This window comes from Aythya marila, assembly GCF_965140915.1.
Source record: "Aythya marila genome assembly, chromosome: 3".
Classification (NCBI taxonomy): Eukaryota; Metazoa; Chordata; class Aves; order Anseriformes; family Anatidae; genus Aythya; species Aythya marila.
Genome location: NC_139044.1, coordinates 456,769 through 599,107, shown reverse-complemented (window position 1 = coordinate 599,107; position 142,339 = coordinate 456,769). Strand labels below are relative to the sequence as shown.

Sequence of the window (142,339 nt, the reverse complement as noted above, 5' to 3'; positions counted from 1 at the left end):
GTGCCACCAGGTCCTGGATGTTCATTCCCGAGCTCTCCCCAAGTCAGATGTAACATTGAGACTGCCTCGGTCCCCTCCACCTGCCCCAGGCGTTTCCATTTTCTCTAAGCAGAGGGAAATACCCTCTTTATCCAGTGCTGCTCATCTGTGCCTCAAGTATGTGGATGGGAAATAAATCCTAATTGATCTAGTCAAAGAAGGAGAGGAGAAAAATGTGCCTGCTTTGGCAGTGAACATTTCATAGCCTCTCCGATTTCTGCATTTTCCCGGACTTAGACTCTAAAAGGCTGGGCAATTGGAGCAGTTTGAGGATTGAGCCCTTTATGCCCAGTTTCTAATCATTTTGTGGAATTTACTGCTGTTTATGTAACCAGTGAATTCTGGCCATCAGCGGCAGGTGCATCTGTGTGCCCCAGGCTGCTTCTAGTCAAGTCTGAGCGAGTAGCTAGGCCCAAGTTACTTTTTTTTCCTCTGCATTTTCAGATTCTCCAGATATACAGTTAATCTCTGGCCTTTTCTAAGGACCTGTCGATAATAGGGTGCTCCAATTCAAACCAAGCCAAGATTCCTCTGAGGCTTCTGTTCAAAAGTAGAGAGATTGAAAATAAGATTTTAACATAAACCTTTGGAGACGAGTCCCCACTGATTTCTTGCTTACTCTTTCAGACATGCAGAGCCATATCCCAAAGTGCTTTGGTATCTGATTCCTGATGAGCTGCTTGATGAACAATTAGGACTTCAGTATTCAGCGGATCTGAGTGCCCACTGCTGACCCCACGTCGCGCAGCCCTGGCTGGGTGCCTTCCCACAGCTACACAGCCTGCTTTGACCGAGGCATTTCCCACCATGCCAGTCGTTAACATCTATTATCTAACGTGTAAAGGGGAAATAGCCACAGCATAATCAAATCTCTGGGGATTATGATTTGGCAAGGAGGTGTGACTGGCCTGAGGTCTCCAGGAGCCTTGCCAATGGGGATTTTAGGCCAGGCCCAACAGCAAGGCATGGGAAGCAGCTGAAAAGGAGGCTGCTGTCCTCAGGCTCAGAGGGATGAGCTGTAGACCCTCAGGTGACAGAAGGGAAACATCCCCGCCAACTGGGTAACTCCAGCAAGCATGGCAGGGAGGGACAGAGGAGCCTTCCTTCTCCTAGAGAGATGTCTTGTAGCATGAGGAGGCTCCACATTCAGAATCAGCCCCATAGTGAATGGTACCAGGACGCATGATAAAACTTCAACTGGTTCCTGATGTGAGAAAGCTCTGTGCAAGTCACACCAAGCTCAGAGAGAGTGACAAGGGTATGGGATGCGAGGAAGGGGCAATAGGACCTTTTGTTCTGTGATTTATGGACAAAAGTGGGTATACACACAAGTGTGCCAGTGCCTGTGAGAGAGACAGCAGGTAAGGGTTCAACTCCGTTTTTCATTAAAGCAGTCTTTGCTTTAATAAAATAAATCCTCACTGGATTTGAATTCCCCTCCTGTGTGTGTGACTTTAGCTTGGGAACCATTTCAAAACCTGTCTAACAGCCGATTAAAGAAAGGACAGAAAGCTGCACTGAGAGCTGTGAACATTGAGCCTGGGATAAAGCCCCTCCTAGCTGCTGTGCAGACCTGAAGCCACCTAAAGGCACAAGGCATTTCTGTTTGCTGCTCCCTCGGCTGCACTGCCAGGCATTGGCAGCACCACCCAGGTAAGGCCTGTTTGGGTAAAGCTTTTCCCAAACGGGGCTTACCTCCAAGCCTGGGAAAAGGAGGGAGATGCCAGGTGCTTGGAGTCCAGCTCTGACTGCCTCAAGCCGTGAGCTGCAGGGACAAACTCTCAACATTCAGCTGAAACGCAGCCAGCGACTGGAGCAGGGACCCTGAGCTCCCAGCAGCCGTGGCAGGCTGGTGCCTCGTGCACTCACTGCCCTGCAGCATCGTGGGCAGTTTCTGCCTCTGGAAACAACAACACAGATGTGGGATAGCAGCTGGAAAACAAATATTAAAATTTGTCCTTTGAAGGCTTCTTTAAGGTCCCATCACTGTTAAATTTAACAGTCTACTGAGTAAAACAGTTCTGTTTCTTTTGCCTAATTTTTCCGTGAGGACAGAAATACAGTAAAGCAATGCTAATTTATTTGCAGTTCCCCACATAATTGTGTCCATATACTGTGACCACTAAGCTTAAAGTGAGTGCAAGTTAAGCCACTGGTTTATTGTATACTTAAAACGTGGTTATACTTTTGGGAATATTGCTTGCTTGCAGGAAACACCAGCTATTTCAAACTGTGAGCAGACTTACAGAACAGAGGAGTGCAATTCGCGGTGTGTAGGCTTTGAAAGCGGTGGAGCTGCGGTGGGTTCAGCAAGCTGGCTGGTGACACTCACCTGGAGATGAGGGGAGGGATAATCCTTCCTTTCTGGTTATAATTGCCACCCACAGAATACGTGTGTTTACTACGTTATCTATTTCACCAGTTTTAGCTGGCGTGAACTGGTGCAGCACTACTGACTTCGTTAGAGCTGCGCCTGGTCATATTGTGTGAGGTTTTAAGGGAGGGAATGGAGACCTCGCCTTTGGAATTTGCAACCAGCAGATAAAAAAGGCTGATGGGAGCAGTCCCCTCTTTTGCTGTGGAGTTTCCCCTGTGCAAGACTTGTCCTGGAGTAATGAGCTTGTAGCACAAAAAAGTGTTATGAGCAATAGGTTTGTTCCTCTCCCTTGCTGTTTCCTTTCCTTGGAGCGTGTGGGAAGGTGTTGACTGTTAGTAGGTCTAGTTCCTGCTCTTCCTTTAAACTGGGTCATCACAATTTACCCTCCTACCTTCTGCAAGTTTCTTTTCCTCTCTCTCCCCTTTGATATTCTCCCTCTGCAACTCTTCCTCTCCTCCCCTTCTTCCCCTTCCCCCCATTTCCTCTTTACGCTAAACAGGAGGAAAGTGGGTCACTTCATAATTGCTCTTCTCCATTTCAGAGAAACCCAGAGGCATAAAACAGAACAAACAGGTAAGTGTCACCGATTCAGGGGAGCTTTAAAGATGTTTTCCTCTTGGCTGTCTCCTGGGCTTGCTTCACCTCCTCCCTTCCCTTTGCTTCCAAAGCCCTGATGTAACAGCTAGTGCTGCTGTCTGACTGTGTAGTTAAAATTCAAGTTGAGGCTAAATGACTCAGGAAGCTGAAAGTGAGGTTGTTGGATGGTTTCCCTCTCCCTATTGTTTGTATTTTTGGTTCAATGGAACGACAAAACGTTACAAAGGGGATAGGCTGTACTTAGATATGCATGGGGAGGAATGGCACAGTGTTGATGCAATAGTTTGCAGTCATTTCAGGCACCTGTAGAAATAATACAGGAAAAAAAAAAAAAAAAAAGTAAAGGCTTCCCCACGTATTAGCAATATTTATCTGAGAGCTGTTGATTGCCATGCAACAGTATTTCAGATCACCCTCAGACTAAATGACACAAGATGTGTAGTCCAGACGAGCACGCTGATGTGATTTTTAATGCAGGCACTGCCCCAGGGACTGATTTGCCCATGAGCCCGTGCTGCTCTAGGGCTGCCTAAGCCATCCCCTGCTGCTGCTTTCAGTGGAAAGCGTGATGTTGAGCTGAGGCCCTCTGAGGAGGAAACTGGAGCCCAGTTCCAGGTGAGCTGTTCAGGGACTTCAGGCCTAGGGGGTTCAAAAGCTGAGGGCTCGGACTGATGGGCCTCATCTGTTTCCTGAGTGCACGCAGACACAGGCTGTGCGGCTCGCTGGTAGCTGTTGCTCCAGATTAGATTAATTAATGCTGTGGTATATGTCAGACGGGCTGAGTTACTGTTCCTTACGGAGCCCACAAGTGTCTGCTGCACATCAGAACAAGGTTATTGTACATACCCAGGTGGGTAACTCCTCTGGTTTTCATTTGCACTTGTCTGTGCAAGAAATGGTGCTTTCTCCTTGGCCAAGCCTCATGCTAACGGCTGTGCAGAGCAGTGGCAGAGGCCAAGCTCTAGGAGAAGGGCAGGGACCTGAGGCTTTTTCTTAGCCTTTCTGTGCCATTCTGGAAAAAGTCACTTCCACCCTGAAAGTCAGTGCTCTGGGCTGAGGTATGGCAGCGTTACCTCCCCTTGTAAAGGCTGAGCAGCACAGGCCTTGGTGCTGGTCTACAGAACGCACTGTGCTGCTGTGGTTGTGTTTGTCCCTCCTCCTTTTTAAACTGGGGCTGCACCTGTCTCAGAGCCTCTGCTCCCACTGCTTTTTCTCTCCCCATTAAGCCAGTAGGTATTTTCTCTCAATCTGTTTACTACATATCTGGCCCGTGCTCAGTGCGGTGGGACTTGGTGCAGTCTCTGTAACTTACCTCTCCGAGGAGAGCCCGGAAAGCAACAGGGCAATTGCCTGGAGAGGAGGTTTCTGTTGTTGGATGAAGGGAAGATGTGAGCTTGCTCATCCTCTTGGAGGCTCATTTGTCACCGAGGGCTCTCGGGAACACCTGATGAGTCTGTTTAATCTTTGCCCAGAGGGGAAATACATCAGTCAGGAACCTACTTGAGGGGAAACAGCAAGTGCTCCTCTGGGCAATGATTTGGACTTTCCGTCACATGGTTGCGCATCTGGGATAATTCAGGTGACTCAAAGGAGGCCGGACTTGCTCTATACAATAGAAAGGCTGAGTTTTGAGATACAGAAGCGAGATATTTAGCCTAAGGTTTTCACCCTTGTCTTCCTTCACCTTTCATATACTGTATAAGTAGGTTTAAATTATACCTGGTAGCGAGTCTCACCCTGTTTTAAGGCAAAAGTGCATTTTATGCATCAGTCTAACTGAAAGTCCATCTCTGGGTTTACAGGTCAATCTCTTAATATACCTGAGGGTGATTGGAAAAAGTGATTTTTCTGCTTTTTGGCCAAAATCTTAAATGGGAGTGAAAATTGTCTTGCAAGCTTCCTGAGAGTTATTTCAATTTCCCATCTTCCCTTTTCATGTTCTGCAAATACCTTTTGAATGGAGAAACTTGCAGATGAGGAGTTAATCTGTCAAGAAATCCCCAATTTCTGAATGTAGAATATTTTTACCTTCTCTCATGAAAAACTAAAACACTCAAATTATTTTGAGGAACTAGAGCTCAACTTAGGAAAACTCTGATTTTCTTAACCCAATTCTTGCTCCCAGTGTATTTTAAGGAGTGTTCTTGGACCCGTCTATTTAAAAAATATGCATGATATTGGCTTTTCTTGAGTAATTAGTAAGCCTTGCTTTCTCATGGGCATATGGATAATACACAGCTGAACCTGGGGGATGTCAGCTTACTCCCTCATCTCCGTTTCTTCATTCACTCCCCCTGCACACCTCACGCAGGTCCCAACCATTTGGGCGTGATGGCACTTGGCAGCCTGCACTACTGCCAAGCCCAGTCCTGGCTTGGCAGGGGGAGCTGCGGGTCAGGCTGGGTGCGTTACCACACTGAGAAAACTCTCATCTTGTCTGATCACGGTGTGCTCTTGCTGTGTAAGAAAACAAAGGACTGGAGAAAGCAGAAGTCTGATCCAAAATCCAAAGGAGTTTTCTTGTGGACAGCTCTGGACTGTGGGATGGCAGGGATTGCTGTCGGGTCACTTCAATAGTCCTTTAGATTGGTTCCTGAGCTGGAGAGATTCTTGTTACTTGGATGCCTGTCTGAGCAACCACCCACAACTGAGACTGCAGCTCTCATCTGTCAATAAAAATAAAAAAATAAAAATAAAAAGACCCTTTATTAAGAGGGGTCCCTCAGAGCTTGCACAGACCACAAACGAGCACCCCCAGGTGGATGTGCCTGCCATGTGACCCCTGTGAGGCCCATTACAGCCCTTGTTATGAGGCTCAGCTGCCTTCCCGGCTCCCACCAGAGCCTCCAGCAGTGCTGCTTCTTGCTCTTGGCCTCAGAGCAGGCCTGTGGCACCTGTCTGGTTTGTGTCAAATCTGCTTCTGAAAGTTATCTGGGGATTGGTGCTTCCTCATTCACCCCCAGCACTTTTCCAAGGCAAGAGGTGGAGTTAAAAGGTGACTAAAGAGATGATAACGTATATAAATTCTGTTTGGCTTGTTACTTTAGTGTTGCTTACTACAGTTTAAGCAATGGCTCTTAAGCCATAGCTTGTGAATAACATATTCCTCATGAGCAGGGTGCTGCAGATAACTGGGAGATTGAAGTAGACCATTGCATTTGGTGCTCCCATTGCTCGCTGTGGGCCAGGACTGCTGTGCTGGGAGCAAGGCTGGCTCTGTGGCTGGGTAGAGGAGCCGGGGCCTCCTCATGTGCTTCTCTGCAGCCTCCGTGAGGCTTGGTAGAAGAAAAGGTGCAGGGGGAGGTGGGTGGGAAATTGATTTGGTGTCACCTCTGTAGTCATGTGCTTAGCAAGGGGCTGGGGTTCCTTGGTTGCTCCAGGAATGAGGGGTGGGGTGGCCCTTGGAGCACCTGCAAGGCACAGCAGCCTCTTTCCCACACCTTTCCTGGTCGTGGTTTAGATTTATGGCTTGCTATTTGTCTTCTCCTACATCCAGAGCTGGGGGCTTAAGCCTTTGGTGTATCTATTGGCTGGCTGTGCTGGTTCTCTCTCTCTTCCCTTAAGGAACAGAGGGGTTCTGCTCAAAGGCTGAGCCCCACCAGAGTGCTCAATACAATCTCCACTTCTCAGCACTACCTGGCTGCTGTCACAGGACTGAATATCCCTCAATACCAAACATACTTGGGCATTTGCTTTTCTCTTGTTCTTACTCCAGACTCCATCAGTACATACTCACCAGTGGATCTGAGTTATGAGGTGGGCATGATCTGTTCCTCTGGGGTTTTCCACCACTCTGCACCCATGTAAGCCTGATTATGATGTGATTTGGTTTATATCTGGCCCTTGATTATAATAATTGAAGGGGGAGAAGGGGTGAAGCTTCACCCCTGTCTCCAAAGCAGGGGAGATATTCAGCTGAGCAGTGCCCACATCTGCTTTCATGCAAGAAGTCTAAATATTAAAAATATCCTGGTTGCATTCCTCCTCCTTTTCTCCAGGATGTCCCTCCTGCCTTCCCAGCCATGCCCCGATGTGGTGCAGAGCCCCTGGGGCTGGCAGGACTGTGGCTGTTGTGCTGCAGAGGGAGCTGAGCTGCTCCTGTTTGCAGAGGGCTGGAAGCCTGCCCCACAAGCCTCCCTTGAGTCTGAAAGCTCTGCAGGGAAGGCCTAGACAGTAGTTAAGATCTTGTATTTGGTTTCTGAGCTTCCCCTTGCTCCTGTGAGTCACCTGGCACGTGGCCCCGGTGCCTTGCTACGTGCATTGCTTTCTGTCTCGGTGCTGGAGCCTCTCTGCAGAACATACCCTTCAGCTGATCCGAGAGCTTCTGCACAAACCCAGCAGGCTTGCGGGATCGATCACGCTAAGGCAGAAATAGCTTCTCGCTGGAGCCAAGGTCCTTTCAAGGCAGGAATCATTCATCTGGGAGACTTCAGCAGTGCTGGTGTGTCAGAAACCTCAGCTATGTGGCTTCGTTGGGCATCCAGCCCCAAACACGCAGTACTCAAAGCAATTCAAAGTGATCCCTTTGGAGCGTGCTACCAGCTCTCAGCTATTTAAACACCCAGCTTCCTGCATTATGTCTCCAGCCGCAGGGGGTGAAAATGGACCAAACATTGCGACAGTGCAGGAGCTGCCTTACTGTGGTGCTAGGGGAGCTGGATCATATGCGAAGCTTTCTGCCTGATTAGCTTTGTGGAGTCCTCCCAGGAATTTTTCTTGGCTTCTCCACTGCTTTCCTTGTTCCCCACGTAGCTGTGCTTCTGTTAGGAGCCAGGATGTGACCCTGCATGGGTAGGGCAGCGCTGCTGTGCCCTCCTGTGTTGGCACAGGGGCTGCTGAACAAAACAGACTTAAAGCTTCCTTGCATGTGGTCATCATTCCTTGCACAGCCTTATTCATATTAAAAGCTAAAGGAACCTCTGGGTGTGAGCAAAGGTATTGGGATTTAACTCTATGTAATGGTCTGGGGGGGGGATGTTGATTGTTTTTCCTCTTGATAGGGGGGTCAAGGCTCTGCACTTTTCTGTTTATTTTCACCCATACACAGAAAACAGTACAGCACAGGCTGAAGGGAGAAGCAGCCTGTGTGTATTAATATCTGGCATGCCATTTCCTTGGAGAACAGGAGATGCATCTAGTTTACCTGTATGAGAAATTAGCACTGGCACTGTTTTCTTCCTGCACAGAGCTTGGGACTGCTGCCATCCTATGCACCAGTCCCACTGCTTATTTGGCAATAAGCTGGAGGAGCTTTGGCTGGTACTGGGTATGAATCCACAGCAGGGAGGAATTCTCCCACACACTGCCGGAGAACAAATTTGTTGCTACATATCCACACAAGGTGCTGAATTCACCTAGGCATCTTCTAACATTGTATTTTAATTGCATGTCTCAGCCAGCTAATAATAAATCCCTGCTAAATTTGCAGTGGGGATTTGGGGGTAGAGATTGAAAGATTTTATTGATAATACTGAAAATGGTCCGCCTTTTCTGAGTAAATGAATTCTATCCTTTTGGCTGTATTAGAGATCTTTCGAAACCAATCTGCTAGCAACCCTCCCCGTGCTCTCTGAGCAATCTCTGTTCAGACTGCTGCATCCCTAGCCAGCAAAACACGGTGCTGGCTGGAGCCCTTGGCTCCACCTGCCTGCACTAAAAATCAGAATGCAGGAAAGAACGAGGCTTCCAGCAGGGTTTTTGTTGTTGTTGTTGCGAGCCATCCTATAGAGCTAAACTGTAGTTTTGCCCCAGTCAGTGTTTACAGGACAGCATCTGGAGTAAAGCAGCGTGTGATGTGGCTGTCTCTCAATGCAGGAGAATTCAGCAGGATATAACCTGAATCTTTTAAAGTTACGGTTCTGTTATTATCGAGTTATATACGTTGACTTCTAAAACACTATAGAAAGCCTCTGTTTTTTTTCTTGGCCTACAGCACTTTCCCAGAGGGGTAACACTGGGGCTTTGGGAGGGGTGGGTGTATCACAACTTGAAGATAACTCTGATATAAATAACTAGCGTGGCAGTAGTGCCTGAAGCAAGACTGAGCACAGCTTGTCGTGTGCAAATACAATGACTGAGGTACTCCCTGCCCAGTGAGTCTGCAGTCTAATGCCTGGCAGAAGGCAGTAGAAAATAGCCATTTTTGCTCTATGCTTTCCTGCTTTCAGTAGGCTTTTCCTGTATGCTGAGAACTCCCAGGCTGTACCAGGGAATGGTTATTTTTAATTCAGGAGTTCTGGAGGTATTTACACTGATGTGCTGCTGGTCATAGCTCAGCCTCTCTGAGGAAACAATCTTTCCTGGCGCTGATTTTCTAGAGTCTTGTAACTGCCTTACTGGGGAGATGATACGGGTGGGAAGAGACTAATTTTCTGTGTCTCCTCGTTACTGCTCCTACTCTACTCCTATTAGGCTAGACTACCGCCAGAGCCATACAGCACAGGTTTCCTCTGCATGTATGTTGTTGCCTGTGGAGAGTGTCCTTGCACAGATAACCTGTGCTTTGCAAACTGAATACAGCTGTACATTGAGCGGCCCTCGGAGCCTCCTCCTCTTGAGCTGGTGCAGGGCTTGTGCTGTAAGCAAGTGGTCTGCAGTCTCCCAGTGTGGTTACGGGGTGTGTGTGTGAAGCTGTGCTGTGGTGGGAATGCTTGGTAGGACGGTGCAGTTATTGCATTGCTAAGTGGCCTGCAAAGAAACCAGGAACTGGGCAGCTCGTTGGGTCAAGTGCTCCCCCAGTGTCCCGTGGGCTTGTAGCATGGCATGGCGAGGTATATATTCTGTGCGTAGGGCTTCAGGTAGCAAAAACTCTTCAAATAAGACGTTTTATGTGGACTCTAGTTCAGCCCACAAGATGAAAACCTGAAGACTCCGTAGGAAAAAGGGGTCAGAAGCACTAAGGGAACTCCCAACGACCATCAAGCCTAAAATACCAGGTTTAAGGAAGATCATGAAGACAAGGGCTTCAGGATGTGTGGCCGTGTAGTGCCAGTTCTTTGGCGTGGCAGCTCTGAGCCAGTGTGCAGCTCGGTGGGGGGCTGGTCTAACAGTTGTCATCAGTCTTGCTTTTAATGTGGATTGTTAGGTTTTGGCTCTCTGCAGATGTGTATATGCACATCTGAAAGCATCTGTAACTTATTTTGAATGGGAGCAAGGAAGGAAAAGGTTCAAACCAGGCAAGCTTTGTATGCAGAAAAAAACACAATCATAAAGGTATGAGCTTCATTCACGGTTCTCAAACTGCTTGCAGGAACCTGTTTTGGCAGGACAAAATCCGTGATTCATTAACGTAACATTCTTTCTTATCTTAAAAAAAGTATTCTTTGTTATGTTAGGTCTGGCATTTTTCAGATAGACTTACTTACCAGTAGTCAATGTCAATGAAACCCTCAAAACCCAATGCTTACCAAAGCCAACCAAGTGCAAATTCCTTCTGATGGCTCCCTTCCTAGGGTGGTGCATCAGGTCAAGGTCTGGCCCAAATCTTTCATCCTGGTGGAAGCTGTGAAGGAACAGGAAGATCACAATACCCCTGCTCTAGCGCAACAAGCTTTGCCTGTAAATATCTATGAATTAGCTGCTTTCATCCGAGAAAGGAGGATTAGATTTATGTCTCAAAATGTAAAGTCTTTCATTTCATAGTGCTGCATGTTTCTTGTAAGCAAAATTCAGAGCTCAGTTTTGGGGAATCAACCTATGTACTGCCAGGTTCTCCCTGGATGGCTGGTTATGGAAGAGACATCAGTGATGGATACGAGACCAGAAAGGCTGCCTGGTGGCGGTTTGCTTGTTTTCTGGTGTTGTAGTTTGCTCTTCCATGAGTCAAAAACAACCAGGAGGCTTGAAAATGTTCTGAAGCCTGCTGCGGGGAATGTGCTGGTTTAAGACTCGAGGGTAGTTTAATGAGAAATTGTATCAACAGTGGATAATAAGATAGAAATCTCAGGTGGAAATGAACTAAAAGGGTAACTTGCCCAACTATCCTTTCCACTTCCAAGCTATGGTTTATATGGTAGATGAAGTCCCAGTGTTCTGTTGCTGTTCTCGGAGCACGTGGTCCAAGACTGGTTTGTTGGCTTGAGGTGGTGGAAGGGGCTGATTTGGGCTAACCTGTGCTGTAGCAGCATTGCCTAAGCAGCATCAAAACTTCTGGGTAGAAGAAATAGGACTGTGCAATGCGGTCCTGCTATCCGTGTCTTCAGAAGAAAACGCCTCTCAGAAGCCTGGCGGAAGTAAATAAAAAATTAAAAGGGGTACCGAGATCAAGCAAAATAAAATTAATCTGTCCTGACACCATCTAGGGATACTTGAAATATCACAAGAATCTGAACTCCGCTGGGGGAAATGAGTCTGAAATGACAGGGGTGTGCTGGAGCTGTTCTGGGAACCGGGGGAGGAGAGCTAAAAATACAACAAAAGAGGGAAAATAAAAAATAAATAAATAAACAAAGCAAGGGAAGATGCTGCAGTAATTTAGCCCGTTTTCTGTATTGCTTTTGTATTGGTGGAGGGGAGATGGCAGGCAGCAGCTGGCTGCTTCAGGGGGCATGTTTTTATTGAGTCCTGCAAATCGTGAGTCTTCAGAGGAGGAGGCATTCATTTCAAAAAACTAAACTTGTAAATATTAGGTGAAAAACCCTAACTATTTTCTTCTGATAGTGGGTTATGTACGTTTCTCTTCCCTTGCACTTCCTGTCCTGCTGGAAAGGACCCCAACAACGTCCTAAGGTATCATTTTCTGGAGTCCTGTTTGGTTCTCGGTGTACGCAACACCTGCTGAGTCTCCCCTTCCCCTAGGAGAAGCCAATTAGATCCGAACCTGACTGAGCTCTTAATTGCAGGTTTCCTTCTCGTATGAAGGGTACTGCTGTCGTTATTTATTTAGCCAGGAAGGGAAAAGCACCAGTACTGGCACCAGCTTGTAATGTCAGTTCTTTGCAATGGTGACAGCTAGCTTTCCCAGGAAGAGTGGGCGACAGCAAGGCTTTTAATGAGGGGCAGGTGGCTGCTCGCTGTGTGCAAACCCAACTGCATTGGTTGGGCTGGCTAGAAGACTGCTTAGGATGCTGCATAGATGTCTTCTGTCCCTTTCTGAAGGGCTCTGCAGCTCTTAGCTGCAATCCCACAGCAGCTGTAGGAGGGTGGTGCGAAGGGAGGAAAGTACTTCATGCTCTTATACCCACAGCAGGTCTGTGTGAGGATCTGCTGGAATCAGAGCTTAAATGAGCTTTCAGGAGAACCAGCTGTCAGTTGCTAACTGATGCTGGGGCAGGATTACTGTTCAGCTTACTTTCTGGGGAAAATCCCTCCTGACAGCAAGTGCTTGACACTTCCCCCCCTCCCCGTTTTTGACAGTTGTCTGTTTGCTTGCATTGATCTCTGAAATGATGGCAGGCCAGCTAACAGAGCTGCCTCTATTCCCTGTGGCTCACTAGAGCAGACTGCACAGATCACTTCACTTGTAGAGTCTTCAAAAGTCGCACAGCTTGGGCAAGTCCAGTGCTTTATTCCCTTAGAGATCTCTTAGGATTCTTACAGTTGCTGAAACTCAGTCCCTCTAGGTGTGAGCAGTTCCAGAGCACACAGCATTGATGAGGGGTCATACATGCATGTGGACAGCCTGGGAAAAGAGGGATGTGCTGTTGGTTCCACCATCCCCTGATAATGTATCTTATCCTTGTTCTCATCAATCTGTCTCTTCCAGGCAGGGCAAAATTAAAACTGGAGCAATCATAGACCTGAGGCAACACAAATCCCTGGGCCCATCAGGCTGCTGAGGCTGAATTTTCCAACCAGCTTAGAGATCTGAACCTTCAAGTTGACTGAATCCATTCTTGAGTCTAGTTTGGTCGAGAACCTCAAAATGCTGGTGTATGTATGTAAAGGTAACTGCTATCTATGTTATTTCTGTGGGTCTGTGACTCTCCTACAGAAAGCAGGATACCAAAGCCTCCTCTGATACCAAATTATTTAGGTGGGCTACAGGATAACCTACCAAAAGCAACCTCATTCTTCTCCAAGCCATGCTTTGTGGATTAAATTCATCAGTGCCCCTTTGTGCTGCTTGTCCAGCAGCAGTGGTGAGTTGTGAATGGCAGGTGAAAACTCCAGGCTACGACTGCACTGCTCTAGCAGTCTCTATTTTGCCTTTTTAAAAGTTGTGTTTACCCTATAAAGGGGGTGAGAGGATAATTATTTTTTTTTGTGCCCTTATCTCTTTCCATGTGTTGGAGCGGCTGTCCTGTAGGGTAGTGGGCAAGTGTGCAGGTGAATATTGATCACCCCCTCTCTTTATGGTAACACAGCAGAGACATTTCTCTACTTTTCAACTAAATTGCATCCATTCTATCCAGTAAATCAGTTGATGAGGAGTACCCTTAGGAGAGAAGTTTTTACATTTGTGAATGAAACAGGCCTTTAAAATAGATATAGAATTTCTGATAAGTGGTCCTCGGAGTCCCGTAAGCTTCTTCATTAACACCTAAGCATCAGGAGTGTCATGTGGGGGAAGGACAAAGAGGTGGGAGGCAGCTGGTGAGAGCAGTGATGCACCCTGCTAACAAAATAACCTGTCTGAATCGATAAATCCCAGACCTCTGTGCTCTTCGGCTGCCTCCTTCTTGGATACCACGCTAAAGAGGAAGCAAAATATCTCAAGCTGTGAGCAGAGCCCTGATGGAAAACACCAGATATATCAGTGGGGCTGCTGCTGCCATGGATGGAAGCACACAGCACCATGCTCAACACATCACTGCTGTGTGGCAGCATTGTGGATTTGCCACAGCCCTGGCTTGGCAAGTGTGCCAGTGCTTCTTGGTGCTCTTTCCTTTGCTCCAGTGTGATGTTCAGCAGGCACTTGACTTGTTTTTCTAACACCAAGGAGCGCAACGGGAGGAGGACAGCAAGGGTGGGGGGTGGGAAGAGCTTTCTGTAGACCCCGGATTTGGGGAGAGGTATGGCATTTCTGGGATTGTCACCTGTCCCTACAGCTCTCCCCTAAGTGCAGCGCTTTCTCAGGAAGGAGCTAATCCTGGCAGGCTGTGAGAACCACTGAGGCGCTGCTGTGTGAGTGTTTGAGGCCAGCAGCACAGCACAATTCACAAAATCCTCAGCTCTCTTCCCTCCCCTCCCACCCTGCCAAAGCCTCGGCTGCTTTTCCTGCAGCACTGCCCCGCTGGCAGCGGGTGAATTTCTGCTGCTTGACATAGCTGAAGTCTGTCAGCTGAGGATGTAGTACAACAAGTCTGAGCTGCTGCAAAACAACTGCGGTACTCCCTCAGGCCACCAGCGCCGCTTGCTCTTCCCCCTGGGTCTGAGGGAGCAGGTGCAGTGGCTATAAAAAGGACTCTGAGGACAGCAGTACATAAGCAGCTTGTGTGGTGGCCAGCAGGCTTCGCTTTGGTTGGGAGCCACCGCCTGGTCCTGCACCAAACCCCAGCGTGGGGGAGATGAGCATTGCAGACCTGCAAGGGGCAGGAGGAGTGCGTTTCCGTCATGAAGGAAGGGTAATGAGGAAAGACCAGGGCTCTCTTTCTGACCCCAAATAACCAAAATGGGGAGGTGGTTTTAACCCAGTCTCTGTCTATTCCCCAGGACAGTGGTTCTTCCTCACCAGGACTTCTCCATCAGCCTCTGTACCACAGCCTTGCCTTCAGGAAGAAAATCCTCTTCCTGGAGCTTGCGATGGAAGCTGTGCTGCCCTTGGCCCACTGGGGTTGCTTTCCCTTGGGGTGGGGTTTTGGCTTCCCTGCCTCCCCAAGGATGGGCTGCTGCTTGTCTTCCCTGAATGTCCCCTCCCAGGGGCGAAGCAGGGTTATGCTCTGCACTATCCAGAGCCCTGGTGAGGGATGTTAGAGCCCTTCCCAAGCTGCTGTGCCAATGTGGTCTGCAGGCAGTGACTGCTGCTTACATGGGTGTCTTGTGGGGCTGCTGGGACCAAAAATGCCCCACTCTCTAAACACCAGCAGAACTTAGGCTGTATGTCAAAGTTATCAGTGTCATCTCTCAAGAGATGCAGCTGTTTGCTAGTTTTCACCCAAATGTGGCAAAACATACAAAGCTATTAAGAAAACAAATGTGGAAGGTTTTTATTTAATGACCTCTGGAAATGAATAACATAGAAGTGCAGTCTTATCTGAATACATTGTTTTAAGTGATTTTAAGTGGTGCCAGTGCTATCCTGAGGTGAGAGGGACAGTGCCCAAAAGCTCGGGTAACGTGAAGGGCAGTCATCTGGTTGCAGAATGAACAGGTCCCAGGGTGAATGCAAGAGCTAATCGTTTCTTGGAGCAAACTTTTTAGACCTTTGCAAACTCAAGAAGAAAATCTGGCACTGTGCTGAATCTTAATCCTTATACAGAGGGTGAACGATGGGCTTGAATTAGTTGCTTCAACAGAAAATTTAAAACAGCCGCATATCGGCTCCATGGCAATTTGTTGGAACTGTGATGAGAAATGAAAGCTGCAGTGAGATTCCAATTTTCCGGAAGATCCCATGGTGACAGAAAAGTAGAATATACGACTGACTTACAGTGATTTGTTACATTTCTTGTGCTAAATGCATTATGTGCTTTTGCCATGATGTCTGAGTTCAGGCTTCATATAAAAAACAAGAAAGCTGTTTGGGACCTTCACCTATGGGGAGATTAGTTCAAATTTCCAATAAGTCATTCATCAGCCATGAAAGATTCTTACAGATTGGTCTTCAATTATTGTTCACACCTCAAAAGGTTTTTAGGACAGCTATTCATTTTAGGTTTGGTCTCCCTTGGAGCCCTCTGTGGATAGACTCATGATAGTGAAAGTGCTCAACTTCATGGATAGATGACTCAAAAAGTGTTTCCTTTTTAAAGAGTCTTTAAAATAACTTCCTTTAAATTATAGAACCTGAAGGATTCAAAATGTGAATGCATGTATAAATATGGTGTGAGTGTGAAAATATGTGGATAAAAAAGACCTGTTTAAAAATGAACAGTCCAGGGAAATTTAACTCCTGGAGTTCCTCTGGCAAAGGTGCAATATTTCCAAGTTACTGACAAGGAGAAAATGTGCAAGCAGTCAGCAGCTCAGCCCTATCAAGACTATTTATTATCAAGGCATCTTTCTAATCAGTGACTTGTGGACTTGTCAGAGGGCTAAAGTGAAGGCAGTGGTGAGGGGTGGAGGTCCAGGAGCCTCAGTGAAGACCAGAGAGCACTGCCTGTCTTGGTGTCTCCAGCCCTCTCCGCCCTACCCTTGTGGTTCCATGCCTGCCCCCCACAAGATGATGGGAGCTTTGGCAGGCAAACCTATAGGGAAGTCCTTACTGAGGCAGTTCCCAACTTCCACTCACTCCACATACCTCGGCTGGTGTGGAAGTAGGTACTTCTACAAGCCAAGCTTCCTGGGAGCTGGATGTTAGAGGCAAGTGAATTTATCTAAAGTAAGCCCTCTTCTGAAGCACGTGGTGAGAAGAGGTTTTTGTCTTTCTTGAGTTTGTGCTTGAGAACCTATTACAAACAGGTGAACTCTTTGGTGTAACCCACTTATTATTCTTGTGTAGGAGGCAGATGTGGTCAAAAGCTAAATGATCTGCGTCTTGTTTCAAGGTTGAGTCTTTCTTGTGTGACTTCCAGATGACTTGTATAGTGATGACTCCCCGCTAAAAATCAAGTGGTAAACTCATATGTGCACGTAAAGACAGAGGAATGTAGTTTTTAAAACAAGTCAGACATCTATTTGAAATTGTTGGGAGCCAGGTCCCTAAATATCTTTCAAAATCTGGAGCTGTGCACCAGATGGAGAATCAGCATTTAAAGGGTAATTTCACAAAGGAAGTGGAGCGTCTTAGCAAAATGATTTCCTTTAGCAAATAGTTGCACAGCATGAAGAAAGAAAGCAGAGCCAGCATCTTGCACAGGAAAATCATGCTTACTCTCCCTCTCCTCGTGTCTTAGCTAGGCCTTTTTTGTGCTACAGATGCAGCCAGTCCACACCAGCGTGCGAGGCACAAAGCATACCCAACTGGGCATCTGCCTCCCGTTGGCACTGTGGGGCAGGTCGGTGAGTGCCTTGGGGTGTCCCAGGAAAGACTCAATCCTGCAGTACTGAAGTGATTTCAGTGTAGGTTCAAATGTCATAAATGTATTCAACGAGAGTTGTTGGCCTGCAGAATTAGCCCCAGATAATGTCTGAGGCTCTTAAAAGTAGAATATGAATGCGGTGTGTCCCTATCATGTAGTTGAATGTTGAACTGTCTGCTATATATAATGTCCCTGAGGTTACGTGCAAATATAGTGGCTGCAGTTTGGGTCTACACCCCACGAAATAGGCAGGAAAAAAAAAAAAACGTTGGCTATGGATGCCTGAGTATCAAAGACAGGGAATGTTCCTGGTGAGGAAAATTCAACCCTAGATCGTCTTGCAAGACAAATACTTGCTGCTGCAGCCTGTGGGTAACGTGTCAGGAATTAGTGCCTGCCTAGAATAAACCTCTAAAGTTTCCCTATCCTGGACACCGGGGACATGTGCAGTGCACAAACAAGCTTGCGGTACCTGGGAGGGGGAGAACTTTCCAGGCAGGTGGAGCTCATCAGTTTTCCAAAAACTGTAACTTCTGCTCAGAGATCAAACAACTGCCATATGGTGCTGTTTTTCCTATAGCACCAACATATTTAGCTCTGCCAGGGGAGGCCTGGGGAGCTGATTCTCAGCGGCCGTGTAAGAGGTGGCTAAAATTGGAGCAAAACAGTAACAAGGCAGAATGGCTTTGGAGAAAGGAGGCTGAATGGCAAGTGCTGGAAGGAGTGATGTTCCCCCACTGGCTAAGTCCAGCAAAGGGGCACAGACCCACTTCTGGGGGTAGAAGCTGTTTCCACCCTAAAGGTCTGAGGCCTCAGGGGTGCTCACAGAGTAGAAATATCATTGTAATGGTCCCTAGTTTTGGTCACCTCTGGCTGTGGATGTCATAATGTCCCTGCTTTTGGAGGAGACGGTCTGCAGAAGCAGTGAGGGCTGTCATCCTCCAGAAAGAGCCAGCTCTCTGAGGGGGTTTTGGGGGGCAGGCAAAAGTCAAGGTATCCCAAATGGCAATGGGTCACTTCAGGGAAGGAGGTTGTGGAGAATTTGACCTGTTTTAGCTTATGAAAGGCTGACAGCAACCAAGATACAGGTGTAAAAAAATATATTTATTTTTTAGAGCTCTTTTTATATAACTCTACTCCTCCACCAAGCTCTGAATCAACACTATTTCAGTTAAAAAAAAAAAAAAAAAAAAAAAGAGCGTGTTACTGCTCTGATTCTCAGCTCTAAGACCAGACCTCATTAAGAGCTGCAGTAACAGCACATCTAGCTAAAAGCAAAATTTGGCTCAAAACCCTCTCACTTCTGCAACACCCATTTTTCATTCAAGCGTTCAAAGTTGATGCAAAACATTTTTGAAAATTAGCTTTTCAACGCACACTGTAGTAATTTTTCCAGTGCCAACCATTGCACGGTGCATCTGTGCCGTAATAAACTTTTTGCAGTACCTTAAATTCGTCTTGTTATTGTCTATCAAGTCTTAATGCTAATCTTGTTCCAGTGCTGACTCAGTTGATGAGCATAATTTTGTGATGTAGGCAGCCCTAATTCGTGATCTTCTGGGGTTTCACAGAGTATCCAGAAACTTCCTCAAAAGCCATTTTGTGACTAAGATAGTCAAGAAAAATCTTTGGGCTTAATGTTAAAAGTTACTCTATAAATGCAAAGAAACATTTGACCACTACAAATGCAGTTTTAATTTTGTTTTATCAATAAAGCGATCCGTGCAGGAGCCACGTTACCCTGTGCTCCTAAGCAGCTTATTGTGTCACATTAGGGAACAAAAAAAAAAAAAAGACAAAACCACCAAAGCTTGTGGCATTAAAGGCAGCCTGAATTTTTTTGTTCCCACCCCCTTTTTAGGCTTTCTGCTCCAGTAGCTCATGCTGTAGCCGTACTATACATCAAGTGACTTGAAAGCATCTGTAATGCTGCATCCCCAGCACTGTAAGCAAATAAACTATTTTTGTGCAGCAATCTGTAAGCTGCACTTCAAGAAACGTTTTGTCATCTACTGACAGACGTTCAGGAAGGCTCAGCGGGGATTCAGCGAAGAGGCTGGGCACTGGCAGAATGAGGAAACTTGCCTCATTTTCCTTGATGGATTAAGTTCAAACAACCTGAGGAAGGGGCTGATGGCAATAGATTTTCCTGGATTTCAGCTTTTGAGAACAGCTCAGCTGGAAGGGGCCTTTTAAGGGTTGAGTCCAGCTGCCTGACCTCTTCAGGGCTAACCAAAAGTTAGTGCAATACTGAGAGTGTTGTCCAGGTGCCTCTTGATGCCAGCAGGCACAGGGCATCAGCACCCTCTTTAGGAAGCCCGTCCCAGTGTCTGGCCACCCTCATGGCAAAGAAACTGTTCCTAGTGCCCTGTCTGACCCTCTCCTGACACAGCTTTGTGCTGCCACCACACGTCTTGTCATCGGCTACTGGGGAGAAGGGGCCTTTGCCTTACAGAGCTGGTTTTGGCTTGGTTGTTGGGTCTGTCCCTGCTGGACAAAATCCTCTTTCCCTTAGAGAGAGAGGAAAAAAAAAAAAGCCTTTCTGCCCTAGAGTCACCAGTCAGCATCCAGGATAGTTGCATTTTCATTTGCTTTCATTTCCAAGTGGTTTCCTGTAACTCTGGGATGTGAAGCTGGGTTTATTGAAGACTTACGTTTTTGCTTTTCCACACTGGTGTTTCGCAGGAGCCTTCACTTTCTGCCACAGAATGAGTTGCTTCCCCCTGCACTGCTGAAACTGCTGTTTGCTGAGTTCCCTTTGTGCCAGGCACTTCCAGAGACTCCGGACTGGATCAGGCCTTTCAAAGACTCTCCCGTACGCCACTTCCAAGGTTTCAAGCTTCACCTGCTTTTTAGCAAGCAGGCACTTCCACCAATGTTGATGGATGCTTTTTCCCGACTTCTTGCTCTTTGTGAATGAGCTGTTGGCAAGCGCTCCTGACTGCAGCCTTAATCTCTCTTTATGGAGATACGGAGGTTGCCTTCAGTGAGTCCCTGAAGTCCGTTGCTGCAGTGCTGAAAAGCTTGGTTCGCTGCAGGAGCAGAGCGCAGTCTGCAGAGGCAAGCTCACTGACCTGATGGTGGAGCTGATTCTGCTGGGACCCATGGGGAACCAACACCCCCAGCACCTTGCAGCACGTGTCCTGCAGCTTCAGGTCTGGTTGCAGCTGTGTGAGCCCATCTGAGTCAGCTTCAGTTACTGTATGAATGCTTTGTCTGGGATAAGCCTGCCTTTTGCATCCCCATCCTTCAGGAAAAGCCAAAGTGCTTGGGCTGAGATCTCTTTAATTCTTGTGCTCTGCTGCTGGCTGCAAGACTTGGGGCTGCTTTGAACTGCAGCCTAGAAAGGAGCCTAGAAGTGGAGGAGAGCCACACTCCCTCCCAGCACAGCCAGGCCTGTGGAGGAGCTGACCTCTGCTGCTTCAGTGCAGAGGAAAAAAAATATTCAAAGCAGGTTAGGCTTGACCTACATTTGGTCTTTGCAGTGTGCAAGTTCTCCGCTTCCTGCACTTTTCTCATGGTGACCTTTTGTTCCTAGGAGGTAGGTTAAGAAGTGCTGTGAGGCATCACTGTATGTTTTGTAAAGCAAAATTTTCTTTCCAACAGGAAAGAATAATTTGAAGATTATTTCAGTCACAGGAAATCCCACAGTCAAATTAAAAAAAGGAAACTTGTTCTTGTAAAGTCTTCAAATATCGTAGGATTAAATCTCTCTTTCGGGCTGACATTACGGGTGGGATGATTGCCATTGATATCTCATATGCGCCATGTGCTTCAGAATAGGATTTTGCACCAAAGTGTCTCTCGCCACCAATCAAATCTCAGTGAGTGGAAAAGAAACGTCTGCCTCAGAGCGAGGAGGGAGAGGGAAGGGCAGGTGCTGGCGTTGGAGATGTCATAGTTACAGCTGGGAAAAGTACAGATAATTTTCCTCCACTCTTTTGATCGCTATGTCTGCGAGCCGTGAACAGAAGTGGTAATTCAGAGGGCAAGAGGGAGGACTCACAGAGCAGCATACCATGGTCCTGGGCCCAGCTGTGCCAATGTTTTTATTATTTTTTTCCCCTCTCCCTTCCTTTTTGACGTGGCTAAGGACATGTTTTATCTATTTCTCAGTGAAGAAAGGGATGGAGAAGATGCAAGTGAACATGGACAGAAGTGTGGTGGGTTTTTGGTTGTTTTTTTGGGGCTTTTTTTTTTTTTTTTTAAGTAGCTTGCCCACTGCAGAGCCAGCTGCCTCTGCGGTCACACAGCGCGCTGGCTGCTGTTGTGGTGTTTGCAGGCGTCACAGCTGACAAACTGCAGGGGGAAGCAAAAGCATCATGTGCGCAACCAAAGATGTCCGCAGGCAGCAACATCTCCAGAAGGTCCATCTGTAGCAGGAGCCAGCCGTAAAGCTAAGCTGACCTATTTTATCTTGCTGGATCCTGACACAGGCAAAATGTTATCCAGTCACAAATCATTTCTGCAAGGGTGCGTAACATCTCCTGGCCGTGTTTTGTCAGCTGGCCCTGCTCGCCTTCTGTTACAATACCTGTCTTACCTAGGTAAAGTCTTCTGAGCAACCACAGAGACCTCAGGGACAGAGAGCAGCTTGACCTTATCAGTGGATCTGCCCCTTTCGTTTGAAGGATGCTAAGGTTACCAAGTCATAGGCAGGAGATGGCAGACAACATTTGCTGGAGCAAAACAGCCAGTATTTCACAGCGAAGTGCGGCAGGGAGCCAGGACAAAGACCAGGGTGTGACCATGCAGCTCAAGGTCAGGAGGGTTGAGTTAAAGTTACCCACATGGCCTCGCTTCTGGCATGTCCCAGCTTCTGAGAGCTTAATTGGTAGTGTTCCCATGTCCTCCGTGTATGTCTTTCCTTATATATTAAAGAAAAAAAAAATACAACCAAACAACAACCAAATAGAAATCAATAAGTTTTATTGTGTGGCATCACATTTAACACCTACGTGGGGCTGAGATCTTTTGATTAGTTTTACTTTTATGGACTAGCAGAGCAGTAAAGTGTTGAACACCTGGACCAGGCATGGAAAGGCAGAGGGCATTTGCCAATGTGTTGGGTTTTATTTGGCTACACAGTGATTGTCAGCCTCTGTTTCCCCTCTGGGATTTAACATGTTCCCACTGCTTAAAGGGTCTTTCACATTTGATCCCTGTGGGGCCAGCTGTGTCCACAACTGTTCCAAAGCTGCTTCCCCTCTTTTTCCTCTCTCCTCTTGCTTTTTGACCCATCCCAGGCTTTCAGCCCTGCAGATGTTCCCTTCATTTGAGCCCTGACCCTGTTTAGTTTTCCTGTCCCTCTGTAACACCTCCTGCTTCTGATCATCTATGCATGGATCTTGCACGGTGCCCTTCCTGCGTCCAAGGTTTGCTGGATGACGAGCAGTCAGCACGATTTATTCACTGTGGGTGCAACTTGTCAGCAGATTTTTCTCCCTTAACATGAAGTGGTGGAACCCAAGGCAGCCAGCGCAGGCACTGAGCTTCGTGCGATGAACTCTCCCAGGCGGTGGTTCTCGCTTGCACAGCATCTCCCTTTGCCCCTCTTTAGCGGCTGGTACACGAGCGGAGATTTTTGAACTCGGATCACAAAAACAGTTTGTAGCGTAGATGGGCTTGTTATTAGATGTTGTGATTAACCCCTGGTGATGATCACCCGGCTTGGAACATCAAGGTGCAGTCACGGAGGAACAGCGGGTCAGAGTCTCTGTTGATACCGGTCTCTGCAGTCCCGCTGAAGGCAACACAACTACGCCATTTCACACCACACATGGTGTGTGCCAGTCTTTATCTGGCATCTATAGCTCTAATAGGAACATACGCTTTGCTAAATTAAGAAGCAATATTTTTGTGCTTTAGGAGAAGCATGCTAACAGTCCTGACTTATTTTAAGGATGTGTCTTAAAAGCATTAAAAGGGGCATGAAATAATAATATATGTAATTTACCACTGTGGAGACTGTCAAGTGTTGTCATGCTACTGGCATCACATTTAATACACAGGCTGCCAAGAGGCATCACTAATAGAATTTGCATTAATATACAAAGCTTCTTTAAAAATTAATTAGCCAAAGTAGAGCATCATGTGCGGAGACTCTCAAACAGGAGAGAAGCATTGAAGCCGTAGTGAAAGAAGCAGGCTCGAAGCTGCTTGCAAAGCCGAGGGCAGCTGGAAGCATCGCCCAAGCCCTTCCCTCCTGCCCAGATGTACGCAGGATGATGGGGACACAGACATAAACTGACAGCGTGAAGCATTGCCGTGGAAAATTGTGAAGAAAATCATAGATTTGGAGTGGGCCCAGCGGCTGTTGTGCTGCTGCTGAAGGCTGTTGTGCTGCAGCTGTAAGCTGGAGAAGCTGCAAAGAAATACAAGCGACCTGTTAAGTCCTTGAAAGAAAATGTGATCTCTTCTAATGTCTTATTTCCACCTTTTAGAAACGCCAGGCTGGAGGCACCAGCACTCCACAGCTTAAGCAGCAGGTGTAAGTGTGGGTCATGCGTTTCTGTGCGAGCCCAACGCTGCATGTGCCAAAGGCCAGCACGCTGCGGGCTTGCCTGGGTCAAACTGTCCAACAGCAGCAGCGGGGTGTCGCAGAGCTTATCGAGGGCACGTGATAACCCTCACCCAAAAGTCAGTCCCCCTCTTTTTGTGCTCTTTCATCAGCCTGCAAATGCAATGGCAGACCAACGAGTTGGGATGCTGTGACCTTGGTTGGTTTATTAAATTAGCAGCAGACACACCTACCTTTGGTGCTTCAGTTTCTTCGTGCTGTGGAGATGGCTAGAGGTGGGGTTTGCTGTTCCATGTGGAGGAGAAAAAACAAACTTACTGATGGCATGTATTGGTGACCTTTCATTGGAAGCCGAAGGCAACGCGATGTGTGCCAACACGGGGGCTGGTTGTGGCCTGCTGTCCTTTTGTAGCTCAGGTTATAAATCTGTACCCAGGTTATAAATCTGAGCCATGGCATGGCCAATCAAAGGGGCCTGGCCCCATCGCCCACCGGCAGCCTTTGCATCAGCTGAGTGGCAGGAAACAGGCCCAAGGTGCCTCTGTCAGTGAGCTTCTCTACCCCTTCCCTACCAAGAATTTCCCCCTGGCTACAGATATTTTCCTTCCGCACTACCTGTAAGCGAATGCTCCCTCTCCTGCTATCTGTTAAAAATATTCATAATTCCCAGCCTTCTCATATACTGTCACCTTGAAGATATTTATAAGCCGTGATCCTGTCCCTTTTGAGTTGAGGCAGTGCCATCGTTTCTATTGCAGTCACATATCCCTCAGTGTCTAATTTCAGGGTTTGTAACTCAGCGGTGGAAGGCTGGGCTGGGCTGGAATTTAGAAAGTGAAGTTTCAGATTGGAAGCAATAAAAACTAAAATCCGATATTGCTGTTAATGTTAAGCTTACAGAAGAGTGAGGGAGGTAAACATTTTTAGCCACAGTCTGGCTGCTTTTGGTGAGTTCGTTTTTGTAAGTCAGATGAATTGCAAGCAGTGCAGCCTTTCGGCTTTTGCAGCAGCTGCTGTCCCCTGGGCGCCTCCATCTGCCCCATGCGGGGATGCAGACACTGCAGCAGCTTTGCTGGGCAGCCAGCTCTGCTCCAAAGTTTGGTGGGCCAAAACAAGACCGAAAGCTGCCCCTTTTAGGGCAAATCCTGCAGTTTGAGTCCACCCCTTGCCAGTACTTGCAGGTTTTTCCCCCTCTCGATGGAGAGGAATGCAAGGCGCAGAGCCCAGGGGTGGTTTCCTGCCTTAGAGGAGGTGGTGACGGTAAGCCCTGCTGTACTCGGTGATCCTGTGTTTCTCTGATTCATCACTTCAGGTCTATGCTTGTTCCTCTGGCTGTCTGGGTTACTTTCCCTCTCCACTCCCCAGGAAATCGTGTTATTAGCAATAAATGCTCAGACTGCCGGTAGCGTCGGTGGATTCGGCACACAGATCGAGCTCAGGGGACGTGAGCATCCCCTCGGGAGGGCTGAGGGGGCGGCTGGCAATGAGAAAACACCTACACGCCGTTCTGCAGCAAAGTGGGACGTGAATGCTCTCTCACCAAGTGGGGAAACTCACCTTGGCTGACCAGATGCGCTGAGTAGCAGGAGGAGAAGGCAGAGCACGGGGAGGATGTCGAAGGATCCTGATTCCAGTCTGTCTGGGATGAGCCGGTAGCTGCGATGTGGTTAGAAGCTGTAAACATGGATATTTTTACAGCTGGACTTTACCTGCTGGGAAATAGCTGAGGAGGGGAATCCTTCTCAACCCATCCCCAAAAGCAGGCTGAAAGCGCTGGAGTGGGTCTGAGGAGCAAAATGAGTCAAGGAACTCTAAGCCTAGGAAGGTTTTACTTTTATATATGAATGAAAATAGATATTTTTCCTTCCTTTCTTTACCTGTTGTGCTAGAGATGCTGCTCTGGTGGCTGGCCTGAGGAGCTGCCCTCACTGTGCTGCTTTCTGCAGCCCTGCTCCCCCGGCCAGCATCGCCCAGCACAAAATGGGTGTGGATTTTGGAGGAGTGAAAAGGGACTGGGAGCTGAAACCATCCGTGTACATTGAGAGGGCAAAAGGAAGGTCTGTGAATGAGATGCTGGGGGAGGTGGGCTGCTGCTTTCTCTGTGAGAGAGGTGTGAGGCCCCTGGGACAGGGCTGCACGTCCTCTGTGCGGTCTGCTGAGGGTGAGCAGTACAGAAAGGGTGCTGCGTGCGGAGCAGCTGCTCCACGCTGCTGCTGAGGGTTATTTATCTTGGTTCCTCGTCGTCTTTGATTTCCCCAGAAACAAAGCAAATCCCTTAAGGCCTTTCTTTTTCTTGCCTTCCTCCTGAAACCTGATTGTTTGAGATTCAGGAATCAGGTACGTTGGGAGGAAAGTTACTTTTTACTCTTTTCCCCAGCTCTTAGCAATGCTCTGCTGCTTTTTACCCAGGCAGCTGGGGGCTGCACGTCCCTGGCCCTCCTCTCCTTAGGGGATGGCAGCAGGCTCTGCGGCAGGGCCTTGAGTCCATGCACTAGCCGAACCCCCCCTAACACTTCCCATTGAGTCAGTGTCTCCGTGGGAACATTTTCCAATATAACTTTGGTACTGTAAATACTCGAGATATTTACTTTGTTGCAGGGCACTGAGATCTTTGGTATGCCAGCCTGATATTTGTTTCCTTAGCCTGGCTTAGCCTTTATTGGCTGCGGGTGGTTGGGCAGGGGGAAGGGAGCACCGTGACTCCCTGCTCCTTTCCTCTCGGGTAGGTGAGGTAAAAATATAAAAAGACCTGGCAAATACTTGCGGCATAAGAAAGACAGGCTAATATGTGGATCTTATAAACAGAGCACTTGTCAAGCACAGGCACTGCCGCCGAGGCACGCATTGGCACAGGCATTTCTGCAGCAAAGCACCGGGTTTAGGCTTAGCCTGCCCACACAACGTCCTGCTGGGCAGATCTTGCATTAGCCCCGACCAGCCGTGGCCTCGGACTCAGCCCTGTGTGCGTGTGGTGGGGACGTACTGCCTTGTGCCTGCATGCCACTGACCTTCTCACCACGAAAGCTGCTCCTGGCACAAGTGGCTGAAGCAAAAAGGGCTCCTGGGCCGACCTGAGTGAAGCTGAGATGCTGCACAGACACCGGAGATTTACCCGCTCACGGAGGGACCCAGCAACAGTGCCAGAAAGTGAATCAGGTCTGCCCTGCTCCTTAAATTTAGACTTGTCAGCCCTCATCTCTCTCTCCAGCTTTGTGAAGCGTAACAGGATCCAAGGTAGTTACAAAACAATGTCAAAGGTGTTAAAATGATTACCATAAAAATACATCTGTTTCCTGCAATACTGCCTTGAAATGCTCCTGGAAACCAGAAGGATGGCACCCGGCTGCTGGAGCAAGTCTTATGCAGACATGGAGAAGAGAAGCCTGCTGGAATGGTGGGATTTTCTGTCCTTTTCAGATCATTATTTTAGGGAGTTAGAAAAAAGCAATTTGATTTCCAACATGGTGCAGATCACAATCTAGCTTCTGAATCCCTCTAACCTGATTAAGGCCTTAAGAGTTTCAACTATTGAAAAATAGGAGGTTTTTCATATAAATGTCGTAGCGTAATGTCCCCAGTGCAGTGAATACCATTAGGTGCCGAGGCCTTATCTCAAGGAATTCAGCTAGCTCAGGCTGTAGGAATCAATCAACACTACCAAAGGCTTTAACGTTGTGCATGTGTGTAAACATGGGCTGTGTGTGTGTCTATATAAAGCTCATATACATATACATAATTGTAGTTTATGTGTATGACCATTTACAGCCAATCTCTAGAAGGGAATTTCTTTTTGCCTCTTAGAGATGTGTGGCTAGGCAAACAGCCCGGTCTAACAGTTTGGAGAGGTTCTGTTGCCTTTGTTGTCCCTTGGATCCCACCTTTGCCACAGGGAGGTGAGGCTCGGGCATGTGGCTGGTGATTGCAGAGACACAGGTCCATCGGTGAGAGTTGTCTTTGTATCACATCCAGCACAGTGAGTTAACACAGAAGACTACAGAGATCCAGCTCTGATAAAAGCAGTGTGTATATTTTCCAGGAAAAGCAAGCACTGCAATTTCCTGGGGACCACGGACCTTGGCAAGTCCCCACCCCTACCATGGAGGGAGTTTTCAGCTTCCTTGGGTGGAGGAGACTGTGATCACATCTCTCCTCCTGTCCTGTGACTGACCCACAGCCCTCTGAGCCCCAGGGGCAGAGCCATGGTGCTTTCCATGGGGTTCAGCCTCAGAGCCTGGTGCATCCAGCACGTCTGCAGAGTGCGGCCAAACCCACGCAGAAGAGAGGAGCCGCCTGGGGCACGGGGGAGGCAGCAGCGGCACCAGCAGCAGTGGGTGGGTTTATTCCTCTCCACGCTTCCCCTTCCCTGCCTCCCAACGCTTTGTGGAGTTGTAAAGGTCAGAGCACTTAAACTCACCGAAGGGAATGCTGCACGTAGTACTTGGCTTTTCAGAAATCCAGCGTGATGGCGATTGCTAAACCTGCTTGCTTCTGTGCACCAACAGCCCCTGCGAAACACTGCGCTAACACAATATGTTTAGGAGCAGATGGCGAAGCAGGAAGCAAGCACTGGAGAGCGGCTGAAAGCCACAGCCAGAGCACCCCGGGCAGCTCTCTGCAAAGCCTCAGGTGAAGAGCTCTGGAACCAGCTGTGGGACCACAGGTGTCCTGCAAGCCTGGGGCAGGGCTGGTGGATGGCGAGCAGGGGCCTCTGCCTGCGGGCAGCAGAAGGAGAGTGAGGAGGGCTTGACAGCTCTGGTAGGACACATCTGCGGGGCCTCTTGTGCTGCCTGTCCTCCCACACCTCTCCTCACCTCCCTTGGTCAATCCAGGCAGTGCTCCCTGAAGCCCTAGGCTGGAGGAACTGGGTTGCTCGGTCATGTTGCAGCCTCCAGGTGTATCCTGCTGGCCTGAGCTGAAGGTGGGAACCCACTGGACTCCTGGTATAACTGCAAAGTGGCCAAGGCCACTCAGTCATGCATATTGTAAGGGCTTTCAGCTGCTCCACAGCTGCATTTGCGTTTTAGCAGCACAGATGCAAGTTGTAATCCTGCCAACAAGACAAACGTTTGCATGTGTCCCACCGCATGAAAAGCTCCAAGTTTCCTTGAGACGTTCCTGACTGCAACTGTGTTGTGGGTTAACCCCGGCAGGCAGCCAAGCACCGTGCAGCTGCATGCTCACCCACTCGCAGTGGGATGGGGAACAGAATCAGGAAGGTAAAAGTGAGAAAGCTCGTGGGTTGATATCAAGTCAGCTTAATAGATAAAGCAAAAGCTGTGCACGCAAGCAAAGCAAAATAAGGAACTCGTTCACGGCTTCCCATCGGCAGGCAGATGTTCAGCCATTTCTAGGAAAGCATCATGGGGCTTCATCGCGTGCAACGGCTGCTTGGGAAGGTCAGCGCCATCGCTCTAGATGTCACCCCCAAGCTTATTCTCCTTCCCCCCAGTTATAATGCCAGGTGGGGCAAGCACAATGCCACACGGAACGGAATATGCCTTTGGACAGCTGTCCTGGCTGAGTCCCCTGCCAGCTTCTTGTGCGCCCCCGGCCTGCTTGCTGGCAGGGCAGCAGGAGAAGCAGAGCAGGCCCTGACACTGTGAGCACTGCTCGGCAGCAGCTAAAACATCGGCGTGTCATCAGCACTGCTTTGGTCACAGATCCATGCAGGGTACCGTGAAGATAATTAACCCTCTGCCAGCCAAATCAGAACAATCTCCACCCTTCATTCCTTGCCGTTTGTGTCACGCTCAGGTCCCATACTACCCAGTGCGTCCTCATCAACAATTGCTCCCTTCCTGGCCTTTGGTATACAGATGCCATTCCCATAGGCTGCAGGCCACCCCTATAACACATCCACTGAGTCCATTTATGCCCTGAGCTGAGCTCTGTCTGTGCCGGTGGCTGCTCAGGACAGGTGTGGCCTGTTGTGGTGTTGTGTTCAGATACTGGGCACCAAAGCCAGCCCACGTCACCTTGCTGCTGCGCTTGTGCTGCTTCTTGTGAGGCTTGAGATAATTTAGGATTGCCGCTTGGAAGTTGCGAGATTCTAGCTAATTCGTCTTTTCCCCTGGAAAAGTACTGGGATATATGATCTCAGTGTGTGGTGGCAGCAATGGAGGAGCTATCGACAGAAATAGAGAATGCTCCTGAGGATGCTTCCTAGCTGGCAGCTGAAAACTCGTCTGCTGAGCTCCCTTTTGGGTAACCAGAGGAGACTGGCTGTGTTAGCAATGGGAATCCAAAACCGTACCCAAGAATGGAGCCCAGTGCTCTTCCTCCCGGGTGGGAATACCAACTGGCTGCCTGTTTTAGTGCAAGGAGGGACATAAAAAGCAGGCAACTGTGGGGAGGAAGGGGCAGATGCAAGAGGGAGAAGCATACGGTGCTGGAAGTGATGTAGAGGAAACACCACTGCGAGCGGAGGAGAAACCAAGAGGGGTGCTCATCCCGGGGAAGGAATGGGAACCCAGCGTGGGGTGCTCAGGAGGAGGGGAGGGAGGGATGTGATGGGGCAGAGGAGAAATGAGCAGGACGGATGGGTTTCCGTGGTTGCAATGAGGCAGGAGGGCAGAGAGGATTAAAGCAGTGCAAAGGGAAGATGAAAGCAGGTAGCAGAAACCGAGAAAGTCTGTTCTCCAGCAAAAATTACAGCAAGAATGGGCCACCGTGCTGTTGCCATCTGACGATGCTAGGATGTTATTTTCGAGCCTTTAGTTTGACCTGAAAACTCCAGATTATTCACAAGCAGCTTGCAGTGGCAGGGCTCTGAGCGTGGGGGTTGGTTTTGTTAAGGCCGTCTCATTTCTTGTGCCGTCTTCACCTCTGTGATAGTCGTGGGTACAAAGAATGCAGTGCAAATACAGTTGTCTGCCTTTAAGAAATCAAAGTTGTTGTGATGCCTGGGGCTGCGACGGAGAGAGCGTGAGAGAAGCGCAGGCAGAAAGCTGCCGCTGTAGGGAGGCGAAGAAATCTGGAGTTAAATAAAGCAGCGGGCTCCAGCAGCGCGCTTCCACCTGGCCCCTCTGCACCGCGCCCGCGCTCCCGCAGCCCCTCGGGTGCGGCGATGAGCGCGGCAGCCCAGCCATGCGCGCGGGGAGCCGTGTTTCGGCGGTGATAAGCTCAGCCTCGCTGCCTGGTTCGAGGCAGGCTGCTTCATGCCCAGCTTCCAGCCGCCGTCACGATAACGGATGGAAGCGGGTGGCGAAAAAAACGGAGGAGCTCAGATCTCCCCGCGGGGAGATGGGAGCTGCAAAGGCGCTCGCTGCGTGCAGCAAAGCAGCGCCAGCCAAAACGCAAAGACATCCCCCACCGGAGCCGAAGCAGCGAGCTCTCTGGAGAACTCTTGCCACAGCCTGCTGCTTTTATATCTGGTCAATAAACATTAGGTGCAATAGATGTTTCTTTGTCGATGCCTTTATCTGAACTTCAGTTACACTGGATGCTAGCCGGGAGCCATAAAATGCTTTATGCTGGTTTATTAAAGAGGAACTTCAATTACCCTGTTAAGAATTGACCATTCTCACCCAGTATATGAAAATCAAAATCTGTCAGTGTGGCTCAACGATGATTTCTTGTGTCCAGGAGAGGAGAGGGCTCGGTGCTGCTGCTGAGCTGTTCCAGCGCACGCCAGATCTCCCGGTACCACGAGGCCGTTTCCACGTCTGCTGCCGCGACGTCTCCTGCCTGCAGACGCCGTCTGTCCTGCATCGCTTTGTGAATGGGGTCAGAGCAACACAGAAATGTGCTTGAATGAAAACCCAGCCCTGGGGGCTGGAAGCCAAGCTCTGAGCTCCTGCTTGGGATTTTGTTTGGGGGTTAAAAGCAACCATGAGGTGGGGTGATGCATTCAGGGGATATGTCAGAAGCATTGCTGAGCCTAGCTCCTATAGAAAAGGGGTTGTGTGCACGCTCTTCCTCACCTGCTCGTGGAAAGCTGGGCACAGTCTGCACCTCCGGCTTTGGCAGCATCTTCTGCCTTCCTCAGGGCATTGCCTGCGAGAGCATCAAGTTGGTGCGTGCGACTGAAGCTGTGGGATTTCTGTGAGGACCAGGCACTGATGGCCAGAGAGGTGAAGCACTGGCAGCACCAATCCTGAACTTGTGCTGTTTCACACCAGACCACAAACTGGCAGCTCGGCTGCTTGGAGGGAGACGTAGTTTTGTGAGTACGGCTGAGTGACAGCCCTGCAAACAAAGCAGAAATGCTGCCGAGTGGTTCGTGGTTTGTCTGGGCTTCCTGAGACCTTTCTCTTTGGTGACTCAGGATCTTGTCCTTCACACGCTCAGAAACACAAAGGATGCTCAGGCACTCTGCTTGTGGCAAACCTGCTTTCTTGTTGTTGCTGGTTGTTATTAATCCCGCTAAGCCAAATGGTACGGATTGTGCTGAGGGGGGAAACTGCAAGTTGCTATCCAAGCCACACAGGCTGACGAAGGCCCGGAGCCAGCAGGTGTGTGTACCAGGTGTGTGCCCACCTCCCCACCTGAAACCCAGTACCGTAACCTGACCAGGACATCTCCCTTTGCACGGTTGTTTTGCAGCCTTCCCAAGGGGTTATATGGAGGAGAGAAGTGCAGCGTGGCAGAGCTCGCCCAGAGGTGCTGAGGTGGCTGCAGATCCTACAGGCAGCAGGAACGATGAGGAAAGGCCTGCTCTAGGGGCTGCCATCACCTGCCACTTTCCACAGAGCTCATCAGAAATGCTCAGGATCTAATTTCTCCCAAATCCTCTGGTGGTCGCAGCCGATGCTCCTCCCTGTGCAGCTCCAAGCACGCCGGGTCCTGCTCGAGAAACAGCATCCAGAAGCTACCGAGTGGCCGGCGCGAGTTAACCGGTAATAGCAGCAGGAGCCACTGAGTCTGTAAAGCAAAATCAATGATGCAGGATCTAAAAGCCGCACTAAATAACTCCTCAATAATCATAAATCTCGTTACCAACAGCTCTCAAGCTGCTTTACGATGGAAATGGTGCTCTCGCTTTGCAGAGGGGAAGATTCGGGCGTCGAGGAACGAAGCGATCGTTCCTAGAGGTGCAGGAGGGAAGCGAGGGGCTGCATTGCTGTGCTGCCTTGCCTCCCTCCCACGGCTGAGCGGATCCGTGCGGGAGCAGCCTCGCTGGCATTTTGTGGCTCTCCAGCAGGTGTCTGGGGGAGCTTTTCCTGCTGGGCACCAGGCTCTCGGTCTGCCCCTGCAGACAGGAGCCCGCCTGAGGGGTTTTGTCTCCTCCCTGGGTTCTGCGCACGGTTCAAGCCTCTGTTTTGCAGCAGGCAATGGGAACAGCAGCGCTCGGGAAATGCTGGTGCCTGATGTACACACGTAGCTGTGTGGCTCCAGCCGTGCTCACTGTGTTTCTCTCCCTCTCTCTTTCAAAAACCCATTTCTTCTCTTAACTTACTTAAAAATGACACCTGCACAGGGCCCAGGCAAGCCTGTGCAAGGGGCAGCCTCGTCACGGGGTTGCTGATGGGAAGCAGATGCCCCTTGGGAATTGGGGTTGTCAGCAGCCGCAGATGGCTCAGGGCTCAGTTTCCCAGAAGGGCTCCTGAGGGGCAGGGAGAAATTCAGGTGCAAAATCCGAAGTGCAGGGGCCCGGTTTCAAGCCAGAGCCTCTAACCCGTTTCTTACACACACACACCCCTTTTTTTTCCCCTACTTCTCTGTAAATCGGTTAAACCAGTCTTTGCCTCACGCAAGGCGGTGATGATGAATGAACCCCTAAAGCACCGTGCCGCGATGAAAGAAGAAACACCGCCCTCGGGGATGCGCTTCGGGGAGCTTATGCTGGGGACGAAGAGGAGGAGAACACGGGCTGCGATGCCCGCGCTGCCTTTTTCCTGAGGATGAGCCTGATCTTTTGCAGCCAAAATCCTGACACTCGGGCTCATCGCAAGGGCTCTCTCTCTCCTCTCTGCCTCGGCAGAGGGCGGCAGAGATCGGAAGAAAAACGGCGACAGCAAGCTGCGGCAGCGGCCGGGAAGGGGAGGGGGGATTTATCCCCTCTGTGCCTGTACACGAGCAGCCCGCTGGGTTGCAGAGGGTGTGCGGGTCCCCCCGGTCCCTCCTGGTTCCCAACCAGCTCAGAAACCCCAGCGAGGGCTCAGCCCCGCATCACTGGTGCGCTTGGAAGGAAGGTGAATGTATTTCTGGCCTCCCGGCCTGCGCCTTGCACCAGGTCTCGCTCCTGTCCGCTGGCTGGCAGGAGGAAAACGCGGTGGTTAAAGGTTTGCAGGGAATGGAGAAAAGCAACTCGGAGTGACACCCACGCCCCAGGCCTTGCTCTGAGCTGCCGGGAAAATAGAGCGTGCAAAATGCTCTCCGTGCCTCCTGCCCAGCGGAGGGAAAAGCCTCGAGGAGGGACCTTTCCCCCGGCAGCGATTTGGGTTCACGCCGTGGCAGCAGTCAGCCCCTTTCCCTCCCTTGGCTTCAGCTGCAGACACCCGACCAAGACGGTGCCGGGCAGCTCCTGCTTGCCTCCTGGGGCTGGGCTCATGCAGGTTTGCAGCAGGGGAGCAGATCTCTGCAGCAGGGTGCAGCACGGCACCGGCGAGCGGCACAGCACGTCAGCATCACCCCCTTTCTCAGGCTGCTGCACCTCTATGGGGCACTGCCCAGCAAGGCAGGCCTGGAAACGTTACCAAAAACCAAAGGGAAGGCGCTGGGTATCCATTGCCCCGGCTCTGCTGGCTGCCTCAGACGTGGGGGAATTTCCTCATAAAGTGATTCAGCTTTGCATTTCGGGAACGCTGCTTGCTGGGCTGTAGAACAGGGTCGTTAGGGCTCCAATTATTTCCACCGTATGACAATTATTAAATTATAACTTTTGCTTACCAGAAGCTGCAGCAGAAGGAAGGCACCAACGTTGCTTTTCTTTGGCGTGAGCCTCTCCCTGAAGCAGAGCTGTCTGCTGAGGACTTGCAGATACATATTTGGCATATCTTTGAGGGATTAAACAGTCTAAAATATCCACTGGGCTGCTGACTGCTTTGGCACGGTGTCTCGCCTGTTCAGATATGACTTTCAATTGTGCCTTTCGCTTGTGCTTTATTTTTGGGGGCTTAGTTTATTGCTTCCAGGCAAGTTTCTGACAGTTGTCTGTATCCCAGGCAGAAAACCTGGTGAAAAAGTCCTGAGATCTCAGCTGCTGCAGCATCAGCCTTGTAAGCTCTCAGGCATTTCTCCCTGTGAAAGGAAGGAGCAGGGTGCTTCTTGCCTCTCTGCACTCTGCTGAGAAATACCGGGGTTGCATCCTTCCTCCTCCTTCCTCTGCAGGGGTATTCAGCTCTTTTTTTCCCCACTGCCTCTTTGATGCGAGACTGACAGGCAATCTCCAGATACGGATCTCCACACGAGTGGGCTCAGCACCATCTTTGCCACCGTTTCTTGCTGCAGCTGAGTTTCAGACTGAAAATGTTGGCAGCAGCTGTGACGATGCTGAGGACGGGTGCTGGGGAGTTTCTCAGGCGTGTTCTGTACATGGGCCCTGAGGTGCTGAGCAGGAGATAAATGAGCAGCCCTGCCCGGTGACAAGGGCCTTAGCACAAGGGGTCGAAGGGTGTTTGTTGGCATCCTCGAAGATTTTTTGAAGATTTGGAGCAGATTTTTAAATGTAGGGCTCTAGCTAGGAGACCCACTCTTCTGCCAAGGGCTCACTCATCCCTGGGAGCAATCCCACCTCTCCCAAGCACGTAAAAATAGAGAAGGAAATACAACTGGCCAAAGGCCACAGGTGTACATACAATTGGGGTGAAAACTATTAGTGGGAATTCTGAAAAGCCTGTTAAAAGGAGATTTTAAGGATGATTTTTTTTTTTTTTTAAAGTTATTTACAATCTTATCTGGAGCTCAAAAGAAAACGGCCGGTTTTCCAGTTTTGAAGTTTTTGACTACAAACCTCATCAAAAATGTATTGAGGAAAATATTTCAACATCTTTTCAGCAATCCCCCAGCAGGTCTCGCTGTGAATGCTGAAGGCTCATTTTAAAATTGGTTTCTGTAAACAAAGCAACGCGCATCTCTGAAATTCATTTTCGCTGCATATTTTCTGTGTTCAGGAGCAGTTCCCTCCCACAGCTGCTCACAGAAAGCAAACCACACGGGGTTAAGAGCCCAGCCTCAACAAATTTGTTTAAAAAAAATAAATGCAAGGGAGTGTTTTAAAAATGGACGGTGCCTTTCAGCACGCAGGAAGAGGTTTGACTGTTGAACTCAGGTATTCGTAGTTAACAGAAACTGAAATTTGTTCAAGCAGCGAGGCTTTAAGGGGCACAGAAACCCTGAAACTCCGAGGCTGGTAAGGGAAGAAGCCAGTGGTTTGCAATTAGCAGCCAGGTCAACCAGAGGCAGCTGGGAGGGGAGGGCTGTGCTCCTTTGGACATGCGATGCCCTCAGCTGGGCAGGAGGGTGGTGGGAGAGGTGCAGGCTGCTCCAGGGAGGTGCTGCCAGGAGGATGGGGGTACTGGGGGATTACAGGAGGGAGGGGATGAAAGTCATGATGAAATGTCTTTTGTTGTTGTTGTTTTTAGTTATTCCTTTTAAATAAATGTTTGTATTTAATTTCTTCCTTTTCTCCTTAGTGGGCGTTAGGTCATTCTGGTCCATCAGAGAGTAGCTGCTGACACGGACACTCCGAACCAGCAGGCAATGCGAAGTTACTTTTGGGGCACGTGAATGTTTCTGGTTGTCCCCCTGTAATGGTCGTACAGCTCAGCAGCAGCTCCCTGTAGCATGCTGGGCTTCTCCTGTGTCTTTCAGCCAGCAGGTTGGAGCTGTGCTGCCCTAGCCCAGCAGATTCCTGTTCTTACAGTCTGCTCCTCATCTTTCTGTGGCTCTTCCATCTTCTCCTTTCAGGGCACGTGAGCTCTCTCTGCTGTAAGCAGGGTGTCAGGTCTGTGCACACAGTGGGTTTCCTCACCTCTACCCCTTTGGGAACAGCATACTACTTATTTATATATATATGTATATATATATATATAATGTTTCCTTTTTTAAAAAAAATTTTTTTTTTTTTTTTTTTTTTTTAGATCTTCTGGGTGTCTCTAATGCTTATAATGACAGTGTATCATGTATTAGTCTTGTTCAAGCCAAGTTCATTTTGGGGGATGCCAGGGGAGCCCTTGCTTGGGGATGAGGAAATCCTCCTTCCTCCAGCTCTTTAAAGCCTCTTTGGCTCTTTTTGCTGGAACTCTTCCCTGATCTGTTATTATAAATGAGATGTTCCTTGGAGCTACGGCAAGTGAGTTGTAGCAGTAGTAAGGGTAAATTAAATTTCCTGTGGTTCCATCTCAAACAATTCATAATCTGGGCTATTTGAGAGCCATTCAAAGGTCCTAAGCCGTAACCATATTTATTACTTCCATTTTGTTTACACCAGCTGAGGAATTCAACTTTTTGTACTGCCCGTTCTGTATTAGTGTAAGGGAATAGACTGCTGTGACTGGAACAATATTCGTGTTGCAATTTGCCTTCAGAAAACACTTTTGAATAGCAAATGTATTGAAAATGGGAAGCAGGAAGAAAAACCATGTGCTTACATTTCAATTCATAAATATGTATTTTGTGGAACGGGGGCAAATTGGAAAATCTACATGGGCTGAATGTGGGAAGCCTGTAAGATTACATGGGGTCAGAGGTGAGAGGGCTTCTCCTCCGATGTATTTTGTTTCATGGCCATTACAGAAGCTGCACTAATGTTGTCATCCCTAGGTGCTGACTTCCACTGTGTGCCTAGACAACGTGGTCAGAGCTTGTAAGTACTTCAACAGCAACAGGGGAGGCAAGCTGGTGAAACTACCTCGTGGCTTAGAGAAGCCTCAGGGACAGGATCTGCACGAGGGGGCACATTGCTTGTGGGATCAGGTAGAAATGAGTGAGTTTGGGTGGGGAGAGTGATGAAGAGGGGAATTAGCTGGCTTCATACACATCCCTGTGTGGGAGAAGAAAGAAGCACAGTGGTGAGGTATTGCAAAGCTTCAGTTCAAGATAGGCCTGAAGAAGTTTATAATCCAGTGAGGTCTTGTCCATCAAAAGTACCTCGGTGCACAGTTGTTATTGTGTCCTGTGTTACCTAGTGAGTTTTGAATTTGTTACTCAGCACTGAGGCTTCCTTGGGTACTTCCCTTAGTTCGAACCAATTTTCAGAACTGATTTCAAGGTTTCAAAAGTATCTTAAACTTTAAAGAAAAATTGTAAAGGGTGACTAAGGCTAGATTACAGCCTGACTGTCAGCCAAAACTGCTGTACAATGCCTCTAGTCCTAAGTTGCATGGATGTGCAGAGGTCCTCTTTCCACCTCCTTCCAGTGTTGCTGCCCTCTGTCTGCTTAATTTTTCTGCACTGGTTTTCTGCTTTGATTTATTTCTCACTTGTGCTGCCTGTATCAGGAGAATCACGATTCTGCCTCAATCTCTTTGAGCTCCTACCTGCATGTTTCCTTTTTCCTGATACCCTTTCTGGCACACAGCTGATCCAGATTTCCAGAAGGCTCCCCCACCTGGAGAGTGGTGCTTTACTCCTGGCTACCAAGGTCTCCTTTCACTTGGTACCCTTTAACACTGTCCATCAAATCACCACTCAGCTTTTCAGTGACCAGGCCATTACCACTGTCTCTCTCTCCCCTTCAAGCCCTTCCTTCCTCTGACACCAATTCTGCAGCTCGACTCCCCTTGTGATACCTGCTTACGGATTCCTAAAAACTTCTTACACTGATGCTGCATCACGCAACTCTCCTACTCACTCTGGTGTACAAGGACAGTCTGGACACATACTCATCACCTTGCTGGAGGTGACAATCCTGAAAGGTGCTTCTCAACTCCAGCCAAACCCCTCAGTTTGTTCTTCTCATACCTGCCTTCATCTCACTGAGCTCAAGGCCAACGAATATGAAGACAGTTTTCCAGGCCTTTTTTTCCTCTCTCCACTGGACAGCTTCCCCATCCTACCTATTGCTCAGCCTTGTAAGCTGGGTGTCATTGATTCTCATCTGTTTCTTGATCTACATCCAGGTTTCCTGATAACCCTGCTGCCAGCTGAGGAGGTTCAGGTGACTTTCAAGTGACTTCTGAAGCAAGAATATATGTTGTCAGCCTTCTCACAAGGGGAAGGCGATATTAACAACTGCGGGGACACATCCCTCCCAGGCAGGAAGCTGCAATGTGCGCTCATTTTGTTGGGTCTGGGTGCTGCAGGATGAGCAGCAAGCTGTGGGAACTCAGAGTTCATGAGAGGCAAATGTTGGGCCTCACAGCTTGGAGGAGAAAGTCATCTCTGAATGCTTTCATAGGGACCTGCGTGTGTTTGGCACCATGCTTGCCTTAGGTTGACGAATGTTGGCTTTCATGGGGAATATATCTTGGTGCTTACTTGGTCTTGGTGACCACCCTGGCTAAAGAACAAACTGCCTTGGAGAGACCGTGAAACAAATGCCAACGCTTCCTTGTGGAAAATTGTGGAGTGGGGAATAAATATGGATTGTGGGTTTTACCCTTTTCTTTCTGTGGAATCTGACTCACTCTTCTCTTCTGTTGTAGCCAAACTGTGGGGTATCTCCCTTCCTACGTAGGAGGCCAAAACATAATGAATGGGTGCTTCCAGGCTTTGCCTTACTACTGGAGCAGTTGGATGCAGCTGCTAAGTTTGAGGACCAAGAGGATGTTCAGCCAACACTGACTGTAACCCTGCTGTGAACAGGAGTTATACAGGCTCAAGAAACTTACACCTGTGCTGACTTGTGATGTCCCAAATTGTGTGAGCTTGTCTAAGGCCAGACTGAATCAAACCCTTCTGACACTTCTGTACTTGGTTAGATGTGGTTATCTGAGGACAGCAGAGCTAAAGCACTGATAAATATTGATGTTCAAACTATTGCAAAATACATGGCTCTTGCTAAACTTGGTCTCTTTTCCCCTCTTTTTATAATGGCAGGCTGCCAGAGATGTTGCCCGTGTTCTTCAGTGTGTGTATCTGGTTTTTGCTCAGCACCCTCCCGGCTGTCACTAACCCAATACAGACCTGTTGTGTCTGTGGCAAAGAGCTTTCTATGGCTTCCTATGTGACTTGGGACTCAGGAATACCTGTGTGGTGTGGATTTGGGGTTAGTGTTGCTTTTTTGTTTGTTTTTAACCAAAAGCACATGTTTAGTGGCTGGCTTCTATTGAGAGTCTGAGAGCTTAGCTCAGCCTTAGACCCTTGCTACCCTCACCTTCCATCTCAGCGCAGCCGGCTGCTCTAACAGAAGCTGGCATCCAGGTTTTTCTCCTGGCACAGCATTGCTTGTTCAGTGAGGCTGCAGTAGCATTAAAAAGAAAAGATGCAAGAGCCCAGCCGCTGGCTGCTGGCCTTAGGCTACCTGAAGCAGTTGGCTGTTCATGCAGAAATGCTTTCTGAGCACTGGAATTCCTTAATGGTGTTTTGACGTCTAACACCCAATCAAGTCAGCGTTAGATGCTTATTATACTCTGTTCTCTGAAAATGCCACGAGGTAGTTATGTGGTTGTTTACATGCTGAAAAATAAACATCACTGCCTTTTCCTCCTGGCAACGAGTACAGGAACAGCAGGGAAGGCTCTGATATGTAATAGTGACACCATTTATTGTTTGATACCATCAGCGGACAGCATTATGGCTGCTCAGATCATCTACTCTTAATGTTGAGACAGACTCTGAAAGCCCTAAACAATAACACAGCCTTGTATAATCTGCAAAAAGCCCTAACCAAACCAGTATAGAAAACAATTGGGGGTGAGAATAGAAAATCTTGGGTCAGGGAGTCCGATGTAATGTCCCTCGGGTATGTTTGGAGCTGCGGAGGGGAGAGCCCTGTGCGGCTCTGTCTGAATGAGGAAAAGCTGCTGCTCCATGTCTCGGGAGGGACAGCAGGCAGCTCCAGCCCCATCGCTGCAAAGTGACATAAGGCAAGCAGTGCCTTGGGCAGGGAAGCCCTCTGTTACTGAGGGCTTAAAATAGTTGTAAATCACAGAAGCATAAATGTTGACTCAAACCCCCTTCCTGTGCAGATCATGGTGTTTGCACAAAGCGAGCTGTCTCCAGCTGCGTGCAGCTGGGTGGCTCACCTCAGGCTGCGTGCAGTGCCACTTCTCTCCCTCTTCCATTATTCGGGTGCTGTGCTGCTGCAGGAAGCCAGCCCCACACTGGGGTGGCTGAGAGGAGCAGCAAGAACCCCTTGCCGTGGCTGTGCTGATACATTCTGCTTTACCTGGGATGCTTGTTTCTAGTGATGCAGTTTTCTGTCGTCTTAATATATGAACCCCGCTTTCAAAATAAATGAACAGATGACTTCACCTGTGCACATCTTTTGTTCGCACAGGGTGCTGGCTTCTTACAATTATAAAGGCTATAACACCTACAGACCAATACTGAAAGCAAAACAAGCACAGCTCGTTCTTACAGTGCCATATTGATGCACAAATGTGGTTGCTGTTGGTGTATAAGGACCACGTGATGTTTTTGCATCCAGTTCACTGAGATTTTTGTTGCATGAATTCCTGCTCCTTTAAATGTTTAGCTTATAGTTGGTCTTTAAACATTTAAGTAGTTCATGTCAGCAGTCCAAGGGGGTACTAATGACTCTGCTCCCAACTGTGGGTTGTAATCAGCACACCAAGGTCAGCCAGAAGGCCTGGGTTCACCACATCCTGGGATGTATGGAAAATCATCTGGGCAGGGAGGCTGGATGGCTTCTAACAGGTTGGTCTCCTAGGGAGTGCACCGTTGGACGCAAATGTGTGTAAGGACACACACAAATGTCTCTTCCATTTTGTGTGTGTGTGCCTGGCGTTATTCATTATTTGGAAATATGTGGCGTAACATTGTATTATGCACAGGAAAACTGAGCAGATGGATGCTGACTGCCCTGTTCTTCACATAGAGGTCTATCCAGGACTGCTTCACTGCCAGACCTGGATATCTTGATGGCACAATGCACTCACACGCAAAGGACGTGTCTCCAGGCACCTCTGTGCTGTACACATGTGGTATGTAGCATGACTGGGAGAGTCCCTAAAAGTGTTTCCCCAAGCTGGAGCCATCCTATCTGCCTCGGGCCACAAGCACACAAATACTTGTGCAGGGATGGAGCGGCTGCCTGCTGTGTCGAACAGTAACACAGGTGAAAGGAGCACAAGTATTTCTACTCCTCCATTGTGCTGCCTACAGTGGAAGCACAAGTTCCCCCCTTTTTGAGGGGGGACAACGTGTGAAGATTGTGTGAGACTTTGCAGCCTATTCTGCCTGGGATGAAAAAGCTCATGGATGAGGCTGATAAGGATTTGTTGTGGGAGCTGAAAATGGCTGTTGGGAGAAAAAAAGCACTGAGAGGGAGGGGACCTTTTCAGAGGCTACCTGCCAGCAAACCGAACTTCTACATCGTGATCTGAACTATGGCCCCTTCTGCTGGCCAGGTTAGCTTGTTCCCTTCGCACTGACTTTCCCTTCCATTTGCCTACAGTTACCCTGATGGACACAGGCTGAGTTACCAAGTGAGGAGTGTCTGCAGTACGCGTGCAGCGGAGAGCTGAGCAGCTGGCTCTGAGAGTGGAGAGCTCTGCTGATTAACCTCCACAGCATAGCTCTGCCAGAAAGGGTTTTACCTTGTAGGATGAACTAGGAGTTTCTGACAGTCCTGCTTGATTTATTTTGATGGCTATTGTTTAGTGAATTGACCCCACGCCTCTCCTTTGAGAGATGGGTTTTTATTTATAACTGTTTATGGGCATCCTGCTCCTTGCCTGCACTGCCTTCTGCACCCAGCTTGAACACTTATTTTTGTTACTTGCAGTCATCTGCAGCCAAGGAGAAGTTTTATGCTGACAGGCAGAGATGATATGCTGATGTTAAGAATTCCAAGACAGCTGATACGTTGAAATGGTATCTCACTTGCCTTCAAAGTCTGTCTTCGCACTGGACTATTAAAATGCCAAACATATAGGGAAGTTTTCTGAAAGTAAGCAACTTGTCATAAACTAATCATACACAACTGTGTTCATTCAAATGTTATGTTCAGTAGTGGTATTTGAAAATACAAATAGTACCTCACTAGGCATATCTCCTTGCTTTGTGTTTGTCTTGGGTCTGAATTCTACATTTGGATGTGTGGCTAGAGTTGAAATGGGTTTGCTGCACGTGGTGTCGTGCAAGCAGTGGTGTTTTCAAGGTGACTACACAGTCTTTCCCCAGCGAAGTTCCACCAAAAGCACTTCTGCTCTTCTCGTACCTAGACAAACTCATGGAAATGCTGTACTGCACACCAACAAGGGCAAAAATCTGTCCTTATTACAAATAATACAACCAGAAGGGAAGAACACCTTCTGAAGCTCAGATTCCAGGGATTTGAAGTTTAAAAATCAGTAAAATTGAAAACAAATCTTCAAAAGTAGCTGTTTTCTGGAGCCAGATGGCTCTTGAGGCCGTCTCAGCATATTTTATCTCAGCATAAAAATAAATTTTAAAAATGCATGCTCTCAAACCAGATGCTGATCACATTCACTGTGTTTGTCTAGGCCAGTGGCTTTCTTTCCTGGGGAACATGAACATCACTACACTGGATGATCAAGGAGTGCACTGCATTGCTAGAAAACTCTGTACTATGTGCAGATAGTAATTAGCTGAGGTCCTGAAACACAAGGGAATTTATCCCTTATGCATTAGCTAACGAGACTCTTCTCACAATCTATGTAAATATTTTTTTAAGCTTCCAAGGATAATTGGGCAGAGGGTTCCGTAGGATATTTACACACTATACAGTGTTATTTAATGTGTGCTGCTTTCCCGTTTTTTCAGTGTTCTGACTGTTCTTGTACCCTACAAAAGAATAGGTTTCAGTTCAGTTCTCCACGTTCTTTGCTGCTTCAGATATCCTTCATAGCATTCCCTCCCACTTCTTAGCTAAATATTTCCAGTATTTTCAGCCTCTGCCTACCCAAAGCTCATCTGTTACTACCTTTTTGAAGCTCCAAATCAAGCTCACTTCTGTGCTCTCAACTATCTTGCAGATACACTGAACAGAATTCAAGAGATGCTGCATCCTTCAGCAGAACCTGTGCTATTTCATCCTGGTCATAACACAAATCTTGACATTATATGCTTCCTACAACAACATTTCAGAACCTCTACACTAAATTACAGCAGCCTGGCCAGATCATTTTTTTTAAGATGCTAACTTTTCCCCACCCATAGATCTCAATGGCAGGACATCATCTCAAATGACTTACCTCACTTGAGAGGGCAAGGGTTGACTTGGATTGGTTTTGTATGTAGTTCTTAATACAGGAACCTGCCTTCACAAAATTTCTGAATGTTTTTCAATGTGTAAGCCAGTTTGAAAATATCCTATTATCCTGGTAACAGCTTTGCAACAGTGCAGTTGGGTAATACAACCTCAGTGAGTGAGGGAAGAGGTATGTGTATGAGACAGAACATTAAGGCAGTATAGTCAGCAGCAGTAGTCTGGGCTATTAACTGCTTTAACTCCTGTACTTTCTCTTAACTTTGCAGACGACCAAGAACATGTCTGAAATCTGAAATACCATATTCCTATCCTTATATTTGAATGCCCTTTCAGTGGCAAGGGTAACCTTTATAACTGTCTATGAAAAAGTTTTATCTTGGGGTGAAAAATAACCTCATAAAGCAATCCCCTTAAAAGGAACGTGTCACAAGTTGCTGTTCCATAAAATACACTGAGCTCCAGTGCTTAGAATAATGAGGATAAACCTTTTCCAGTACTAAGCTCTTAACAAAAGCCCGCATAAGCAGTATAATTTGCAGAGAAAAACTTGCTATACATTTTATCATAACTGAGATGCATTTACTAAGCACCACATGATTCCTTTCTTACAAAGGTGTAGCCTTCTTTGATCTTTGTCCCCTCAAAATATGTGTAGAAGTAGCTTCCTGTAGCTGATATGCTTATTCCGTAACTGTTCTCTTAAAGGGGGTCAGGAAGGCTTCTGAGTTGCCAGCAAGAGTAGAGCGCTCCCGGAGCAATTCTTGCTTTCTTACCAGCTCCTTTGTTGTGGCTTCAGGGGTCCAAACCTAGAAAATAAAGGTAGTTGTAGTTACTTTGGGCAGGGCTTCTGCAATAGGAAAACACTTGGCTAAACCAAGCTATGTTTTAGCCCTCCCTTCTATCCTGAGATGTAGAACAAAACCAGTGCAGCTTCCCTGCAGGTACCACATCATCTTGTATATACAAGCAGAGCACTCCTGTCACTTCTAATCTGTAATGTGGTGAGGGCTCAGCTCAGGGCTAATGGCAGGGAAGAAGACCCAAAGCTTTTTATTTAGAATGACTGATTCAGGCCCAAGATCCTCTGAGTGGAAAACAGTAATTAACCATAGAGTCACTGGCAGCATAGGCTTATTTCCCTGAGACCACTGCAGAAACAAGCTCAAATCAGAGTTAGGGAAATGGTAAATTCTAAACAAACAAAGCTTCTTGGTCAGCAATGGTATTTGTTTCATATATAATAAAAATCTCCATGATCCTCTTTCATTTTCTCAATTATTTGTGAGCATTAACAGGTCCCTAATACAAAAGTGATACTTTAATTATTTTAACTCCAGGAGTTAAATGTTTATTGTGCTGTGATTCACTTCACTCAGTGTCACTGACATAAGAAATCAGGTAATAAGTGATTGAGAAGGTGAGTTAGAAGTTGGTGCTGGTCCCTTAAACAAGGACTCCTATCCTTTAAGTGTTCTGTGTGAATATTAAAATTCATACCATGAACATGGTTGCATTTGTATTTAATGTGGTCTACTTTCATCCTAGTTTTAAAACTGGTAAGAGCTCAGTTTCTGTGATTTGTTATAATACATGTGGACATACATATCACCTTTTAGGTTTATTGTTGTTTTGTGGCAATCTTTACTCTATGTCACATCACCTATTAGTTAGTTAAATTGTGAAGCCCTTTCATTGGTTTGTTGTTGTTTTGGACCTACAGTAAGGCCTGCTCACAAAGGGGAAAAAAAAAAATCATAAGTAGCTAGAAAACAGAATTGATCCAGGATTGAATCATGTTGGAAGCACCAACTTTTCAAGAGATCTTTCTCTCTGAAAGAAGCCATTCCTATGTTCCTGACTTTCAGTAACTGAAGGAGAAAGCAAACAAGATCTAATACAAACCAACTGGAATCAACTGTGAACCCTTCTACAACTTCTTTGCTGAAACTGTGAAGCCATTGTCTTTTTTTCCAACTAAATTTTGTTGGGATGCCAAGTTTTCTAATCAGCTGTTCAGAAATGTACAATGTGAGAGATGTCAGCTTCTGAAGACATGACTGGAATGACGCCCTGACTCTGAGCTGCATGTCATGAAAAATGCTGGGTGCTTTGCTAATGCAATTTGACTCTGGGCCAGACTCCTTGCTAGTATAATTGGTCCGGTTTTCACTAATTAAATGACCAAACTCTTCATACTGACCTGCAAAGAATGTGATCTGTCTACCTTTAACATAAAACTGTAGTTAAGGTTTGCTACTGTACGTACTTTTCTGGGTTCGAATGCGATATCTTCTTTCTTAGTAGCACCACTGGTTATCAGAGAGTTCAGATAAATAACACTGTCCGTAAGGGAATGTGCTGCCTTTTCAAGATCAGGTTTTTCTATAACTGCCAGAGATACCTGTGAAAGCTAAAAGAGAAGTGGTTAATCCATTGCACACATGTTGCATTTAGAAACAAAGCATACATCCTCTGATACTTGTTTTACCATCCATTCACTGTGTGTGTGTGTGTTTCTGAATCTGTTCAGGATGTGTTTTTCTTAAAGCTTTTTTTATATATCAGAAATCTGTGAGGGGAGCACTTTAAAAGGTAGGGGATGACTCTTCTTCTTGGACATTAGAACATTAACTGCTCTTCAAGACTCACTAGACTATCACCTAGTGCCACTGGTGTTTCCATCCTGTGGCAGATGATAAGTGTCAGAAGTTGTCATCCTCCCTTCTGTGAAAACCCTATGCTACCCCCGAGAAACTTAAAACATGTTCAAAAGGCAGAAATCAGCATGTGGCTACTGTAACACGTTGACTACAACATCCAGGGTGGGACTGATGATGGAGACTGCCAGCAATGCAAATATAATTGCGTTTTCTCTCTAAATAGCACCCCAGGTCTGATTAGCAATTAACACTTGTAAATCAGGAAGACTTCATCCACCACAATAAGGTAATCAGAATATGGTCACTGAGGCTGATGTCTGCGTGGGTGGTGGGAAAATAGTAAGGTACTCAAGGCTCCAGGAGGGTGCAGAAAATGCATTGGCAAGTACAGCAGCCAAATGCGTCGGTGTGGGCTTTAAGAAATAGGACTCTTCTCGACGGTGGAAGAAGGATACGAGACAAATGGGAAAATCAGAAGTCAGCAAGCCTGATATCAACTCAGTATGTTCAATTTAGAAGAGGAAAAAGATGCTTCTACTGACTTGAAGGGCCTTGAATTGGTCATACCCTTTGAAGAAACATGTGCTTCCTTTGAGAAACTGCAGTTAGCAGTTTTCAGTATTCGGACATCATAGTTAGGTGATCATTAGCGTTAGGGGGAAGGAAAGGAGGAAAGATTTTACATTCCTTGTCAGTGGTAAAGGATACAATTCTGCAGTGGGATTAGAGAAGGCACAAAATCCATAGAAATTACCAAATTACTGTTTTGAACAATGAACAAGTAGTAGTACTGGCAAAAACAAGCCCTGCTTCTGAGAATACTTTAACTTCCTGCTTTATACAGACTGATGGCAACTAAAGAAATAAACACTACTAATAAATCAGTCCTTTCTCCCCATTTCTCATACCTCTTCTTTCACAGCTTGCATCTCTGCAGGTGTCACTGTAGAAGGTGGCCTTGGCTTTGCAACTTTTTCTTTCTCTGCTCCTTTTTTTTCCGATACCATAAGCAAATTGTCCAGTTTATTTTGAAGCAGATCGATTATTCTAGAATCTGCAAATACCTTAGCAATATCAAGAGCGTTCTTTCCTGTATTTGAAAATAAATACCTGTTTAAGCCATGAAAATAAATCTTGGCACTTGTTGTAACTGGATAATGACACTACAGTCAACAGAACTTAATTAGGCATCTAATTTATTAGCCATTCAGTGTGCCAGTAGCCTGCCTGATGTTGGTGTGAGGGCTGGCAGTCAGCAGCACTGCTTGCAGAAATAAAGGCTTGCAGAAACGAGCCCTGAAACAAGATATTGAAGGAATTGTTGGAAGTGGTTGCTTTGCTTTTAATGTCCTGACGTTTGCATCTTAATATACCGGTCCTGCAGGTTGTCACTTTGATCTTTGAGAGGTGAGAGCATTTAGCACTTGGGATTGACTAGCATATTACAGGGTTTGGAATTCAGACAAAGTTCTTGTTGGTACCTGCCCCTGCCAGTGGTTGCTCTGTGGCTGACAGAGTCAAGGGAAAGCCCTGTGGTCTAAGTGGGGCTGAACCCCTTCAGAGCATAATAAAGGGGGAAACTCTTCTAAATCTTATGAGATGAGGCCTTAAAGTAATGGTGAGATCAAACTGCCACCATCAGTTATACAGAATTTCCCAGGATAATAGAAATGCAGAGTACACAGTGCTTCTACAAGCAGGGTTTCACCTTCTAGGCATTTTGGGAAGGGAAGTCTTATTACGTAGCAACATTGCTTCCTACATTACATCAAGGGCTGAAAAAGCAATGTTAACTGTTTAAATTGCTCTTAAAATAGAGACAATAATAGTCATTGAAAGGTCTGCTGTGAGGAGGCAACCCTTCAGTATCAGTTCAGATTTGTGTTTCTGTTAAGCCGCTTTTATCTCAGGGACAAGTATTTACAGGCTAAGCAGCAAGAATTTCTTTATTTAACTAGTGTTGTCTGTGCGTGCAAAATTACAGGCAGTTGAAATGTGCGGCAGAGTGCACACTGGCCAAAACTAAAATCTACTTTTCCATTCAATAATACTAATAACTACCTAGATTTTTTTTTCATTAAAGCCACTTTCATCTCCAAATGTATCAGGTGAGGAGTAACAGCTATCAGGGATGTTTTCAGCCACAGTCTTGGGGTGGGAGGTTGTACTTATTAATCATGTCATTATGTAACTTCATTTTATAGACATATAAAAAGTAGGAAAGCTGACTAGTTAGAATAGTGATTCCATACTGTAGAAAACTAGTTGAACTTAACTTTACCTTTATCATAATCCTGATAGCAGTCATAAATTCAGAATACTTCTCAAAACATTCCAATAACTTATTTTTCTTATAAAACTTGTATGCACTTAAGCAGTCCCTGTGGGGAGACACTGATATTTACCATTGCTGTTTGTTGTTTGGATGTCAGCACCTGCATTGATTAAAAAATGTACCATATCCAATCTACAGATCTCAATGGCTCTCATTAGTGGGGTTGCACTGCCTATTGCAGGTGCATCCACTGCTCCTCCAGCCTTCACTATCAGCTCAGCAATCTCTAGGTGTCCATTATAGCAAGCGTGGTGGAGGGGAGTCCACATGAAATTGTCTGTTGCGTTCACGTCGGCCCTGCAAAAGAGTAAGAGGGGTTGTGGCAGATGATGCCAGACACGAAATACAGTAACTTCTACGGCTCTAAGTACAATCAATGACAACTGCATGATAGTGGCATATTCAATGTAAATAAGTATTTTCTTATTGCTAATGCTACTTTGAAACTGTTTTAGAATGTGATACGTAGCTTGTCATATTCATTGTGTGTGCCTGGGTGGTGATCATGGTCCTCTCGAAGCTGACACAGGGTCCTCCTCCCCAGGGAAGTTTTCACACATACAGAGAAAAATAAGCTTTGGGGCAACTTAGTCTTTCTGTAAAATGCTCGTAGTGTTTGTGCTCCAGCTTCCCTGAGGATGGCCAAAGGCAGGTTAAAGAATCCAAAAAAGAAAACTTCTGGGCCAAGAACACGTGCTCCAAAATACATGGCAAAATTGCTTCCTGCACTATTTAAAAATGAGTTAGAGAAGATCTATTACAGAAAAGCCGAGGATTTAAAACTTTTTCAGCTACCATGTCACTGGTCTAGATCCTTCTGCCTCCCAGGTTGGTAATGGCATGTTCTGGAGGCTGCAAGGGCTGGTTTTGGGGTGATATTTGCAGTGTGCTGCCTTCAGAAGAATCTCGGGAAAAGCATTACAGCAGCTGGCTGCCTTGGGAGCTTTTCAGCCAGGGGCATGGAAAGGTGAGGCTTGGGGAACAAGAGCCACTAGTGTTAAAAAAAAAAAAAAAAAAAAAAAACCAAAAAAAAAAAACAACACTTTGTAGTGTTAAAAGGGAAGAAATATGGTTCCTCATGTCTTTGAACAAAACATGGTCCGTGACCATACCTGGATCTGTTGTCTCCCTCGTGTGCCATGTGTGGGTTCAGAAGGGGTCAAAACTGAGGGAATCCCCTAAAACTCCTGCACACTCAATTACTTTCCATTGTGTTTAGGACAGCCTACGGGTCCTGAACTGCATTAGGGACAGTCCCATTTACTCAAGGGACAAAGAGCTGATGTCTGCCTGAAAGACACGGAAGGAGGTAGAGGGAAGAAAAGCTAAGAAGCAAGCTGCTTGCCCAGAGAGCTTTTTTGCTTATCTGATCGGATGGTTAATATTTAACTGTGGATCAAAAGAACAGACTAATCTATTCATCTCTTCTTGCTTAAATTTTTAATCTGTTTCAGAATTCTGCCTTTGCTGAGATCATATAGCAGAAAATTCCCCAGATCTAACGGTTTTATCTTTGTTATCTTGCAGTTGCTTAGCTATTATGACTTACTTGTACGCAGATGTCATTTCCTCTATATTTCTCATTTAAAATGCAGGGTTACACTTACTCTACTTTCTCTCCCTACCCACTCCCCATGCCTGAACTGATCCTCTTTCTGTCCCTGACTCTATTTTGTTAACTTCACTCTATGGGAAACAAACTGATTGAAGGGAACAGGAAAGACACAGTGCTGGCATAAAATTCAACATTTTCTTTGGATCAAACATGGGTGAATTTGCCTTATTTCTGAGTCTTTCTGGAACAAGGTAGAAAGTAGATACCACTGATTTATGCTTAAACCTCAGCATTTTTTATAGCTCTAGATAAGTATTTAATTTTCCATTTGGTATGCATTTATAATACTGAAATGGCCATATTGTAAAAAGTATTTAAATTCCCATGCCAAAATGAAAGTGTTTGAAAGTCCACAATGTTGAAAGATGCAAAGCTAAAACTGTACTGAAAACTTTCCTTTCTGATTTCAATCAATTTAAAATAACAAAACTAGAATATTTTTTTAACTATTATTGCATTTATAGGTCTAAATACAATGAGATGTGACTACTGCACTGTCTAGTGAGATCTGATGAAAGCAGTGGAGATAAATTTGCTAGATTAATTTGATAACTCTTGTATCTTTATCTTTGGAAGACCTGAATTTACACACTTACACAGCTTTACATATGCTGCAGGAATGTCAGTGTAATTACCAGGGTGCATAAATCTGTACATGCTGTTAAGTCTCTGCAGGATCTCGAGCAATGGCTGGAGACACTTATCCTTAGAAATGAACATTAAAATAAATTCTAGCAACAGGCAGAGAACATACCTAACGTAAATATTGTCTCTGTAAAATGTTCTCTTAAGCAGTTATCTGAATGTAGGACTGTGGCAGTTTGATCATAAAAAAAAAAAAAGAAGAGATTATGCTATTACATAAATATGACTGATTTTTTCTTAAAATGCTTTCATTTTTAAGCTGTTATGAAGGTTTTTCACAGGTGTATCTGTAGGCTACAAAACTGCTGAAGCACTTCTGAAGAGGGGAACAGACTAAATAGCAACATGCACTTCTGGAGTAAATCCTGCTGCCTCAGCCTGCTGAGGCTGCAGAGGAAAATGATTCTTGGTAGAGCTGATTCTCTTAAAATATTTGCATGCAAAAGCTCTGGCATGTGGAACAGGGAAGTCTGAGACTTCCTTGATGATTCGTTTAAAGGTATCTCAATGATTTCAGGCTAGCCACTTAAGTCAGATTTCCAAAAAATCATTCATGTAATTTTGAAAGTTATTTTGAAGATGCACTCCCTGAGACATGGATATAAACTAGCCACAGCTCCAATAGACTACATGTAGGTGCTCTGCATCTAAGTGAAATGTCAGTAGCTCAGACACCAACAATTTCAGATCTGGGAAACTTACCTTTAGATGTTTTTATTTCCTCATTACTAAAATGTAAAAAAAAATAAACTAAACCTCTGTAACTCAGCATCTTACAGAATTATTATGTTAAATAGCATGCATACAAAAACTATAGTCTGTTGCATCCAAATGTTTATTGGAAATGTATGCTCCCAAAATAGCAATTAAAGAAAATCTTTGGAATGATCTTACCCCTTTTCCAGAAGATACTGCACGAAGTCTATGTTCCCACTTGCGCATGCAGTCATCAAAGGTGTTCTGTAATACTTATCTTTTATGTCTACTGGCACACCCTCCTCAAATGCTTTCTCTAGAGACAGAATGTCTCCTGCCCTGACAAGGAAGTTAATGTTCATGTACATTTTCCTTGGTTCATCTATATACCAGGCACGGTCGTCGTGCACGGGGTGGGCAGATGGGTGGTCTCGGTTAAAGCGGTAGCTATCGGCAGTGTTCTGAACAGCCTCAATCATGTATACAGGGAAGCCGTCTTCCCTAAGTGGACACGCACTCTTTGGAATAATGCAAATTGGCACGGGGACAGCAATGCCTCTTTTGCCTCTTCGTTTCTTCCCTTTCTTTCCTTTCTTCCCTTTGGGTCCATAAGATGTTATAAGATAGTTTTTCTGCAAGTATTTAGAGCCTTTAAAAAATTCTTCAGTGTTGATTCCTTCAGGGTCAGCTCTTTCATGCGCCTCAGCAATAGTTTGTATTTGCTCAGTGTCCACAAAGGCACACTGCTTCTGAATAACTGCTATGAAATCATCCTTAGCTACTGTTCCATCTCCTTGGTCAACGGCCTCAAATGCCTTCCGGAGGGCATCCTGGTGCTCTAAGGACCAGTCGTACAGCCTCAGTGCCCACTGGGGGTTCTTCTCCTTAGCTTCAGACTTAGACTTTTTTTTAAAGTTATTTTCAATTTTGCGCAATTCGGTTACTGCTGCTTTAAAACCGCCTTCCTTGGCAACTGCTCTTGGAGTCTTTGCCAACAGGTTTGTCCACGTAGGATCGCAGCCTGACAATATAGACACACTTTCACTGATAGTGCAATGGAATTAATAAATGGCAATTACTTAACGTAAGAGTCTTGTAATATGTGTGTAGCTAATTAGCACAGGTCTACAATTTTATAAAGTCTTAACTATAAATAACAATAGTCAATGCAACCGCATCAGTGATCCCAACCTGGAAAGCTAGGCACACAGCCACATTTGTTTTCCAAAGGGAGATTCACCAGGCAACCCATACTCTACTCCATCTACTCACGAATACATATGGGAAGGGAGAAGTTCAGTGAAAATTTTACATTTTTACTTAAAGTAGCAACCAAGTTTAAGAAGAAACCAACTAAGATTAAGATGTTACTCGCTCTTCTGTATCCCAACACTGTGATTTGGTAATGGACTGTGAGCTAAATATTTGGACCACAAGAACATAACGTAGGATTGTACATGGTCCTACGGAAAGACAATTGGAAGTGGTATGATCATTTGAGTAACTTAGAAAATCATCACAGCTTATTTGGAGTATGTTTTAATACCCACGGGTGCTAAGTTTTCCCCATGACTACAGTGAGATCAGTGAAACAAAACCACTTAATGCTGTCCAGTTCTAAGTTACACAAACCCGTGTTGTTTCTGTTGATTTTCTTGAGAAATGTTTTATTTCATCATAGCCACACTAGTAGAAGTGAACAGCAATAGCCTATGTTAGGTACTTCTTAATGAGAATCGCACTTGTCACATGATACCCCAGAGAGACAATTCCTTCGGAGATGCCCGAGTGATGTCAGTCTTTCCTCTAACACAGAAAAATAATATATACAATAGTCATGAAGTAACTTCTTAATGTACCTCGTTGTCCTATAAACTTGCAGCAATTTGCAAATCCTCCCTCTGCAGCGTAATGAAGTGGTGTGTTACCGTTCATAGCGATCAGGCCCAAGTCTCCATTATAAGCTGAAATAATCCTCAGGATCTAGAAAAGCAAAAACATGACCACCAAAAGTCATCTGTGTTTCTTAGGAGGGGGGAACTGTGAGACTGATTTACAAATGAAATGCAGTATCATATATTCCAGGTTTACATAGTGAACTTCTCTCCCTTGCCCAGCTGATCAATGCACACATGACACTCGTGTTTTCTATAGTACATGCCTACTTTACTCAGGAATTAGAAACCTCCTTCAGCTGTAGATACCAAGAACAACCTTCACTATTGCAGGCCTGCCATCTTCAAGACCTATGTGTAATCATTGTGTGCATAATAAAAATTGCATAATTTAATAAAGACAGTAGTTGGGAAGATACAGGGAAGAAATGGCCTCCCTGCAGCTATTTGTATCTGCCTTTCCTACAATGGGAAGGTTTCATCCACGTTACACAACTGTGACATGCTACATGTTGGGGGAAACAAGCTCTCCAGAGGACCTATTCACACCAGACAGCCACAGTAGCACACACACTCTGCGGTACCTTGGCAAAAAAGCTCTGCAATTATGAGAGAGATTCTGTCACTTCTGGCTTCCCTTTGATACTCAAAAAGAAGTGGCTTTTAACTACTGATTACTGTGCTTTGATCAGCTGAGATACTGGACTCCAAATAGATAAATAAATAATGGCCTGGCTTTGCAGCAAGCTGTTCAACACCACAAATGATGATACCTCAAAAAAGCCTCCTTTGGCTGCAAAATGTGCAGCACTGTGTCTTTCATTGTCAAATAGGTTAACATCGACTCCTCTCTCAAGTATACCACGCACCAGCTCAAGAACACCTTCTCGTGCTGCTTCCATTAAGGCTGTGCGACCCGTAGCCTGCAAGGTAGCAAGAAAACAATTCAGAATGTGCATGGTGTGCTAATTCAGGTTGAAAGAGTCCAACATGATCTGATTGCTGCAGGGCAGCATAAAATGAAGGCTTCTTTTAGGTGTTATTGAAAAAAGTAGACATGTCTAATACTTTCAACAGCATTTGTATGAAAACTTTAGGAATCTAGTCTTAATGCTTCTAAATCATGAGTAGTCAAATCATAGTGACTCAACTATGTTAGTAACCTGAGTCACCTGAACAGCCACACAAAAATCAATTCCCTATTTGAGGAAATACTTTTTTTTTTTTTCTTTCTGGGTGCATGCTCTTGTGTATAAAGATTTAACACAAAATACCAATTATATCTTGAAAGAGCATAAGTAACTGTGACTTTGGTAGATTCGGTGACTGTCTCAAGAATAAAGCACCTCTCAGCTCAGGGATAGCGTCCTATTAACCTAATGGCCCACACCAACTCTTAAAATCTCTTACTTGCTGCTATACAGAGGGGCAGAGATAAAGGAAGGGCAGGAAGCAGACAATGAGCTGTGGATTTCGTTGTACCGAACCATGATTTGTTCCCTGATATCTTTCTTTGGGCCTAGCAAAACATTCCCATTATGTTGCCAGGTATGTGTCTACAGTATTAGACCCAAGATGCAGGTTTCTCATCATATTGCAGGCATGCACAGTGCAGAAGGTGGGAATGTGCCTCAGAGGATGTGATAAAGATGTCCAAATATTGGTAGTGTAAAATGTTTTGGTATAGCTACAAATTAGGAAGGATGTTGCAAATGCTAGGACAAAAGCAAAAGCCACGAGTAGCTCTAAGGGAAAGCCTGATAATCCTGAAGGTCTTTTCCAACCTAAATGATTTAATGACTCTATGACTTGATCAGTAGCACAGGGCTTCATGTCCTTAATGCCATTGATAAATTTAGCAAGTAAACAAATACATGACTAAGATGTACAAAAGGGAGAAAAGAGTTTCTTATGTCTCGTCACTACCTTGATCCCCATTCATGTTTCTTCTGTTGGACTCACCTTTTTAGTATTACTTCAACCCTGAAAACCTTGGGGCACATCCAGCTGAAGCACAGTGAACTAGAACTCTTAGGAGTTGGCACACTTACCCCACTGTTTTTTAAACATTTGCACTCTAACCTACAAAAATCTGACTCAGGATACATGATTCAATCAGAAGACTTAAATCTCTGTTCCTGCAAAAAAAATGTTGATAAAGAAGGGAATAGATATCCCCACAGAGTAATGAAATTGCCACTGTTGTGCAATTTTAATGTGAGGATTTATGGTTATACATTCCAGTCTGGTGACCATTCTTTACTCCTGTATACACATTCTTAGTTACCAAAATATTCATACTGGGTCTCTTGAATCGGGATTTGCTCCTCTTTCCAAGAAATTCAGACATATTTCTTTAATATCATGAGCTTGCTCACAGGCTTGTAGAAATATAGGCTTCCCATCAGTAGTACAGTTGTTAAGATCCGCACCATAATCCAGGGCAATTTGAGTGCAGTGATAATGCCGTCGTGTAGGTAAAATGCAGTAAAACAAAACACCTGCAAAGAAAAACAGCAAGGATTATGGTGTAATGGTAAATGATAAGAAAGGTTATTTATGCTATAAACTTCACAGATGAATGGACAGAGACTCCTTCATCATAGGCCCATTAAATTCTCTCACATATAGAAATGTAAAAAGGATTTCTAGTTTAGGACCTCTGAACTCAGGGAGTTTACCAGAATTGAGTATGTGGCTGCTCATGGGAGAACACATTGGAAGGATCTATGATTTAAAGGCCTGGATTGTTCAGGGAGAATAATTTTCATTTTTACCAAAGGCCAATAGCTTCTGTTGAGCTTTAAGCATTACCCACCACTGTGGTTCCTCTCTTCAGAGTGAGCATGCCATACATAGCAAGCACGTAATGCAGTAAGGAGCCATTTTGTGCTATTTCTGGTCTGATCGGGTTCCTTTTTACTTACCTTTCCCTTCGTTATCAACAACAGTCATGTCTGCATTAGCTTTTACTAGTAAGTCCAGAACCAAGTCATAGCCTAGCTCGGCTGCCCTCATTGCTGGAGTACGTCCCATTTTGTCCTGGACATCTGGATGAGCTCCCAGCTGTAGCAAGAAGCTGCACATGTCGGTGTCATTCTTAGAGCAGGCCAAAGAGAGGGCGCTGTACCCGTCTGTAGGCTCTGTGAAGTTAATGAGGTTGGGGAAGCCATGCTGGACCAGCTTTTCTATTTGCTTCTTGTCTTTCTGGTGGACACACTGGAGAAGTTTGTAGATCTGTAAGTCTTGAAGTCTGTCATCTACTGGTAGCATCCCTGAGTAAGAAAAAATGGCTTCATCTAAGGAAGGAATTTCTGCACTGGGAGAGAGGAAAACATGTAAACACAGAGATGAGATTACTCTGACATGCCAGGAAGAACAGGTATCAAGCTATGTTCAAGGTATGCAATTATCTACTTACCTACTTAAACTTGACAGAGCACAGAGCTTTAAGTGAATTTCTCTCACTTAGTGTATATGGTACATATAGAGACTACATAAACACAGGAAGCACCTTGCAAATTGCTCTTTCCAGTAATCAAACTGTTCAGAAGAAATCTCTTCCAAGGTGAAAATTAAGGTAAGGAACTGTAAGCTAACTGCTTCCCATTCAAGGAACTGCGATAATCTATAATTACTTGGAGGCCCAAGTTGAGGCTGGTCACCTGCCATTTTAGTACATGAGAAAAAAAATCACATGTCCCAGTTACGAGTTTTGCTAAAGCATAAAATAGATGCTAGGATCACTTCATCAATACCGGAGCATCTTCCTTTGTTAGTAACTAATGCATGAACTTCCAGCAGGGCTGCGTGCATAAAAGGGTAAATTGCATTTCTCTGTGGTAAATCCCTCGGGGAAAAAAGGTGCAGGCAGTGAGATGCTGACATGGGAAAAGATTCCTCCAGGTAATGCAACAAATACTTGTAGAGGAAAGTGTGCTGCAGGATACCAGCTTTGCATTTTCCTCGGTTATGGTTATTTTTTAGACGTTTTATCCTCTGTTAGCTAGTCTCAGCACTTGTGGCTGCAGGGACAAGCAAGGGTCAAGGCCATTTCTGGAGCTTGCTATCAGCTTCAAGCAAGCCCTGGATCAACCTGTGCTTCAAAAACAACACTTATAGGACAGAAAACAAAAAATGTGGAAGAACAGGTCCCCTTAGGGATTTATTTTATTTTATTTTATTTTATTTTATTTTATTTTATTTTATTTTATTTTATTTTATTTTATTTTATTTTATTTTATTATCCATATAGGCTGTAAATTGTACCACTTAGCAATCTTCCTGGCTACTATTGAGTGTTTTGTGGCTGTCTGAGAAGAGGTGAGTTGTAGGAATGATTCAGAAGGATGCATAATTTCAACAGATTTTTTGAGTCACCACCTCCCTTTCTGGAAAGGAAATCTGAAATAAAACTGCAGGAAAAATAGAGTGAATAAAGGCTAACCATATTGGGAACAGGTGAAAGTACTTTTTGTACCACAGGTATGCCATGTCAGTTGTTGTTTCTGTAACTACTGCCTTTCATTTCTTTTGAAATCAGAACTCTCATTCTGAACACATACAAAATATATTCTTACAACACATGATTAAATCATTAAGCATCAATAACTCAATCTGTCACCTAAATCCTTACTACGTTGTGTTTCTTGTACGTTGTCCTGTAAAAGGGAATAAATGCAGATTTTTTTAAATTATATTTTTCTGGTAGGGGTTATGACAACAGTAGCACTCAGTCCTAATGTTTAGAGTTCAGAAATAAGGCTACTTCTGGGTAAAGCCCTGGGAGGAAGGAAAACAGAGTACACTGCGGAGTCTAGCTTTTAGAGCCTGAGACATTAGAAGTCATTTCTGAGCAAAGCTTATGGACAAGGACGTTTGTCCTGGGTTCTGGTGAAGCGGTGTGACCTCTGCAGTGAGGAACAGCACAAAGGTACTACAGGGAAGGCTCTTACACTGTTTATGACTCTGAAGCTCAGAAAGAAAAATCTTTTTAATAATGCTTAGGTGGAGCTGACAAGCTTAAACTGTTCTCTTGTACTCTTGCTCTCTATTCCGCACCACCCTGTAGCTGTAACAAACTTGGTTTCACTTCCAAAATGGGCCCTTTCTTCCCACTGCATCTGCGTGCACACAGAGAGCCCAGGCTCCTATTCCTTAGGTGCTGTTTAAATGATCAAAACACTGCCTGATCCCTTCTGGTCAGCCTGCACAGAGTGAGCCCATTCCACAGCCCATGGGCCTCCCCCCTGAAGGAGGGCTGGGCATGATCGCAGCTCTGCCCCATCCTTGCTGAAATGCTTCTGCTCTGCCTCTGCCCTAGCCAGCACCGCAGGCTGCAGAGCAGCAGGGGCATGCACCTCGCTGCCTTTGGGGCTGTGGCCCCCAAAAAAGCTGCAGGGCTCGTCTGCAGCCTGGCTTACTGCTGCCGAGACCGCCCGCAGGGTGCCAGCCGCATGTTCCTGCAGCCAGCCCAGTCTGCAGCGCTCCAAGGAAATCAATACTCACCTATTGACACTGTCTGAGGAACTGACAAGATCTTGTGTTTGAGGATTTTTCCTGTATTTCTCAGCGCTTTCTGCACAAACACCTGGATTTTGCACAGCATTTTCTCAGGAACTTATTTAAGATCAAAACTTGTCTTATTTTTCCCTTCTTTCTCCCCCATGAAGCTGCAAACACTGAAAAAACAATGTTCTCCCTGGAAGTAGGTTAGTAAAGCTAAGAGCACAAGAGCACTATCATAATTGATAACATTTTTAACATTTTTTTAGTAACATCCAATGAAGGTTTAAATGAATGTAATATTCAGTGCATACAGCTTTGGATTCATTTTATGGATTATCCTTGAGATTCGTAACAGTACCTGAGCCACATCTAGTACAACCATCACACTCAGCATCTGAAATATCCAGAACAAGCACATCCTAGGATGCCATTCTGCAGCGGGCAAGGTGACACACTTGGAAAGCAAGTCTGAAACCGAAGCACATCTCGCATGCTTCAGCAATTACTAGCTGCAAGTAAACACCTGCCATCACTGGTGTTGTTGCTGTCACTGTCCCCAGCAGTGACACAGCAGAGGGACACAGGGTTACACAGGAACAGCAGCAGTGTCAAGAAGCAATCGAAGAATCACCAGCACTGATGGAAAACAGACGTGCTGCATGTGGTAAACACCACAAAATATGGTTGAAAAACAACAAACCATGCATCATTCATGCAATATCCCTGTATATATGTCCAATAAGCGCTTGAACTATGTGACTAGGTATTATTTTTGCTCCCCAAAACCTTTGCCTCGTTCATGATATGGGACTCACAGCACAATTTCCACTTATTCCACGCTTTCCCTTTTGCTCACAGGGCAATGTATTATTCCAATGTTAGTCCCAGTGCAGCATGATCAGTTGTTCCTATTGGTTTTGAGATGCTTATCCTGGTAATATTTTAGTACTTCACACACAGCAACAAAATTATTTCTGTAAACATAAGTGAAATTATTTTCGACATAATGGTGAAGTATGTTGTTATCTCAGTTTACCCACCAGTGAGATCCCCTAGCAAGTTTAAAGTCTGCTTCAGAGCATTAAGAACCAACAATTTACATGAAAACAAACGTAACAATTTAGCTGTGATGGTTAATATTTCTTTATAGTATTTCTTCAAAGGGATTGGGTCCTGTTTTATTAGAAATTTCTACAGTAACAGAACTAAAATAAGACAGGTGGGATAGAAGCTTATACCCAGAGTCAGGTAAAACTGCAAGCAAGTGAAACAGCCTTTTATAATGAAAATGTAACTACAGCATCCTGGGATTTTCATTAAATAAATGCTGCCAATTGTGTGCATTTCATAGGGTTTATATCACTTAACCCGTAGGACCTTTTAACAGAAAACAAAGGATTGTTGACACAGCTTTGAGACAGTCGTACTCTGGGGAGCACTTCATGAAGCTATAATCATAAATCCTGGGCTTGTAACATCTGTGGAGCAGCAACTTTATCTGTTGACAAACATCAACAGGATCGCCACTTTCATCCTGCCAGCTTCTGTTATTGTTTTGGTTGAAAGCATGAACTCTTTCCAATTCTGATGAACCCTTTTCCCAGTATACCTAGTATTAGGAAGGGCATTTTAATCAGGCTGGTTTCTCACAAAGCTTTCCAGGCAGTGGCCACGCTGCATTGGTAGGGAGGGTCTGCTGGCCAGCACTCTCACTCGCTTTCTGTCAAAGCCTGGTGCCCGACCGCTGCTGGAAGCACTTGTGACTCCTTTTTTTCGGTTTGCAACATTTTTCAGTTTCAACATTTCAAGTAGAAAGCATCCCTTTAATTATCACTATTCACAAAGCAGTAAACAAAATTTTCATGTCTTTTATCGTTAGTGAGAGAAAATAGCTTGGAACTTTCTAAATTTGGCCCATTCGCATGCTGGCCATAGAGATAAGCCGGAACCCTCTGTGCTGGTACAAAAGAAACTGATACGGTAATGCTGCCATGTTATATTTCTAGCTTTGTACAGATAATTACTCTGGATTTTTGGCTGTGGCTAACGTTTAACAGGAGCAATGTAACAAAATCCTCCTCAGACTGAATCCTGGCGTAATGAATAGCCTGTAATGCCGTGTTTATTCTTCTAAGACGTGCATTTTGTTTTCAGCTTGCCGTGCCAGTGTCCGTCTGGGAGTGACTGGAGCCGCAGCCAGGAGGGCGAGGAGCTGCAGGGCACCGCCGAGAGGAGAGGTGAGGGGCAGAGGTGGCACCGGGCAGCCTGCCTCAGAAATCACCTTTTGGTTACAAAACCCAGCAACCCTTCCCGGGGCCCTGCAGCAGCCGCATGTCTCCCCTCACAGCACCGGGCCTGTCGCACCCGCCTGGCCCCTCAGGGGCACTCACCTGCGGCCGCCGCCACCGACCCCAACCCGCCTCAGGGCGCCGTGCCCGCCATTATGCCCAGACAGCCGCGCTGCCCTTGGCAACGGCGACACGACAGGCGTCGGAGGCTGGACTTGGCCGTTGGCCACCAGCCCTTGGTAGTGGAGAGGCCGTGAGGCGGCGAGGTGAAGAAGGGGGGCTCGCCCCACGCCTGCAGGGCCTGGCTTTAGGATCAGGGGCTGCGAGGGCAATGCCAGCCCTCCTGCATGGGGTCTCTCAGTGGGATGTGACAGCCTCTGGTGGTTTTCTGGCTTGTTTTCTTGCAAAACCTCCTCGCCCTCCCGTGAGAGGCAGTGCAATGTAGTAGTGTCAGTCCTGACGCTTACGCTCAAGATCCGTGGGTAAACCAACTTTATAGCTATTTGCAGGGGGCTGTGTGGTAGTGTAACATAAATTAAACATGTTGGGCTTGAATCGAAGCGTAATTGCTCATAGACCTGACTGGGAGGATAAACCTATTTATCAACAGGAAAAATGTCAGTGCCAACAGTCAGGGAAAAATGCTCAATGCTGTTTAAGTGAGTTAAAGGAGAAGCCCTCCTAAAAAACAAACACCACTACCACTGGGACTTCCAAAGCTGTCTGGACTTCTTTTCTGTCGTCTGTCATGGCTAATTTCAGCCTCTAAGTGCCAGTAGCCAATTGGCCCTTAATACTGTTGTTGGGCTCAGCAATTGCCTAGCTAGCCAGGACAGGCTGTTGAATTATTTACAATACACCTCTAGTATTAGGAGGTCAGAGGTCAAGTCATTTTTTGACATGCGGTATGTTTCACCACGGAAGTGGTGTTGTGCAGCTGGATGCATGTCCAACAGAGCAGAAGGGTGGGCGATTGAAGGCACCAGCGTGAGTGGTGTCACAGCAAGAAATACAGATAGATATTAACATAAAGCATTTCATTATTTTCCCTGCAAGAAGTGCCAATTATACAGAACCTACTTTATGGTAGCACACAAACTTGTGTGCTGAGTGTGGACAGTCACAGAGGTGCTCTGCTGGCTTCATTGTTACCTGAATGAAAGCAGTCTATGGAGCTCACGGCACACAGATTTTACCCACCATGCCAGCACCTGATAGTGAGGTAATCAGTAGTAAATTATTTCCTAACCACATCTGCTCCAAAGAATGTTTTTTACTGAAAAGTTTATGTTTTCCCCCTGTATTACTCACCCATAAACATTAACCTCAATTGGTCCTACCAGATACATACCTCATCACGATGGGTAAAGCCTCCATTAATGTCATGCTCACTTTAAAGCTCCAAAGTGGTCTAATTACAAATAAAAAGATTACACTGCTTAACAGCTGATCCAAAGTGTTTGAAAGCTAAAGGCTGTGAAGTTTGGTTTGGTGCTAGCAGAAGGTGCCAGACTGACAGCACCACACAGCCCCTGTACAGAACAAGTGCAGTAATATAGCTGCCATCCTTGGTACAACTTGCTGTCTTTGTGTTGTGATGGTTTTTACTTGACAATGTGGAAGCACAAGGGTGCCACAAACGTCCCACAGCTGATATCTGGAGGGAGGCTGTGCACTCTAAGGGCTCTTGTGCTGGTTGGCACTGGAGAATCCTGCTGACATCAGTAAAAGCTGGGCTAGGCGGTAGCCTGACTTTAGCTGGAAGCTGTTTTGGGAGCTGGATGGTTTATACTTAAGCCTTTTACAGCACAAGTAATTATTACTGTTACTCATCTATCTGGATTCTGATGCTACTGCAAAATGTCTGCTGTATGGTGCATTACACCCAAATCTCCTCACTCAGATTTGCCAGTGTGAAAGAATGACACAAGCTTACAAATCTGTCTAGTGCTGAAGGTCATCTGGACTGTTACAGCCAGCTGCCAGTTACACTGAAGGAGCATAAAAACCAACCAGGGTAGTAAATCAGGGTGTTAGTGCTGCTAGGTGTCAGAAAAACTCCCTGCACAGCCCATCGCGCTGCAGCAGGGTGCAGTGCAGCCACTACTGCTCAGAGGATGCCTGTGTGACTGGTGCAGATGTGGTTGGATGCAGCGACAGTGACAGATCTGCTACCCACTGAGGCAGCCTGCAGCCTGCTCTGGGGAGTTGTCACTGGGGCCCTTCTGAAACCGCACCCCTCAAGTTAGGGGAAAAGCCTCGTTCTGGAAGGAACAGTGAACTTCTGGGGATGGTTATCACCTATGCTTTTCCTAAAACACTGTAACTTGCTTATTTTGGATGTTGTAAATGCAGGCTTCTTGTATGTCTCTGTACTTTAACTTGACTTGAGGTAAAGGGTGACTGGGTAAGCAGGAGGCATTCCTCACCCATCGGCGTGGCAAGGTAACAAAGGGCATGGTGGGGCAGTCCAGCAGTTTCCCACTTCCCAGCAAGTGCTTCCTGCATGGGCCAGGAGGAGGACGGGGATCCTAGAGCCAGGTGAGCTTTCCAGTGACAAATAGATGGGTGGGAGTTTGGGTGAAGAATGGGCAGCTGTGGAGGTCCTCAGAGTTTGTCACAAACTTGGCATTATTAGCAATGTTTATTCACTAGAAGCTTCCTTTACTAACCCTGTGAATTCTGTGCTCTGTGAGACCTGCAAAAGAGGAGTTCTGCACCCCTTTCATCAATGTTGCTTCTGAGGGTCTCTCTCCTATTAAGCCCAGGGACTCTGAAATCATTCTGTTTTTTTTTTTTTTTTTAGGTTTACTTGTCTAATGCTATGCCTTGGAGCCCGTGTAATGCAGTGGGAGGGCTCCAGATGACTTTCAGTGGGAGTGCATCAGGCCTGTTAATAAGTGAAGCTCTGACTCTCTCTTGATTAGTTCTTTATCTTCAAATCATAATATTAAAAATCTGAGGGGGAAGATGAAAGATAATCTTTTTGTGGCTGTTTTTCAGTTAGCTTTCACACTGGCAGGTTAGGCAGCAATGAAAATACAAACTGCCTTCATCTGTCCCATCTGTTCTCATCCAGCCTGTCCCTGTACCCCGCGTGAGGCACTACGCACTGCATGTTCTTAGTTTTCAAGACCAAGGAATAAACGTTCTGGAGTGTTGCTCATCTGATATTACAGGAGGCTAATGAAATATTGATCAGATGCTTCACCACATACGCAGCCAATAAAGGAGGAATTGTCAGTTGGAAGTACTTCATCCCGTCCGTATCTGGGAGGCTGCTCTCCTGAAGGTGCAGGCTCTCGGCAGCACTGAGGTATTGCTGCAGCTTTTAGAAACGCAGATAGAGGGGAGAGCACGTAATGGAAAGCAGCAGCATCTCCGAGGCAGAGAGGGGGGAGTTGTGTGCTTCCTGGGGAAACATCTGTTTTTCAGAGCTGCTTGTTGAGTTCAGTGCTGCTTACTGTAAGGAAGGGTAATCTGCACAAAGAATGTCTAAGAGCATGAAACGCCCTGGTCCCAAGCAATGTAAGGCTGCTGAAATCCCTGAGGTCAAACAGGGGGAATTCCTATACAAGAAATCAGTTGGTTCAGTTGGAATAAGCCTCATTCCTGTTCCCTTGCTTGGCCTTGCTCAGTTGTGGTTAAATGAGGAGAGCGAAAGATAATCATCTGATAATCTTGCTGTTGACAGGCAGGGGAACGGGTGGGAGCCCTGGCTTGTCCTTTTACTAAAGTCAGCTGCAGGGATGGGTCCAGCACTTGGGAAGAGAAATAAATGTTCCACAGCCTAGAAAAGGTCAGCAAGGTGGCTGTTCCACCACCAAGTGCTGGCTGGAGAGGACCAGGAATCATCAGTCTGTTTGCTCATTGTGCCCATGCTCCTGAGTCAGATGTCCAAATTGCCCACCATGAGAGAGAGAAAAACTTTTCTCAGTAATTAATTGCATCCATTAGGAAAGACATCCCAGGTGTAGCATGTGATTTCTGGTTCAGCCCCACCCCCCCCCCAAATTACTATACTAGAGCCTTTGGTTTGATATGGGAGACCTGGCACAAGGGAAGCTAATGCTTCGTGCTGCTGCCCTGTATCTACCACTGTCACCATAGCTGATCCCAGTTATTCTGGGATCTTCGCTCCTGTAGTTCTTGGATTTTGTGCCATGCCACAAACAAGTCAAATTTAAAACTATTTATGTGTAAAGCAGAAATCTTTTCCACAGCAGGTAGAAGGAGACTGCTAATGAAGCCAGCGTGCTCAATTACTGTCGTATGTCACTGAAGTTTTCCTGTTCATATGAACAGATACTTTTTCCATCAGATCTTAACCCCTATAGTAGTATTAAAAAACAGAACTCCAGGCTTAGTATGTTCTTCTTAAGCTACAGGTAGCTGCTGCATTCTGGTTCTTGTCACCCTGCTGTTTAGCCCTCTGACTACATTTTAGGTTAGTATGTTGATTTATCCAGACATCAGATAAATAGATAGAGTTTATTTAGGATTGAATATTCAGTTGTAAATAGAATGTGCTACTTATTTTTCAAAGCCCATCACACATGGGCCTTGTTACAGATTTATCCCTAACACCTGAATAAGCACTAAACTGCAGTTAGCCAAGCTACTGTTTCATTGCTACGAATAAGACTCGGTTACTCATTTAACACTAACTTTCTAAAGTCACTTAGCTACATTCAAAGTGTTTCAAGGTCTGTTGCTCATTCCCCATTTTTCCATCAGTCTCTTCCTATCACCTCTAATAAATTACTATTTAGGCTCCTACACGTAAGATGCCTTCATCTCTGCCATACTGATCTCAGGTATGCAGTTTCCCTATAGGATATGCTCCATTTTGCCTCTGTCACGTCTCTAACACAGTAATTTGGTATTGTATTAGGAAAAGCCGCATTAAATTTTCTAGGCAATACCTAAAATAGCATAAGTGGCCCTGTTCTTTTTCCAAAAGAGAAATACAGTTACTAGACAACTGTGTGAATTTTAGTTGAGGCCCTACATGTTCTTCTGTACGAACAAGTGACAGTTCTGAGCAGGGAGACCCTCCAAAGTTTGTGTCAGTCAGTGTCATAATGTGATTTCTGGGGGCATTACGTGGAGCCATGGCTTTCGCAGTTAAAAACATTTCCTAGCCTGAGTCACTAAATGATACCAATGCTGGCTATTTCAGCTTGACTTTACTCAGTGCATAAGACAGAAAAAAATCCATCACAGCAGTTGGAAATAAAGCACAAACAAGCACCAGTGCTTTTTCCTTTAGCCTTGCTACCATGTAACGTGCCTTGGGTGCAGGAGACACTAAAGCATCAACTATAGCATCTACAACTTCATTGCCATTAGGGCTTCCTTCGCTGACAATGCTGTTGAAAAAGTTTGCTCGCTCTTGAACGTACTCCTTGTTGTAAGCTGCCTTTTCCTCTGCGCTGAGTTCATTCCAAATCTCTTCGGCACTGACTGGTGGCTGAATTTGGGTAGAGCGTGCATAGTTTCCTGGCTGAATAATAGAGACCTACAAGCAAAATGGAAAACTTACCAAAATGCAATTGGTCATTCTGAATTCAACTCAATACCATAAACAGTAAAACAGATCAAAAGCTTTCTGCAAACAGATCTCTTCCAGAAAATGCTGCTTTGTGGAAATTTTAACCTTGAAAACTTCACTGAAATCAAATAAATTCCCGTGAAGCTTTTACAGTTGCAGAGGTGCTTTATTCTGGCTTCCTCATTTCACTCTGGTATTCATGTTCTTGTTTTGACTACTCGGCACACCTTCACAGAATGCCCGAGTGCATCGCTGATTTGTATGGCACGCTTAGCAGTGTAAATGTTGTGACAATACTGAGGCAAAGCATTTCAGTGTGACTTTGATGTTTCCGAGGTGGAATACTTTGAATTTTTCACTCGGTGGCAAATCTTGGAATTGGCAAATTTTTGCCCCGGTTTGGAACAAAAGGGGATGTCAAAGAAACTTAGCAACTTCTGGGGAAAGAAGAGCTGTTTTCCCCAAGTGGGTGTAATTAAAAGGAAATAGGTATAGTTAATACAACGGGTACAAAGAGGGCCAAAGGCCCCACTCCAGTGAAGTCATTAGCAAATTTCCACAGATTTCTGTGCATGTAGACTTAAATCCAAAGTGCACAAAGCCTTTGCTGCTCAGCCTGTTTCCTTTGCACGTATTATTCTGCTGTTCTGCTGACTTCCAGGGAATTTCAGAGCAGGCTTGGCACTCACAGCGTGCACACTTTTCCTGGAATACCTCAGCTAGCTGCTGGCTTGTTAAAACTGCTTGCGGATGTGCAAACAAAGCAAAGAATCTCCGTGGCATTTAACTGACCCGATTCCTAGAGACTATAACACAGTGGGAAGAAGAACGGTGCTGAGCCATGTAAGAGACTTGGGGATCTGACAGACATTCTTTGGAAATCTGTGTTAATTTCAAACCTTGATGCCCCCACTCTGCCTTCCAGCCCACCTACCAGAGGCTGGGGCACCATCGCCGATACGTGCTGGGGCCACATGCAGACAGCAGGAGGGGTGCAGCACACAGTGGGGAACGCCTGAGAGTGCCTCAGGCAGGCTGGCCATGGGGCATCTTGCAGAGCCCTCACTTTAGGTGCTCTTTTCAGCAGTGTTCTGTATTTACCAAGCTAATCCCAATAGAAAACTTCCCACAGTCACTTTAAAGAAAGGCTTTGAACACTTTTTGGAGTTGTCTAGAAGAGATTACACTTTTTTTTTTTCCCCCCCGATTTTCTGTAGGGTTTTGCTAGTGGAAAACACGCTTTGTTTCCTGTAGGCAGCCAGCTTGCCTGGCCAGAGTTCAGTGGGACAGAGCCATGGCTCCATCTGTCCCTTGCCACCCCTGGGCCACCACCTCCTGGCAGGAAGATGGGAGCAGCAGGGCAGGAGAAGGGAGCAAAGTGAAGAGGAAGCGTGTGTTCTGCAGGCTCTCTGCAGGGTAGGTCCCGCAGCAAAGGCCAGCCAGTGTCTTGCACACTGTGAGAAACAGAAAAATAACTTTCATAGATATTCTGGAAATGTTTGTCAGTCTGAGCTACCATATTGTGTGCTGGGGTTATTCTGGGGGTGGGAACGGTAAAAATCCTAAAACACCACAGTAGTTAACCTGTTAAGCTAAGCTCTTCCATCCATTTGAGATTATCCTCAGCTAATCGATTCAAATCCTCATCATGCTGTGTGGTATTAGGATGTGTGAAATCATTTGCGTTTTATATCATGTTATATTTATCCAAGAGGGGCACTTAATAGAGGCATAGCAGCAATTCCTTCCAACACAAAACTTACGAACACTGCTCTAAGTCTGTGCATGTAAAAAGTACACCAACGTAAACCCTCCAGGGAGGGCTTTCAGTGTTTCAGAAGTGTTTCAGCAGTGGAGTGATTCCAAGGAAAAAGCCTGGTGAAGCTACTTAGTGATCTAAGCTTCAGGTTTGACTATCAGCGTTTCTTAGGTAGAGCACTAAGAGCACTCTTACAGCCTCTTAGGTGAAGAGAATAAAAAATTACTGTGCATGAATACTGCCTCTTGCAGCGTAGCTGTTCCCAGAAAAAAAAAAAAAAAAAAGAAAAGAAAAGAAAAAAAAAAAAAAAAGAGCTTTTAAGCACTGATGTGAGAAAAAAGAGAGAGAAAAAAAAAAACTTAAGGTAGGTGACAAGCCTTCCTTCTTGCTGAACAGTGCTCACACCTGGGCTCTTTGCTTCTGCAGCTACTCTGGAAAAGTTTCAGTTGTTTCATATTATTACAGGCTCTTCACAGAGCATGGCATGGCTCAGGCAGGCCTGTTTCAGAAAGTTTTTCCACTATAGAGGATGTGGAGAAAAGGCAGAAGTTGCAAAGTTGTCACAGAGATGGTCTTCCCTCCACCTAAATTTCCACCCCCCCTCCATTGTTCAGTATTGGTAGAAGCTACTTGCTTCCTTCCCACAAAACGATGCATTTCAGCTCTGGAGGAAGATTCAGGAGTGAAACTTGTCTCTTTCTCATACAAAAACCAAGATTTGAAATAGCAGGAGGTGTCACCGAACAGCTGCTTACTGCATCACTCACCTGAACACCAAACTTCTTCATTTCCAGTCTTAAGGCATCACAAAATTTTTCAATAGCTGCCTTGGTCATAGAATAAATGCCATTTCCCAAAGCAAAATAGGCAATAATGCTGGACATGAAGACCATACGTCCTGGAAAGAAAACAGTGCAAATAAGTTTTCACTCTCAGTCTTTCAAACAGAATTGATGTACTGCAGTCTTCTGAACTGCTAGCAATGTGGTATTCAGCATGTTGCTATTTTACTGTGCAAGATGCCAAAGCTGGGCTATGTAAATGTGCAGTCCCAGCAAAACAGTTCACTCAGCTCTGTAAAGCAGAGAAATTCATGCAAAAAACCTTCCTTCCATCTAGTGACAGATGCTGGACTAGACAAAGCATAACACATTCCCAACGTGCTGCTTATTCCTTCTGAGCCAATTGACTCAGATGACAGAAGATGAAAGAGATGGAAGCAAAGCATTCCTTTAAAATCTTTACACTGAAAAATAGTAATAAAAGACTAGTAATAGGAGAAGAACTGCAGAGGAGAGAAGCAGATGATTTTCCTTTTGGTGGCTACATGCCTGTGAACACCATTTTTTCTGTGCTAATGATGTCTCTGCGCTGAGTCCTGGCTTACAGCTGGGCATATAAAGTCCAGATCAGATTGCGCAGCGATAAGCTTCACCAGAGAAAGGTGACTTGACAAAGTGTGTGCAGCCTTACCCTGCCATGCTGTGACTTCCCTTTGTATCTCGTGCCAAGCGCCTGCATGCATTAAGCAGCAGAGATTTTTGATTTGAGGCATTGGGCTACGGTCTGTTCGCATTGTTTACTTGTCATTTTCCATCAGTCATACCACAGAGTAAGAGATGTGTGAATGTGGTATATATATTTATATCTAATACGTACAAATACTGGAGGTGAGAGAGAGCATCCTGGTAGCTGACCACTGCGAAAACGCAGCGCCATTCCTACCGCTGCCACAGATGCAGAAAATATCTGGGTTCCAGACCTAACCAAATGGTGTGGGGCTACCAAAAGGGTGTGGTGGGAGTGCAGTGAAATCTGTCATTCTGAATTAGGTTCCCTGCCTTCCTACGCAGCATCTGGGCTACGTCTTGTATGCGACGGTGGGAGAGGGACGACCAGCTCGCTGATCGAGGTGCTGCATCAGCTGGCCTCGCCATCTGGGAAGGCTATGGGGGATGGTGCTCCTCTCCGAGTTAGATGCGTGGTCCTAGGCTGGAGGGAAATACCCCTGTACGAGTACCAATAACCCTGAAGCTTTTCTTGAACAGTCGCCCATCCTGAAATGGCAGCCAGCCACTTCCACAGGGACACGGCCGCTGGGTAAGAGGCAGTAGGATGACTGCTGCCTCCTTTTCCCACTCGCTAAGCAACGTGGGGCGTGTACCCAGGAGGTGGGATGCATCATTTAACTTCTCTCTTTACCTCAGGTAACTGAAACCTGGCTTTCCCAGGAGAATGCTAGGAGTTATCAAAGAGTTTTCGGGCATCGCGGAGTTCTAGCATTTAGTAGGACATCACAGAAAGAAAGTGATATCTTCTCACGTAATAGCCACATAATACGTCTGCTGTTTCCCATTGGGGACATTCTTTTACAAAAACACATCCAGCTTGCAGTATTTAAAGGCTTCTTTTTTCTTGCATCAAAATATCAGCCAAAGGCAACCAAGCAGGAAGAAGCAAGGTAGTGAAAACGAGGATCCTTTCATCTTACCAGCGTCGTGTGTGTCAGTGACCTCTGGGGACTCCAGACGAGAGCTAGCCCCTACCAGGCTCGATGCCGTGCACGCACAGTGGAACAAATCCTTGCCTTAAAGAGCTTACAACTTAAACAGACAAGCTAAGCAAAAGGGGGAGAAAGGAAAAGGGTATCTTCGTTTCCCAGATACAGGGGGGGACAAGTAAGGAACAAACTGCAAAGCAACTGAGGCATGCTGCGGTGCTGCAGAGAGCTATTTGAACCATTTCTGATCAGAAGAAAGGGCAAAGCACATGCGTACAGAGCTTCATGCAAACACATTTATCCCATTTGCTACCCATGTGTCTCTGTATGGCACTGGTTCACATACTTGGAGTTTCCTGCCTTAGGCCATAGGATCTTGCTAGGCCTGGAACTGGCAGCAGGATGGCTCTAGTTTACCTCTGTAGGATCATCCTTCGTCTTCTAATTGCCACACAGTAAAACAGTGAGGCCTAAATAAAAAAGTTAAACAGGAGTTTAATGGATCTTTTTTTTTTTCCTGATTGGCAGTGCTTACAGAGCCTTGCCTGAGCTTCACAACCTGCTGTAAGCATTTATTTTTCTCTCTGTTTTGAGTCAAATACTGAGACAACTCCTTGTTGGCAAATAGTGGGGGCTTTATATATCGCAAAGCCAGAATCTTTAAGGGTTATTTTCTCCTTATGACTTTACCCTCTTTTCAGGATCAAGTTGCTCTTTCAGGCCACGCAGAAGGAAGCTGTCATTTCAGTTCAACGAGAGACAATTAAGGCTTCTTTTATAGGTGCTACATTACCCTGATTATAGTAAGCTAATTATTCTACAACTCTAAATAACAGTGGATTAGCATTACCCTTGTATTTCCTTAGAAGGGGAAGAAATGCCAGGGTTGTCCTGATGCTCCCAAGAAGATTCACATCTGTAAATTTTTCGTATTTTTCCATAGACAGCCATCCTGTCTCGCCAAATGTTGATATTCCTGCATTGTTCACAAGCCCCCAAAAACCTAAAGAAGAGAAATGTCTTAGCAAGCATCTTTTACAGAAAAACAACCACCTCTAGGTGACCAACCAACATGAGTGATCTGAAGCCTTGAAAGCAATTTTTCAGTTGCATTATTTTTGTCTTTTCTACTGATAAGCACAGGCACGTTATGTTTAATGAAGGAATGTAATTGTGGCCATTAGCTGGACAATATAAGTCTCAGTGCTATTTAATAATCACTCACTTTATAGTCTTCTTAAGTTATTTATGAATAACATGATCTGGGAGACTACTTATTACTGCCAATGTGGTGTATCATGCTATTTTAATTACTTGAATCCCACTGTGTGCTACGAGCAGCTTTGTGAAAATTACGTTAAGCAGTCTAAAGGCTAAGGGGTAATATTTTCAAAGTGCCTGACTAATTTAGGAGCCTACATCTTGGCTCCTTTTCCAGGAGGTTGAGCATCAATTCTTTCTGAAATCAGCCACAGTCGGGTACATGTGCACAGCACCGGGTAACGTAACCAAGGTCGGCAGCTCTAGCATTTTCTGGATTTTGTGCCTTGGCTAGCTCTATTCCCCAGGCAACAACAGGGCTTGGCACGAGGAGCCCAGCCCCTGAAACGCAGGAAGATTTCAGCATTCTCAAGCAGATCTTTACAGGCAGAGGAGCTTGTTCTGACCCAACCCTGCTCCGAGCCCTTTAGCCCAAAGCCACAGACGGTTTCATGTGAGCACTGCACAGAGCCCTGGCTGTTGGATGTGCTTGGTGTCGGAGCGTGGCAGTGCTGGCAGTTTGGAGCTGACGCTGCCTAAACGCTGATGAAGCCGTGCTGACTTTCCTGGCCCACAGAGCCCATAGCTGCAGGTGCGTGGTAAAGCAGTGACACGGTGCTTCTGGAGACACTGCTGTTTCTGTTCTCAAATCCTGACTACGGGGATTTCTAGGTGAGCAGCAGGGTAATTAAGAAATACATGGAGTGGCCTGAGAAATAGCTAGGTTTACTATTTTAAGAGGTGTTGTGCATGTCTGTTTGAGGCAAATGACTGTTTTCTGATGCCTTCCACAGGACCACCAGGTCTAGATTTCTGGTGAGGCAGTGGGTAATGGTGCCTCTCTTCCTTCCTCTGGCCAGAGACTCTGTGTGTGATGTCTCCTGTACCCATGGGGGCAAAGATGCTTGCAGGAGGCCTTTGGTCACCCTGGAGAAGGTGCTGCAGAACCCCTTGGGCTGACCTCTTTTCTTTCTGAGCTTCTCTGACAAAGCTCCTGTGATGGCTTCACTGTATCATGGTCCTTCCAGAGCCCTGCCAAGAAATGCTAATACAGGAATTCATTCACAGCAATAGTTAAAGCTGAAATGGACAATTTTCTAGAATTAGTTTGTAAAACGGAGCTCTGTAAGATCTCCTAACATATATATACTGCTTGTGTATACTACTACAAGAGACCCCTCTTTCCCCTGCCATTGCCCTGTTCTAGGCCTTCCAATCATTCTTTGGCTTTATTTCCCCATCTTAAAATGGAAGCAGCACCCTGGAACTGATCCCCTTGTAAAATGCTGCAAGATCAATGGATTAGCATCCTCTGAAAGAGCCAATTATCAGTAGCTGTACTCGCGATCTGATCTGCAGATGGACTGAGTAGCTGCATACCCCATCTGTTTCCACTTAAGGGTGCAGGTATCTGCACTCAGGTTTATTTTTAAATAAGCTAGCTCTAACACAACACAATCTAAGGCCTGACAGCATGGCCAAAGCTGTTCCTTGATCTTCTGAACTTTACCTTTTCTAATTAAAAAAAGTCATCTTGCTTTTGCTACTGCATCCTGCACAGCGCAGCGAGAACACTTGCTCCATGTACCCCAGGATTCATTAGGACTTCAGAAATATGGCCATTGGACTTGAAGAGATTGATTTTCTTCCTCTTTCTCTGAACTATGAAATGCAGAATTTGGTTTGCAAGGCAAAAGTTTTCTCTTCAGCCACTTGCCAGCTTTCTCTCGTGCAATTCAAGGACTGGAGGTTGTTAGTGCTGAGGCCAGCCCATGTGTACAAACAGGTAGGGGTCACAGAAAAAAGGCTCCTTCTTTCTTTGCAGTGGCCAGATCAAAAGTCAAGAGAAGACAAAGTGGCTTGAGTTAAACTGAAAGAGACTTTTTTGAGGAAAAGATTAAGTGAAACATAAAAAGAGCCTTTGGTTGGGGTCAGCTCAAAGCACTTTATTTGCCCTCAAGTGAAACATACTGTTCCTCAGCCGAACGTTTTAGCATCTCCAAATGGGAAATTTTCTGAAGTTTTCTACAAATTTTTCTGACACTACCGTGTATGAATCAATTTGCCAAATTCTACCCAAATAATGAGCAGTTCATTACTGCCACATACTTTTTTGTTTTTTTCAGAAAATCTACTATTACATGAAAAACAACCTGTCCAGCTATGTAGTAAGGTTACTTAAATCAGCTTTGGTCCTCCTTTCTTGAAACGCTTGAGGTAAAAAATAATGCTATAAACCTGCCTTCAAAATATTTTGTATATTTGCTTAGACAAGTGCAGCTTGGGGAACCTGAGCAATACAGTCCTTAGAGAGAAATTACCAAAAAGCCTGGCTCCCTGTTCCCCGGGTGCCTGATTCTGTACAGAGATTCCCAAGCACCAGGTATCACACACACATAATGCTTTGCTGAATCCTGCAGGGGAAGGGATCCCTGGTGGCAGTTGTCAGGCGTGATTTCCAGCCTAGGGTCTGGTCAGATGCAGGAGGATTTCCTGTGTTCATGTTAACAAGAGGGAGAAATCCAGAGGCAATCTGCAATATGGAAATGTAATGGCCATAAGAAAGCTCAAGGAAGATCTGAGGATCTGTGCATCTAGTGAAAGCCTTCTGCTCTGGATGTCCTGACATCCAGATGTCCTTGGCAGAGCCTGATGGAGTCTTTCATACCCAGAACCAGTCAATTCACTGCCTTCTAGAAGGACACGGCACAAGTGAGACTGAACAGCCCAAGGAAAGAGACATCGCATTTTCTCAGAGTGCCCATGCACAGACACGGTAGGAAAAAGCAGCCGGTGTTTGATCTGGAAGGCAAAATTTGCTCATACTGCCAAAACAGAACTCAGTCCAAGTAAGGTTAGGAAGAGGGGTGTCAGACTACAGCAGGCAGGGAATAAATAAACTGGAAAGCAGAACTGGACGTCAAAGAGATTTTCGCTGATCTCTGCGTTGGGAAAATGGATTCTGAGGACAAAGATTAAGAGAGATAGCAGGGGATCTAAAGAATCACTTTAGGAAACCTAACTTAAGATTAGTGAGGCTTTCAGGAGAACACTCGCTCTTGCATAACCTCCCAGATAATTTCCACGTCAGCGCATGTTGGCCAAAAAGCACATATCCAAAGTCTGTGTCTAGGCCCAAGAGGTGCCTGATGTTTTTCCAGAAACTCTTCAAGTTTTCTTCCTGTTCAAGTCAATCAAGCTGTGTGCTTGCAAGACACAGTTCTGTGTGCGTTCACATTTCTGTGCAGGTGCCTGCACACAGGTAATACCTGAAGTCAGCCACATTTTCTAAACTCGAATGTCTGTTTTTGATTTCACTGCTCTTTGGAGTTTCTCATCTAAACTGAGGCCACACCAAAATGGCATAAAGAGAAGAGGGAACAGCCCCTAAAGAGATCCCAGTGGCTCTGGTGGCTGAAGCCTCTTTCTCAGTTTCTGCAGGGAGCCGCTGAGCAGAATTATCCTGAGCTGAGGGAGGGGTCGGAGAGGCAGAGCCGGAGCTGGTCAGCAGGACTTAGAGGCTGGCCCGGACATACAGACCCCGTCCAGTAACTTTTGTAATGGCAGATGCTTCCATAGCTTTTTAAGTAAGCTAACCCCTGATTTACTATCAGAGTAAATCACGCTGATTTATCTTTGACACAACCCACTGAGTTTCTGCTTTGGTTTGAATGCTTTGCACAAAAACGAAGAGCAGATTTGTAGCTGACAAATGCCTTCTTAAAGCAGTCTGCTGGGCTCATCACCTGCACTTTTTCTCCCTTTTACAAGCATCTGACAGGTGCTCAATTTTTGGTGTGGTTGGTCTCATACTGTAGGCCCTGGCTGCTCTATGGTCCACTAGGGAAAATGCCCTCAGGTTTCAATTATCGTTGGTTCAGAATTCTCTTTCCAGTGTGTGTGTGTGGGGGGAATTAAAAATTTAAAAGAATCTTTGACCCAAATGTAAACAAATTACAATGACTGTCTTTACCAAATCAAATAGAGAGTTAACCTTTAGTTGAATCATTAAATTGAAACTGTTCTCGTAAAGTTAAAATACCAAAGAAAACACATCTATTTTCAGAGATGCCAGGAGGGAACATCCCTACTGATTTTTTTTTGTATAAAGACCATAGAGTATCCTTACAGTTTCATTACATTTGAGATAAAAATATTTATGCCCGTGTACTTTATAAATTATGAAGACAACTTGTGGCATTCACTCCATTAATACCAGGTATTAAAATAACTCCTTTGCGCCTTCTTATTTAATAAACCTAGGAAGAAGACTACTTGATAATAGGGAGTTTCCCCAAATGGCATATGTTCTATCGGGATCTATAAAATTATGTTCTCCTTTCTGTCTTTGCAGCATTCCCTCACGATGTTGTGGCAGAAAAGCTGACCTCTGGAACAAGGTTTCCTAAGGACTGTGCACTGCGCTGAGGGCATAAGGGCCTGGCCAAAAGCCCGGTGTGTGCACAGCATCCGCACAGCATCCGCACTGCTGCACAGCTCATGTCCTCTCCGGCCCCTCCACCGAGCCCTGATGTCTCTGGAGAGATTTGCCTTGCTCTGGAGGCATGCCCACATGCCTAGAAGCAGCAAGGACAGCCAGCAAGGTGCCCTGAACTTCGGACTCCAGAGTCTACACGCTAGCATGAGCGTGGCCATTGCGTAAGGCACCAGAGCCACAGGATAAATTATTTGTAACCCAGAGCTTGAGGCGATGCAGACCCTGTGCCCCCTCTGGCTCTAAAGGCTTTGTGAGTCATCTGTACTGGCCCTACACCTTGGAAGGAGCCTGAGGAAGGCTCTGCCTCTTAATCAGATAAGGTCAAGATCAACCATAAATACACATCCTTAATGAGCAGCATGGAGGCTTCTTCTTACCTCACCTCTGATTTCAACCCATTCCCAAGGTACTGCGTCGCGTGTTCTCATTTAGGATTTAGGTTGCCTACACTTACTGTGCAAGCTGAAATCTGTCCGTTCTCCTTGGTGTATGCTCCTCATAGGGTGCCAAATTGCCCGCTTTCCTTCCAAGCAACCCTTCCTTGGAGCAGCTTAACAAACCTCAAGTTGTACCGGGAGGCAAGTGGCGCGGCAGCTGCCCTCTCCATGGACTCATCCACTCCCTCACAAACCATGCCTAGGAAGGTGCCACCATCCCCACCACCCCCCGTGCAGGCACACTTCTGGTTCTTTGCGGCGTTCCCTGGCGTTTCCCCCTGGTGCCAAGCCCAGGACGCGCCCCGCGGCTCTCCAAACCCTCTCCCTTCCCCGCCGCGCCGCGCTCAGCCCGGCTGCGCGCACATCCCCAGCTCCCCGCTCCCCTCTGCCAGCCTCCCGCAGCCCCGGCTCGGCTCGGGGGACCTCCTGCCGCTCACCTGTGTCGGGCAGGTGGCTCAGCACCAGCTCCTTGGCCGCCTGCACGTCGCGGCCGCAGGTGACATCCAGCCGCAGCACCCGCAGCCGCCCGGCCCCGGCGGCCGCCTCCCGCTGCAGCCGCCGCGCCCCGGCGCCGCCCGGGCAGAGGCAGCCGGCGAACACGGTGAAGCCGAGGCGATGAAGGCGCAGCGCCAGCAGGTGCCCGAAGCCGCTGTCGCAGCCGGTGATGAGCACGGCCCGGCCGGCAGGCTCCAGCCGGTGCGCCCCTCGTCGTCCCAGCAGCAGCAGCAGCAGGAGGAAGAGGAGGAGGAGGAGGGCTGTGACCCACATGCTGCCCCACCGCACCGTGTGGGTCCCAGGCGGCGGCCGGCAGAGGGTGCCCCCGCTTCAAGCACCGCCCTCGGTCCAGGCGGGGTCTCCGGGGAGTTCCCCCGCCGAGCTGCCCGCCCGCTGCCCAGGGGTGGTGGCTTCAGGTGGCTCCTGGCCGCATCGCTGGGGCCAGAAGGGAGCTGGAGTTGCGCCGGAGCTCCCATGGGCAGTGCGAGGTGTCCTCCAAGTGTGTGTTGGCACTGCGGGAGATTTTGGCCCTAGGGCATGAAATGAAAGCATCTCAAGTGTTTCAGGATCCATGCGATCGGGATTTGTAATCCAGCTTCTTTCCTATGCTTTAGTTGGCCCGTTAAGTGAGTGGGGTTTGCTGTGGTGCAGGTTTGTGTCTGCTGTGCTGTGTCAAAAGGTGCCTATAGGCACTGCTCGGCAGGGGCTCCCTTTTTGTTTCTGACAGTCCTGCTTTGCTGAGCAAAGATCCCCGAGTGCCAAGACTACAGGAGACATTTGGCTAGGCAGCGTGTTCTCTGCTCTTTCTTTCATCTGAGGAACTCTCCAAGCAGCTATCTGAAGGGAAGGTATGTCACATCTGCCTCCTCTGAGTAAAATGAAGTGCTTGAAAGAACCAGGTGCCTTTATCATTGACTGTGAGTTAAAGCTGGCCTGTAAAAAACACATTCATCGACACATAGACAGCATCAGAGGAAGCAGCTGGACTTAATACACACAGGGATATTCCTAGGCATTTGCCTGATTTGCATCCCTGTAGCTCCACAGTCAGCCTTGTTCTTGTTAGGAGCTTGTCTGTCAAACAGATACCGCCTGTCCCTGGCCGTGGCAGGGGTGTTCCAGAGTTGGCGGAGCCGTGCTGGGCATGAGTGTCCAAAAATGGCACTTGTCCCTGGAGGCAGCCACATTTATGTTTGTGCTGGGATCCCTTTGTGCTGGCACAGAGAGTTTTGAATGAAGGAGAAACTGAGGAGTTTCTCTTTTCTAAGGAGAAACTGAGTAATTATTGTTTTAGTCTCTTTTCCATGGGCCAAGGCATTCACGTCTATTTATTGTATTTCGCTGCTGATTTGCTGTCCAGGTCCTCAGTAGGCATGGCCTAATGGCACTTAACACCTGAAGTGGCTTGGAAAAGGAGGTTTTGCTTTGCAGCTGGGAGACGAAGCAGGGAATGGAATGGTTAAACCCCAAAAGCTGTCTTGCTACCTGTCCTCAGCAGCACCTAGTTGCTCGTGCTCCATCACACTGGGAGATGCTGCCCTTTCTTAGCCTTCAAAAGACCTCTCGATGTTCTGCAACCCCGAGTCACAAAGCATTCTCTTTACATTTTAAAAATATTAGGCAACCCTCAAATCGGGAGTCGATACCCATCAGTCCTCCCGCCAGCTTCCCTGCCTGGTTCCCTCCCGCAGAGGAAGATGGGGAGGAACTCCAGCTCCGTGCCTTCTGCCCGGCTCTCTTCTGCCTCCACCAGCCTCTGTTCTCTCAGCTTTCTTGTCCTGGTAATAACCTGAGGATCGCAGGCAGTGCCTAAAGCACTCTCCCAAAGAGCAAAAGGTGACCCTCCTAACCTCTCAATCTTATGCTGTCTCTACTCCAAATAAATTTCAAAAGATATTAAAAATGCGGCGCACAAATGTGTCATGCTCTCATCTGAGAGCAGGAGCAGCATGTTGTCAGAGCAACAGAATAATTTAGCCTGAAAGTTGAGGATGAGAACTGTAAAAACTTATCCTGCCCAGTTAGCAACAACTTCTTGACGACTCAGTCCAGTCAAGGAGGCCACGTAGGTCTCCAGTACGGACTCGTCGCAGCTTCTCTGTGCATGCATGTGTTAATATGCAGGTTGAATTAATAACTCTGTGCTTTGTCTAGTATCCCAAATCCCATTTTCTTCTTTAGAACTTGTTTTAAGTAAAATCTTTATGATTTTATGCCTGTCTTAATATGCTCTACCTCCTGTGTAACTCAAGTCAGTTGTGGCTTTCCTGTTGCAAGTTTAAGGAAAGGTCCGGAGTTCAAGGAAAGAGGTGAGGAAGTGAAAGCTGCTGGAGGCTGGTACTGCTGGGGGGCTGAACAAGCCTGCGCCTAGATGCCTAGAGCATGGCCAGGTGAAAAAGAAAAGAAAAGAAAAGAAAAGAAAAGAAAAGAAAAGAAAAGAAAAGAAAAGAAAAGAAAAGAAAAGAAAAGAAAAGAAAAGAAAAGAAAAGAAAAGAAAAGAAAAAAGAAAAGAAAAGAAAAGAAAAGAAAAGAAAAGAAAAGAAAAGAAAAGAAAAAAGAAAAGAAAAGAAAAGAAAAGAAAAGAAAAGAGAAAAGAGAAGAGAAGAGAAGAGAAGAGAAGAGAAGAGAAGAGAAAAGAAAAGAAAAGAAAAGAAAAGAAAAGAAAAGAAAAGAAAAGAAAAGAAAAGAAAAGAAAAGAAAAGAAAAGAAAAGAAAAGAAAAGAGAAAAGAAAAGAAAAGAATAGAGAAGAGAAAAGAAGAGAAAAGAAGAGAAAAGAAGAGAAAAGAAAAGAAAAGAAAAGAAAAGAAAAGAAAAGAAAAGAAAAGAAAAGAAAAGAAAAGAAAAGAAAAGAAAAGAAAAGAAAAGAAAAGAAAGGAAGAGAAGAGAAGAGAAGAGAAGAGAAGAGAAGAGAAGAGAAGAGAAGAGAAGAGAAGAGAAGAGAAGAGAAGAGAAGAGAAGAGAAGAGAAGAGAAGAGAAGAGAAGAGAAGAGAAAAGAAAAAGAAGAAAAGAAAAGAAAAGAAAAGAAAAGAAAAGAAAAGAAAAGAAAAGAAAAGAAAAGAAAAGAAAAGAAAAGAAAAGAAAAGAAAAGAAAAGAAAAGAAAAGAAAAGAAAAGAAAGCTTTTCTGAGGCTTCAGAATCTCTTCTCAGGTGAGCAGATAGACAGCTAGGTATGCAAAGGTGCTGCACTGCTGAGGATCTCAGCACCTGACATACCCTGGAAAATCAGGCCACTTCCACAAATTGTGGCCAAATTGTGCATGAAGGCATTTACCACTAGGTTCTTGGAAAAATGACTGCTCAGACCTTACTGACTCTATTAGCTACTGCTCTGAAGCAAATCAGATGGCAAAAAAAAAATGCTGCTTGTTGAGCAGGGGCGTGTTGCCATGTTGTCCTCACCCTCAGAACATGGAAGGAATTTCTAAAGGACTGCCAGCTTGTTCTCAGGCAGTGTCTGGAGAGGAACATGGCAAAGGCAAGCTGGGAAGGACTGTGCTCCTCCAGCACGCCCCGGGGCTTCCAGCTCGACCCCCGGGGGAGAGAGATCTGCCCTTGACCTAGTTCCTGAGCAAAGGGTCAGTGGCTGTGGGGAGCGGAGCTTGCTTCAGGCTGTTTAAGCAGTGTTCAGATCTCTGTTCAGCCTAACTCCAGGAGAATCCAGCTGTGAGGGAGGGGGCAATGAGCTTTTCTCTGCCCTTCATCCCGTTGCCTATTTTCATGCCTACTCACCTCTGTTTATTTTACCCATTCCCTTGCTGTTCCCTCAGCTCCTCATCTCTCCCCCTCCTCTCAGTCTTACTGCAAGTTGGAGCTGTCTCAAGATTTGCCATCTGTCATGCTCAGTGGTGTTATAAATTGCCCCCTTAATTAATTTTCAGAGAGCATTGCATTAATAATAGAAAGGAATTTATTGAGTAAGCAACAGCAAGCAAAACAGCGCTGGGCGGCCGGGGAGTCTCGGCTCCGCCAATGGCGCACACCTCATCCCCCCCACGGTCCCTTTTTATATCTTGGTAATTCTGGGATTACGCAGCACATCCTGGGATATTCCGCGACTGCGCGCACTGTTGCTAGGGGGTCGTCTCTGTCCCTCTGGTGGTCGTGAAGATGAAGGCCGTAGTCTTCCTCAGCATTGTGGTTCAACTTCTGTTTTTATTTGGTCGTGTTGGCCCAGCGTGAGACAGGAAGGCAGGATGTTGATACACTAGGTTAGCAACTTATCAGGAGGTGGTTACATGAGCTTTGCAGCAGGGTCTTTGAACAAAAGAGGCAACTGAGATGCAGAAGGAGAGAAGGGGAGGGGGTTCTCTTTTTTGTTACATTAAGCAAAAGAATTTTCATAGTGTCTAGCCAAGTATTATACAGCTCCTTACTTCAGCAGGAAGCTTTTGCAACTCCTGCTCCTCAAACGGAACTCCTTGTTTTATAATACAAAAGACAATGAACAAACATTTATTGTGTATTACAAGTGGTACCCACTCTCGGTGGTGGGGAGGAGGAGTAATGATATTTAATGTCTTTCTTACAGCCTCAGCTCTCCGGTGTCATGTCGAAGTCATTATTCTTTTTATTTTCTGAAGCGACGATGAAATTGATGCCTTTCAGGTAACTGCAAAGCCATCTGTGGCTTCACAGGAGGCATTCTGGTGTGAAGTGTCTCTGTCGCAGCTTCACAAAAACACTGAGAGTGTGACCAGCTGCCTCCTAAAAGCTCCAAATAGCCAAACGAATCTCAAAAACGATAAACACAGCCCCCTCTTCTGTTTAATATTCCTGTGCTTTTGAAGCCGGTGCCACGATGTCCAGGGTGCAGGCTCAGGGTTTCTGACCAGCAGGAGCTGGCTGTGCTGCGCTCACTTCAGCATGAGTGTGACTTTTTGCTCCGTTGTGCCTCGCCAGCTCAGGCTGCCGACCTTTTTGCTCAACTCTTGCTATCCTCCAGGGAACAGCACAGCATGCTGCTGACCTTAGCTAGGACTTCGGGTGTTGCTGCAGTGAAAACAATGCTTATCTAACGGGAAAAAGCACCAAACTCTTCCTTACAGCCCATCTGGATAAAAGTTTGCATCCCTGCCTTCTGGTGCTAGCACATAAATGACACTGCTGCTGCAGCTATCCAGAGAGCTGAGCGCAAGGCTGCCTCTGCAGACAAGCATTTCAGGACTGGGAAACCAGCTTTCCAGGAAGAGAATTAAACCCGTGTATTTTTGGTGCAGTTCGACAGCCAAAGGCGTTCTGAACAGCAACGCACACAGCTTTTAGAGCTGGCAAGCTGTGCGTCCTAGTTCAGGACGCAGCCAGCGGATGCTCAGCTATCGTGTCAGAGGAGGAGAGGCTGTCATTGCATGGAATTGGGTGGGAGGAGTTGCATGGGGGCCGTGCATGGGGAATATCAAGACTCTGAAGACCAAGCAGGATGTCTGGTTCTGTATGATGCGATGAGTTGTATTAAAATCTCACTGCACATTTTTGTAAACTCAGCCTCGGTTGGTAAAACAGATTTAGGGTGCCACAGCATAAGGGTTAGCAGTTTTTAAAGTAATTTTACCCGAACATCCCACACCAAATTTACCCAGAATTAACTTTAAGTATTTTTTTTTTTAATGTTATGTAGTAAGGGCCTGAAAAAGCAGAGGGCACGGTCACATTGATTTGGCTCAGCAACGTTCACAGTGCAAGAGGTGGAAACGTGAGAACTGACTCAAGCTGCAGCATCCTCAAAGAAGCCAGATAAGACGTGCCAGGACCTTCTCTCCTTTCCATGTACAAGCTTTTGTGTAAGAAATAAATAGGTTTGCGGGTTGGATCAGCAGAGGAGAATGCTGACAGGGCGGTGATCCTGGCTCCTGGGAGCCATTTCCAGGAAGATGCATGTGCCAGATGAGGCCCACTAGATAGCAGCCTGGGCAGCAGAAACCCCGGACCTGTTTATCCCTGCGGGAGATGAGCACCCTGTGACCGCGCCACCTCTCCTCTGCAGGCGAAGGTGGCGTCTGCTGGGGCCCGTGCAGCTCGGATAGGGATGTGCCAGCGCCCACTTGTGCCGCAGGGTCCCCCGGGTGAGGCAAGCTGAGAAGCGAGGAAATGAATGCCCGAGAGAAGCCAGGCAGGCTGGGATGGTTTAGGGGCGTGCAGGAAAGCTGCATCCCTGAAAATGCAGAGTCTGGAGTGGGGCGTGCAATGCAAGAGGCCCAGGAGGCAGCAAATAAATGCTTCGTGCTGATGAGTGGCTAAACCGCTGTGAGCCTGCAGTGTGCTGAATAAGCATGAATACAAGAGGGTGCTGCTCCTCCTCTGCCTCGCATGAAGCAGTGTCTCTGGGCTCTGCGCCACGGGGCCATTGCCCTACCAGCTCTGGTTACCAGCTTTGTTCATCCCGGGACAAAGATGTAGGTGAGGCTAGCCACAGGTGGGTGCATCTTTGTAGAGTAAAGTCACCTTCCCATGAAGACAGGCTGTGCTTTCAGGTTTGCCCTCAGTCTGCTGGGGAAGCACCCACCCAGCAGGTCCATCAGCCTGCAGAACCGTGTCCTGAGGACGGGCAATTTTACTCTTAAGGGCATAAATCAGAGGGCTGCTGGCATGAGGGCCCATTGTCCCTGTGCTCAGTTGTTCAAGGACAACCCTGAACATGACACACAATTTGCCGGTTGATCCAAATGGAGGATCCTAGACACTGATTTCTACTAGGAACAGCCCTATGGGAATTACTCAGCATTTTTAATTATCATTTGCCTCTAATTAGCAGTAGGATGGCTGATAGCGAGGGTACAAAGATGGGTAAGGAAGTGGAGGAGAAGTGGCCTGAGGACACAGGGCAAATCAGAGACCAAGTGTGACAGAGAAGCCGGGGCTCCTTGCTTACTGAGTGCCCCCTGTGCAGAATGAGCTCCCCTCCAGGGGAAAGTTTGCTTTGTAATTTTTTTTTTTAAAGAAGTCATGGAGTTGGAGGGCTGCAAGAGAAGGAGAGGTACTGCCGACAGTGTAGGGGGCCTTTAAGAGGAAGGGCAGATGTTGCAGTGTTGAAACATGCTGTGTGAAATGCCAGTGTTGAAACTGGACACACTGGTGCAGTTTGAGCCCTGCAGAGAAGCGCTCAGGAGGCACCAGGCGCTGCTCAGCCACCTGCAGCTGGTGCCAGACCTTGCCTACGCTGTGCGGAAGGAGTTAATCAATAGGTCTGGTTTCCTCCTACAAAGTAACAGCCCACAGAAAAAAAAAAGGCTTGGCTTCTCTGATATCATTCAATCTGCAGCTCCCCAGAGTGCTACCAAGCAGGCGCGGGGTTCCCTTCTTGGCCCTGCAGCAAGCGAGGGGGCGTGTGCGGCCAGCTGTGTGCTCGGAGCGGGAGGACAAGGCTGGCAGGACCAGGTGTCTGGCCACACCAGGATGTAAATTTTGTTCTTCAGGGCAGTTTCTAACCCCTTTTCCCTGCTCGCTCATGTAATCCTAATTTAGTGAGAAGACACAGGAGCCGTTTTTCAGAAGCTGAGTTTGCCCAGAGCCCTCAGCTGAGCAGTTCTCCTGACTCAGGGATCTCTCCCTCCTCTAACCATTGCATCACCAGTAAGAACTTGTAACTGCACTGTTACAGAAGTATGGGGGCTCATTTCTCCAGCCGAGGCAGTGCGTGGGAGATAGTTTGGGCTGGCACCCTCCCAAGCATAATGTATTGAAATGTCGTTCTGCTCCGGGGTGAAGCTTGCGTTCCTCCCAGTTTGTCCTCTCCTTTGGCTTGCAGCATCTGTGCATCGTGCCCTCGTCTCTTGGCATGCAGGTGCCTGAAAGTGTAGAGGGGAGTGCTCTTGTTCATGCTGGGAAACTGAAAATAGTCTTTTAAATCCTCCAGGTCTGATTTAAGCTTAGGTCCTCCTGCTCTGTGTCGTTGTACAAACACCCACCTGTGGAATGGGCCCCCAGAGGCAAGGGGGCTGCCTTGGGGCAGCACAGTGAATGTTCAAGGCTGCTGAGGGGACCCCAGCTGCTCAGTCGCTCTGCACCAGGTCATTTTTAATGCTCCTCACAGGGAGCTAAGAGCATAACTTTAAGCACTTGGAAGTTGGGATCTAAGGTTTTAACGATAAGCTTTGCATGTGGATTTTGACCTTTATTTGATTTCTGGCATGTTTCCAAGGGTGCCAGAAGACAAGGGAACGTGAATTGGACTCAACTTCAGCATGCCACACAGCTGCTCAGTTCTGTGATGGTGCTTCTGCCTGTGAAACCAGCTCTGGTTAGAGCAGCGCCCGTTGGCATCGCTCTGGTGGGGCTGTCTGAGCAGCTGTGCTTTCAGATCGGTGCGAGGCGAAGCCGTTGGGGTGTGCTCAGCCGGCAGGGAGAACATCTCAGGGCTGAGCTCTTATCTGCGTTGCCAAATACCATGTTTCTAAAAGCTCGGTGTCACATGGAGGCTGCTAAATAACGAACGCCAGGATGCACAGCAAAGTGTTGACACCCAAAAGAAGCTCTCTTCCAAGCACTCACTTCTCTGCCTAGCAGCAGGTGTGGTGGGACAGAGCTTACCTAAATTTGCTCAGCTACTTGTTTGTAGTCTGCAGTAGGCATTTTTGGTTTTGCTTTCTTTCATTATACAGCTTCTGGTAAGAATTTGTTTTCCTAAAGGAAGTAGGAAGGAGCATTTCTGAAACTTTCTGGGCATCCCTCGCCCCATGGATCCACAGGGCAGAATCGATGAACGGCTCCAAGCTGCCCGTCAGTGGGCTGGAGCTTGTGGCAAGCGCACGAGACCTGAGCACCAGCATAAACCTCTCCTTCTGCTAAAATCCTCAGTATTCAGCGTGCAGGTAAATGTAAAGATGCTTTTGGAAGTCAAAAGGCATTCTCAGTGTTCATGAAGATAACCACACATCTGAGTACTTTTTAGGCAGGGAGCTAAGGGAAAAAAAATGCAGCTTAATATTGCACAACAGGGGGTTTAGGTTTGCTGGTCTCAATTCCAGTTTTATTTTGCTGTTCCTTAAAGCCATGTGCTAGCAATAAGATTTATGCTAAGCCTCTTCTTTGGAGCCTCTTATTGTCAACTCCTTTTCTGTTTTCTCTTTTTTAAGAGGTGAATTTATATACAAAGTTAGCCATTTGTAAGCAACCAATATATTCAATAAAATTTCTCTCCATGGTACATTTATGCTGGAAATCAGAAATGAGAAACTCGGCAGTGCAAGAGCCCTTAGAAAGCTGTCCCCATTTGATTTCCTTCTAGCCTGAATTTTCATAACAGTTACATTTGGTTTTCAGTTATACAGTGTACTGGCTGATAAATATTTAACAAGTTTTACATACATTTCTTGGTTTTGCTTTTACAGGCTTTGCTTGTACAGAGGGATTTTTTTACAGTGCCCTTCTTGGTGCTCTCTATTCCTTTTTTTTTTTTTTTTTATTGTTCCCAGGTTGTTCTGAGAGACAAGTGACGGTGCGAGACAAGAAGAGAAGGATTACATTTTGCAAGGAAATTGTACAGAGTAGAAAATCGATAGTTAGATGCTCTCTGGGACTGCCTAAAACTTCTTTGAAGAATAATTAGCTTGCAGGAGAGCTCTGGTAGCTGGAGTTCCTCCCCGTCTCTGTATGGATAAGATAAGTTTAGCCTGGGATAAGCAGTGTGCTTTGAGGGCTCTTTGCTGGGCTGGGGAAGTGCTCTGTGTGGTGGGAGTGAAGGGATGAGCTAGGAGAGGTGTGGCAGAAGGCCCGCCTGGCCGAGTATGTCCAGAAACAATCAAGGAGCAGGGAGAAGCAGGGAGATGGAGCAGAGCAAGAAGTGATTTGATGGCCGTGTGACAGAGCAGAGATGGGTGGCTCCACACGCTGCTTCCTCCCAGGATATTGCCACAGGTAATCCTGCAGCTGGGAGGTGAGGTGCGGGGTTTGATAGCTTTGTTGGTTGGAGCTGAGCTGGATAGAGCTGACCTACCAGTGAGATCAGTCCAGCTCTCCACAGCTGTCAGTACTCTGTCTTGCAGAACCATAAAATACACTTAAAATGCACAGGAAGGTGCTGCGAGAGGTATCAGAAGCAGTTTGTGCTAGGCTAAGTGACATCTGATAAATTCATTAACTCCCTAGATGAAAGGACTCACGAGGCTTAAAAATTTGCTGCAGGCACAATGTTACTGATACTAAGATAAGAGAGACTTGAGAAAGACATAATAAAACTAGGTAACAAAGCAACAACAGCGACAGAATTCATCGTGGTGGAGGTGATCGCAGGGTAACAAGGAATGACTTCTGCTTTTTGGCTGTCCGTGGCCATCGATGTTTGATATTTATTGGTATTTGCACTCATAAAGTCATAAGCACTGTATGAAGACGTGTATTGTCTTTGTTTGGCTTGGTTTGGGGGGGCTTCCTTGGTGTGCCTATGGTTAGGAGCTGGAGGAATATCCAAGCACATGTGTAACATTAGCCGTGCGACTCCTCCCCCCTGCAGCCACAGACGTCTCTCTCTCTCTTGCAATTAAGTGCGTGCTAAAGTGGTCTGTTGGAGCAGAGCCCGGCGCTACGAGGTGCAGGTTCGAGCTCGTTGGTACAGAAGTGGTGCTAAATGGCAGGTTGGCAGTCACAGACCTGTCAGCTTAGCTTCGGTTCCTGGAAAAAATACTTCCACAAATAACCAAACTGTTTGCGACCAACTGGAAGAAAACATCAGGATGAGTAACGGGCAGGGTAGATTTTTTTGTTGTTTTTTTTTTTTTGAGATGCAAGAGGTTCAGACCAATCTGATTTCCCCCTATCTAGGGCAACACGCTGACATGGCTTTGGCTTTGGGAGCCGTTTCATATGCACTCTTTTAAGGGTGGCACAGAGGAAAATACCTGGGACCAAAGCTGGTGGCAAACTGCCAGAAGGAGGCCTTTGGGGGAGGTTCTGATGGGGTTGGTTTATGCGCGCCTCTTGCATTTCTGTGTGTGATCTGGCTGGTAAGACGAGAGGGCTGCAATTTCAGTTTGCAGCTGACACAATGTTGGAAGAGGCTGTGAGCACACGGGATGGGATTAGAATTCAGTATGCTCTTAGCAAGTTAGAGAGGTGGCTGAAAAACAAGACCGGCTTGCCATTCAGGTGGGACAGTGCCCAGTCTCTCTGCTGAATATAAATGTACGAATTGCAACACTTAATTTGGGTTACGAAATAGTTCTACCAGGTCGGAGAACAACAGCTACATGCGTCGTTGATTTATCCATCAGGATGAAAGATTTTGATGGCTTAAAGCTGACTGAATAAACAATGCCATGTTGCAGAAAGGGCACATACCGAATGTACAGGCAGCACTGTCACCACCTGGACGAGCCCAGGGAGGAACACGGTAGGAGAGTGCACAAAACAACCAGTAAGCCCCAAGGCCTAACCTGAACCTCACTTGTTAATTAGCCCATTAACTAAAAGATGTTGGCGTCATCTCACTCTGCCTCAGCCCCTGGATTTTGCTCAGAGGCTGATGGAGGAAAGTAATGCAGAGCGGGCTTCTTGCAGCTCCCCAAAGCGTAGAAGATGGCAGCCTCATAACTGCAGACAAGCTGATGACTAGACAGAGATTTTCAGCATCTAATGGTCCACTGAATGCTGTTAGTGTTATGGGCATTTGGGCTCTTCTTTCCTTTCATCTACACTCCTTCGTAGTCTGCTTAATGTTTTGCATCATTTTTTTCTCCTGTAGTTAATTTCAGGATTCGCAAGCTTCCTTTTTATTTTTACTCAAAGGTAATATCTTCCTTACAGCCGTCTGCACATAACAGCTCCATTAAATCTGCAAGTAGGAAACCGGCTATGCGATGTTTCACTTACATGGGATTCTGTAATCATTTTGATTGTGTTCTCCTTGAAAGCCCTGCTCCTGTTACCTGCAGGAGCTGGGAATTCTCTTTATGTAGTCATTTACTTATTTTTAAGAACATAGATATTAAATCTACCAAGACATTTTAAGTCAGCTTCTTCTTGCTTCATTCCTTTACTTATTTATTACAGAGCACTTCTTAGTCTTTCAACTAAGGAAATGCATTCTTGTATTCAAAAAGGGAAGCACCATGAGTAGGGAAGAACAAAGATTTTTTGCTCAGCTTCTGCACTCTTGTTATGGACAAATTCCCAAGAGAACAGTTCCCTCAAGTTCTCCTCTTTAGGAGAGCTGACTAATGGAGGGAATAACCTATGTCTGATGCTCCTGACCTGAGTCTCCAGGCACCAAACTCAGCCAGGCTTTTGAAAGGTTCGGGTCTGTATCTAGGCCATGAGTGAGAAGTTTGAGTTCAGCTACTGGGGGATGGTGGCTCAGCAGAGCTACCCAAAGCTCGTTTGGGGGACAAACACAAATGGCTCCCAGGACACTGCATTAGGACTCCAGCCCCCTCGGCTTTGTTTCTGTCCCTCTGTCAAACTCCACGAGGTTTCTGTCTGTGTAACCTGCTGCCTGGGCAGGGGGCCAGGTTCTCGCATGGGCTGCGAAAGAAGCGAAGGAGTCGGAGACCTCTAGTGCTGACACCAAGCCCCTGTTGATGCTGGCTAACCCAGTGTGGCCCTGGGCATGACAGGTGTGCTGTTATTCCAATCCTCCTAATTGGATCACTCTTCCTATCTTGCTGAGTTACCAGTATCTGCTTCTCTTTGGATATGCTTGTGTGGTGAGAAGCTTGAAGCTCCAGTAGGAAATGGTATTTCAAGCATTGGGCCCGATTTGACCTGTGACACTGTGACACTGTGCACTGCAAAGCACATCCACGTGGTACAACAGAAAGGTGCTTTTCTTCCTCTTCTTTCCAAAAATGTAAAGATAAAATAATGAAACCCAAGAAGACATACTTATTGCAGTCGTATTTTTCTGTGCTTCTCAGAACTCATACAACAGCACTGCCTGTAGCTTATTTCAAAGCCAGTTTTAAGTCTTTTAAATTAGCCCTATAGCTGATAACCCAACAGGATGTTTTTATGCGCTTTTAGCACTATCTATTCAGAGAGATGAAAGCAAAACTTAAGGCAATCTTGCTCTCTGCCTAAAACCAAGCTGAACAACAAGGATTGTAAGAGAGGCCTGTGGCTCCATAGGGCATGTGCTGTGTTCTGTGATACGATAACAATAACACAGCATAAATGACCTGCTATGAAATCGCAAATACAACTGCTCTGGGACAAAACCCAGCAAAGCAGCTGTGGCACCACCAGCCTTGCTCTGGGCAGCTCTGCGGGACTGGTGCTGTCCCACCCTGCCACCAGCACCCTGCCCAGCTCTCTGCGTCTGGCTGCTTTATATATTTCACCTATCCTTCAGCATCTACTTAATGAGCTCTCAAAGCAGGCGCTGCTGCTAAGCGATTGCGCTAAGGAAAGGCTGTGAGAAGTGCAGGATCCAACTGTGTGTCATCTGCAAAGCCTGAGGAGTGTTGGGCCACCTCCAGCACAGGTGAGAAGCGCCCCGTGTGTGGTGCAAGCGGTGCCTCGGAGCACAGCACCTCTGCGATTCACTTGTGCACACAGGGCACACCCCACATGCCCTGAGACCTGCCACCTCCACCTCGTGTGCGCGGGGAATCCAGCACCAGCAGCACGCACTGGAGCATGGTGGGGTTTTCAGGCACTGGGAAATCCAGGTCCTGGCCCCAGGCTTCAGCCCTTGCTGTTTTGTGGCAGAAGGCAGTGGGCAGCAGAGATGCAGACAACACTAACCAGGGCTTACAAGTGCTAAGCTAAACATAAAGCACCTTGATCGTGGCCAGTGCATAAGAGGGTTCAGTAAATGTTTATATTGATTAAACTATTAATAAAGATGAGCAGATCACATTATGCTTACCATTATTATATTGCTTTCTTGCCCTCTCCTCCCTCTTTCTCCTCCCCTGAATGCTTTTTCTAGAATACAGTAAACACATGTAGGGGATAAAACATTGTCATCTCAGCGACCTTGGCTGTCTGGAGGTCCTCCCAGGCATTGGCTGTGGAGGCACGTAGTACCTGCACGTTGGGCTCTGGCTTCGGTGCAGCTATTTATGTGGCTAACCTCTGCTCTGGAGAGGGCAATCTCCAGAAAAGTGCTTGAAAAAAAAAAAAAAAAAAAAAAGATAGGTATTGCAAGTAAGAGAATGGCAATGCTGAGGTGTATTTACCTCAGGGGGATGCTTGTCTTAGTGTTTTTTGACAGGCATACAGACATCCAGGAAGGAAGAGCATCAATCAGATTCTTTATTAACATATTTTTGAATGGTGAAAGAATGCATTCATGTAAGCAGGGTCCCTCTGATTCTCCGTCATTGCTAACGTTTTGGTTCTGTCAGGAAATTGAAGTCCAATTCTGTACTTTCTTAAAAAGGTTAAAACTTATGGAAACTTTGCAATGAAGGTCAGTGAGAAAAGGCAGGTCTTGGGTAATCAGTTATTTCCATCCTGAGTTGTAGGACAGAGGGCTTGGTGCTAAAGGAAAGGATTGTTCTCTTTGAATAGATTTTAATTACTTTTTTTTTTTTTTTTTTTTTTGAAATGGTGAAAGTGATCTATTGAGGAATGTTTGTTCCAAAATTTTTTATTTTATTTTTTTTCTGAAAATGTTCTTGGAGGACTTGAAAACTTGGAACACTTGCAGGGGTTTCTGAAAACCTTTTCTTTTAACAGCAGTAATTTAGGGATGGGATGGGGGGAGGTTTTCCCAAAAGGTGTTGCTAAAATGTTTTGGTTAGGCTTTAGGTTTTTAGGCTTTAAGATCAAGTTACTTTTTTGTTATACATTGATGATGAAATACTCAGGTCTGTTTAAGGAATTCAAATCCCTCGTTCCCACTCAAATTAAAAGCTTTGAGGTGTTCAGATCCCTTAGTCAGCTTCAGGAATCTTAGTCTATAACTTCAGTGTTAGTTCAGCTAATTTGTGTTAAACACACTTCTGAATGCAGCTACGATGTAATTTATCTCATGGTGGTATTTCCTCAGTCAGTTTTATTATTGCATGCAGTAGTTCTTGGTATCCTAATGGACTGGGTAGGCCACCCTCAGGTCCTTGGGCAAGCAAAACCTCCAGTGAAATCTTTGGGAGCTTTGTTCATGTAGCACCTCCAGGGGCAGACTGTGAATGCTGCTGTGCACACAGGTAGGTGTTGGCCTTTGAGTGAAGGTCACTTTGGGAGGAAAGCAGTACCGTGGAGCAGCCCACACAAGTTCCCCTCAGTAGACTGCGGGAGAAAATGATGGCTATCAGCTGCGATTGCACAGGGTTGTGTGTGCAGGATGGGATGACGCAGTGAGGGACCTGAGAGCTGTGGCTCAACTCTGGGTTCTGGCCAAAGGAAACCTTTCCTGGGATATTCTGCAGAATATATGGCATTGGCGTTATTCAATTAATGGGCCACTTGCCAAATGCATAAACACTAAAACCGCAAGGTTTTCATTCAGGAATTCTCTGCTTTGGCATGTTCTCTCCCAGTGCTTTGATGTTCTGGAATGAAAATATTTGTTTTCAGTCTGGCTGGATACCAAGCTCATTTAGTGTCTTATGGCAGCAGTTGTAAAAGCTTTCTTTTTTCTCCCTGAACACAGCTCCTGGGTGGGTGGCACCTCTTACCATCAGGTGGACAGTTCTGGGTTGGGGCTTCAGATAATGAAAACCAAGCCCTAGCATTTAGGTCAGAGGTTGGACTCGATGATCCTGAGGTCTCTTCCAACCTAGAAAATTCTGTGATTCTGTGATTTTTCTTCTCAGCAGAGTTTTTCCTTTATTCCCTTTCACTTAGTATGTTTTTTCTTTCTCTGCATGTATCCCAGTGTGTCCAATGCAGCGTTGTACTGTACACCCCAGAACTTCAGTGTCCTCTTCCTTACAGATTAGGCTTGCAGGTGAGCTAGAGAGCTGTCTCACAGCTCAGGAGTTGCTTTCTGTCTTCATCTGCAGAGTTTTTCATTGACCTGGGATTGAAGTCCCTCCTTATATTCTCCCCTGCCAGGAGTTTGCTGCCTGTGATCCCAGCCGTGCTCCTTCCTGTGGCGTCTTCTCAGGGTGCCGTTACAAAATCAACCTGTGCTGCCCTGTGGGTCTCCTTCCCTGCTGAAAGATGCTGGGAGAGCTGTAGCTGTTCGGTGCCGTTCAGTCGTTTCATCTGGCTTCACTCAGGCTAGGCCACTGCCTGCCCTCCCTCACCACACCTGCACTGTGTCGCTGTCCCTACAGCTGCCTCTGCCGAACATCTTGCAGCGCGGGGAATGGACTTCAGTTCTGTGTAATGTTCAACACAGCATCTACAGCAAGCTACGTAGCTTGATCCAGACTCAGAGAGATCAAAGGAAAGGTGCTATAGAGAACTAGGCACTTGATGGGAGAGGTTCAGATGGAGAGCCAGGGGCTCTTCCCCCTTTTGCAGGAAAAGATCAGACCAACTGTCGTGGTTTAACCCGACCGGCAGCCAAACACCACGCAGCCGTTCGCTCACCCTCCCCCCTCCCTCTCTGGGACGGGGGAGAGAAATGGAAAGTGAAGCCCGTGAGTTGAGATAAAGACAGTTTAATAAGACAGGAAAAAAAAATAACAAAAATAATAATAACAACAATAATAATGATGATACAATGGTGATAATACGAAAGTAATAATAGTATGTACAAACAAGTGATGCACAATGCAATTGCTCACCACCCGCTGACCGATGCCCAGCCTAACCCCGAGCAGTCCGGCCCCCTCCCCCCGGCTAGCCACCCCTATATATTGTTTAGCATGACGTCAGATGGTATGGAATACCCCTTTGGCTAGTTTGGGTCACCTGTCCTGGGTCTGTCCCCTCCCAGCTCTTACTGCACCCCCCAGCCTGCCCGTTGGCAGGACAGAGCAAAGGCTGAGATGTCCTTGGCTTAGTATAAGCACTGCTCTGCAACAATTAAAGCATCGGGGTGTTATCAGCACTCTTCTCATTCTAAGCCAAAACACAGCATTCCACCAGCTACTAGGAAGAAAATTAATTCTGTGCTAACTGAAACCAGGACATGTATCCACCCCTTATTCCATACCATTTATGTCATGCTCAGGTTACACTCTTTTCCATACATTCTAATTAGTCACCTATAGTAATCATGGTAGTGATAACATACAGTATAATATACTATTTAACATGGTGCAATTCAGTTCATGGGCTATTCTCACCCAGTATTAAATCTCCTTGAGGTACACACCGGACCTCTCCGTTCTTTTGCATCACCCACCAAGCATATCCAGGTCCCTGAGCGAAAACAATTCCACGAATAGGTTTGCCTTTTCCTGAGGCAGGAGTAGCCCAGACTGTTTTACCCAGCATATTTTTTACATGCACTACAGGAACTTTATCCCCATCTACAGTACGTAACAGGTTTGATTGGGCAGGTCCAGCTCGGTTGGTAGATCCCCTAGTATTGACTAACCAGGTGGCCTTTGCCAAATGCGTATCCCAGTTTTTGAACGTCCCAGCGCCCATTGCTTTCAAGGTAGTCTTTAACAGGCCATTGTATCGTTCAACTTTCCCGGAGGCTGGTGCATGATAGGGGATGTGATACACCCATTCAATACCATGTTCTTTGGCCCAAGTGTCTATAAGGTTGTTTCGGAAGTGAGTCCCATTGTCTGATTCTATTCTTTCTGGGGTGCCATGTCGCCATAGGACTTGCTTTTCAAGGCCCAGGATGGTGTTCCGGGCGGTAGCATGAGGCACAGGATATGTTTCCAGCCATCCGGTGGTTGCTTCCACCATTGTAAGTACGTGGCGCTTGCCATTGCGAGTTTGAGGGAGTGTGATGTAATCAATCTGCCAGGCCTCTCCATATTTATATTTCAGCCATCGTCCTCCATACCAAAGAGGCTTTGACCGTTTGGCTTGCTTGATTGCAGCACATGTTTCACAGTCATGAATAACCTGTGCTATAGCGTCCATGGTCAAGTCCACCCCTCGATCACGAGCCCATCTGTATGTTGCATCTCTACCTTGATGGCCTGAGGTGTCATGGGCCCATCGGGCTATAAATAATTCACCTTTATGCTGCCAATCCAGGTCCACCTGAGCTACTTCAATCTTAGCAGCCTGATCCACCTGCTGGTTGTTTTGATGTTCTTCAGTAGCCCGATTCTTGGGCACATGAGCATCTACGTGGTGTACTTTCACAGCCAGGTTCTCTACCCGAGCAGCAATATCTTGCCACAATGCAGCAGCCCAGATAGGTTTGCCCCTACGCTGCCAGTTGTTTTGCTTCCATTGCTGTAACCATCCCCACAGGGCATTTGCTACCATCCATGAATCGGTGTAGAGATAGAGAACTGGCCATTTTTCTCGTTCAGCAATGTCTAAAGCCAGCTGAATGGCTTTCACTTCTGCAAACTGACTCGATTCACCTTCTCCCTCAGCAGCTTCTGCAACTCGTCGCGTAGGACTCCATACAGCAGCCTTCCATCTCCGATGCTTCCCCACAATACGACAGGACCCATCAGTGAACAGGGCATATTTCTTTTCATTCTCTGGCAACTGGTTGTACAGTGGGGCTTCTTCAGCACGACCCACCTCCTCCTCTGATGATATCCCAAAGTATTTGCCTTCTGGCCAGTCCATGATCACTTCCAATATTCCTGGGCGACTGGGGTTTCCTATTCGAGCCCGCTGAGTAATCAGTGCAACCCACTTGCTCCATGTAGCATCAGTTGCATGATGCGTAGAGGGGACCCTTCCCTTGAACATCCAGCCTAGTACCGGTAATCGGGGTGCTAGGAGGAGCTGCGCTTCAGTACCGACCACCTCCGAAGCAGATCGAACTCCTTCATATGCTGCCAATATCTCCTTTTCAGTTGGAGTATAGCGGGCCTCAGATCCTCTGTATCCCCGACTCCAAAACCCCAGAGGCCGACCTCGAGTTTCCCCAGGTTCTTTCTGCCAGAGGCTCCAGGTGGGGCCGTTCTCCCCGGCTGCAGTGTAGAGCACATTCTTTACATCTGGTCCTGTTCGAACTGGCCCAAGGGCTACTGCATGGACTATTTCCTGCTTGATTTGTTCAAAGGCTTGTCGTTGTTCAGGGCCCCATTCAAACTCATTCTTCTTACGAGTTACTTGGTAGAGTGGGTTTACAATCAGACTGTAATTTGGGATGTGCATTCTCCAAAACCCCACAACACCTAGGAAAGTCTGTGTTTCTTTTTTGTTAGTTGGTGGAGACATAGCTGTTATTTTGTTGATCACATCCATTGGGATTTGACGACGTCCATCTTGCCATTTTATTCCTAAAAACTGGATCTCCCGTGCAGGTCCTTTGACTTTATTTTGTTTTATGGCAAAACCGGCTTTCAGAAGGATTTGGACTATTTTCTTCCCTTTCTCGAAAACTTCCTCTGCTGTGTCACCCCACACAATAATGTCATCGATGTACTGCAGGTGTTCAGGAGCTTCCCCCTGCTCTAGTGCAGACTGGATCAGCCCATGGCAAATGGTAGGGCTGTGTTTCCACCCCTGGGGCAGCCTATTCCAGGTATATTGGACTCCCCTCCAAGTGAAGGCAAATTGTGGCCTGCACTCTGCTGCTAGAGGGATGGAGAAAAATGCATTAGCGATATCAATTGTGGCGTACCACTTGGCTGCCTTCGATTCAAGTTCATACTGAAGTTCCAGCATGTCCGGCACTGCAGCACTCAGTGGTGGCGTGACTTCGTTCAGGCCGCGATAGTCCACTGTTAGTCTCCACTCGCCATTAGACTTTCGCACTGGCCATATGGGACTATTGAAAGGTGAATGAGTCTTGCTGATCACTCCTTGGCTCTCCAATTGACGAATTAGCTTATGGATGGGAATCAGGGAGTCTCGGTTGGTGCGATATTGCCGCCGGTGCACAGTTGTGGTAGCAATTGGCACTTGCTGTTCTTCGACCCTCAGCAACCCCACAACAGAGGGGTCCTCTGAGAGACCAGGCAAGGTAGATAATTGTTTAATGCCCTCTGTCTCTAAGGCAGCAATACCAAAAGCCCACCGGAACCCTTTTGGGTCCTTGCAGTATCCTCTTCTAAGATAGTCTATGCCAAGGATACATGGAGCATCCGGACCAGTCACAATGCGGTGCTTTTCCCACTCATTCCCAGTCAGACTCACTTCAGCCTCCAATACAGTCAACTGCTGAGATCCCCCTGTCACTCCACAAATATAGATGGGCTCTGGTCCTTTATAGCTCGATGGCATTATAGTACATTGTGCACCGGTGTCTACTAAAGCCTTATACTTCTGTGCGCGTGATGTGCCAGGCCATCGAATCCACACAGTCCAATAAACTCGATTGTCCCTTTCCTCCCCCTGGCTGGAGGCAGGGCCCCCCTAATCCTGGTCAGAATCTTCCTCGTTTCTGTGTTTGAAGGACTGTCTGCTGGAAGTTGGAGCAGCAAACTTTTCGGAGAATCCCTTTTTCCTGATTGTTTTCTTTTGCAACTCACGTACCCGTGCCTCTAGGGTCGCGGTAGATTTTCCATCCCACTTTCTCATGTCCTCTCCATGGTCTCGTAAGTAAAACCACAGGGTGGCACGGGGTGAGTACCCACCATATCGTCTTCCTTGTGTGGGTGAACGCCTACCCCTGACAGCTGAGACACTGCTTTGTACAGGTGCGAAGGAGAATAATCTCTCTTCAAGTTGGTGAACCTTTTCAGAAAGTTTCTCCCAAGTGTTCTCCTTTGGTCGGTGGGCACTGGTTGGTTCAGGTGGGGAGGACAATAGATTCTCTTCAAGTTGGTGAACCTTTTCAGAAAGTTTCTCCACAGCTGAGACGCAGGCCTGTAAGGAAGAGGAGAGACTTTCTTCGTACTGCCGGAGTTGTTTAGCCGCTTCACCCACTGTGGGTTCCTCATCCTCTTTCCAGGCCATTATTGCCAATGAGCTGGCATATGATGATGGTGCACTCCGTACAAACTTCCGCCACATGGGTCGTGTACACTTGACTTCATCTGGATCTGTGGATGTTTGTTTGAGGTCTGGATCCTCATAAATCACTTCCCGTACGGCTAATTCCCTCAGGTACTGGATTCCCTTCTCCATAGTGGTCCACTTGCCTGGTAGACATAAAATATCTTCCTTGAAGGGATACCTTTCCCTCACAGCTGAGAGGAGACGCCTCCAGAGGCTGGTGGGTCGTGCTCCATCTGCAATTGCTTTGTCAATGCCGGCGTCTCGAGCAAGGGATCCCAGCCGCTTGGCTTCCCTGCCGTCTAATTCCACACAATTGGCTCCAGAGTCCCAGCACCGGAGCAGCCAGGTGACAAGCTGCTCACCTATACAGCGACCAAAATCTTTTCGCACATCTCGTAGCTCGCGCTCGTTTAGGCTTCGGGTAGTTACTGTTGCTCTTTCGGCATCCTCATCTTCCTCCTCCTGAATCCTTGACGGCCCAGCGTCGTCATCATCTTCGTCATCTCTATACTTAGTTTTGGCAGAAGCCTTACCTGGATTGGCAGAAGACTCTCTGCGTTCTAAACGACTTGAATTTCTATACCATATTTTCACCTTCTCTACAGGGGCAGCTTGCACTGCTACTGCTCGTTTCTCTGACTTTGTTACAGGGTCTGCCACAGGGGTTGGAATGCCCTCTGCAGGGTCAACTTGCACTGCTACAGCTCGTTTCTCTGACACGGCCACAGGAGCTGGAGCGGCTACAGGAGCTGGAGCAGTTGCAGGAACCGGAGCTGTAGCGGCTACAGGAGCTGGAGCTGGAGCTGGAGCAGTTGCAGGAGCTGGGACTGGAGCAGCAGTAGGAGCTGGAGCTGGAGCGGCTTCAGGAGCTGGAGCTGGAGCGGCTTCAGGAGCTGGGACTGGAGCAGTTGCAGGAACTGGGACTGGAGTAGCGGCCGGAGCTGGAACTGGAGCGACTGCAGGAACTGGGACTGGAGCAGCTGCAGGAGCTGGGACTGGAGCGGCTTCAGGAGCTGGGACTGGAGCGGCTGCAGGAGCTGGGACTGGAGCGGCTGCAGAATCCACCGTAGGGGTCACAGTGGCCGTTGGATCTGTCACAGGGTTTGGAGTGGCCGCAGGGTCTGTCACTAAGTTGACAGCAGTATCAATGGCAGCTCGATAGGCATGAGCCAGGCCCCAGCACGTTACAATGATTTGTGTTACTTTGGAACTGCCAGAATCATTACACCTTTTTTTCAAGCATTCTGCCAGTTTTTGAGGATTTTGCCATTGTTCAGGGGTGAATTTCCAACACACTGGGGGTGCCAACTGCTCTAGATGCCTGCCCATATCCACCCATACTCCCTGCCACCCACAACTATACTGCCTCCGGGCAGATCTCCGGATGAGCTTCATAAGTAGTTGTTTAACTTTAAGCAGAATCTGAAGTGCATTCATGAGGCAGAACAACAAGACTATGGTATTCTGAGTATTCCAGAAATATTCAATATCTTGGAGAGCTATTGTGACAAGCTCAGGGGATAAGAGGGTGGTGAAGGAGGAAGGCAGAGTGACCCAGGAGGATACAGGGGTGGTGAAGGAGAAAGGGAGAGTAAGCAAGTAAGGAAAAATATCCTCCTCTTTCCCCTCCACAGATTGACTCTCTAATGGAGAAAAACAATAGGTATAATTGCTAATAGTTCCCAAGATGCTGTTTCCAAAGTACAGAGTCCACGATGTTACTGAGTATAAATACCAAGTTAGAGTCATGACCAGATATCTTATCGTCTCATAAGCCATTGCTATAACACTTAGTACCATAATGGTCTGAAACCAGGGCCCGGAGAGGAGAAACAACACTACAGAGAGCAAATACGGAAAATAATGTACTATAATACTCAATTTGGAAAACAGGCGCAGCAGAGTTGTGATTAAAGCAATCAGCATCATGACAAGTGACTATTAAGCAGGTCTAATCCTTACACCAATTTTAGTTTAACACACTCTGATCAGATCTGCCGTTATCTCAACCTTTCGGGCCCCACGTTGGGCGCCAAAAAGACTGTCGTGGTTTAACCCGACCGGCAGCCAAACACCACGCAGCCGTTCGCTCACCCTCCCCCCTCCCTCTCTGGGACGGGGGAGAGAAATGGAAAGTGAAGCCCGTGAGTTGAGATAAAGACAGTTTAATAAGACAGGAAAAAAAATAACAAAAATAATAATAACAACAATAATAATGATGATACAATGGTGATAATACGAAAGTAATAATAGTATGTACAAACAAGTGATGCACAATGCAATTGCTCACCACCCGCTGACCGATGCCCAGCCTAACCCCGAGCAGTCCGGCCCCCTCCCCCCGGCTAGCCACCCCTATATATTGTTTAGCATGACGTCAGATGGTATGGAATACCCCTTTGGCTAGTTTGGGTCACCTGTCCTGGGTCTGTCCCCTCCCAGCTCTTACTGCACCCCCCAGCCTGCCCGTTGGCAGGACAGAGCAAAGGCTGAGATGTCCTTGGCTTAGTATAAGCACTGCTCTGCAACAATTAAAGCATCGGGGTGTTATCAGCACTCTTCTCATTCTAAGCCAAAACACAGCATTCCACCAGCTACTAGGAAGAAAATTAATTCTGTGCTAACTGAAACCAGGACACCAACCAACCTGGGGATCCTTCTCACGCAATAGCTTGCTTTTTTTTCCCCCCTTCCTCTGTCCTAAAGCCTGGATTAATAACTAGGGTGAATCACAGCTGGATCTGGGTGCTTTGTCTAAAGCAGGGATGTGTAAGAGTGCACTATTCCAGTTGTTCTCCTACGTGTGTGCTGGAGTACCTGTGGCTCGAGCCATCAGAGCAGCAGAGAGAAGACAGGAATGGGGGCAGAATGATCCAGCAGTGCACCAGCTGGCTTTGCACTTCAAAAGCAACTACCATGCATCTTAAATCCCAGCCCTTTGTGTCCCAGCAGCACTAAGAGCTGGCCTTGCGGGAGGTGCTGGCAGGCTGTCAGGTGTATGTAAGTGAGCCGTGAGCACGCTGCCTCACCTCTCAGTTTTTGGGCTTCAGGGGCACAAGGAGCTGCAGAGCTCTCTTCTTCAGGGAAGTCAGGGCACAGTTCAGTGGGCAGAAGAGGACAGCGACACAGAGGGCTGCAAACAGAAAAGGGATGCTGTGTCAACCACTAGCCCAGCAGCAAAAGGAAACAATAAACTGTTCAAAAAGCAACAACTGGAAAGCATCTTCAGCCCGGATGGGCTTTGGATTACCAAAGCAAACAAAAAAAATGGCTGGGGGTCAGGAGCAGGGCGATGCCCAGAGTAAAGATAGAGCATTTGGGGAGCTAGGTGGCAGTTTTCTTTATGCCCCATCTATTTTTGTGACATACTCCATATCTACCGCATATCACCTGGAAAAGGAGAAGATGCCCTCTTGCTTTCCTGTTTCATGAAGGAGGGCTTGTCTGCCTGCTCTTCCAGCTTTTTGTCATCACTCTCTTTGCTAAGAAAGGAAAGAGCACTGGGATGCTGTGGCTGGAAACATCCCCTCGAGGCCGGAGTCTGCCTTAAGAATCGAAGCTCTTACAAGCCTGAAGAACACTTCAGAACAGTGACAAGTCCTGCCAAGGACATTTAGCATGCAAGGAAATGTCATTTATAATACAAACAAATTTATAATGCGACTAATCTGCTTATTTACATGACACATTCATTTGTAATTAAAGTCACACTTTAATTAGCTGGTTATTTCAAATTGGGAAATCCTCCTTCCAACAAACAGCTAGCCCTGGTAACACACCTCTCTCAGTGAGTGCTAAGGCAGAAGTATCTTCTGCGTGAAAAGCTCACCATCTGATAAATCCCAGTGCTGCAGTTGTGTTTCATCAATAGGAACTGTGCGTTTCTATCTTTTCCATCGCCAGAGGAGGGAGCTCAGGTGGTTCCAAGTACAGGGAGGGCTTTGCAGAGCTGATTTTGCACATATGGGCTCTTTGCTTCCCAGGTCATTTTATTACAAGCCCAGGCTGGAGAGCAAGAGTTTTCCAGAATACTAGCTAACACTTCTGGTTGGATTCAGGTTTTAAGCTGTCAATCACCAACCCCTGTGAGGCTTGGGACATAGAAAAAGGACTTTGCTTTCAAAGATATTGAACACTCAGTGACACTTAACATGTTTTTAAAACTGTTTTTTACTGGGGAAAACAAACAAACAAACACATTTATTTGGTAAATCATTTTAAAGACATTTCCCCCCTCACCTGGACATTGCTGCAGAAATGCAGTGTACCCAATTGTACTCAGCTTCTACAAGTGCTTCCTACCTGGGCTCTTGAAAACCCTTTTCCATGTGTAAGAGGTTTTTCTCCCGGGTGACCTGCATGTGTCTGGCTCCTCTTCTTCCCATATCAAGATTGACGGCTTCTTCATCAGCCCGTACATGCCTGCCAAATTAACAGGGTATGAGCTAAGGGTACTCATACAGCTCACTCCTGAATTACATCGCAACTTTCCTCTGAAGGCATAACGGGTGCAGATGATACAGCCACTTTCAATTACTCCAATTAAAAAACTGAATATAATGAGCTCTATAGCAGCCACCCATGCCAGGGATTAGGAAGGCCATCTTTTGCTAGACGTACTAGAAATAGAGCCGGTCAAGAGACAGCTATTCCTTCCCACCCACTGAAATTTGTTGTTATGTGCTCCATTGGAATTCAGAATCTTTAGGGTTTTTTACTAGCTATTTGAAGTTATTTTTATGAGAGCTTTGGAAATGTTTGTCAGTTGTACAAAGAGGCCATACAGAATAAGCAGAAAAAAGCCCTATTGTATGAATAACCTAATGCACTTCAAAAGGCTCAGCAGCATGCAGTGATGTCAGATCATTTGTACAAGGTCAAATCAATTTTATGACCAGCCAAACATTAGCAATTTTTTTTTCTTAGAATCAAAGCAAGGACGTTCCAAGAAATACTCGAGGAAAAATCAAGTGGCATTTATTAGAAACCGTCACTCACTGAAACTTGTTCTCTTCAAGAGAAAACAAGGCACTTATTCCTTTCTTAATGGTAAGCTCTTGCATCTGAACATCATCCAGGGACAAATTCAGGTTTAAAGGTTTTCTACTTTATTGGGCACAAGAATCAGAACTGGGGCCTGCTTGTCTGTGGTACAGTGAATAATCTTTGAGAGGTGACTTTTATCAGTTTGCTTCAAAATAGGTCTGACCCATTAAAAATGTCTACTTAAGCACCATATTTCCTTTAAACCCATCTGCTTGAAGTTGTCTCCAGACAGTGCATGTTAGGGAAAGGGTGATTGCTGGTTAGAGAGTTGAGAAAAGAGTGACCTGTCTTGTCTTGCTTCAGGGAAAGAGAGAGCTGGAATGAGGTTTTGAGGGAAGTATTGCCTTAGTGTCCTAGGAAGAGCCCACGGAGATCTATGGATGAATTTTCATGGCCAAGAATTGGCCTTCTCTGTGCCAGGTGTGCTGGGAGCTGTGCAGGTGTCTGAAAGCTGGAGCAAACCAATGCTCAGCTCCTGTTATCTGTCCATTCATGCCGGAATGCTGACCCCGAGAAAAAGTGACTGAGTCTCAATATCTTTGCTGCACATCTACCCTGGACCGAACTGTCTGTCCTGCTTTTCAACTCATTACATCATTTTCATATATCAGATTTTTATCATATCTCACTGAATTGTGCCCAATGCACAAAGCTCGGTGCCAGCTGTATTTCGACGGTGCCTGGGCTGACCGACTCCCATGGGCTTCCCTCCAGGAGCGGGCAAAAAGACATGTCCTGGCCCCAGTACTTTGCCCCTCTGCTTCTCAGAAAACTGCAGCGAGACTTAGTCTCATTTTACCTGATGCCACGTTTTAGCTGCAGAGTCGGTTGCATTGCTTTGTTTTGCATCAGACAGTGTGACTCCACACGATTGACACAGACAGACAGGACCTGCGCCCCGTAGTGGGGAGTATGAATAAAAGATCTGCTCAAGATGTCTAAAGAGAGGTGCAGAGAGCAAATGGGTGAAGGAAGCATTCCTCTTGACACCTCCTTTTCCAGCCCATAAACATTTGCAGACTTTGGGGTCATGTTTTTTAAAAGAATGTCGTTTATTCTCATCTTTCTGCCAGCATTTTTATTTTCTGGACCTTTTACAAATAACATTAAAGCTTGCTGTTCTTGAAGGAATAGGGAAGAAGGGAATGGTCCCTCCCTTTACGGGCATGACCTGGTAAATCAGTCACCGCTGCGTGCGTGGTTATGGGAACTGACTGGGAATTTTCCATCAGTGTGTTTACTCATTGGAAAATGTGGTCTCCATAAATTGAAAGCAGGATGGAAATTCGAATTTCTGATGAGGACTAAAAGCTTGCCTGATTCTGTGCGAGTCTTGGGTAGCAAGAAAAGAGAGAAAATGCATTTTTAATATATGCAAATATCAAACCGCAAAGGTAGCCAGAAGGAAGGAGTGGAAGACACATGACCTGAAAGGAGCTGTAGTTTTACATTAATGACATCTCAATTAATTTCACGATGACTGCTTAAGATGGGAGTGGGGAAAACAAGCCTCTAGTGGGGGACAGGCACTTGCCCTTTTACAGTAAAAGGACAATTCAAATACCAAATGGGTTTGCGGGCAATAGAAAAATTAAAAAAAGAAAAAAATCTGGGTGTTTTTTGGTTGGTTAGTTTGGGGTGGGGTTTTTTTGCACAACTCCAAGGCCTAAATGAACTTGCACAATGCATATGTTGAGTTTCCACCTTTTAGGACATGGCAAAATAAAATTTAAACAATGTTGTAATAAATGCAGTCCCAGAAACTAGGGCAAATGGCCCAAGAACAGAAAGAAGGCTATGGTTATGGACAATGTCTTCGTAACAAATCAGTTAACTAACTATAACAAAGCAGCAAGTCGAGGAGGTTTGCACCATGTGCATTTATAATTCAATCAACCTGAAAAACAGGTTGATTGAAGCCTCTGGTGGCAGACCATTGCCCTGATCTGAACTGGTGCAATTCTTTTGCAAATGTTACGAAGTCATCCTGCTCAGGCTGCAGTTCAGCTGTGTGCTGGGATCTGCACAGCTTCTGTAGCACAGCCTCAACCTGTCAGATGTTTCCTCCCAGGGGAGGAATTCTGGATTTTGCTGGCACAATGCAGTGCCACCAGCAAGGCTGCTGGGGCTCAGCTGGGCCCGCCAAGTCCTCCGTGCTGCAGCAAGGAGGGCTCTGAAGGAGCTTGTGCCTTTTGTGGCTTTTCTTACTGAAAATGCCACTGCCATTCTTCTGTGTTACCTGGGAGCTTGCAGCATAGGAAGTACTGGGAAAAGAGTTTGCCAGTCAGATAGAGAGTTTCAAGAGAGTAGATTTAAAATAATCTACTCAGAAGATCTCTAATAAAATAGGTAGTTTATTTGTGTGTATTAGGGAAGCATTTAATTATCACATACAGAAGTATTCAATTTTTATTTATGTTCAGTCTTACTACATAATTTAAATTAAGTCTCTAAGTGTATGTCATGGAACTGCTCAGAAGGTTTCTACCTTTAAGCACTGTAACAGGGGAAAATAGCATTCCAGATAACATTTCTCACTTGGTTCCCTTTCCCTAACAAAACCCTACTCCAGAATTTTTTTTCTGAAGGCTTGGAATGACAAAAAATACAGATAGAGGCATCCACACTCTTAATACTCTTTCTGAAAAACTGCGTTATCTCTAAGGGGAAATAAAACCATACAATTCTTTGAGCTCTAATCCTGGTGTTTTTCCAAAATATTTTTCTGGTCAGAAGCTGTCCAACTCTGGTTAATGAAAACCAGTGCTCGGTTTCTAAACTGGTGCAAAGTTGAGCCCTAGTTCGGGGCAGTTTTACATTGGCATAAAGATTATGTTACGTCTCAGAATAGTTCCTGTGACTTACAGGACCAGAGGTTAGTCTAGCATCATGCACAGGAGATGAATAAATAGCTTCCCAGGCAACTTGTTTTTTATTTTACCTTGCATCTCTAATCCTACCATTGCAAATGCATGAAAATGTGTTGTTTGCTTGTTTCAAGAACTATATTGCATAAATACAGGCATCTTTCACGTGATTTCTGGAAAAAACTCTTCAGCCTTGTATGACTTAATGATTGATGAAGCTTGGAAACCCTTGTCTGGGGGTTGTGTCTGAGGACTCGGCACGGGGTCTCAGGTGCTGGCCCCTTCCAGCACACGGCCTTGCTCTGGCAGCAGCAAGTGTCAGTGGCAGCGACGTGGTGTGGGGACGGAGGCTGCACACCCGCACTGGGCTCTGCCCACTGGCGATGAGCGAGGGATGGGGACGGAGGAGGAGAAGTGTTGCTGCAGTGTTTCTGGCTTGTGCAACTCTTTAATCATGTTTGTTGTTTGTTTGTTTTTTGTTTTTTGTTTTTTTTTAATGTGTTCGTCCAGGGTGCTTGGCAGAGAAGTTGTCTGTTGAAACAAGAGAATTACAAAAGCACTTCAGGAAAGGGAAAACTGGCCTCTCATAAAATGTCCATAGGTGGTGATGTATAGCTTCTTTCTGGAGGAAGAAAATGCAGGTGGTATAGGTGATGCATAGATTCACATTACAGCTCTCATTCTCCCTTTCATCCTAAAATAAATAGCTCCTCCCGAGCTACAGTTTCAGAATGAGATCTGTTTTCTCTGAGTAGCTGCATGGTCCTGATTGCTGCTGTATCAAAGTGCTCCTCTAGTTCTAATAAATCCCCAGGAGATAGGAAGGCAATACAGTTGCAAAGCAGTTTTTCAAAGACTTCTAGATAACCCACATTAAAGGCACAAAAACATAGCTACAAATATCAATCATTTGACTCATAACTCTAAACATAGGCATTTGCAGCGTGGAAAGTGGCCTGATTTATCCAAGGTGGCCCGCCGTTGTTGTAGCTGAGTGAAGTTAAATAATGCAGTACTCTTTAAAATTGCATGAGTATATGATTTCATTTGTCTTATTCATTCATAATTCCTATTGCCTGGTAGTTTAGTGCCGTCAATGATTATCACATCTCTTCGATCTGTCTCTGGAGCCAGAACAGCAGGTTGTTGTGGCTCTCCCTGGCTTGCGCCATGCTCTAAGCCATGCTGTTGCAAAAGAAAACTAAACTTTCCCTCCGTTGAGTTTAGGAATGATTGTATGGCCTAGCCCTTTGTCTTGAGGTAAGCATAGCATGGCTAAGTGAGTGAGGAAGGGTTATCTTCAAATAAAACCACCTGATTTACTGCACTGCTATCCTTATCACAGAATCACAGAATCACAGAATTTTCTAGGTTGGAAGAGACCTCAAGGTCATCGAGTCCAACCTCTGACCTAACGCTAACAGTCCCCACTAAACCATATCCCTAAGCTCTACATCTAAACGTCTTTTAAAGACCTCCAGGGATGGTGACTCCACCACTTCCCTGGGCAGCCTGTTCCAATGCCTCACAACCCTTTCGGTAAAGAAGTTCTTCCTAACATCTAACCTAAAACTCCCCTGGCTCAACTTAAGCCCATTCCCCCTCGTCCTGTCACCAGGCACGTGGGAGAACAGGCCAACCCCCACCTCGCTACAGCCTCCCTTGAGGTACCCATAGAGAGCGATAAGGTCACCCCTGAGCCTCCTTTTCTCCAGGCTGAACAAGCCCAGCTCCCTCAGCCGCTCCTCGTAGGACTTGTTCTCCAGGCCCCTCACCAGCTTCATCGCCCTTCTCTGCACCCGCTCAAGCACCTCCATGTCCTTCTTGTAGCGAGGAGCCCAAAACTGAACACAGTACTCGAGGTGCGGCCTCACCAGAGCTGAGTACAGGGGGAGACAAGTGAAAGGATTTTTGCAGTGCTTCCACTGCACAATGGAGCGGTTTAAGTGTCTGTCTCCTGTTCAGACACACTGGGCTCTCACTTTCATCTTCTCTTAATCACAAGAGTGCCTCCGTGGGCTGAGCTGCATGGTGAACCAAAGCAGGTGGGTGCTGAGGGAGAGGTGCACGGCAAATGAAGGTACAGGGAGAGCATCTATGGCTGCTACCTACTGCAGAAGAAAAACAAGGAACAGGAAAGTGGATGGAACATCTAGGAAGGGTGATGGTTGGCAGCACAGTATGAAATACTGCAAGGAGTGGTAGAAGAATGGGAAGAAATGTGGCAAGCCAGTGAAACCAACTTTGAGTGGTCCCTGAAGTACAGCGAGAAGGGAACTCCGCCAAACACTGCCACGATGGCTGCTCTGTGTGCTTCAGTGGCCATCCACAGACATGCAGATGCTAGATGCCTGGAGCACAGAAAGACTTGAGGAAGGTTAAAGACACCAAAAAGAGGAGATGGAATCTCTCAAGATAGCAGAAGTGGTTTGGGAGCAGCTGAAGAAAAAGCACGGTTCAGATAATCTCTGAAACACGAGTAGGCTGAGGCTAGATTGAAACAGCAGTTTCTCCACTCCGTCTTGCTCCAGCACTGTAACGTGGGGAGCTGAACTCTGTGCAGGCTGGCAGGGCGGGGACCCTTGGCATTTTTTTGAGACTTGCACTTCTTGGCAAAGCCCAAGGCAGTCACTCTTCGGGCAGGGAGCAGTACATACTAATTTTGCTTAGCCCCATGCCTGTTGTGCTTGTGTGTGTGATTAGCTGAATGCCAACATGCTGCAGCAATTAATTAGACGAGCACTCCGGTTGTCTGAACCCTTCTCGTGCTGGTCTGCTGGGCCTTGCCCATCTCCACATCTTTTCCTCCTTGTCCTGCCCCACCCTCGCCGCAGCCAGCCCTGAAAGCCGTGAAGCAATTGCCAGCATTTCCAGGCAGCGTGCCCAAAGAGCAACACGGCGCAGCAATTTCTCAAGCTGCTGGAGCCCAGAGCACTGGGATGCCAGGCCAAGAGCTCTCGCAATGTCTGATAGTACACGGCCAGCTCCCGAAGGTGAGCAATTAAGACTTGCTCTTTCCCCCTTTCCCCTCTATCTCTTTGGCCTCCTGGTTGCAGAAAATTTAAACATCTGATCTAAAGGTACCGCAGGTTAAAAAGCTATAAGAACAAAAGACTTATTATGAACAAAATTAGGCTATTGCAAGCAACATAGTGTGAATTTGGAAGGGGGCTGGCTTGCATTTCTCTGTATCCTTATGTTCTCTTTACACCTAACAGCACCTTAATCATTCGTACTGCAACCTCAAAATAAAGGTGTAAGCCTACCTGGAAATTTGTGGGCCTGCACCAGGATAACAAATACATGATTTCATTTGTAATAAGGCTTTTAATTCCAGAAGGAACTGTGGCTAGGGGGTTCTCTCTGTGTTGTGTCACTTTGGGAGTGACACATTTTGCATTTCAGAAGCTGTGCTTATATCAAACAAATGTCTTTATTTACACTAGCACAGTTACAGCACTAAAGACTTCCCATGGGTACCAGCTATATAAAACCAAACAGAAAATACACAATCAAATATGAACATTCCAGTCTTTGGAAACCAAAAGTTGCACACACATGAGGTGCATAAGGGAAATCTTTAAAAGGAGGAAGCTGTATGATTGCTCTGCCACGTCTTCTCCCCACAACGCAAACTCTCTTCTTTCCTGGTCCAGACCCTGCTGACCAAACCACATGTTGCACATGGGGACCTACCAGTGGAGTGTTTTGATTTGGTTTGGTTTACTACCAGTCAGCTGCTGGCAGGTGTTCACATTCACCCAGCTTATGCCAAAATACTACAGCAAACCTTACAGAATAGATGCCAGCACTCGCTTGAAATCATTAACAAAAAGTCTGAAGTTTTGTTTGTTTTTCCTTAAATTCCCGGCACAGTGCTTTGATGTGCTATGCAATTGGGTCAGCACGTGGGAAATACATTTAAGACATCCACATCTATGATGTGAACACAGTGCAGGAGAGCCTAAGCAGAAAACAAAACCTCATGGATCCTACAGCAGAGAGCCCCGTCAAAAAAAAAAAAAAAAAAAAAAAAGACTTGGAAGAGCCTTTATTTAACCAATACCATGATCAAAGTAACCTAAAGGAGAAGGGATATCACTGGGCCAGATCCTCCTGTAGTTAAAACAGCACAGGCCCCTGGAGCCGTACTGGTGGAGGAATTCTCCCTTACTGGTTTGCGGAGGAGGGGGGTGCTGGTGCTCAGCCCTGTGAGCTGCCAGGCCTTGTCCACGCAGGCAGGTTTTGCCAGCACAGTTTCACAGGATCCAAGCACAGGCACTTCTGGTCTGCCGGGTGCCTCTGAGGAGGGAAGCAGCGGGACAGGAGGCAGCCCGTGCTGGGTCGCCAGCAGCTGCGGGTGGCAGCCAGCGTTGTTGGGGTTCCCTGCCGTGTCTCTGGGGGTGCCTGCAGCAGGGGTGGCTCCTGGTGAGTGCTCTGCCTTCCAGCACAGCTGTCCTGCGCAGGGCTTGGGGGCACAGAGAGAGTTTTCAGTGCCGGGCAGTGATGCGAGGGGTCTCGCTATCGCTCCTGGCGAGAGACGGACGCTCTCAGACTTCAGCACGGTGTGAGCGGGCAGAGAAGCTCAAGGTGAGCCTCAGAAACCACCCAGCAAAGAGCAAAGAAATAGGTAAGCTGGAGAAGGAAGGAGGCAGTATGGGGAGGCGGTGAGGGAGCTTCACTGCTCGGACGTGCCTTGACTAGGCTTATGGAGGAGGAGAGGGCTGGCCTCTTCCCTTGTAACCCTGCAGCCCTGTGAGCGGTGAGGTTACAGCCTGGCCAGCGAAGGCTGAATTTTCTGTCGCTCCCAAGTGGCACAAAAGTCTGGCTGTGAGGACAGAGGCTCCTGGATAGCAGAGCTAATGGAGCGGGGGCGGGAACCAGCCTGCCCACCCGCACCCTTCATCCCGCACCTAGAAAGGCAGAGTGCTTACACGTGGCCCCCCGGTGGCTCTGCAGTCGCTCTCAGTCCCGTAGCCCCACAGAAATGGCAGCAGCAACGGGGTTCAGGTCCCAGCCTGGCAGCCAAAGCTCAGACCTGGCTCTTACGAATCCCACAGCAGGCAAGGAGCCAAGAGGAACCTCAGTTTTTTTCTTTAATGCAGAAGAACTTAAAAATCAGACACAGGTCACTGTCCAAGTCTCTGCTCCCCTTTCCTCATCCCTGTGTTTTCTCCCCATGGTCAGTCCAGCCCTCTGTGCCTTGGTGGGGCCATCTCCCCTGTTCCTTGGCCTACCTTGCCTTCCTCCGGGGACTGGGGTCTACTGGGGCCTTTCACAGCCACCAGAGTAGGCTCTTATCCCTGGAAAAAGCAAAATGTTTGTTTTGCACAAGAAAAAGCAATGCAGTTAGAGTATATAGCCCATTTCCTACAGCACTCTTGTTTGCTGCTGAATGGCAACGACCTCACAATCTTGCACATTTTGATATATGCTGTAGGTGCAATCTGCAAGTTTGCCCTCAGAGTTACCTTTCAGGGACAAGTGGCTTTCTATGAAGGTTTTCACTGTCTTCTGGTACTCATCGTCAGTCATGTGGAGCTGTGCTACCTCCATGCTCGAAGAGCACTCTTCTTTCGTGGTCATCCCCTCCTCTCGAGGAGGCCAGTGTGCAGCAGACACCCTAAAACCTGCTTTATCCAGGTTCCTGGCAAATGTCCTCCCAATGGAGCTGTTGGACACGAGAATGACAATTGCTCTCCCTTTTACGTCAATGTTCTTCTCCACAATGCCGAAGGACAAGAAGATAATGCAGCAGGTCAAAAAGGCGACGGAAACAAACACAAAGGCATAAAGGAGGCAGGAAAGGGTCATCGCAAGGAACAAGTCTACAGCCAGCAAGACCCAGTGCTGGAAGAGGAAAATCATCATTAGGATTAGCCTCCTCCTCCCTCACAGGCGAGCTGAGAAATCTGCGGGGAGTCTCCGTGCACAGCCGGGCTGTTATAAAGCCGGGCAGCGTTGCGAAACGTGCGGAGGCAAGGCAGAGCCCCCGGGGAGGATGAGTCATGGTCGTGGATATACCAACAGCCGAGATTGCCAAACCGCACACGCTTTCAGGAGACAGCAGTGCCCTGTTTGTCTTGGCTTTGCTGCGCACTTGGGTGCTCCACCAGGCTGAAATTTAGGGCTTCGTTTTGTAAGGGCATTTTCCCATGTGCCTTCTTTAGGGCCAGTGGTGTCTGTAGGGATTTCTTACAGCAGTGTGCACAGCTTTGGGAAGCCATGGAGTAGAGATTATCCCCAGGCAGCAGAGCAGTGCCACACAGAGTACATTTGTCACTGCATGGGGAAATGCCCCTGGTGCACGGCACAGCGGGGCTCCGTGCTGCAGCTGTAGCCCCTGTGGGATCAGAGGAGACCGGCAGACATAGGAACAAGAGTGGCAAAGGCAAATCCTACAGCTACAAGGCTCAGCTAGCCCCTAACAGCGGGACAGGAGGAAAGCTCCTGAATAAGCTCGTTGCTTCCCGACTGCCAGCTCTTACTGGGGCTCCTGTTACCTCGAGGCCTTGCATGTTGGACGTCCCTTTTTAAGAACAGTCTTCCTTATCTCTGAGCCCTTGGTCACAGTGCAAACCATAAGTTTTGGTTGGATCTGGTTCTCAGGGTCCCAGGGGCTCCTGTTACCTGGAGGCCTAAGCGCAGCACAGGCACATCGCACACGTAGCACATATTAAGCAATGAGTGTTGCCTACATATCCATTCTTAATCAATCGCTTTCTAATTTCTAATCCCATGTTTATTACAACAGATAGTTTCAACAGATTTAACCTTGCAGTCTCCCAGGGATCAGGGTTATAACTGATGCTTTTGCCCAGGTATAAGGAGTCTGCCCTTTCTCAACCCAGTAGTCAGGAGCACTCGTAACAGTCTGTCCCAACAGGCTGCAGTTTCGATCCTCTCCATGTTCACATCAGAACCCAATCTCCTGCTGGAATGGACGGATCGGGGCTTCCAAGGGTGGGCTTTGAGCTAATGATCCACAGGGCCTGAGAGATGACAAAGAGGTGACAGCCCAAGCATATAGTTCTTAAGAAAAGCATCTTTTGTCTCAAATTGAGGTAATGCATCCCTTTGTCCAGGTACAGCAATCCAAATAACATTTCCTATGGTGAAACTCCCACATCTTTTCTTGGGGCAGGTGCAATTCAGAGAAGTGCCAAAGGTAAGCATTCGTTCAGGGGGGCCGAGTTACCAGAACTGGGTCCATTGCTTCTTTAACCTGCTCCGCTCCACCCTTCCAGAAGAGGAAGGACGCCAAGGAGAGTGAAATTTCCACTTGATCCCTAGACTCCACATTAGCCCTTGCAATATTGCTGACAGGAGGTGATTTCCTTGCTCAGAGTCAATATATTCAACAATTCCATACCTGGGAATTATTGTTCAAGAATTACTTTAGTTACTGTGTTCACAGGAGCAGATGCTGAAGGGAAAGCTTCCACCCACCCCAACACACGATCAGCCAAGACTAAGAAGTAATTAACTCTACCTACTATGCAGAGTTCAGTAAAATCTACCTGTACATTCTGGAAGCCTTGCATTCCTGGTTCTCGCCCCCCTTTGGGCTGACTGCGGATAATTTTCCCACTTACCTTTTGACACACTGCACAGCTCCTGCATGCCTGTTCCGCCAGAGCCTCTATATTCCTACACATACACATTGCCATAGCACAGCGCCACTCGTTGCTTGAATTCCCCAGTGACTCTCGTGATGGAAAATACTTCATATTTGCCTCATTAGCACTTTATTCAGCATTTCTCTCCCCTCAGGGAGTATCTGTTTTCCTTTGGAGTTCATCATTCCTAATTCCTTAAAAACCTCTTTCTCCTAAAACACTTTATTTCTTTTTAGTCTGGGGTAGGAGTAACTCAGCAAATCCCTGGATCTGCTCTGGATTTATTCTTCATTCTCCCTCAGACACCAGATGCCCTAAACACTCGACTTCTCTTTCTACGTATCTTCATTGATTTTCCAATACTTTCAAGCCCTGTTTTCCCAGAAAGTCAAACAGCTTGCTGGTGGCTTCCTTCACAGCTGTTTTCTCCTGACCTGACAATAAAAGATCATCCCCACACTGTAACAGGAACACCTCCTCCCAAGGTTGGAACTGCTCAAAAAATTGTTCTAGAACTTGCCCAAATAAGTTCAGTGGCACTGTAAGTCCCTGAGGTAGCATCGTCCATCTGTACTGTTCCTTCCACCCCATGGCAAGGTCTTTGCACCCTAAGGCAAATCTATCTTTGCTCCCAGGCTCTGAGACCCTCCATTAGGGACACCGTTACTCCAGCCTACCAATTTGACATCTGAATGCCCGATTTCTTTACCAAATCCTTTCCCACCATGTTAGTCCCTGCCTCGGGTGCATGCAGGAATTGCCCAGTGATCATTCTACCCCTGGCCTCAGCCTGGCGTTCCCACACAGTGGCACTGCTATCCCAGTCCCTTCTACCCCCATCGCATTTAGGGTTTCATTAGTTCACTGAAGCCCTGATACTTCACAGGCCAGCAATGAACCCAGAATCATTCCCCTCCCAGTCACTCTTCTCCAGGGAATAATACACCCCAGACTGGCAGCTCTCCCCCCAGCAATACAAACAAGGCCTTAGAAACAGATTTGACTGTGCTGCCAGTCCTACAGGGTCCTCAATTCAAGACTTTGTTTCTCAAAAAAAGCCTTCTCCAAACTCCTCACCTCTCTGCTGGTAAGGGAGGGAGCTCACACAACCTGTTTGGCCTTGTCCCACGGGAACCTCCCTAAGAGGGTACCCGGGGGCGTTAGTTCTGCTCGTATCAGGGAAGGCGAAAGTCTCCGCAGCTCTTCTGCATTGCTCTAACTCTTGCTAGAGCTCAGAGCGCGCTCCTTCTGCAGGGACAGCACCAATTGCACTCCCGGGTGCCCCTCCTGGAGCAGCTGCTGCTGCCTGCGCTGCAATAGTAGGACTACAGGGAGCAGAACTTGGTTCCTCCTCTGGAAAAGGGAGCCTTACTGTTTTACATCCACATTTAAAGCCTGAATTCTCATCACACCCGTATTTTAACCAAAATACTGAAATTCCTTTTTCTGGCTTTTTCGGCCAGACAGCTACAGCATACCTAACTGTTTTCAGTTTTTAATCTTTTTGCTAGCTCTCGGGCCGTTTTTCCAAATCCTTAACGTTCTCCCCAAGGGATTATCCTTAGGCACAATCCCGGGGTCTGTGCCCCCACCCCACTGACCTTGGAACCCTTAACCCCAGCCCTTCCTGACATGATGCTCTGCACTTCACCACCCACGGGGCACCACTCACCGTCACCTCGGATCAGGACAGAGCTGGGGTGCGTCTCATTCACACTGCACACAGGAGTCTCCCCAAACCCACCCCGAGGCAGGATCCCACTGGGCCTCCTGGCCACCAGGGAACACCGCTGGCTCAGGGCCACCCTGTCGTCCACAAGGACCCCCCGGTCCTTCTCCGCAGAGCTCCTCTCCAGCAGCTCATCGCCCAGCCTGGACTAACAGACGCGCTTCTCCTTCCCAGCTGCAATTCCGTTTCTTAAACCTCAGCTGGTTTCTTCCTGCCCAGCCCTCACGGAAAGGCAGCACAGCCTTCTGGCATGTGGGCCGCTCCTCCCAGCTTTGTCGCAGCAGCGTGCCTCTGGAGGGCAGACACTATTCCCTCATCAAGGTCGTCGATTAAGATGCTGAACAAGGCCCCACCACGCAGCTCACCCTTAGCTGGCGTCTTCAAACCCAGGGCTTCTGAGCGATCCCAACCAGAGCCAGGCAGGCTGCTTCTTCCCACTGGCAGCCTTGACGGTAACCCAAATGTTAGAAGACCACGCAAGCATCCTACTGACAAAGGTCTTTCTCCAACAGGCTGTTAAATAGACAATAAAGAAAACGTAGAGCTGGGAGGCCTTTTTCGGCCTTGTTTTGTTGTAGTTTCCTTGGGAAATTCAGGGCGCACTCCGTGACAGAAACGTTTAGGGCAGCAGCATCCCACTGGGAAGACACAAGAGGCACTCGCAAAGTCTTTCCCCTTCTCCTTAACACTGGAGGTGCCTTAAGAGGAGAGTGGTCATGGCTGGGCCCCTCCAGCGAGAGCAAATTGTATGAAAGGTTACATGACATTGAAAATTAAGAGAATGACAGGATCATTCCCTCACTGTTTGAACTAAGCAGTTACGTCTCCATTCCTGCCAAAATTGGATTCAAAGAAAGAATCCAATAGGTTACGTGGAGTTGAGCAATCCCAGCTAAAACTGAAACACAGTGCAGGTGGTGAGAAACAACCAGCAAAGCCATTTCCTTCCATCCGGAGCAGGGGGTCTACTCTTACATTTTCCACTGGAACTATCTCTGAGGATTGTATTTCAAGGAACACACCCGCCAAGCAGAAAGCATCCAAAGAACCCAGGCAGTCTGATGCTGCGAAGGATCCTTCTTAGGATCACACTTTGAGAAAACAGGCTCTCTAAGGAAAGATTAACCGCTCGTTGGCTTAAGGGACCAACTCTTTATCACAGAACCATAGCATATCCCGAGTTGGAAGGGCCCCATAAGGATCATTGAGTCCAGCTCCTGGCACCGCACAGGTCTGCCCAAAAGTTTCAGCCATGTGGCTAAGTGCACAGTCCAATCCCTTCTTAAATTCAGGCAGGCTTGGTGCCGTGACTGCTTCCCTGGGGAGCCTGTTCCAGGGTGCAACCACCCTCTCGGGGAAGAGCCTCTTCCTGATGTCCAGCCGAAACTTCCCCTGCCTCAGCTTGACACCGTTCCCGCGGGTCCCATCACTGGCGATTACAGAGAACAGGTCACCTGCCTCTCCCTGCCCCTCGTGAGGAAGCTGTAGGCCGCGATGAGGTCCCCCCTCAGCCTCCTCTTCTCCAGGCTGAACAGGCCCAGTGCCCTCAGCCGCTCCTCACACGGCTTCCCCTCTGGGCCCTTCACCATCCTGGTCGCCCTCCTCTGGACACTCGTGTCGCAGGTTCACGTCCTGCTGGTACTGTGGTGCCCAGAGCTGCACACAGCACTCGAGGGGAGGCTGCACCAGCGCAGAGCAGAGCAGGACAATCTCTTTGTCCCATTGGCTCTACACACACACAGCAACCCCCATGAATTACAGTGCACGCTCCTCCCAGAGGTGATTTATTCCTCCCTGAGGTGAATAATAAATCTAACACCATTCCATTGTGCAGTGCTCTTTCTGCAAACTCGTTGCCCCTTTTTGTGGCGCCTGTACTGCATCCAGTGTTATGTTCCAGATTTATAGGTATCTTTATAGATTTAGGACAAGGAAGAAGGGGCTCCAGGTACAGCAAAGGGAATTTAGTCGAGGTGTTGGGGTGTGCTGGTTTGACTCGGGTGGGCAGGCGAGTTCCACCACGGCTGCTCCCCCAAGGGAACGGGGGAGAAAATGCCATGCAGAGGGCTAAAGGGCTGGGATAAGGACAGGGAGATCATCCAGCAATTCTCCTGATGGGCAAAACAAACTCCGAGGAGGGAGAGAGAAAGATTTCCCCCCCATTCACCCTCTCCCACCTCCTCCCCCCAAGCGGCGCAGGGGAACCGGGCAATGGGGGCTGCGCTCAACCTGGAGCACTTTGGCTCCGCCTCTGCTTCTCGGTCCCTCTCTGCCCCTGATCCACCGTGCTCGGTGGAGCCAAGGGCCACAAGGTAAAGAAAATACGAAATGCTCCACAAGGAATGTAATAAATGACTGAGTCCCAAATAGGATTGCAATTAAAGTTACAATTTATTAAACAAATACAGGCAAGAAAAAAGCGCTGGGTGTGTCAAAAGTCTCCCCTCCAGTGAAGAGGGAAATGTGCTGAAGAGAACACCAAAACCAGAACAATGAAGCAGTCCCCAGGGCCTGGAATGATAAAGAAACACCAAATGTTGAAAGATAATACACTTCTCAAACACAACAAGGTGAAAACAATACCAAGAGTTGTACGAAGAAGCTCTCCTCAGGGAAAACATGGCGAGGAGGATCCCAAAGGTTGGACAATGCAGAATCCTCACGGTCGCAGCGAAGAAAACACCAGAAGCTGCACGCTGAAGCAATCCTCAGGGCCTTAAACGAGAAAAAAAACACCAAATGTTAGAAGATGAAGCACTTCTCAGGGGAACAAGATGAAAACAATACCAATGGTTCTGCGATGAAACTGTCCTCGCAGAAAACATGGTGAGGAGGATCCCAAAGGTTGGACAATGCAGAATCCTTAGGGTCGCAGCGAAAAAAACAACAGAAGCTGCACGACGAAGCAATCCTGAGGGCCTGCAACGAGAAAAGAAACGCCAAATGTCGGAAGATGAAGCACTTTTCAGGGGTAACAAGATAAAAACAGTATCAATGGTTCTACGATGAAGCTCTCCTCGCAGAAAACATGGTGAGGGGAAAACACAAGAAGTGGCCGAAGAAATCCTCAGGGACTGGAATGAGAAAGAAAACACCAAATGTTGGAAGATGAAGCACTTCTCAGGGGAAACAAGATGAAAACAATACCAATGGTTCTACGATGAAGCTGTCCTCGCAGAAATCATGGTGAGGATAACACCAAGAAGTGGCTGAAGCAATCCTCAGGGCCTAGAGCAAGAAAAGAAATGCAAAATGTTAGAAGATGAAGCACGTCTCAGGGGCAACAAGGTGAAGACAATACCAAGAGTTGTACGATGAAGCTCTCCTCAGGGGAAACATGGTGTGGTGAACCCAAAAAGTTGGACAATGCAGAAGCGCTCCTCAAGTCGCAGTGAAGAAAAAAACAAAGCTACTCAATAAATATCTAATCTGAGACTGCATTTCAGCAACACCAAAAGCAGAACAAAGAGGCTCACCTCATGGGAAACGTGCTGAAGAGAACCCCAAAACCTGAACAATGAAGCACTCCTCAGGGCCTAGAATGAGAAAGAAACACCAAATATTGGAAGATGAAGCACTTCTCAGGGACAACGAGGTGAAAACAATACCAAAAGTTGTACGATGAAGCTATCCTCGCAGAAATCATGGAGAGGAGAACCCCAAGAAGTGGCCGAAGCAATCCTCAGGGCCTGGAATGAGAAAGAAAACACCAAATGTTAGAAGATGAAGCACTTCTCAGGGGCAACAAGATGAAAACAATACCAATGGTTCTGCGATGAAGCTGTCCTCAGAGAAAACATGGTGAGGAGAACCCCAAGAACTGGACGAAGCAATCCTCAGGGCCTGGAAAGAGAAAAGAAACGACAAATGTTAGAAGATGAAGCACGTCTCAGGGACAACAAGGTGAAGTCAATACCAAGAGTTGTACGATGAAGCTCTCCTCAGGTGAAACGTAGTGTGAAGAACCCCAAAATTTGGACAATGCAGAAGAGCTCCTCAAGTCACAGTGAAGAAAAAAACAAAGCTGCTCAATAAATCACTATTCTGAGACTGCAGTGCAGCAACACCAAAAGCTGAACAAAGAGGCTCACCTCATGGGAAACGTGCTGAAGAAAACCCCGAAACCTGCACAATGAAGCACTCCTCAGGGCCTGGAATGAGAAAGAAACAAGAAATGTTCGAAGATGAAGCACTTCTCAGGGGCAACAAGGTGAAAACAATACCAAGAGTTGTACGATGAAGCTCTGCTCAGGGAAAACATGGCGAGGAAGATCCCAAAGGATGGACAATGCAGAATCCTCAGGTGCGCAGCGAAGAAAACACCAGAAGCTACACGCGTAAGCAATCCTCAGGACCTGCAAAGAGAAAAGAAACACCAGAAGTTAGAATATGAAGCACTCCTCAGTGGCAAAAAGATGAAAACAATACCAATGGTTCTACGATGAAGCTGTCATCGCAGAAATCATGGTGAGGAGAATCCCGAGAAGTGGACGAAGAAATCCTCAGGGCCTGCAATGAGAAAAGAAACACCAAATGTTAGAAGATGAAGCACTTCTCAGGGACAACAAAATGAAAACAGTACCAATGGTCCTGCGATGAGGCTGTCTTCAGAGAAAACATGGTGAGGAGAACCCCAAGAACTGGACGAAGCAATCCTCAGGACCTGGAACAAGAAAACAAACGCGAAATGTTAGAATATGAATCATGTCTCAGGGGCAACAAGATGAAAACGATACCAATGGTTCTGCGATGAAGCTGTCCTCAGGGAAAACATGCTGAGGAGGATCCCAAAGGTTGGACAATGCAGAATCCTCAGGGTCGCAGCGAAGAAAACACCAGAAGCTGCACACTGAAGCAATCCTCAGGGCCTGCAATGAGAAAAGAAACACCATATCTTGGAAGATGAAGCTCTTCTCAGGAGCAACAAGATGAAAACAGTACCAATGGTTCTATGATGAAGCTGTCCTCGCAGAAATCATGGTGAGGAGAATGCAAAGATGTGGCCGAAGCAATCCTCAGGGCCTGGAATGAGAATGAAAACACCAAATATTAGAAGATGAAGCACTTCTCAGGAGCAACAAGATGAAAACAATACCAACAGTTCTGCGATGAAGCTGTCCTCAGGGAAAACGTGCTGTGGTGAACCCAAAAAGTTGGACAATGCAGAAGTGCTCCTCAAGTCGCAGTGAAGAAAAAAACAAAGCTGCTCAATAAATCACTAATCTGAGACTGCAGTGCAGCAACACCAAAAGCTGAATAAAGAGGCTCACCTCATGGGAAACGTGCTGAAGAAAACCCCAAAACCTGCACAGTGACGCAGTCCTCAGGGCCTGAAATGAGAAAAAAACACCAAATATTGGAAGATGAAGCACTTCTCAGGGGCAACAAGATGAAAACAGTACCAATGGTTCTACAATGAAGCTGTCCTCGCAGAAATCATGGTGAGGAGAATCCCAAGAACTGGACGAAAAAATCCTCAGGGCCTGGAATGAGAAAGAAAACACCAAATGTTAGAAGATGAAGCACTTCTCAGGGGCAACAAGATGAAAACAATACCAATGGTTCTGCGATGAAGCTGTCCTCAGGGAAAACATGGTGAGGAGGATCCCAAAGTTTCGATAATGCAGAATCCTCAGGGTCGCAGCGAAGAAAACACCAGAAGCTACACACTGAAGCAATCCTCAGGGCCTGCAATGAGATAAGAAACACCATATCTTGGAAGATGAAGCTCTTCTCAGGAGCAACAAGATGAAAACAGTTCAATGGTTCTACGATGAAGCTGTCCTCGCAGAAATCATGGTGAGGAGAATCCCAAGATGGGGCCTAAGCAATCCTCAGGGCCTGGAATGAGAAAGAAAACACCAAATGTTAGAAGATGAAGCACTTCTCAGGGGCAACAAGATGAAAACAATACCAATGGTTCTGCGATGAAGCTGTCCTCAGAGAAATCATGGTGAGGAAGATCCCAAAGGTTGGACAGTGCAGAATCCTCAGGGTCGCAGTGAAGAAAACACCAGAAACTGCACGCTGAAGCAATCCTCAGGGCCTGGAAAGAGAAAAAAACACCAAATGTTAGAAGATGAAGCACCTCTCAAGGGCAACAACATGAAAACTGTACCAATGCCTCTGCGATGAGGCTGTCCTCAGAGAAAACATGGTAAGGAGAACCCCAAGAAGTGGCCGAAGCAATCCTCAGGACCTGGAATGAGAAAGAAAACACCAAATGTTAGAAGATGAAGCATGTCTCAGGGGCAACAAGATGAAAACAATGCCAATGGTTCTGCGATGAAGCTGTCCTCAGAGAAATCATGGTGAGGAAGATCCCAAAGGTTGGACAATGCAGAATCCTCAGGGTCGCAGCGAAGAAAACACCAGAAGCTGCACGCTGTATTAATCCTGAGGGCCTGCAACGAGAAAAGAAACACCAAATGTTAGAAGATGAAGCACTTCTCAGGGGCAACAAGATGAAAACGATACCAATGGTTCTGCGATGAAGCTGTCCTCGCAGAAATCATGCTGAGGAGAATCCCGAGAAGTGGACGAAGAAATCCTCAGGGCCTGGAATGAGAAAAAAACACCAAATGTTAGAAGATGAAGCACTTCTCAGGGGCAACAAGATGAAAACGATACCAATGGTTCTGCGATGAAGCTGTCCTCGCAGAAATCATGCTGAAGAGAATCCCAAGATGTGGCCTAAGCAATCCTCAGGGCCTGGAATGAGAAAGAAAACAACAAATGTTAGAAGATGAAGCACTTCTCAGGGGCAACAAGATGAAAACAATACCAATCGTTCTGCGATGAGGCTGTCCTCAGAGAAAACATGGTGAGGAGAACCCCAAGAACTGGACGAAGCAATCCTAAGGGCCTGGAATGAGAAAGAAAACACCAAATATTGGAACATGAAGCACTTCTCAGGTTCAACAAGATGAAAACTGTACCAATGGTTCTACAAAGCAGCTGTCCTCGCAGAAATCATGGTGAGGAGAACCCCAAGAAGTGGCCGAAGCAATCCTCAGGGCCTGTAATGAGAAAGAAAACACCAAATGTTAGAAGATGAAGCACTTCTCAGGGGCAACAAGCTGAAAACAATACCAATGGCTCTGCGATGAAGCTGTCCTCAGGGAAAACATGCTGAGGAGGATCCCAAAGGTTGGACAATGCAGAATCCTCAGGGTCGCAGCGAAGAAAACACCAGAAGATGCACGCTGAAGCAATCCTGAGGGCCTGCAACGAGAAAAGAAACACCAAATGTTAAAAGATGAAGCACTTCTCAGGGGCAACAACACGAAAACTGTACCAATGGTTCTGCGATGAAGCTGTCCTCCGAGAAATCATGGTGAGGAAGATACCAAAGATTGGACAATGCAGAATCCTCAGAGTCGCAACGAAGAAAACACCAGAAGCTGCACGCTGAAGCAATCCTGAGGGCCTGCAACGAGAAAAAAACACCAAATGTTAGAAGATGAAGCACTTCTCAGGAGCAACAACATGAAAACAATACCAATGGTTCTGCGATGAGGATGTCCTCAGAGAAAACATGGTGAGGAGAACCCCAAGAACTGGACGAAGCAATCCTAAGGGCCTGGAATGAGAAAGAAAACACCAAATGTTTGAAGATGAAGCACTTCTCAGGGGCAACAAGATGAAAACAATACCAATGGTTCTACGATGAAGCTGTCCTCGCAGAAATCATGGTGAGGAGAATCCCAAGATGTGGCCGAAGCAATCCTCAGGGCCTGAAATGAGAAAGAAAACACCAAATGTTAGAAGATGAAGCACTTCTCAGGGGCAACAACACAAAAACTTTACCAATTCTTCTGCGATGAAGCTGTCCTCAGGGAAAACATGGTGAGGAGGATCCCAAAGGTTGGACAATGCAGAATCCTCAGGGTCGCAGCGAAGAAAACACCAGAAGCTGCACGCTGTATTAATCCTGAGAGCCTGCAACGAGGAAAGAAACACCAAATGTTAGAAGATGAAGCACTTCTCAGGGGCAACAACACGAAAACTGTACCAATGGTTCTGCGATGAGGCTGTCCTCAGAGAAAACATGGTGAGGAGAACCCCAAGAACTGGACGAAGCAATCCTCAGGACCTGGAACGAGAAAAGAAATGCCAAATGTTAGAAGATGAAGCACTTCTCAGGGGCAACAAGATGAAAACGATACCAATGGTTCTGCGATGAAGCTGTCCTCAGGGAAAACATGCTGAGGAGGATCCCAAAGGTTGGACAATGCAGAATCCTCAGGGTCGCAGCGAAGAAAACACCAGAAGCTGCACGCTGAAGCAATCCTCAGGGCCTTGAATCAGAAAAAAACACGATATCTTGGAAGATGAAGCACTTCTCAGGAGCAACAAGATGAAAACAATACCAACAGTTCTGCGATGAAGCTGTCCTCACGGAAAACGTTGTCTGGTGTACCGAAAAAATTTGACAATGCAGAAGCGCTCCTCAAGTCGCAGTGAAGGAAAAAGCAAAGCTGATCAATAAATCACTAATCTGAGACTGCAGTGCAGCAACACCAAAAGCTGAACAAAGAGGCTCACCTCATGGGAAACGTGCTGAAGAAAACCCCAAAACCTGCACAATGAAGCACTCCTCAGGGTCTGGAATGAGATAAAACACCAAATATTGGAAGATGAAGCACTTCTCAGGGGCAACAAGATGAAAACAGTACCAATGGTTCTACGATGAAGCTGTCATCGCAGAAATCATGGTGAGGAGAATCCCGAGAAGTGGACGAAGAAATCCTCAGGGCATGCAACGAGAAAAGAAACACCAAATGTTAGAAGATGAAGCATGTCTCAGGGGAATCAACATGAAAATGATACCAATGGTTATGCGATGAGGCTGTCTTCAGAGAAAACATGGTGAGGAGAACCCCAAGAACTGGACGAAGCAATCCTCAGGACCTGGAACGAGAAAAGAAACGCCAAATGTTAGAAGATGAAGCACTTCTCAGGGGCAACAAGATGAAAACAATACCAATGGTTCTGCGATGAAGCTGTCCTTAGAGAAATCATGGTGAGGAAGATCCCAAAGATTGGACAATGCAGAATCCTCAGGGTCGCAGCGAAGAAAACACCAGAAGCTGCACGCTGAAGCAATCCTCAGGGCCTGCAATGAGAAAAAAACACCAAATGTTAGAAGATGAAGCACTTCTCAGGAGCAACAACATGAAAACTGTACCAATGGTTCTGCGATGAGGATGTCCTCAGAGAAAACATGGTGAGGAGAACCCCAAGAACTGGACGAAGCAATCCTAAGGGCCTGGAATGAGAAAGAAAACACCAAATGTTAGAAGATGAAGCACTTCTCAGGGGCAACAAGATGAAAACAATACCAACAGTTCTGCGATGAAGCTGTCCTAATGGAAAATGTGGTGTGGTGAACCCAAAAAGTTGGACAATGCAGAAGCGCTCCTCAAGTCGCAGTGAAGAAAAAAAAAAAGCTGCTCAATAAATCACTAATCTGAGACTGCAGTGGAGCAACACCAAAAGCTGAACAAAGAGGCTCACCCCATGGGAAACATGCTGAAGAAAACACCAAAACCTGCACAATGAAGCACTCCTCAGGGTCTGGAATGAGATAAAACACCAAATACTGGAAGATGAAGCACTTCTCAGGGGCAACAAGATGAAAACAGTACCAATGGTTCTACGATGAAGCTGTCCTCGCAGAAATCATGGTGAGGAGAATCCCAAGATGTAGCCGAAGCAATCCTCAGGGCCTGAAATGAGAAAGAAAACACCAAATGTTAGAAGATGCAGCACTTCTCAGGGGCAACAACACAAAAACTGTACCAATGGTTCTGCGATGAAGCTGTCCTCAGAGAAAACATGGTGAGGAGAACCCCAAGAACTGGACGAAGCAATCCTCAGGACCTGGAACGAGAAAAGAAACGCCAAATGTTAGAAGATGAAGCACTTCTCAGGGGCAACAAGATGAAAACGATACCAATGGTTCTGCGATGAAGCTGTCCTCAGGGAAAACATGGTGAGGAGGATCCCAAAGGTTGGACAATGCAGAATCCTCAGGGTCGCAGCGAAGAAAACACCAGAAGCTGCACGCTGAAGCAATCCTCAGGGCCTGGAATCAGAAAAAAACACCATATCTTGGAAGATGAAGCACTTCTCAGGAGCAACAAGATGAAAACAATACCAACAGTTCTGCGATGAAGCTGTCCTCACAGAAAACGTTGTCTGGTGTACCCAAAAAATTTGACAATGCAGAAGCGCTCCTCAAGTCGCAGTGAAGGAAAAAGCAAAGCTGATCAATAAATCACTAATCTGAGACTGCAGTGCAGCAACACCAAAAGCTGAACAAAGAGGCTCACCTCATGGGAAACGTGCTGAAGAAAACCCCAAAACCTGCACAATGAAGCACTCCTCAGGGTCAAGAATGAGATAAAACACCAAATACTGGAAGATGAAGCACTTCTCAGGGGCAACAAGATGAAAACAGTACCAATGGTTCTGCGATGAAGCTGTCATCGCAGAAATCATAATGAGGAGAATCCCGAGAAGTGGACGAAGAAATCCTCAGGGCCTGGAATGAGAAAGAAAACACCAAATGTTAGAAGATGAAGCATGTCTCAGGGGAAACAACATGAAAATGATACCAATGGTTATGCGATGAGGCTCTCTTCAGAGAAAACATGGTGAGGAGAACCCCAAGAACTGGACGAAGCAATCCTCAGGACCTGGAACGAGAAAAGAAACGCCAAATGTTAGAAGATGAAGCACTTCTCAGGGGCAACAAGATGAAAACAATACCAATGGTTCTGCGATGAAGCTGTCCTCAGGGAAAACGTGCTGTGGTGAACCCAAAAAGTTGGACAATGCAGAAGCGCTCCTCAAGTCGCAGTGAAGAAAAAAACAAAGCTGCTCAATAAATCACTAATCTGAGACTGCAGTGCAGCAACACCAAAAGCTGAATAAAGACGCTCACCTCATGGGAAACGTGCTGAGGAAAACCCCAAAACCTGTACAGTGACGCAGTCCTCAGGGCCTGGAATGAGAAAAAACACCAAATATTGGAGAATGAAGCACTTCTCAGGGGCAACAAGATGAAAACAGTACCAATGGTTCTACAATGAAGCTGTCCTTGCAGAAATCATGGTGAGGAGAATCCCAAGAACTGGACGAAGCAATCCTAAGGGCCTGGAATGAGAAAGAAAACACCAAATGTTAGAAGATGAAGCACTACTCAGGGGCAACAAGATGAAAACAATACCAATGGTTCTGCGATGAAGCTGTCCTCACGGAAAAAAAAGTGAGGAGAACCCCAAGAACTGGACGAAGCAATCCTCAGGACCTGGAACGAGAAAAGAAACGCCAAATGTTAGAAGATGAAGCACTTCTCAGGGGCAACAAGATGAAAACAGTACCAATGGTTCTGCGATGAAGCTGTCCTCACGGAAAACATGGTGAGGAGGATCCCAAAGGTTGGACAATGCAGAATCCTCAGGGTCGCAGCGAAGAAAACACCAGAAGCTGCACGCTGAAGCAATCCTCAGGGCCTGGAATGAGAAAAAAACACCAAATGTTAGAACATGAAGCACTTCTCAGGAGCAACAAGATGAAAACAATACCAACAGTTCTGCGATGAAGCTGTCCTCACGGAAAACGTTGTCTGGTGTACCCAAAAAATTTGACAATGCAGAAGCGCTCCTCAAGTCGCAGTGAAGGAAAAAACAAAGCTGATCAATAAATCACTAATCTGAGACTGCAGTGCAGCAACACCAAAAGCTGAACAAAGAGGCTCACCTCATGGGAAACGTGCTGAAGAAATCCACAAAACCTGCACAATGAAGCACTCCTCAGGGTCTGGAATGAGATAAAACACCAAATATTGGAAGATGAAGCACTTCTCAGAGGCAACAAGATGAAAACAGTACCAATGGTTCTACGATGAAGCTGTCATCGCAGAAATCATGGTGAGGAGAAACCCGAGAAGTGGACGAAGAAATCCTCAGGGCCTGCAACGAGAAAAGAAACGCCAAATGTTAGAAGATGAAGCACTTCTCAGGAGCAACAAGATGAAAACAATACCAACAGTTCTGCGATGAAGCTGTCCTCAGGGAAAACGTTGTCTGGTGTACCCAAAAAATTTGACAATGCAGAAGCGCTCCTCAAGTCGCAGTGAAGGAAAAAACAAAGCTGATCAATAAATCACTAATCTGAGACTGCAGTGCAGCAACACCAAAAGCTGAACAAGGAGGCTCACCTCATGGGAAACGTGCTGAAGAAAACCCCAAAACCTGCACAATGAAGCACTCCTCAGGGTCTGGAATGAGATAAAACACCAAATATTGGAAGATGAAGCACTTCTCAGGGGCAACAAGATGAAAACAATACCAATGGTTCTGCGATGAAGCTGTCCTCAGGGAAAACATGGTGAGGAGGATCCCAAAGGTTGGACAATGCAGAATCCTCAGGGTCGCAGCGAAGAAAAAACCAGAAGCTGCACGCTGAAGCAATCCTCAGGGCCTGGAATGAGAAAAAAACACCAAATGTTAGAAGATGAAGCACTTCTCAGGAGCAACAAGATGAAAACAGTACCAATGGTTCTACGATGAAGCTGTCCTCGCAGAAATCATGGTGAGGAGAACCCCAAGAAGTGGCCGAAGAAATCCTCAGGGCCTGGAACGAGAAAAGAAACGCCAAATGTTAGAAGATGAAGCACTTCTCAGGTACAACAAGGTGAAAACAATACCAATGGTTCTACGATGAAGCTGTCTTCGCAGAAATCATGGTGAGGAGAACCACAAGAAGTGGCCGAAGAAATCCTCAGGGCCTGGAACGAGAAAAGAAACGCCAAATTTTAGAAAATGATGCACGTCTCAGGGGCAAAAAGGTAAACACATTACCAATGGTTCTGCGATGAAGCTGTCCTCAGAGAAATCATGGTGAGGAAAACTCCAAGAAGTGGCCGAAGCAATCCTCAGGTCCTGGAATGAGAAAGAAAACACGAAATGTTAGAAGATGAAGCAAATCTCAGGGAAAACAAGATGAAAAGAATACCAATGATTCTGTGATGAAGCTGTCCTCAGACAAAACATGGTGAGCAGGATCCCAAAGGTTGGACAATGCAGAATCCTCAGGGTCGCAGCGAAGAAAACACCAGAAGCTGCACGCTGTATTAATCCTGAGAGCCTGCAACGAGGAAAGAAACACCAAATGTTAGAAGATGAGCACTTCTCAGGGGCAACAACACGAAAACTGTACCAATGGTTCTGCGATGAGGCTGTCTTTAGAGAAAACATGGTGAGGAGAACCCCAAGAACTGGACGAAGCAATCCTCAGGACCTGGAACGAGAAAAGAAAGGCCAAATGTAAGAAGATGAAGCACTTCTCAGGGGCAACAAGATGAAAACAATACCAATGGTTCTGCGATGAAGCTGTCCTCAGGGAAAACATGGTGAGGAGAACCCCAAGAACTGGACGAAGCAATCCTCAGGACCTGGAATGAGAAAAGAAACACCAAATGTTAGAAGATGAAGCACTTCTCAGGGGCAAGAAGATGAAAACAATACCAATGGTTCTGCGATGAAGCTGTCCTCAGGGAAAACATGGTGAGGAGGATCCCAAAGGTTGGACAATGCAGAATCCTCAGGGTCACAGCGAAGAAAACACCAGAAGCTGCACGCTGAAGCAATCCTCAGGGCCTGGAATAAGAAAAAAACACCAAATGTTAGAAGATGAAGCACTTCTCAGGGGCAACAAGATGAAAACAATACCAACAGTTCTGCGATGAAGCTGTCCTCAGGGAAACGTGGTGTGGTGAACCCAAAAAATTGGACAATGCAGAAGCGCTCCTCAAGTCGCAGTGAAGAAAAAAACAAAGCTGCTCAATAAATCACTAATCTGAGACTGCAGTGCAGCAACACCAAAAGCTGAATAAAGACGCTCACCTCATGGGAAACGTGCTGAGGAAAACCCCAAAACCTGTACAGTGACGCAGTCCTCAGGGCCTGGAATGAGAAAAAACACCAAATATTGGAGAATGAAGCACTTCTCAGGGGCAACAAGATGAAAACAGTACCAATGGTTCTACAATGAAGCTGTCCTTGCAGAAATCATGGTGAGGAGAATCCCAAGAACTGGACGAAGCAATCCTAAGGGCCTGGAATGAGAAAGAAAACACCAAATGTTAGAAGATGAAGCACTACTCAGGGGCAACAAGATGAAAACAATACCAATGGTTCTGCGATGAAGCTGTCCTCACGGAAAAAAAAGTGAGGAGAACCCCAAGAACTGGACGAAGCAATCCTCAGGACCTGGAACGAGAAAAGAAACGCCAAATGTTAGAAGATGAAGCACTTCTCAGGGGCAACAAGATGAAAACAGTACCAATGGTTCTGCGATGAAGCTGTCCTCACGGAAAACATGGTGAGGAGGATCCCAAAGGTTGGACAATGCAGAATCCTCAGGGTCGCAGCGAAGAAAACACCAGAAGCTGCACGCTGAAGCAATCCTCAGGGCCTGGAATGAGAAAAAAACACCAAATGTTAGAACATGAAGCACTTCTCAGGAGCAACAAGATGAAAACAATACCAACAGTTCTGCGATGAAGCTGTCCTCACGGAAAACGTTGTCTGGTGTACCCAAAAAATTTGACAATGCAGAAGCGCTCCTCAAGTCGCAGTGAAGGAAAAAACAAAGCTGATCAATAAATCACTAATCTGAGACTGCAGTGCAGCAACACCAAAAGCTGAACAAAGAGGCTCACCTCATGGGAAACGTGCTGAAGAAATCCACAAAACCTGCACAATGAAGCACTCCTCAGGGTCTGGAATGAGATAAAACACCAAATATTGGAAGATGAAGCACTTCTCAGAGGCAACAAGATGAAAACAGTACCAATGGTTCTACGATGAAGCTGTCATCGCAGAAATCATGGTGAGGAGAAACCCGAGAAGTGGACGAAGAAATCCTCAGGGCCTGCAACGAGAAAAGAAACGCCAAATGTTAGAAGATGAAGCACTTCTCAGGAGCAACAAGATGAAAACAATACCAACAGTTCTGCGATGAAGCTGTCCTCAGGGAAAACGTTGTCTGGTGTACCCAAAAAATTTGACAATGCAGAAGCGCTCCTCAAGTCGCAGTGAAGGAAAAAACAAAGCTGATCAATAAATCACTAATCTGAGACTGCAGTGCAGCAACACCAAAAGCTGAACAAGGAGGCTCACCTCATGGGAAACGTGCTGAAGAAAACCCCAAAACCTGCACAATGAAGCACTCCTCAGGGTCTGGAATGAGATAAAACACCAAATATTGGAAGATGAAGCACTTCTCAGGGGCAACAAGATGAAAACAATACCAATGGTTCTGCGATGAAGCTGTCCTCAGGGAAAACATGGTGAGGAGGATCCCAAAGGTTGGACAATGCAGAATCCTCAGGGTCGCAGCGAAGAAAAAACCAGAAGCTGCACGCTGAAGCAATCCTCAGGGCCTGGAATGAGAAAAAAACACCAAATGTTAGAAGATGAAGCACTTCTCAGGGGCAACAAGATGAAAACAGTACCAATGGTTCTACGATGAAGCTGTCCTCGCAGAAATCATGGTGAGGAGAACCCCAAGAAGTGGCCGAAGAAATCCTCAGGGCCTGGAACGAGAAAAGAAACGCCAAATGTTAGAAGATGAAGCACTTCTCAGGTACAACAAGGTGAAAACAATACCAATGGTTCTACGATGAAGCTGTCTTCGCAGAAATCATGGTGAGGAGAACCACAAGAAGTGGCCGAAGAAATCCTCAGGGCCTGGAACGAGAAAAGAAACGCCAAATTTTAGAAAATGATGCACGTCTCAGGGGCAAAAAGGTAAACACATTACCAATGGTTCTGCGATGAAGCTGTCCTCAGAGAAATCATGGTGAGGAAAACTCCAAGAAGTGGCCGAAGCAATCCTCAGGTCCTGGAATGAGAAAGAAAACACGAAATGTTAGAAGATGAAGCAAATCTCAGGGAAAACAAGATGAAAAGAATACCAATGATTCTGTGATGAAGCTGTCCTCAGACAAAACATGGTGAGCAGGATCCCAAAGGTTGGACAATGCAGAATCCTCAGGGTCGCAGCGAAGAAAACACCAGAAGCTGCACGCTGTATTAATCCTGAGAGCCTGCAACGAGGAAAGAAACACCAAATGTTAGAAGATGAGCACTTCTCAGGGGCAACAACACGAAAACTGTACCAATGGTTCTGCGATGAGGCTGTCTTTAGAGAAAACATGGTGAGGAGAACCCCAAGAACTGGACGAAGCAATCCTCAGGACCTGGAACGAGAAAAGAAAGGCCAAATGTAAGAAGATGAAGCACTTCTCAGGGGCAACAAGATGAAAACAATACCAATGGTTCTGCGATGAAGCTGTCCTCAGGGAAAACATGGTGAGGAGAACCCCAAGAACTGGACGAAGCAATCCTCAGGACCTGGAATGAGAAAAGAAACACCAAATGTTAGAAGATGAAGCACTTCTCAGGGGCAAGAAGATGAAAACAATACCAATGGTTCTGCGATGAAGCTGTCCTCAGGGAAAACATGGTGAGGAGGATCCCAAAGGTTGGACAATGCAGAATCCTCAGGGTCACAGCGAAGAAAACACCAGAAGCTGCACGCTGAAGCAATCCTCAGGGCCTGGAATAAGAAAAAAACACCAAATGTTAGAAGATGAAGCACTTCTCAGGGGCAACAAGATGAAAACAATACCAACAGTTCTGCGATGAAGCTGTCCTCAGGGAAACGTGGTGTGGTGAACCCAAAAAATTGGACAATGCAGAAGCGCTCCTCAAGTCGCAGTGAAGAAAAAAACAAAGCTGCTCAATAAAACACTAATCTGAGACTGCAGTGCAGCAACACCAAAAGCTGAATAAAGAGGCTCACCTCATGGGAAACGTGCTGAAGAAAACCCCAAAACCTGCACAGTGACGCAATCCTCAGGGCCTGGAATGAGAAAAAACACCAAATATTGGAAGATGAAACACTTCTCAGGGGCAACAAGATGAAAACAGTACCAATGGTTCTACGATGAAGCTGTCCTCACAGAAATCATGGTGAGGAGAACCCCAAGAAGTGGCCGAAGCAATCCTCAAGTCCTGGAATGAGAAAGAAAACACCAAATGTAAGAAGATGAAGCACTTCTCAGGGGCAACAAGATGAAAACAATACCAATGGTTCTGCGATGAAGCTGTCCTCAGGGAAAACATGGTGAGGAGGACCCCAAAGGTTGGACAATGCAGAATCCTCAGGGTCGCAGCGAAGAAAACACCAGAAGCTGCACGCTGAGGCAATCCTGAGGGACTGCAACGAGAAAAGAAACACCAAATGTTAGAAGATGAAGCATTTCTCAGCGGAAACAAGATGAAAACAGTACCAATGGTTCTGCGATGAGGCTGTCTTTACAGAAAACATGGTGAGGAGAACCCCAAGAACTGGACGAAGCAATCCTCAGGACCTGGAACGAGAAAAGAAACGCCAAATGTTAGAAGATGAAGCACTTCTCAGGGGCAACAACACGAAAACTGTACCAATGGTTCTGCGATAAAGCTGTCCTCAGGGAAAACATGGTGAGGAGGATCCCAAACGTTGGACAATGCAGAATCCTCAGGGTCGCAGCGAAGAAAACACCAGAAGCTGCACGCTGTATTAATCCTCAGGGTCTGCAACGAGAAGAGAAACACCAAATGTTAGAAGATGAAGTACTTCTCAGGGGCAACAACACGAAAACTCTACCAATGGTTCTGCGATGAGGCTGTCCTCAGAGAAAACATGGTGAGGGGAACCCCAAGAACTGGACGAAGCAAGCCTCAGGACCTGGAACGAGAAAAGAAACGCCATTTGTTAGAAGATGAAGCACTTCTCAGGGGCAACAAGATGAAAACAATACCAATGGTTCTGCGATGAAGCTGTCCTCAGGGAAAACATGGTGAGGAGGATCCCAAAGGTTGGACAATGCAGAATCCTCAGGGTCGCAGCGAAGAAAACACCAGAAGCTGCACGCTGAAGCAATTCTCAGGGCCTGGAATCAGAAAAAAACACCAAATATTGGAAGATGAAGAACTTCTCACGGGCAACAAGATGAAAACTGTACCAATGGTTCTGCGATGAGGCTGTCCTCAGAGAAAACATGGTGAGGAGAACCCCAAGAACTGGACGAAGCAATCCTCAGGTCCTGGAATGAGAAAGAAAACACCAAATGTTAGAAGATGAAGCACTTCTCAGGGGCAACAAGATGAAAACAATACCAATGGTTCTGCGATGAAGCTGTCCTCAGGGAAAACATGGTGAGGAGGATCCCAAAGGTTGGACAATGCAGAATCCTCAAGGTCGCTGCAAAGAAAACATCAGAAGCTGCACGCTGAAGCAATCCTGAGGGCCTGCAACGAGAAAAAAACACCAAATGTTAGAAGAGGAAGCACTTCTCAGGGGCAACAAGATGAAAACAATACCAACAGTTCTGCGATGAAGCTGTCCTCAGCGAAAACGTAGTGTGGTGAACCCAAAAAGTTGGACAATGCAGAAGCGCTCCTCAAGTCGCAGGGAAGAAAAAAACAAAGCTGCTCAATAAATCACTAATCTGAGACTGCAGTGCAGCAACACCAAAAGATGAATAAAGAGGCTCACCTCATGGGAAACGTGCTGAAGAACACCCCAAAACCTGAACAGTGAAGCAGTCCTCAGGGCCTGCAATGAGAAAAAAAAAACCAATTATTGGAAGATGAAGCACTTCTCAGGAGCAACAAGATGAAAACAGTACCAATGGTTCTACAATGAAGCTGTCCTCGCAGAAATCATGGTGAGGAGAACCCCAAGAAGTGGCCGAAGCAATCCTCAGGTCCTGGAATGAGAAAGAAAACACCAAATGTTAGAAGATGAAGCACTTCTCAGGGGCAACAAGATGAAAACAATACCAATGGTTCTGCGATGAAGCTGTCCTCAGGGAAAACATGGTGAGGAGGACCCCAAAGGTTGGACAATGCAGAATCCTCAGGGTCGCAGCGAAGAAAACACCAGAAGCTGCACGCTGTATTAATCCTCAGGGCCTGCAACAAGAAAAGAAGCACCAAATGTTAGAAGATGAAGCACTTCTCAGGGGCAACAACACGAAAACTGTACCAATGGTTCTGCGATGAAACTGTCCTCAGAGAAATCATGCTGAGAAGAACCCCAAGAAGTGGCCGAAGCAATCCTCAGGGCCTGGAATGAGAAAGAAAACACCAAATGTTAGAAGATGAAGCACTTCTCAGGGGCAACAAGATGAAAACAATACCAATGGTTCTGCGATGAAGCTGTCCTCAGGGAAAACATGGTGAGGAGGATCCCAAAGGTTGGACAATGCAGAATCCTCAGGGTCGCAGCGAAGTAAACACCAGAAGCTGCACGCTGAAGCAATCCTCAGGGCCTGGAATCAGAAAAAAACACCAAATGTTAGAAGATGAAGCAATTCTCAGGAGCAACAAGATGAAAACAATACCAACATTTCTGCGATGAAGTTGTCCTCAGGCAAAACGTTCTCTGGTGTACCCAAACAATTTGACAATGCAGTAGCGCTCCTCAAGTCACAGTGAAGAAAAAAACAAAGCTGCTCAATAAATCACTAATCTGAGACTGCAGTGCAGCAACACCAAAAGCTGAAGAAAGAGGCTCACCTCAAGGGAAACATGCTGAAGAAAACACCAAAACCTGCACAATGAAGCACTCCTCAGGGTCTGGAATGAGATAAAACACCAAATATTGGCAGATGAAGCACTTCTCAGGGGCAACAAGATGAAAACAATACCAATGGTTCTGCGATGAAGCTGTCCTCAGAGAAATCATGGTGAGGAAGATCCCAAAGGTTGGACAATGCAGAATCCTCAGGGTCGCAGCGAAGAAAACACCAGAAGCTGCACGCTGAAGCAATCCTGAGGGCCTGCAACGAGAAAAGAAACACCAAATGTTAGAAGATGAAGCACTTCTCAGGGGCAACAACATGAAAACTGTACCAATGGTTCTGCGATGAGGCCGTCCTCAGAGAAAACATGGTGAGGAGAACCCCAAGAAGTGGCCGAAGCAATCCTCAGGGCCTGGAATTAGAAAGAAAACACCAAATGTTAGAAGATGAAGCACTTCTCAGGGGCAACAAGATGAAAACAATACCAATGGTTCTGCGATGAAGCTGTCCTCAGGGAAAACATGGTGAGGAGGATCCCAAAGGTTGGACAATGCAGAATCCTCAGGGTCGCAGCGAAGAAAACACCAGAAGCTGCACGCTGAAGCAATCCTCAGGGCCTGGAATCATTAAAAAACACCAAATGTTAGAAGATGAAGCACTTCTCAGGAGCAACAAGATGAAAACAATGCCAACAGTTCTGCGATGAAGCTGTCCTCAGGGAAAACGTGGTGAGGAGAATCCCAAGAACTGGACGAAGCAATCCTAAGGGCCTGGAACGAGAAAGAAAACACCAAATGTTAGAAGATGAAGCACTTCTCAGGGGAAACAAGATGAAAACAATACCAATGGTTCTGCGATGAAGCTGTCCTCAGGGAAAACATGGTGAGGAGGATCCCAAAGGTTGGACAATGCAGAATCCTCAGGGTCGCAGCGAAGAAAACACCAGAAGCTGCACGCTGAAGCAATCCTCAGGGCCTGGAATGAGAAAAGAACACCAAATGTTAGAAGATGAAGCACTTCTCAGGAGCAACGAGATGAAAACAATACCAACAGTTCTGCGATGAAGCTGTCCTCAGGGAAAACGTGGTGTGGTGAACCCAAAAAGTTGGACAATGCAGAAGCGCTCCTCAAGTCGCAGTGATAAAAAAAAAACAAAGCTGCTCAATAAATCACTAATCTGAGACTGCAGTGCAGCAACACCAAAAGCTGAATAAAGAGGCTCACCTCATGGGAAACGTGCTGAAGAACACCCCAAAACCTAAACAGTGAAGCAGTCCTCAGGGCCTGCAATGAGAAAAAAACACCAAATATTGGAAGATGAAGCACTTCTCAGGGGCAACAAGATGAAAACTGTACCAATGGTTCTACAATGAAGCTGTCCTCGCAGAAATCATGCTGAGGAGAACCGCAAGAAGTGGCCGAAGCAATCCTCAGGTCCTGGAATGAGAAAGAAAACACCAAATATTGGCAGATGAAGCACTTCTCAGGGGCAACAAGATGAAAACAATACCAATCGTTCTGCGATGACGCTGTCCTCAGGGAAAACATGGTGAGGAGGATCCCAAAGGTTGGACAAAGCAGAATCCTCAGGGTCGCAGCGAAGAAAACACCAGAAGCTGCACGCTGAAGCAATCCTCAGGGCCTGGAACCATTAAAAAACGCCAAATGTTAGAAGATGAAGCACTTCTCAGGAGCAACGAGATGAAAACAATACCAACAGTTCTGCGATGAAGCTGTCCTCAGGGAAAACGTTGTCTGGTGTACCCAAAAAATTTGACAATGCAGAAGCGCTCCTCAAGTCGCAGTGAAGAAAAAAACAAAGCTGCTCAATAAATCACTAATCTGAGACTGCAGTGCAGCAACACCAAAAGCTGAACAAAGAGGCTCACCTCATGGGAAACATGCTGAAGAAAACCCCAAAACCTGCACAATGAAGCACTCCTCAGGGTCTGGAATGAGATAAAACACCAAATATTGGCAGATGAAGCACTTCTCAGGGGCAACAAGATGAAAACAATACCAATGGTTCTGCGATGACGCTGTCTTCAGGGAAAACATGGTGAGGAGGATCCCAAAGGTTGGACAATGCAGAATCCTCAGGGTCGCAGCGAAGAAAACACCAGAAGCTGCACAATGAAGCACTCCTCAGGGCCTGGAATGAGAAAAAAACACCAAATGTTAGAAGATGAAGCACTTCTCAGGAGCAACAAGATGAAAACAATACCAACAGTTCTGCGATGAAGCTGTCCTCAGGGAAAATGTGGTGAGGAGAATCCCAAGAACTGGACAAAGCAATCCTAAGGGCCTGGAACGAGAAAGAAAACACCAAATGTTAGAAGATGAAGCACTTCTCAGGGGAAACAAGATGAAAACAATACCAATGGTTCTGCGATGAAGCTGTCCTCAGGGAAAACATGGTGAGGAGGATCCCAAAGTTTGGACAATGCAGAATCCTCAGGGTCGCAGCGAAGAAAACACCAGAAGCTGCACGCTGAAGCAATCCTCAGGGCCTGGAATGAGAAAAGAACACCAAATGTTAGAAGATGAAGCACTTCTCAGGGGCAACAAGATGAAAACAATACCAACAGTTCTGCGATTTAGCTGTCCTCAGGGAAAACGTGGTGTGGTGAACACAAAAAGTTGGACAATGCAGAAGCGCTCCTCAAGTCGCAGTGAAGAAAAAAACAAAGCTGCTCAATAAATCACTAATCTGAGACTGCAGTGCAGCAACACCAAAAGATGAATAAAGAGGCTCACCTCATGGGAAACGTGCTGAAGAAAACCCCAAAACCTGCACAGTGACGCAATCCTCAGGGCCTGGAATGAGAAAAAACACCAAATATTGGAAGATGAAGCACTTCTCAGGGGCAACAAGATGAAAACAGTACCAATGGCTCTACAATCAAGCTGTCCTCGAAGAAATCATGGTGAGGAGAACCCCAAGAAGTGGCCGAAGCAATCCTAAGGGCCTGGAATGAGAAAGAAAACACCAAATGTTAGAAGATGAAGCACTTCTCAGGGGCAACAAGATGAAAACAATACCAATCGTTCTGCGATGACGCTGTCCTCAGGGAAAACATGGTGAGGAGGATCCCAAAGGTTGGACAATGCAGAATCCTCAGGGTCGCAGCGAAGAAAACACCAGAAGCTGCACGCTGAAGCAATCCTCAGGGCCTGGAATCATTAAAAAACACCAAATGTTAGAAGATGAAGCACTTCTCAGGAGCAACGAGATGAAAACAATACCAACAGTTCTGCGATGAAGCTGTCCTCAGGGAAAACGTTGTCTGGTGTACCCAAATAATTTGACAATGCAGAAGCGCTCCTCAAGTCGCAGTGAAGAAAAAAACAAAGCTGCTCAATAAATCACTAATCTGAGACTGCAGTGCAGCAACACCAAAAGCTGAACAAAGAGGCTCACCTCATGGGAAACATGCTGAAGAAAACCCCAAAACCTGCAAAATGAAGCACTCCTCAGGGTCTGGAATGAGATAAAACACCAAATATTGGCAGATGAAGCACTTCTCAGGGGCATCAAGATGAAAACAATACCAACAGTTCTGCGATGAAGCTGTCCTCAGGGAAAACGTTGTCTGGTGTACCCAAAAAATTTGACAATGCAGAAGCGCTCCTCAAGTCGCAGTGAAGAAAAAAACAAAGCTGCTCAATAAATCACTAATCTGAGACTGCAGTGCAGCAACACCAAAAGATGAATAAAGAGGCTCACCTGATGGGAAACGTGCTGAAGAAAACCCCAAAACCTACACAGTGACGCAATCCTCAGGGCCTGGAATGAGAAAAACACCAAATATTGGAAGATGAAGCACTTCTCAGGGGCAACAAGATGAAAACAGTACCAATGGCTCTACAATCAAGCTGTCCTCGCAGAAATCATGGTGAGGAGAAGCCCAAGAACTGGACGAAGCAATCCTCAGGGCCTGGAATGAGAAAGAAAACACCAAATGTTAGAAGATGAAGCACTTCTCAGGGGCAACAAGATGATAACAATACCAATCGTTCTGCGATGACGCTGTCCTCAGGGAAAACATGGTGAGGAGGATCCCAAAGGTTGGACAATGCAGAATCCTCAGGGTCGCAGCGAAGAAAACACCAGAAGCTGCACGCTGAAGCAATCCTCAGGGCCTGGAATGAGAAAAAAACACCAAATGTTAGAAGATGAAGCACTTCTCAGGAGCAACATGATGAAAACAATACCAACAGTTCTGCGATGAAGCTGTCCTCAGGGAAAACGTGGTGAGGAGAATCCCAAGAACTGGACAAAGCAATCCTAAGGGCCTGGAATGAGAAAGAAAACACCAAATGTTAGAAGATGAAGCACTTCTCAGGAGCAACGAGATGAAAACAATACCAACAGTTCTGCGATGAAACTGTCCTCAGGGAAAACGTGGTGTGGTGAACCCAAAAAGTTGGACAATGCAGAAGCGCTCCTCAAGTCGCAGTGAAGAAAAAAACAAAGCTGCTCAATAAATCACTAATCTGAGACTGCAGTGCAGCAACACCAAAAGATGAATAAAGAGGCTCACCTGATGGGAAACTTGCTGAAGAAAACCCCAAAACCTGCACAGTGACGCAATCCTCAGGGTCTGGAATGAGATAAAACACCAAATATTGGCAGATGAAGCACTTCTCAGGGGCAACAAGATGAAAACAATACCAACGGTTCTGCGATGAAGCTGTCCTCAGGGAAAACATGGTGAGGAGGATCACAAAGGTTGGACAATGCAGAATCCTCAAGGTCGCAGCGAAGAAAACAACAGAAGCTGCACGCTGAAGCAATCCTGAGGGCCTGCAACGAGAAAAAAACACCAAATGTTAGAAGAGGAAGCACTTCTCAGGAGCAACAACAGGAAAACTGTACCAATGGTTCTGCGATGAGGCTGTCCTCAGAGAAAACATGGTGAGGAGAACCCCAAGAACTGGACTAAGCAATCCTAAGGGCCTGGAATGAGAAAGAAAACACCAAATGTTAGAAGATGAAGCACTTCTCAGCAGAAACAAGATGAAAACAGTACCAATGGTTCTGCGATGAGGCTGTCTTTACAGAAAACATGGTGAGGAGAACCCCAAGAACTGGACGAAGCAATCCTCAGGACCTGGAACGAGAAAAGAAACGCCAAATGTTAGAAGATGAAGCACTTCTCAGGGGCAACAACACGAAAACTGTACCAATGGTTCTGCGATGAGGCTGTCCTCAGAGAAAACATGGTGAGGGGAACCCCAAGAACTGGACGAAGCAAGCCTCAGGACCTGGAACGAGAAAAGAAACGCCAAATGTTAGAAGATGAAGCACTTCTCAGGGGCAACAAGATGAAAACAATACCAACAGTTCTGCGATGAAGCTGTCCTCAGGGAAAACGTGGTGTGGTGAACCCAAAAATTTTGACAATGCAGAAGCGCTCCTCAAGTCGCAGTGAAGAAAAAAACAAAGCTGCTCAATAAATCACTAATCTGAGACTGCAGTGCAGCAACACCAAAAGCTGAATAAAGAGGCTCACCTCATGGGAAACGTGCTGAAGAACACCCCAAAACCTGAACAGTGAAGCAGTCCTCAGGGCCTGCAATGAGATAAAAACACCAAATATTGGAAGATGAAGCACTTCTCAGGGGCAACAAGATGAAAACAGTACCAATGGTTCTACAATGAAGCTGTCCTCGCAGAAATCATGGTGAGGAGAACCGCAAGAAGTGGACGAAGCAAACCTCAGGTCCTAGAATGAGAAAGAAAACACCAAATGTTAGAAGATGAAGCACCTCTCAGGGGCAACAAGATGAAAACAATACCAACAGTTCTGCGATGAAGCTGTCCTCAGAGAAAACATGGTGAGGAGGATCCCAAAGGGTGGACAATGCAGAATCCTCAGGGTCGCAGCGAAGAAAACACCAGAAGCTGCACGCTGTATTAATCCTGAGGGCCTGCAACGAGAAAAGAAACACCAAATGTTAGAAGATGAAGCACTTCTCAGGGGCAACAACACGAAAACTGTATCAATGGTTCTGCGATGAGGCTGTCCTCAGAGAAAACATGGTGAGGAGGATCCCAAAGGTTGGACAATGCAGAATCCTCAGGGTCGCAGCGAAGAAAACACCAGAAGCTGCACGCTGAAGCAATCCTCAGGGCCTGGAATCATTAAAAGACACCAGATGTTAGAAGATGAAGCACTTCTCAGGAGCAACAAGATGAAAACAATACCAACAGTTCTGCGATGAAGCTGTCCTCAGGGAAAACGTTGTCTGGTGTACCCAAAAAATTTGACAATGCAGAAGCGCTCCTCAAGTCGCAGTGAAGAAAAAAACAAAGCTGCTCAATAAATCACTAATCTGAGACTGCAGTGCAGCAACACCAAAAGCTGAACAAAGAGGCTCACCTCATGGGAAACATGCTGAAGAAAACACCAAAACCTGCACAATGAAGCACTCCTCAGGGTCTGGAATGAGATAAAACACCAAATATTGGCAGATGAAGCACTTCTCAGGGGCATCAAGATGAAAACAATACCAACAGTTCTGTGATGAAGCTGTTCTCAGGGAAAACGTTGTCTGGTGTACCCAAAAAATT

General features: G+C 46.6%; 2 protein-coding genes and 2 long non-coding RNA genes across 6 annotated transcripts; all 4 read right to left on the bottom strand.

Annotated features, from left to right (window-relative positions):
• Nucleotides 1-22,004: 22,004 nt before the first annotated feature.
• On the bottom strand, nt 22,005-34,492 carry LOC309877208. Of its 2 annotated transcripts, XR_014317331.1 has the most exons (5): nt 34,424-34,492; nt 32,268-32,455; nt 25,151-25,267; nt 23,827-23,878; nt 22,005-23,437 (listed from the first exon to the last, which is right to left on the bottom strand). It is a non-coding gene; the product is annotated as an uncharacterized lncRNA (long non-coding RNA). The 2 variants fall into 2 exon arrangements; XR_014317332.1 differs by lacking the exon at nt 32,268-32,455 and having other exon boundaries at nt 34,424-34,482.
• A 9,534-nt stretch (nt 34,493-44,026) lies between these two features.
• ANKEF1 (ankyrin repeat and EF-hand domain containing 1) lies at nt 44,027-56,990 on the bottom strand. Of its 2 annotated transcripts, XM_082755936.1 has the most exons (9): nt 56,609-56,990; nt 55,983-56,182; nt 54,455-54,604; nt 53,646-53,769; nt 51,985-52,807; nt 48,901-49,127; nt 47,404-47,585; nt 46,102-46,245; nt 44,027-44,641 (listed from the first exon to the last, which is right to left on the bottom strand). In XM_082755936.1, the coding sequence occupies exons 1-9, from the start codon at nt 56,952-56,954 to the stop codon at nt 44,516-44,518; spliced, it is 2,322 nt and encodes a 773-aa protein (XP_082612062.1). In that variant the 5' UTR covers nt 56,955-56,990; the 3' UTR covers nt 44,027-44,515. The 2 variants fall into 2 exon arrangements, with proteins under 2 accessions (XP_082612062.1, XP_082612063.1); XM_082755937.1 differs by lacking the exon at nt 54,455-54,604.
• A 9,040-nt stretch (nt 56,991-66,030) lies between these two features.
• On the bottom strand, nt 66,031-78,323 carry LOC309877207 (D-beta-hydroxybutyrate dehydrogenase, mitochondrial-like). Its single transcript, XM_082758428.1, has 4 exons — nt 77,923-78,323; nt 72,141-72,293; nt 69,558-69,688; nt 66,031-66,998 (listed from the first exon to the last, which is right to left on the bottom strand). The coding sequence occupies exons 1-4, from the start codon at nt 78,251-78,253 to the stop codon at nt 66,651-66,653; spliced, it is 963 nt and encodes a 320-aa protein (XP_082614554.1). The 5' UTR covers nt 78,254-78,323; the 3' UTR covers nt 66,031-66,650.
• Nucleotides 78,324-88,491: 10,168 nt separating this feature from the next.
• On the bottom strand, nt 88,492-103,247 carry LOC309877147. Its single transcript, XR_014317317.1, has 3 exons — nt 103,153-103,247; nt 101,880-101,983; nt 88,492-88,628 (listed from the first exon to the last, which is right to left on the bottom strand). It is a non-coding gene; the product is annotated as an uncharacterized lncRNA (long non-coding RNA).
• Between the last annotated feature and the right edge of the window lie 39,092 nt (nt 103,248-142,339).

Bases quoted from the DNA above. Each gene is read 5' to 3' on its own strand.
- LOC309877207 (XM_082758428.1), bottom strand. From the start codon at position 78,253: ATGTGGGTCACAGCCCTCCTCCTCCTCCTCTTCCTCCTGCTGCTGCTG. The intron at 72,294-77,922 runs GTGAGCGGCAGG...TCTCTTCTTTAG, and splicing joins GAGCCACCTGCCCGACACAG to GTTTTTGGGGGCTTGTGAAC. The intron at 66,999-69,557 runs GTGAGTGATGCA...TTTTGCTTGTAG, and splicing joins TGAAGAAGTTTGGTGTTCAG to GTCTCTATTATTCAGCCAGG.
- ANKEF1 (XM_082755936.1), bottom strand. From the start codon at position 56,954: ATGCTACCAGTAGATGACAGACTTCAAGACTTACAGATCTACAAACTT. The intron at 53,770-54,454 runs GTATCATCATTT...TTGCTTTTCTAG, and splicing joins CCAAAGGAGGCTTTTTTGAG to ATCCTGAGGATTATTTCAGC. The intron at 49,128-51,984 runs GTAAGATCATTC...ACTCTTTTGCAG, and splicing joins CAGTATCTTCTGGAAAAGGG to GGCCGACGTGAACGCAACAG.